Raw genomic sequence first — 142050 nt, forward strand, 5'->3', positions numbered from 1 at the left:
ACATGAACAAGCAAAGACCGACCTCATGGCAGCAGACTGCACTGCCTCTGCACAGTGCCTGCAACTAATGCGGTTAGTTCCCAGAAGGAACATTACACGCATTCAGCCAGGATGCGGCCCAGGCTACCTCTCCCCTACTTCCTCACAACCCAGGTTGGGGCCTAGGCACCCAGTTATCATACATGATTGAAGCGATAGGGTTCCTTAGGTCCACCACTTACCAGGTAAACCCCATCAATGCCCTGGAACTTTCCCAATAACCAGGGCATTCAGCATCTCCCAGATTTGGAGGCTCCTTCTGTCCCTAACAACTGGGATCAGAAGCCCTCAGGGGTTAGGCATGAGAAGGCTTGTATTCTGAGGGGTTGGCACCTAGTGGGCTCCAAGCAGGGATAAGGCCTCCAGTGAGGAGTTTGACATCATTAAATCCTATGAGGTAGGTAAATACTGTTAGCCCCATTTTACAGTTGAGGAAACAGGCACAGAAAGGTCAAATTACTTGCCCAGTGTCAAACTAGTAAGTGATAAAAAAATGGGACTAGAATTGTCCCCAGAGCCCAGGCTCTGCTCCTAGCACCCAACCAAATCCTACCAACTTGTCAAGGCCCAGCTCAAATGTGACCTCCAGGAAGCCTGGAGCTGATCATCCTCTTCTCAAATTCAAAGCACCTATACATGATTCAGCTAACCACGGGAACTCATGAACCCACTAGCATCTCCTTAGTAGGAGGGTAGAGATCATGTCTGATTCAGTTCTGTATTCCTAGCATAGAGTCTGACAAAGAGGGTGTTCAGTATGTATTTGATGAACACATGAAATGAATGAAAACATTAATGAGTGAATGAGGGTGGTTTCATGTAACTGCCTGAATCCTGAGGTCTGGTTATGCCCAGCGCCGGGATGCTGTCATACTAAGCTCTCTTGGAATCAAATTCAGCCTAGGCTCCTTCTAAAATGGGTCTCCAATATCTTTATTATTTTTCAAACACACCCACATGCGCACATGTGGACACATATACACACACGTACATACCCACATACAAGCAAAATGCAGGGGGCCCAAGGAACCCATGATTATGGGTGATGGGGTAAGGTCCAGGGTGGTGGAAGGGGGGATGGACAGATGGCCCTGTTCAGCTCAGTTCAGCTCAGCACCTCCTTCCAGAGGCCAGGATGCTCCCTGAAGCTCAGGAATTTTTGCTCCAGAACTAACATCACCTCTGTTCCTCTTCATGCTTGATAGCAGTGCCTAAATCTCATGATTATACCAAACAGGGGCAGGAGGTAGGGGAAGGTTGGGAGCCAAATATCCAGAGATTGGGAGAGGCGTAACTTAGGGATCTAGACAGGGCAGGAGGGCAGAACTACTGCTACTGCTCATTGGGGTTGGGGTTGGCATCTGGGTACTTGGTGAGGTCGAAGGTCAGGACTTTGCTGATCACACAGTCCCCTTGCTGAAGGAGGAGGGAGAAAAAGAAAAATAAAATTGTAAGGAGAGAATTAAGAGGGGTCAAGTGCCCCAGGACTGTGGGCCCTCAAACCCTCCTCCCTACATACCTGCCCAAAGCCCAGGCAATGGTTCTCTGGGTATGAGAGGATGTGCTCAGTCCCATGTGCCTTCTTTTCCTGCCTATCTCTGCACTCTCCTCCTTTTCTCTGCTGTCTGGCTGCCTCTGCCTCGCCTTTCCACCTGTCCCCAAATGCAATGGCCCTGCCCAGCTGAGCTGGCTAAGCCTCCAGGGCAGGGCTCCAACAAGCCCAGATGGCCATTCAGGACCTGAGTCCCTATGCTCCCCCACCCCCGTGCCCCTCCACTGCAGCCTTCCCTTCCTGCCCTGGGGAGTCAGGCAGGGAGTGGGGCTGGCTCCTGAGCCAGGCCCGCCCTACCTCGGGGTAGACTCCAATGAGGCTCTCAGCCTTGGTGTAGAACTCCTCCTTGAGAGAAATGACGATGGCCTGGAAGTTGCAAGTCGACTGCTCCTTGATGTAATTTGCTACCTGTGGGAGGGGCCGTGGAGCACTTAGCAGGGCTGAAGCCCTAACACTCCCTGTCTTATCCAGTCAGAACCAGAGGCAGATGGGGTGGGGTAGGGGGTGGAGGGTTGGGGGAAGAGAGGCTGAAAGGAGGCCACTGACTAGCACAGTGCGGATGCCCCTGGGCCCAGCCTCCCAGGCACAGAGAACAGGCTGCAGGAATGGCTAGGGCGCACTCAGGAGTTGTTCCCTGAAACCCAGCCCTGACCTGAGGGCCTTCCTCCCGGGCCCCACTTTCCTTGCACCCACCTTGCCAATGTTGGTGTTATCCAGGGCAGCATCGATCTCATCCAGGACGAAGAAGGGGGCTGGCTTGTAGCTGGGAGGGAACCAGTAGGTGAGCTGACACTGATGGGGGCAGGGGCGGGGCATGACAGCCCCAGAGCCCATCATACAGGCCAGCACCCGCTTCCATTTCTTCAGAGATTAAAAAACCCAGGTCTGAATGTTGCCTGAGCCCCTAAAGGCCAATATACCAACTGAGTCCTCCTTTGCATCCAGCCCTGCGCTCCAGGATCCCACAGAACAGAAGACATGGTCCTCTCTGGAGCGTCCAGGTTGGCTGGGGAGATAAAGCTGTCCTAGGCTCTGGCCATACTGACCAAGCTACCTGGAGGTCTACCCCACCCACTCACACCATGTCTCCCTGCCTCTGTACATGCTGTACCCTCTGCCTTGGAATGCCTACTGGTCTCCCTGGTTAACTTCTACTTATCCTTTGCATTTCCTACTCAAGTGTTAGCTGCCCTTGAAAGGCTTTCCTGGCTACCCACACCCTCCCAGATTGGGTTGGTGGCTCTCCTCTGTGCATCCACAGCTCACACGCTCACCCGGTTACAACATTTAGCTCACTGTCTGTTTACACATCTGGCTTCCACTAGACCATGAGCTCCTCGAAGACAGAAACCATGTCTGACTCATCTGTGTCCCTAATCCCCCAACAAGGTCTGGTACAGAGCAGCCCTCAAGAAATGCTCACTGAATGATGCTGTACAATCAAGCACTAAGTTGTGGGGGGGAGTCAGATTCAAGTACTGTTGGCATTCAGGAGGGGGAGGTCAGGGTATGCCACAGTGGTCGAAGCAGGCTTCCTAGAGGAACAGGAGGAAGACAATGAGATGTGAAGGGGTGGAAGGTGATGGCCAAGCTAGATTTGCATGAAAAGGGCTTATGAGCCAGCAACCATGTGAGCAAAAGCCTGGAGGTGGGACTGAATACATGCAGGGGAGGGCATGCTGAGTGGATGAGGCTGGATTGGGAAGACAGGTCCAGGAAACCAAGGCCAGATATGCTGTAGTAGGTAGGGAAACGGATTCAAACCAGAGTCCACCAGATCATCTTCACCTCGGCATAACTCTGCATATCCTTGGACCCCAGAGCCTCCAGTGGCCTCAGTACAGTCTCCACCAACTGCCCTGGGGGGGCACAGCCATACCTGTGGATGGCAAAGAGCAGGGCCAGAGCTGCCACTGTTTTTTCCCCCCCTGACAAGTTGTCCATGGGCCGGAAGCGTTTGCCAGGAGCCACACAGTTGTAGTTGATGCCATCCAAGTAGGGCTCCTCGGGGTTCTCAGGGCCCAGGAATGCCTAGGGGGAAAGGAGATGGGTCAAGGGTCTGGGTCTAGATGGGGATGAGGACAGGAAGCCTAGAGGGAAGGGCAAATGAGGATGGGTAGGGGCTAGTTGGGTAAGGGGCTCCAGCCTACCTGGGCACTGCTGTTACGGGACAGGGCCTTGTAGATCTCATCAATGTTGGTGGCCACTGATTCAAAACAGGCATTGAAGCGGTCAAAGCGCTCCTTCTTGATCTGTTCAAATGCCTGCTTGGCCTTCTTGGCTCGCTTTCGGGCTGCCTCAAACTCTGCCACAAGGGAAAGACAGGTGACCCCTCAGTACCCAGGCTCTGCCAAGGCTGAGGACCATGCCCTGGCAAAAATGACCTACAACTGACAATCCACAGAGCAGGGACATCCCACAGGAAGAGGAATGCCTGCGGAGGGGCCCAGGAAGACAGTTCCACGATCACCTGTATCCAGTGGGCCAGCCACATAGTGCAAAGGAAGAAACATGGGCTTGCAGCCACATAACATGGATTCTTCCCTGGGCTCTACCAGCAACCAGCTGTGTGACCTCAGGCAGGTCACTCATTCTCTCTAAACCTCAGCAGTTTTCTACTCTATAAAACAGGTGTGATAATCCCTACTGTTTAGGGCTCTTGGAAGTTTCAAGTAAGAAAGCACGTAAAAACAGGAGCTGTTGTGATGTATAACAGGCCCTTGCCATACCTCTAGCTTCCTGCCTTCATCTTAGAACCAAGAAGAAGAGGAAACCCTTACCGTCTGAGGTTTCCTGGAACTTGTCTCGGACACTTTCCAGCTTTTCCATGGCCTTCATGTTGGGGGCAGCAATACGCTGGAGCACACTCTGCTGCTCATTCAGCTTCTGCTGCAGTGTGTTCATCTCCTGCTTGATCTCCTCCTCGGCCTGGGCATCCTGCAAATCCCAGGCCCAGCAACATCAAGAAGGGCCAGGCCCCTACAGAGATACCTGATCCGAGCGGGGGCCTGGGGACCTACTCCCACGCAGAAGGCAGGTTCTTTTTCCCTAACCCTGCTCCTCTCATCAGGTCCTGCCAACAGTAACCATTCCCACCGTCCCTAGAAATTACAGGCTGACGTCGCTTTTCTCATCTCTAGCCCTTCCCCCAGGCCCTGTCAACCTCTCCATCTCTCAGGAGGAGCAGCTGGTGGTGCCCCTCTCTGGCTCTCAGCCCAGGCCATGAGCCAGCGCCATCCCAGGGTGACCTAGAGGCTCCCACACAGGCTGGTCTGGACTCCACTTACAGCTCGACAACGAATAAGGCAACTCACGTTTTCTGCTCAGATCACCACACCTGAGCAAATTCCATTTGAACTTGGTTTTAGGTCTTATGGGTATTGTGATGCATGTCTGGGCTTGTGCCTTTCTGCCACTTTTAGTCAATAAATATTTACTGAATGCCTTCCAATGCCAGGCACTGGCCACTCATATCCTGTGAGTCATGGCTCCTGTGTTCATAGAGCTCATGGACTAACAGAGGAATGCATATAAGCAAACAATCAGAACATCGTATGGTGAATACCCAAACAATGATAAACAGATGGTGATGGGTCAGCACACAAGAAGGGCACCTAACTCAGACAATGGGGCTAGGGAAGGCTTCCAGGAATATTTTTAAGCTCAGGCCTGTAGGATGAATGGTGAGGACAGAGAGAAGGAATAGTCTTCTATGCAGACAGGAGTATCACATGCAAAACCAGGGTTTATTCATGGTTCACTCAAGGAAATCAAAGCAATTCAAAAAAGTAATCAACTTTAATGAACTTCAAAAGCCAAACAGGGGAATTCCCTGGCGGTCCAGTGGTTACGACTCAGCGCTTTCACTGCCGGGGCCCATGTTCAATCCTTGATCAGGGAACTAAGACCCCGCAAGCCACACAGCACAGCAGAAAAAAAAAAGGCCAAACAAATAAGCAAAGGGCAATTCAACATGGCAATAGTAGCAACTGTGTGTGTGTGTGTGTGTGTAAGCACACGCGTGCCTGTGCGCTAGGCAAAGAGACAAAGCTGGAGGCACATGAAGAAGCCCAATGATAACGGGCCTTTTAAGAAATCTGGACTTTATCCCAAGGGAGGTGAGGTACCACTGAATGACTTCAAGCACAGGAAGGACATGAATATATATATATTTTAGAAAAGCCTTTCTGAACATCTCTCTCTCTATATATACGTATGGAGTGATTCGTGGATACAGTATAAGTAAAATATGAAAGGTACACAATAGAATGCTATCTTTTATCTAAGAGAGGAAATGTGAATAATTTACGTACAAATATATTTGTATTTTAAAAATACAACAACAACAAAAAGATAATCCAAAAACTAAAATGGTCACACATACAGGAAGGGGGGTGAAGTTGGACAAGAAAGGAAGCTAAACTTCTCTTCACATACCTTGTATTATACTTTTGGTTTTAGAATCAAATGAAGAATTTACATAATTATAAAACAAAATTAAATTGAATCAAAATGTGAAAGCCACTGGGTAAAAAAACTGTTGGGGAACAAGATACTGACAAGATGCCAAAGAATCACCCTAAAGATTCCTTATTACTTACAAAGGTAAAAGTGTATGCTTAGCATTGAGATCTGGCAATTGATACCTTAACTGAGGATCAAACCTAGCATCATGAATAGTGGGACACCCTAACACTATGTGCCTCCTGGTGTGGTGCAATATAAAGTACACAGTGGGGAGTTCCCTGGCGGTCCAGTGATTAGGACTTGGTGCTTTCACTACCATGGCCTGGGTTCAATCTCTGCTCGGGGAACTAAGATTCTGTAAGCCACGCTGCACAGCCGGCGGGGAGGGGGAGTACACAGTGAAATGTTTTTGCCAAAAAATTACTTAACCCAAATCTATCAAGCCTCTAAAATAGTTCAAACTTCCAATTTATAGGAAATACAAGGTTAGGTAGAACAAATTAAACAGAGTAATGAAAGGAAACTAACATATCCATAATGTACCCATAACATATCCTGTTCTTCAAGACAACATGTAGACTGTTCAAAAGACCAGTGTTATGAAAAAAAAAGTGAGGGGACTGCTCCACATTAAAAGAAACTAACTAACTAAATAAAAGAAACTAAAGAGACAGAACAACCAAAAGCAATGCATGAATTTGACTGGATCACAGCTTAAAAAAAACAAACTACTACAAAAGACACTTTGTAACAACTAGGGAAATTTGAATATGGGTGGAATATTAGATATAAAATTATTAATTTTCTTAGGTATAAAATTGAACTGTGGTTATGGAGGAGAATCCCTTGTTCCAGCATGCTGAAGAATTTAGAGCTGAAGTCTACAACTTCCTTCAAAAGGTTCAGCAAAAACAAAAAAAGTGTGCAGTGCAGAGGGAGGGAGAGAGTCAAGAGAGATAAGAGAGAAAGCAAACTGGGAAAATGTTCATTGGTCAATCTAAGGTGAAAGGCATATGGGTGTTCAATTGTACTTTTCTTTCAGTTTTTCTTGTAGGTTTGAAAAGTTTCAAAATTAAACTTGGAAAAAATAAAGGAGAATACTAAAAAGCAAAATCCTTTAAAAATTGAAAACTAAACAAAAGAAATCTGACTATATATTAAGCTGGTTAAACACTCAGAAGATTCTTTCAAATCACTTTAAAACATAGGAACACGACTATCCATGCCCAGTGAGCCATTAGCTTAATGAGCCATTAGCATCAAGGAAATCTTAAATAGCATTCAATAATCGAATTGTTACTAATAATATCTTATTATGATTTTCTATATATATGATAGGCTAAAGTAAATATACTATTGAATACTTGCTAGAAACCAGATTTTTAGCAAGAATAATTGGAAACTCAAACATAAAATCAACGTTAAACTGTGAAAATTACAATTTCAATTGGAAGTATCAATATGAACTCATGATACATTTTTCCCTCAAAATAAAAAATGCATTTTGTAGCCCAGTCTACTGAAAAGTTCTAGAAGCACTGAGCAAGCCAGCAGTCATGAACATTCCAGTGTCCAGATGGTAGTTGCTAAATAATAGCATTCCCTACTAAAAGAAGTCAGAGCTTCTCAGAGAAATGGCTAATTCCAGATCTGGGGTGGGAAACGTAAAGGATGAGCCTGGACATACCAGAAAGCAAGGAAGATATCAAAGACTACAAGAGGGGACTTCCCTGGTGGTCCAGTGGTTAAGAATCCGCCTTCCAATACGGGGGGACGGGTTCAATCCCTGGTCGGGGAACTAAGATCTCACATGCCACGCGGCACAGCCAGGGGAAAAAAAAAAAAAAAGACTACAAGAGTTGTGTCAAAATTATTCAGAAGGGGTTTCCCTGGTGGCGCAGTGGTTGAGAATCTGCCTGCCAATGCAGGGGACACGGGTTCGAGCCCTGGTCTGGGAAGATCCCACATGCCGCGGAGCAGCTGGGCCCGTGAGCCACAGCTACTGAGCCTGCGTGTCTGGAGCCTGTGCTCCTCAACAGGAGAGGCCGCGATAGTGAGAGGCCCGCGCACCGTGATGAAGAGCGGCCCCCGCTTGCCGCAACTAGAGAAAGCCCTAGCACAGAAACGAAGACCCAACATAGCAATCAATCAATCAATCAATCAATAAATCTTTAAAAAAAAAAAAAATTATTCAGAAGCCAACTTGAACGAGTTCCCACTGGCCAAAGATACAACACCTTGATGCAATGAGAAGGATAATAACCACAACAGAGTGCAACACATCAAATGTGTTTAAATCCATAAGTTCATAATAACATGAAAACAACTCAGTGGACAAATCTTGAGAATGCCTAAGAACCAACTCATTATTTTATAAACTGGTAAATAAAGGGCAAGAATCAAGCACATATATCCTGCCTTTCCTATACAAACTACCTCAGGGTAACCAAATAATTGACGAGAGGAAATCTCTTTACAGTATTCCAGCTAATAAAGAAATGATAGAATAAGATGACCATTTTGCAACCCCTGACAAATTATGTAATGGATCTAGGCAATAATCATCATGGCTGCAAGCCACACAAAAAGAGCCAATGACCAGACATTATAAACCTCCTGATGGAAGTAATGACGTCATATGAAGTAGTCTTGACCAAAATAAACCCCAAAACTTGAATCTAATCAAACCTCTAGATCTGAGCTGTCCAATACAGTGGCCACAAGCCACATGTCACTACTGAGCATGAAAAACGCAGCTAGTGTGACTGAGGAACTAAAGTTTTAATTTTATTGAATGCTAGCTAATTTAAATTTAAAAACGGATACTCAATTCAGTTACTACAAAACTTCTAAGTATATTTGGAACAACTTAGGTATGTGGTTCTCCTTTTTCAATTGTAAATTTTAGGATATCTAAATACAGATCAAGTATTTCTGAGTAAAATTTAGCATCCAAATTGAGATGTGCTGGAAGCTTAAAATAGATAATGAATTTTGAAGACTTAGTACAAAGAGATGGTTAAATTTCTCATCAATAATTTTTATACTGTTTACGCATTGAAATGATCATTCTTTTGGATATACTCGGTTAAACAAAATATAGTATTAAAATTAATTTCACCTTTTAAAAGTTACACATGTGGGTGATACTGTATCTCTATTGAACAGCACTGATCTACATGTAACTACCCACTTACAGGAACTATGGGGGACAGCAGAACTTATTTTTTTTGCTTTGTTCTGGGGGAACATTTTAAAAACCACAGGATACAATCAACAAAGTACAGAATGTAGAAAATCCTTCAGGAGAAATGAGCGAATTTCTTCAACAACAATAAATATTGCAGAGAAAAATAAAAACAGAGGGGGAACTTCTGGATTAAATGAGACTTAGGAGACATCATCAACCAATCACTATATCAATCATCTATCCCTCTTTCATCTTACTTGACTCCCAGTTCAAGCAAGCAAACTGTGAGTGTGTGTGTGTGTATAACAATCAGGGAAATGTGAATACTAATCATAATATTATTATTAAGGAATTATATAATAATATATAATTCTAATGTTAAGTAATTGGGTTTTTTGTATGATAATGATTCTAAATATTTTTAAGAATTTTCTCTTATAGAGATACGTTCTGAAATATTTACAAATGAAATGACATGGTGTCCAGAATTTTTAAAATGACCTGGGGGTGGGAAGGGGAGGATGGAGTGTGTGGGGGTGCATATGAAACAAGTTTGGCCATGAGTTGATAACTGCTGAAACTGGTGATGGCCACATGAGACAGCACTGTACTATTTTACTTCTGCATATGAAATTTTCCATAATAAAAATCTAATAAGAACAATAGCAAAAATCAACTTGAAGTGGCTCCCGCTGGTCAAGAATGGGACAATTTGAATATCAAAAAGAAAAATGACTCCAAATAGACTGAAACATACCAAAATACATTTGAACACTTAAGTTTATAATAAATATAAATTAGAAACCTCACTGGTCACCTTTAAAGGTTACAAGGGCAACCAACTCATTCTGAAAGCTGGTAAATAAAGGCAAAGAATTAAGTATTTATTCTACTTTTTCTGTACTAACTGAATTTCAAGGGAACCAAACAGTTGATGTGAGAAAGTTCTTTTTTAGAAATCCAATTAATAAATGTAGGAGGAATGAAAGAATCAGAAAATTACCATTTTGCAGCCCTTAATAGATGTAGGCAATGATCGTTCGTTAATAGCTGCTAAAACCAGCTGTGAAAGGCTGATAGGGAACTTTATAAGATTGATGGGGCTAACAACACCTGAACATGGTGATCATGATTGTTTTTCCTTTTTTAACTTTACATTACGTAAATTTTTAAACATTCACAGAAATGCAGAGAATAATACAATGAACCCCACGTACCCAGCTTCAATAATTATCAACTCATGGCCAATACTCTGCCATCTATACCCAATTTCTTTCTATATTCAACTATTTTAAACCAAATCTCAAATGTTTCATCCATAAATACTTTAGTATGTACCTCTAAAACAGGGTTTCTGAATCTTAGCACTAACGATATTTTGAGCCAAATAATTTGTTGTTGTGGGGGCTGTCCTTTGTGCACTGTAGGATGTTTAGCAGCATCCCTGCTGTCTACCCACTAGATACTGGTAGCAACCTCTGCCCCAGTTGCGACAACTGGGTGTGACAAGAGTATCTCCAGACATTACCAAATGTCCCCTGGGGAGGCAAAATCCACCCCACCCATTGAGAACCACTGTTGTAAAAGGTAAGGACATTTTAAAAATAAAACCACAATACCATTATCACCTAAAAATATTAACAGCAATTCCTGAACATCATAAACTATCTGGTCAGCGTTCAAATCATCCCAATTGTGTTACATAAAAAATTTTTTGCAGGTTTTTTTCAAAGCAGGTTCCAAATAAGGTGCCCACGTTACAATTGGTTGATATGTCTCTTAAATCTCATTTAATCTATAAATTCCCCTGTCTCTCTTTTCTTTGCAATGGATTCAAGGGAAGGCCACACATTGTAACTGGTTGATTTGTCTCATAAGCCTATAAAAGTTCTCCCTTTCTGTTTATTTCTTTCTTCCCATTTATTTATGGAAGAGACCAGGTCTTCTGTCCTTTAGAGTTTCCCACAGTCTGGATCTAGTTAACTGCATCCCTGTGCTTTTATTTAACATGTTCCTCTGGCACCAGTGTTTCATATAATTGGTGGACATAAAAGCTTAATCAGATCCTTGTTTGAGTTTTTGGCAAGAATATTTCATAGGTAGTGTTGAGCATTCATCAATCTTATCATTACAAAGATAGAGAGAACTGACATTCAGTGTCTACTGATGCGATGCAAAAGGAAGTTCATAAGTACACGGTACCACATATGATATATTCTTGCCAAAAATAAAAAATGAATCTGAATCCAATCAAACCACAGATTTAACTACCAGTTTATAGGAAACACAAGGATGGAAGAACATGTTAAAAAACATCATGGGACACAATCAGCCAAATTCAGAGTATAGAAAATTGTACAAGACCAATGACCCAGTTTCCTCCATAAATAGCAAGAAAAAAATAAAAAGGGATAAAAAAATGTTATAGACCATAAGAGACCAATTTAAACACACGGACCTCACTTGAATCCTGATTTAAACACAGAAACAATATTTTTAAAAAAGATATTTATGGGACATTCATGGAAATCTAAACATTTATTGAATATCAGATGACATTACACAGTTAGTGCTAATTTTTTGGTATAATATCGTGATTACATTTTTTAAAAAGGAGTCCTAGAGATATATACTGAGGTAATTATGAATGGAATATCTAGAATTTGATTTAAAATGTGCTCATCAGGAGGGGGAAGGGTATAAAAAACAGGATTGACCATATGTTGCTAATTATTGAAGCTGGATGATGGGTACCTGGGGTTCATCATATCATTCTCTCTACTTCTGTATCTGTTTGAAATTTTCCATAATAAAAAAGTTAAAAAAAAAAAAAAAAATCAAGTCCCCCTGCCTGGCTATAAGGAAAGATTGGAAAGCATCAGAAACTATTTGGAAGGCTCCTACAGTAGTCCATGTGAGTGGTGAAAGCAGCCTGAACTAGAGAGACAGTGGAAACAGAGAAAAGTAGAATTCAGTAGATATTTGGAAGGTAGACTTGACAGGGCTTGGTAATTCATTGAATATGCAAAGTGAGAGAGAGAGTTAAGGACAAGGCTCAGATTTCTGGTTTGAACCTGGGGCTGGCACTGAAGAGAAGAGGCCGATTTGGGGAGGAAGGCTGGGGTTTGAGGTACCTGTGGGCCCTAGCATAGAGATGGCAGCTGAAGCCAGGGGAGTAGAGGAGATACCCAGGATGAGAGAACACCAAATGAGAAGGAAAGGATGCCTGGGACAGAGCCCTGAGGAACCCCCGAGGTCTATCTGTTCACTGTACAGGAGCCTGTTCTCCGTGTATCTGGGCTGAGATGTGTACACAGGTGGAAGGGGAAGACTGGCAACAGGCAGGGATGGGGGCAGCTGGGGGTGGAGGTGGAAGATGTGCCTGTGTTTGTGTTTGCATATGGGGGGAAGCCATGGATCACAACTCCACCCCCCCCCCCGCCTTGCCAGCTCGCCCCTCTTTCCAGACGTGGTCTGTCTCCACAGGGCCCCCAGATGAGCTGACCCTTTCTCTGGACAGCTGGGAGGATGTACCCACTCCCCGAGGCTGAGCCTCACCTTCAGATCCTCACACAGGTCGCCGTAGTCAATCTCGATGAGGGCCTCTCGTGCATAGATATTGGAAGTTCGTTGGGAGCCACTCACTGAATCCTCCCCCTGGGAGCTACCCTGCAATGGCGAGAGGGAGATTCAAATGGAGCCGAATGGCCATAAGAGCACTTGCTCCTCTAGAGGGGGCTGAGGGGCTCCTTTGCAGCCTTCGATGTCTTTGAGAAGCACCTTGCTAGAAAGTACTTGTGGCAAAAGGAAGAGCAGCTCTGACAGCAGGAAGATCTGAGTTCAAAATTGGGCTCTACCGCCGACTAACCGTGTGACCCTGGGCAAGCCATGCTGTTGCTTGAATCCTCATTTAAACACACAAACCCTCATCTGTAACACAGGACGATGCCTGCCTGGCAGGGTTGTGCTTAGGATTAGGAGTAATTATATCACATGCTACCATGATGCCTGGCACACTGCCGGTGTTCAAAATATTTTGCTGAATTAAATGGAAATGCTATTTGGGAAGAAAGGAGGGAGAAAGACGTGTGGGACTGAAATACATGTTCAGGTCAAAGACAAGATATCTGCAAACCTCCTCTCAGTTAACATTCCCACCCCTTTGCTACCAAGCTTCACTTTCAGTGGATAAAATGCCTTGGCTCTTCTATTGGCTGGTGTCCCTCCCTTTCCCATAACTAAGCTTCATCACCTCTGCATTGCTGATGTCCCTTACCCAACTCTCTCCTGGCCAACCTCCCTCACTGCAGCTAAGTTACCATCCCTCAGGTCCCTCAATTCCGTCTTCCTTTGCTCTTGGCTAATGTCCCTCAATTCCCACTCCTACCAATATCCATCACCTGCTGGAACTATCTTAGCTCAAGTCCCTAAGGTTAATGAATGACTTCCTCTTCTCCTGGCTTACCTCCCTCACCACCTACTGACATGCAGCCCTACCCCCAACAACTTCCCTCTCACACCAAGGCTATTACCTTTCACCTCACCTGCCTTCACAGCCTCACCCTGCCTCATCTCCCCTGCATCCCTCCTTTTGTCTCTCACCACCTGCACCCACCATCCTTTTCTCTCTCACCACCTGCACCCACCATCCTTTTCTCTCTCTCTCACCTGCCCTCCCTAGCGACCTTCATCCCCCATTCCTGGTTATGTTATTCACAGCCCACACCCACCACCAGCCTTAATACTCACCTCTTCCTGACTAATATCATCCATGGTGCCCTTAGACAGTGGCAACTTGATGTCCTGCATCTTGCAGGCCTGTAGCAGGTTGTGGCGGTCACTGCGTTTCTGTTCAAGCTTGGTCTCAATGGCTGTCACCTCCTTCTGTAAATGGGTCATTTCCCTAAGAAGATCGAGGGAGATAGGTGAGACCCAAATCCAGCAAGCTGCCCGTACTACGTACTTCCCCCAGGCCCAGGCCTGAACCCACTCACTTGTTGGCGCCCCCCAGTTTCTTACGAATCTCCTCCATCTCATGGTTCTTGTCATTCACCTCTGACTTCTTGGCCAGGTGCTGATTCTTCAGGTCTTGTAGCTGGGCCATGGTCTCATCTATGATCTTCATGTGTCTTTGTTCCTCCTGGTCCCAGCAGGGTGAACAGGACAAGAAGTGAAGGCTTTCCCCAGCTCACCTTGGGATCTTCTCCCATTGTCCCCACCCTTTACACCAGACAGTATGCTGGAATCTGTTTCAATGAGCTCTGCTTTTACAAACCCCCATCACCCCTCTGAGTTCTTTTACCTTTTTCCAAATTATTTTGTTGACCTCCCCCTTACCCCAATATACAAGTTGCCTGCTGTAGAAAAGTTCAAAGTATAGGAAAAGTATGAAGCAGGAGGAAAAAAAGAAATTACTTGTAATCGCACCAGCCAGAGAGAACCAATTAACATTTAGCCTATTTCCCCTCAGCATTACTTATGGACAGGTCTACATAGCTGAGACTAGATTGTAATTAAAAGTCTATATTCTGACTTAATGTTATTTAAGCATCTTTTCCACACCAAGACTACTGTCATGAGCAATAACATCAATGTTTTTGTAACACCCACAAAAACAATACTGTGTACTTTCCATGAGTACATATATATGAATGCAAAAGTATTTAAGTAAATGCCTATAAGGTCTGGAAGAATACACCCTACATGAGATTAGCCCCAGGAAGAGTAAGGGGACTGGGATTGAGAGTGGTCAGTCAAAGGGGACTGTCATCTTACCTATTATGTTCTGATTTTTTTTTAAAGGAGAATGTTTTCATTTTGATCTGAAAGTCACAGAAGGGGACATATCCGCAACTTTCTCTCAAATGGCTCATAAGAAATAATATGCAGGGCTTCCTTGGTGGCGCAGTGGTTAAGAGTCCGCCTGCTAATGCAAGGGACACGGGTTCAAGCCCTGGTCCGGGAAGATCCCACATGCCGTAGAGCAACAAAGCCCGTGCGCCACAGCTACTGAGCCTGCGCTCTAGAGCCCAGGAGCCACAACTACTGAGCCCGTGTGCCACAACTCCTGAAGCCCGCACGCCTAGAGCCTGTGCTCCGCAACAAGAGAAGCCACCTCAATGAGAAGCCCGTGCACCGCAACGAAGAGTAGCCCCCGCTTGCCACAACTAGAGAAAGCCCATGCACAGCAATGAAGACCCAAAGCAGCCAAAATATAAAAAATATAATAATTTAAAAAAACTTAAAAAATAAACAACCTGGGGGACCTCCCTGGTGGCGCAGTGGATAAGACTCCGCGCTCCCAATGCAGGGGGCCTGGGTTCAATCCCTGGTCAGGGAACTAGATCCTACACGCATGCCGCAACTAAGAGTTCGCATGCCAGAACTAAGGAGCCCGCCTGCTGCAACTAAGACCCAGCACAACCAAATAAATAAGTAAATAACAAAACAAAAAACAAAAAACAAAAACATCAACCTATGTGTCAGCATTTTGGATTTCCTCATGTATTACTGAGGAGAAATGTATTCTGAAGACTCTCAATGGATGGTGCCATATGGCCTAAGAATGTTGGTTTTGTGCATCATGGCCAGTATCCTTTTTTTTTTTTTAAAAAATCTTGGGTGATGTGATAGGAAACAAATTACACATAATTGTTTTAATTTGCATTCCTTTGATTTCTACTAAGGCTAAATTATATATACGTGTTTATGGGTTATGTGAATCTCTTCTTGAACTGTTTGTGCCACTTACTCATTTTTTCTCCCTATTTAGGTCTTGGTGTTTTTCTTATTTAGAAGAGGGCTTTATAAATTATGGATATTATCTCTTCCAATTTTTCCTCTTAGCTTTTAGTTTAGTTTTTCATGGTCTCCTTCCTTACCTTCTTGAGCTTTTCTATCTCATTTTCATCTTTTTTCACTGTCTGCTCCCACATGTGTACTTTATCCTGGTCCTCCTTCAGTTGGTTCTTTTCAAAATCCAATTGGATGCCCAAGCGAGTCTTCTGATTCTCGAACTCCAAACTGTGGGGAGAAAGGAGAACTAGGCCTAGGGCACAGGGACTCAGTTACTGCTGAATTTTAGTCACCGCTCAGCTCATCCACATAAAACTGTCCCCTGAAGTTACAGAACTAAGTTCCTTGGCCTAGCTTTGTAGATATGGCACAAGGCAGAGGAGATTGGGCCAAACTCCATGAATCCTCCTTTAAACACTGGAGCCCCCGTTCCGAGTTCCTAGAAGGAGGCACAAAAAGGTCCACCTGAACCCACCAGCTAAGATAATTCCTATTTATTAAGCTTCTATGTAATTTACATACATTACCTCTAATCCTCTAATGAACAGCTCCACAAGAAGGCATTATTATGCTAATTTTACAAATGAGGAAACTTGGGCCAAGAGGTAAAAGACCTTGCCCAAGGTCACAGAGCTGGCAAAGTGAGATTAGATCCCAGGTGTAAACACCAAAACCTGGGTTTCTTCTCCTACGGCATCCTTGCAATATAATGTGGTGGGATAAGGGGACTGGTATCCCAACTCTGTCATTTACTATGAATCTCAGACAACTTAGTCATACTCTCCATGCCTGTTTTCTCACCTGAAAAATGGAAATAATAATAGTACTTACCTCAGAGTTATTGGGAGTTAATATGTATAAAGTCCTTAGAACCATGCCTGGTACACAGTAAGTACTCAACAAATTTTAGTTATCATCACCATCTCCAGGTATACTGGCTGTATTCAGTTCATATTCAGTTCATGGGCTTTGACTCTTTCCAACTACCCCCTAACCCCCGCATACACCTCTGCCCCAACATTCCAGAATCTCTAAAGGGGCAGAGCTTGGGTAGTAAAAAAAAAAAAAAAAAAAAAAAAAAAAAAAAATGGAGAAAATAGATTCCTGCTAGTTCCCTCCTCCCTATCTCTATAGAAACTCAAGAGTATGTAACCAGCATATGCAGATACTAGCAGGACAGGCAGGTCTAACTTCCAACTGTCCCTCCACCCCCCAATATGGTGTGACAGATGCTGCCAGATGTCATGCTAGCAGCTTAAACCTATTAGTCACTATAATCCAAATGGAATGTAATTAACTCTATAATTTTGAGCTATGCAATTTTAAGTTCAATCTCCTAAGCATGACTCACAAAGCCTTCTGTGATCTGGCCCCTGCTGACCTCTCCACACCTCCGCCTTCCTCCTGACCCCATTTTTCTGCTCCAGACATTCAATACTTAGTTTGCAGAACAAGGTATGCTCTCTCACACCTCTGAGCATGCTGTTCTCACTGCTTGGAACTCCCTTCTTCTGTCTACTGCTTGGTTGGCTAAATCCTACTCACTCTACAGGTCTCCAGTTCATCACTCCTTGGTCTGCAAAACCTTTCCTGACGATTGTGAGCAGGTTCTTAGTTTCTACTACACTTTGTTGGGTTCCTCCCTTTTTGGTGTAATCATACCCCATAGTCCATAAAACACTTATGATTGCTGTCTGTACAAGACCTTTCCCTTGTCTCCTTTGGTTCAATCTGATTTCTACTCCTATTATCTTCCCTACAGTGAGCATGTACACCCAAGTGACATACATACATACATACACACACATACATACGTACGTATATAACCTTAAAAATGCATATCCTTGTAAAATGTTGTTTTGTTTTTAAATTTATACAAATGTACAGTGTTATAAATTTATCCTGTTACTGCCTGTAAATCTAGTTCTTGTCTGAACTGCTACACAGTATTCCATAGTCTGTATAGTCATCACATTTAACTTATACTTCTCTGCAGTGATGGCCATCTACATTGCCACCAATGTCCCACTATTACAAATTATGCCAAGATGAACAACTTTGAATGTGTCTCTTTGTCACCCTGTGGCCAAGACTCTCTCTGGGATGTACTCAGGAGTGGCTTTGCTAAGTCATTGGGCTCGTGTAGACTTATTTTCACCAAATACTGCTAGATTGTTTTAATTCGCATTTCCTCTAATTAGGAATGAGATGGAACATCAATTCACAGTTATTAGCCATTCGAGCTTCTCTTTCCATGAAATGCTAACTACATCCTCTCTCCATTATTCTACTGGGTCTCTAGGTTTTTATTTTTCCTTTTGTTGATTTGCAGCTCCTTGAACATTTTCCTCTGTCTTTTCTATCTACCTCAAGTACAGCATCATTCTGAAACTGCTGATCTACTTGTTCGTCTCCCTCATTACTCCATAACTCCCTGAGGACAGGGACAGTCTCTGATTCAATTCTATATCCCTTGAGCCTGACTTGGGGGTAGGAGAGCAATGAACAGTTACTGTATGGGTGATGGGCTAGACGAACTGCTGACTGAAGCCCTGGGTCCAGGGGGTGACCTCCTTCAGAGAGACTGTGTCGTGTTCATCTATCTTACCCTCATCTCCCCACCCTCTCCAATACCTAGCACAGGACAACTTGGCACAAGTAGGTATTCACACAAGGTTTGTTGAACAAATGAATAAACTAAAGTGGGAAAGAAAGGAGAAACTTGCTTTGTTCTTACTATTCTTCCAACCTAGAACTTTGGTCCTCCTCTCCCACATCACCCATCAGGACAATGACAATAATAAAAGCTAATATCTATTGGGAGTTCCCTGGTGGTCTAGTGGTTAGGATTCGGTGCTTTCACTGCCATGGCCCAAGTTTAATCCCTGGTTGGGAAACTGAGATCCTGCAAGCCACATGGCGCGACCAAAAAAAAAAAAACTAATATCTATTGCTCTTAGTAGGTGCAAAGTATCATGCTAAATACTTTATAAGGATTAAGCCCAACCTCTGATCCACCCCAACAATTCTATGAGATAGGTATCACAATTATCCCACTTGATGCATAAGGAAACTGGGGCTTAGAGAGGTCAAGTCACTGCCCAAGATAAATGAACCATGGAGCTGGGATTTTAACCCAGGTAAACCACGTTTAAAGGTGGTACTCTTAATCCCTATACTGTGCCACACGCTTCCCTGATGTCCCTGTTCTTTAAGGCTGACCTACCATAAATGCCCATCGTTGTAAAAGCTGCTCCCTGCCTTATGATGGCATTTGACTTCCCAGATGTCAGGCTAGGGGCTCAAGGGCACCCCAGTCTCCCCTTCTAACCACACTTCCACCTACCGCTTCTTGGCGATTTCATTCTGCCGCTTCACCTTCTCTTCCTCAAATTCCCGGATGTTGCGCACACCAATCTCCCGACAAAACTCTTCAAATACCTCATCCTCTACCTGAGGGGAGAAGCAAGGGAGAGAAAAGGCCCTCTGGGTCAGAGTGCTGCTTCCAGCCTCAGTCCTGCCCTGATGCACATGCTGGCATGGCTCATCCTCTACCAACCTGGTTCATTTTCTCCTTCAAGTCTTTCATTTCCCTCTCTCGACTCTGGATGATCCTCTTGATATCATTGATTCGAGGCCCAAAGTTGGCTAGCTCACTCTCCAGCTTGGACTTTTCCTGAAGGAAACAGGGTTGAGAGGACAAAAGAGACCAGGATCCTTGGAGAAAAAGAGCCACCCTGAGTATACTGGCCCCATGGACAAAAAGGGCTAACTCGCCACATGCTGAGAGAACCTGACTTAGCACTGCTGTCAAGGCTGCATCATCTCTCACTTGGACCATCACATGGCTTCCTCCCTGGCCTCTAGTCAGCCAGCTTCAATCCAAAAGGCTGGGCACACAGTAAACATCATTACTTACAGGTCCACACTCCCTCATCAATAACCCCTGGGGCCAGATATGTTTTGGAATTCAGACTTTTTGATTTTAGAAAAATGATACATATACTACATATTACATAACACCTCCAGGGTGAGCTGGGGAACCACCCATAATCAAACACATTAGTATATCTATAAAAGTACCCCCACCCACAGGGACTGAAATATCTGTAGCTCACTTTGAAAACTTTCAGAAGAAACTCAAATATTTGTTGAATGAATTAGTTATGTTAATAGCACCTAACATTTACTGAACATTCACTGGCTATGAGGAATCAGTCTAAATACTTCACATATATTAACTCATTCAATCTTTGTAAGGACCCTATAATTCTAACTCCCACTTTACAGATTAAGATGAAAAAATTGACACTGAGAGGTTTATTTTGTTTGTTTTTTGTTTTTTTTCCTGTTTTGTTTTGTTTTTTGAGTACCTGCAATACATATGTTTGACAAAGATATTGTTTCTGGAATATATTTTTCAAAAAACTTACAAACCAATACAAAAATGAGCAAAAGATTTGAACAGATACAACACAGAGGTTTAGTAACTTGCCTAATGTCATACAGAGCCAAGATCTGAACCCCTGCTTGTCTGACTTTATGCTATGTCTGGTTCCCCAAAGGAAGTGGGACAAGTTCCCCACCCCCAGAAAAACCTAGGCCAGGAATGTGAGGATGGCCTTTGGCAAACAGGGCTGAAGGCCAGGCCCCACCTGCAGGTTCAGGGCCAGATGCCGTGTCTTGGTCTGTTCTAGGTCACTCTGTGAGTACTTGAGCCGCATCTGCAGTCCGTGGGCCTGAGACTGCACCTGACGTAGTTCTGCCTCTTTCCGCTTTGCCTTCATCTGCTCCTAAAGTGGACAAGAGAGAGGGGCTAGGTGGTAAGAAGGTGGCCAGCTGGCCTGGGCTTCGGACCCCCATTCCTAGGGACAGCCCTGCCTATGGCTTACCTTCAGCTCTTCTGTCAACCGCTCTTTCTTCTCTTTCAACTTGTCTACTGCTTTCTCATCCCAGCGCCGGGCCTTGGCCTTCAGATCACTAGCCCCGCCAGAGATCACCCCTGACTTCTGGAACAGGGTCCCATCCAGTGCCACTGTCTACATACAGCAGGGAGTAGAGAGGAGAGGGGAGAAGCTAAACAGAGGAATCGCCAATACTAAGCTTGTCCAGCTCCAATTTGGGCAAGGGAATCCATACCTTGTGGCGCTGATGGCCTCCAAAGGCAATGCGGCGGGCATCCTCCACATTGTCACAGACAAGGGCATTGCCACAGGCGTACTGCAGGGCTTTTTTGATGTGAGGTGGCTCATAGCGAATAACATCAATCACCAGCTTGGCCCCCTTCAGCTCCCGGAGTTTCTCATCTGTAGGTTTCACCTGTGAGAAGAAGCTCAGTTAAGTGGCAGAACACGGAGGGCTAGGAAGAGCAGCCCTCTCACACTGCCCTGACCCCATCACCACCAGCTTCACCTCCAGGTAATCAAGAGGCAAGAAGGTCTCAGGCTCCCCACGCTGCTCCTTGATATACTGAATACAGTCCCGGCCTGTCTTCTCTGAGTCCACAATAATGGCATCCATGTTCTTACCCAAAACCTTGGTTACTGCAATCTGATACTTCTTTTGTGTGGGCTGGCAGAGGTCAATGAGGCGGCCGTACTAGGAAAAGTCAGAAGAGAAGAGTGAAGCATGAGGCTTTTGGGAGCTGGCCTGGGAACCCCAATTCCCAGCCTGGAAGGGGGTGGGAGCAGGTCAGAATTTCTATGAGGAACACAGCCCCCACACTATGGAAGAAAAACCTACTCTGGCCCCAAAGCAACAACAACTTCAGGCAGTCATGTCTGAATCCAAAAATCATCTTTCTAAACCTCACTTTTACCATTTCACAGACCACTGCCACCCCAGGCATTATGCCAGAGACCCTATATGCATTATATCAAATTCTCACAAACACCCAGCAAAGTAAATCTCTTTGTTCAGTTCACTTCCCCCATGCCCCCCAAATCAACCATGGTTCCCTAAGAACTATCAGATAAAGGGTAAGATCTTTAAGGGCAGTGACTGAGCTTAACTCCTTCTTATCAACTCCCCAGCAGTGTCTATAGGAAAGATCAGGAAATAGTTGTGGAACCCAATTAAGTTGAACCCAGGGATGGAATTACAGCCATAGAGGAGTAATATTCAGGGAATCTGGGGACTCAGGATTTGGTTTAAGAGGCCAAGAGATCTGATAAAGCCTAGTGAATGAGCTGGTTGTTACATGCCAAAGAAGCTCATACTGAAGCCTGCACAGAGCTACTTCCTGGGAGCTAATTCCTGCCCTGTGGCCCCTTCCCTTCCCAAAGCCCTCTCCAGTTTCCCCACCTCCCACAGAGGAGTGGACACAAGCAAGACAAAACTTTCAGAAAGATACAACTGGTGTGATGAAAAGAACACGAGGTTAAGAATCAGAACAAGTTGGGTCTGAACTGCAGTTTTTTTTCTTTTTTTAAATTTTATTTATTTATTTATTTTGGCTGTGTTGGGTTTTCGTTGCTGCACGCGGGCTTTCTCTAGCTGCGGTGAGTGGGGGCTACTCTTCGTTGCGGCGCGTGGGCTTCTCACTGCGGTGGCTTCTTTTGTTGCGGAGCACGGGCTCTAAGCACGCGGGCTTCAGGAGTTGTGGCGCGCGGGCTCTAGAGCGCAGGCTCAGTAGTTGTGGCACACGGGCTTAGTTGCTCTGAGGCATGTGGGATCTTCCCGGACCAGGGATCGAACCTGTGTCCCCTGCACTGGCAGGCGGATTCTTAACCACTGCCCCACCGGGAAGTCCCTGAATTGCAGTTCTTATACTTATAAGCTACGCTGTTTTGAGCAAGTCATTTAACCTCTCTGACCCTCAGTTTCCCTAGCTGTAAAAATGGGATTAGCAATCCTGTCCTCACAGGGCGGCTGTGAAAATTATCTGACAGTGAGTGTGAAAGTAAGTGCTCAGGAAATGAGTTCCCTCTCCACTCTTACCACAGAGCCAGGGTACAGGCGCTTGATGCTTTCCATAATTTCTGCCTTTCGCTGTTGGCGGCTGCTCTCCTGGCGGTCAATGCGTGCATCCCCCAGCTGCTCCATCACCTGGTTCAGCTCCTTATTGATCTCATCAATTCGCCGCTTGGCCATCTCCACCTCCTCTGTCAGCTCCCCCTCTAGCTTCTTCTGCTCCTCGAGGGACTGCCTACAAAGTAAGGAAACACAAGGGTTACCCTGGCTGGCCAGAAAATATTCCTGGCCGAGAGGGACTCTGTGGGTCCTGCCTGGAGAGGGGCAGGACAGGAAGGGTTCACAAGAACAGGCCTGGAAGTAAGAGGGAAGGTTACAAGGCCACATACTTGCTAGTTGTGATGTATTCCTCCAGTTTCTCAATCCGCTTCTGATTCTCTTCAATCTCCCTCAGCTTTTGCTTGATCTTGGCCTGGGAGAAAGACAAATACACTACATCACCATAGGCTGAGTAAGTTAACTCCAAGACCATGGGGCCCTGGCTCACCCTCCCCATGTGCCTGCTCATCCAAGAGCCCAACAGTCACAGACAATGGGTCACTAGTGCAGGAGGCCCATTAAAAAGCAGACACACAGGGACTTCCCTGGTGGTGCAGTGGATAGGAATCCGCCTGCCAATGCAGGGGACATGGGTTCGATCCCTGGTCCGGGAAGATCCCACATGCTGCAGAGCAACTAAGCCCGCGAGCCACAACTACTGAAGCCCGAGCACCCTAGTGCTCGTGCTCCGCAACAAGAGAAGCCATCGCAAGGAGAAGCCGGCACACCGAACAAAGAGTAGCTCCCGCTCGCCACAAAAAGAGAAAGCCCGCGCGCAGCAACGAAGACCCATCGCAGCCAAAAATAAATCAAATTAAATCTTAAAAAAAAAAAGCAGACATACAGATGGTGTTCAATGTGGCTCTGCTAACTGATGGGGTCACCCTGGGCCCTATGAAACCCTCTCATAGGTGTTCTACCCAGCCTGGGCTAACTTCCTCACCAATCAAGAGAGGCTCGAACCAAAACAAAGTAAAGCTTTCTGGGCCCTTCTGCACCTCTGTTTTCTCATCTGTAAAATGCAGGTAACCTCCACTTCATATGATATCCATTAAGTGCTTAACATACTTAGCTGTTAATACTAATGCCTAACGCCGTCTTTTAAATATTTAAAAGTACTTAGCATAATGTCTGGAACATTGTAGGCTCTTGGGGTACTATAATAACTTTCTATCATTCTTATTATTTTATTATTATTGTTATTAGGAAAACAGTAAGTGAAGTATACTTCAAAGTGTGGGCTTTAGGGACTTCCCTGAAGGTCCAGTGGTTAGGACTCTGTGCTTCCACTGCAGGAGGCGCAGGTTCGATCCCTGGTCGGAGAACTAGGATCCCACATGCCGCAAGGTGCGGCCAAAAAAAAAAAAAAAGTGTGGGCTAGACTGCCCAGGTTCACATCCCAGTTCTGCCACTTAATAACCTTAGGCAAATTACTTCACCTCTGTGCTGTACTTTCCTCATTTGGAAAATGAGGAATTAAATGACTGCATACATGTAAAAAACAGTGTCTAGCACACAGTAAGTGCTTGCTAGATGTTAGCTATTGTCATTACTGTTAAGACTATCATTACTTCCTTTTCTCTGGACCATCATTCCTAATCTTGTACGGCATGCCCACCTCTGTCTCTACTTTCTTCCGCTCTTCCAGATCCAGCCGGTCCTGGTCGGCCTTCTGGTCTCGATTGAACTTCTCCAGCTCCTGGGCCAGGGTAGCTGCTCTCTTGCTGGCTTCTTCTTTCAACCGGTGATATTTCTTCACCTGTGTCAGGGACAGGGAAGGAGGACAGGGATGACCAAGTCAGTCCATGTCAGCCCAGCGATCTCTCTACTCCCCACCCCCCCAAGAGCTTACCTGATTCTCCTCCAGGGTCAAATCTCTGCCCTGACTCTGACTCTCCTCTTCCATCCGTTCCTCAAACTCCTGCCGGGCTTTCTCCACTGACAGCATCTCCTTTTCCAGCTCATCCATGTCACCTTTACGCTTCTTGTAATGCTTCTGAGCATTCTGTAGGGACTTCTTGGCTGCTTCCAGCTTCTTGATTTTGTGGGAGGTATTCTCCTTGGCTTTGATGTACTGAGGCCGCTTCTGGTTCAGCTCTGAGTCCTTCTCCCTTTTGCCAGAGGGGAGGGGGGAAACCAGTTAGCACCGTGGGAGAAGGGAGGGTTCCAAGGCTTTTTAATCCAAAGGGGGCCTAAACTCCAAGCCTCAGGAAAGTGCCTAAAAGACAAGGGCCTGATGTCCCACAGATCCTCAAAAAAAGGGGCTATTCCCTAGAAATGATGGCTTCGGCCTGGCATTCCAGCCACTCTATAAGGTAAAGCTACCACCCCTGCCTCAACCCTAGCCAGGCCAGGCCCCTCAGTAACAACTCCCAAGAGTAACCTGTGTTCATGTAATCTGACTTAACCTTTTCAAATTTCTGTCCTTTAAACTTCAAGCTCCAGTTTTCCTCTTCTAGGAAGAAACTACCAGCCACGAGTGGCTTCCCATCACTTCCTCTCACTTGGCAAAGCCACCACCCCTTTCAAGTTCTCCTCTTCTGAGTACCTATCTACCCGGAGTCTGAGTACTTAAATACTCTATTTGTCTAAAATGCAAGTCAACAAATGTGCCTGATTCTAGCCAAAGCAAGTCAAGGGGAAGATAGAGAAACTAGTATAGGCACTGGGCTCTGGGCTCAGAGGAGCCCTAGGAAACAGCACAGCCTCTTGGCTTTCCACAAGTCACATGCCCAGGTCTGCCACTTACTTGATCTCCTTCTCAATCTGCTGCTGCTCCCGCATCATTTTGCCCAGCTCCTTCTTCTTCTCCTTCAGCTCATCCTCTACCTTGTCCATCCGCTTCTTGTCCTTCTCGATCTCCTTGTTCTTAGAGGCCAGTTCTTTGTTGAGCTTCTCGATTTCCACTTCATTATGATAAAGTTTGAAAAGTTGCAACTGTACCTGAGCTCGCACCACCTCATCCTTCAGGCGCTGGTAGCGGTCAGCCTGTGCAAATAGGGGTGTGGAGGCAGGGGTGCATCAGTAAGGCACTGGCTTCAATCTGGCCTCTCAGAGCCCAGAGGCAACCTGGCCACCTACCTCTTCTTTTTCTTGTTTGGCCTCCTTGCGTTCAGCTGCGATGTTTTTTTTGCGATGGTAATTAAACTGCGTGTCCTCTTCAGCTTTCACCATTTCCTTTTTTCGCTTGTCATATTCCTGGGCCAGCTCCCCAGAGCGACTGATCTCTTCAAAAAGAGCTGTCCTCTCTTTGGGGTTCTTCATGGCAATAGATTCCACAGCGCCCTAGTAAAGGTCAAAACACTCTCCCCACTTAGACCCTAGCCAGTCCAGTTCCCGCTACCCACTCCCACTCAATCATTCAGAAAAAGTTCACTGATCCCTTCCCCACACTGGGTGGCACATTTCACCACTGAGCTTTGAGGACACATTCCCTGCCTTTTGAGGTACATGGGGAACAGAAGAGATAGAAGCAGAGACAACACCGTGTGTTACATGCAATGACAGCAGTAGCACAGAAAAAGAACTAAATGAAGCTTGAGGGTAGGAGACTGGTAGGGGTACCTATGTAGGAAGGTTTCCCAAAGGTGACATCTAAGCTGAGTTTGGAAGATGGGCAAGAAACTAATCAAGAAAGTAAGAGAGACAAGGTTATTCCACGTAGAGGAAAATTAATATTGCAAAGGCCTGCAGGCCAAAGAAAGCAGGTGAATTTGGGGAACTGTAAAAGGCTTAATTAGGCTGGAGGGCAGGGCTAGAAGGGAAGAGTAATGGCATATGAGGCTAGTGAGGTGAGCAAGAACCAAAGGGTGGTGTTTCATGAATGATAGGAGCTGGATTTCATGCTAAGGCAACGGTTCTCAAACTTTAGTGTGCATCATAATAACCTGGAGAGCCTGGGAAAACACAAATTGCTGGGCCCCACCCCGTACTCTCTGCCCCTATAGGTCTGGGGTAGGGCCTGAGACTGTGCATTTCTAACATGTCCCCAGTTGATGCCGATCTGGAGACTACAATTTGAGAACTGCCATCAGAGGGCAATGAGAAATCACTGAAATGTTTTAAGGAGAGGAGGGAAAGAAACATATTTGTGCTCCCATAAGATGATCCTGGCCTAGGGGATGAACAGGAAGGGGCCAGACTGGAGCTGGGAAGCCCAGTGAGGAAGCCGTTACATTAGTTCAGGGGAGAGATGATGAAGCCAGAGATGCAGCAGGTCCAGTGGGGATAGGACAAAAAGCAGGTAGCCAAAAAAATTGTTAAAAATGCCCACCTGGAAGACGAGGAAGTTACGAGCTTTGATAAGAATGCCCAACTTCTCTAATTCCTCACTGTACTCATGTAGCTGGACCACTTTGTTGTTGATCTTGTACTCAGAGGAACCCCCTACAAGACAATGCATGAGTCAGCCGAAGGTTAGGCCTCCCTCCTACCCCAACAAACTAGTCTAGCCACCCCCCGATGCTCGTGGACCCAAGGAGAACCTCTGGCCAGCCTCACCCACCAACAATGACACGGGCAAAGGTGCGGTCCTCAGCACCCTCCTCAGAGTAGACCATGCTGACAAAGGCCCGGTTGGCAGCTGGCTTGCCCACAGGAGCTCCATGGATCAGGTCCCTCAGGGTCTTTACCCGCAGGTTGCTGGTTTTCTCACCCAACACAAAGCTGATGGCATCCATGAGATTTGACTTACCTAAGGGAGGACAGGACAAAGTAGAGGAGGGGAGGTCAGGAAGAAGGGGAGAGGAAAAGGAATAAAGGAGACATTGACAAGAACATAAATGTTCCCTAATCACTCAGTGCACAGACTAACAGGAGGACAAAATACTGCTTTGCCCCTGTAAAGGTTGGGCCTGACCAAAGCCCTGGATCAAAGGCTTAGAAAAACAGCTCCTCTGCAGTTACCACTTACAGCAGCCAAAAACTAGAACCCCATCTAAGGAAATGGTATATTCACAGAATAAATCGTTCTACAACATTTTTTTTTTTTTGGCCATGCCGCGCAGCATGTGGGATCTTAGTTCCCCAACCAGGGATCGAACCCAGGCCCCCTGCATTGGAAGTGTGGAGTATTAGCCAGGGAAGTCCCTCTACAACCTTTGATGACATGGGAAAATACCCACAATAGGAGAAACAAGCATGATACAAAACTCAACATAGTTTAATCTCAACCAAGTTTAAAAAAAACACACACACAAAACAAAAAAACACACAGGGGCTGAGGGAAAGGGGAAAATGCAGAGCTGTTATTTGATGAGTACAGTCTCAGTTTTGCAAGATGAAAAAGTTCAGAAGATTGATTGCACAGAAATGTGACTATATTTAACACTACTGAACTGTACACTCAAAAATGGTTAAAATGGTAAATTTTAAGTTATGTGTATTTTAACATAATTTTTTTAAAAAAGGCATATTCCTATAGTGATACAACATGAAGCACACAGCATCACCTATGAAGTATCTTACCAAAAATATTTGACCTGAATCTAAACAAACCTTTAGACCTACCTTCCAGTTTATAGGAAATACAGCAGTTAGAGAAACATGGTAAATGACACCATGAAAAACCTTAAGACAAACACAGAATGTGGGATATTCTACAAGACAACTGGTCTGGTCTTTTCAAAAAGTCAATGTCTTTTGGGGAGAACCATTCCAGGATACAGAGATTACTGAGACATAAGCAAAGGCAGCACACAAACTTTGATTGGATTCTGGTTCCAAAAAAATCCCAAAAAGACATTTTGGGGAGCAATTTGGGAAGCTTGAATATAAACTGGATAACTGATGACATGAGGAAATTAATTCTCTCAGGTGTGATAATGGTATACTGGTAAACAGGAGAATGGTGATCTTAGTAGATGAATGCTGAATCCTTTAGGGGTGAAACGTCATTATGTCTGCAATTTACTTTCAAATGATTAAGTAAAACACAGGTGTAAGTTTGAAAAGTTTCATAATCAAAACTTGGGGGGACTTTCCTGGTGATCCAGTGGTTAAGAATCCGTCTTGCAATGCAGGGGACGCCAGTTCGATCCCTGGTAGGGGAACTAAGATCCCACATGCCGCGGGGCAACTAAGCCCACATGCCACAACTAGAGAGCCCACGCACTGCAACTAATGAGCCCACGTGCCACAACTAGAGAGAAGCCCACACACCGCAACGAAGAGCCTGCACACTGCAACGAAAGATCCTGCATGCCACAACTAAGACCCAATGCAGCCAAAAAATAAATTAAAAAAAAAAAAAAAAAAAACTTGGGCAGAGGGAAAGGCATAAAAATATAAACAGTATAACAGTGGTCATTTCTGGGAAAGAAAATAGGTAACAAGTCAGGGAAGGGAGAGAATCTTCTTTTTTACTGTATATCCTTTGGGATTTTCTGAATTTTATACCATGTGCATGTATTCACTATTCAAATAAATAAATAAGGCTTTTAACATTAAGAGTGATTATCTTTTCAGTAGTGGAGTCACAGTTTTTACTTTCTCTATTTTAGACTCAGAAAAAAATATATTTAAAAAAATTTAGACTGGGGTTGGGGGTAGGGAATAGTTTAATCTCTATAAATTCTATCTCAAGATTCTCCCCAACATGCTATCTGACCTTGAACTGAGGACCTGATTTCTAAAACCCTTCTACCCAGCTATAAAAATGGCAGCCCAGGTCCTTCCACAGAGGCAGTACAAGACAGTGATTAAGAGCTTGGGTTCTAGTCCAACAGACCAGGTTCTAATCTTAGTTTCACCACTTTTAGCAGACCTTCCTTTCCCTCACCTGCAAAATCTGAAAAACCATGACTCATGGGTAAAGCATCTAAAACAACGGTTGGCACATAGTTCTCTGTGGGAGTGGCGGGAGCACAGGTATGACAGGCACAGGTTCTGATCCTGGCTCTGAGAATCAAGTGTGCAAGTGATCACAACTCTTTGTGCCTGGATCTTCTCATCGATAAAACACAGATAATGGTATCTCCCTCCTAGGATCATTGTGAGAATTTAAATGTAAAGTTTCCTAATAAATAAAGTACTTGCCACACAGTGAATGCTCAATAAATGGCAATCCTATCCTAACCAGGTCTGGACTCTTAGCTTAGTCTCCCTTATCACAGCAGGACTAGCACATCATGCAGACCAGGAGTCAGCCTTTTAGGCACCCATTTCCAACTTTTGGGCTTCTCCCATGCTCTCCAAGGATGGCAAGAACATCTCACAACCAAAGGCCTCCCTACTCTCAATCATTCAATATTGTAAACATTTTTATAACATGCACTATGACCTGAACAATGATATAATGTTTCAAGGAATGTCTTCTTTGGGGCACTCCATAGACCAGTGATGAAGATACAAAACAGAATAAACGTCAACATGTAGAAAGTGTCTACTGTGTGGCAGAGAGGAATTCACTGAGGGGAATCAAAGAATGCCTTGTGGAGCTGGGCACTGAAGAATGGGGTCGGATGTAAGCCTGACATCTACTCGAAGAATGAGGAAGAAGGCGGTCTCTTCCCCCTCCCCAACTTTCCTTTGATTATAAAAATGTAGCTCAACTTAATCCTTGGAGCAGAGCTCCCTCGCTTTCCCACTTGTATCCCTCACAAGCATCCTATAAATCTACTTCTTGCCTGTCAAAAAAAAAAAAAAAAAAAAAATGAACGGGGTAAGGGAGGGCCAGTCAGACCAAGGGCCTTTTCGGAATACCTGGGTATACAAATTTACCCATGTTGGGGAGACTGAATGCCAAGAGGTGCATCTCAGATCTTTCCACAGGGGCCACCACACCAAAATCCTAAGAAACTGCAGTGGAACCCCAAGCATTAGCCATCTAGGCCAGTAGTTCTCAAATGAGGTGGGGGAGGGTGGAGTGATTTTGCCCCTCCCCCCTGGGGACATCTGGTAATGTCTGTAGACATTTTTGATTGTCACACCTGGAGGGGGTGGGGGGGTTGCTACTGTCACCTAGTGGGTAAAAGCCAAGGATGCCACTAAACATCCTACAATCCTAAAAGCCAAGGATGCCACTAAACATCCTACATCTTACAATGCCACTAAACATCCTAATGGGTAAAAGCCAAGGATGCCACTAAACATCCTACAAGGACGGACCCCACAGCAAAGCATTATCTCACTGTAAATGTCAATAGTGCTGCTGTTGAGAAACCCTGCTTAATAGAGAGCCATATCTAGGCAAGACTCCAGGGAAGGTCATCAGTTACAGCTACTTCAGCAAGGGCAGTCCCTCAGGCTAGAAAGTGATTCAGCTAGAACACCTCTGAGGTGAAGGAACACAGCAGGATTCCAAACAGATCTCTAATGTCCGTAGATAGGAGGACTCCAGGGTGTATAATTTAGAGATGGGGAATTTAGATATGAAATAGAGGCCTTATCTGACTACCCTTTCTTTCTTCCTTTCCTTCCTTTTTCTTTCTTTTTATTTTTTCTCCCAGTTTTAACAAGATATAACTGACATACAACACTGTATTACTTTCAGGTGTACAACATGATTCTGTATTTGTATATATTGCAAAATGGTTGCCACAATAAGTTTAGTTAACATCCATCACCTCACAGTTAATTTTTTTCTTGTGACTTTTTTAAGATCTACTTTAAAATATACAAAATATACAATACAGTACTGTTAACTAATGACCATTCTTCCTAAAAAGCCATCCAAGTCACTCTATCACATCACTGTATCACATCAATCCTGCACAGCACTTATCACAGCCGAAAAATAACTTATTTCCTCCTTTATTATCGTCTTTCCCCTCTGGAATGTAAGTTCTCCGAAAGCATGGCTTATTCTGTTCTCCGCTGTTTCCACAGCACCTTGACTGAATAACTCCTTATAAAGCAGTAAGCATTCAATAAATTTGACGAGCGAATGAGTTCTGACTTTTGACGGTTTCAGTGGTAGGAAAGGCATGCCTCGAATTCGAGGCATCCCCACCTCTCAGTTGAGGCCAGGGAGTCGAGACCCCAAGCACTCCGGAGACGCGAGCTCGGAGTCCGAAATTCAAAAGTGCCGCCTCCAGAGAAGAGTTTTTAAAAGAAGAAGAAAAAAAAAAAGGAATTGGAGTGTACCAACGCGAGGCGGGAGGGGGCGCTGGGATGAAGCAGAAGTATACCGTTTGGCCCGGAGGCTACGGGAGGGCCACGAGCGGTCCCACATCTGCCTGGGGGTTCAAACAATGCGTGGAGGCCGGATGCAGCTGCTCCGGGGAGGAACTGCGCGGCCAGCTACTGGCAGCCGGCTCCGGACGCGCCACTTTTGGCTGCAGAGGGCAGTGGGCGGGGTAACGTACACTTCGGCCCGTACCACTCGGGCCGGGAAGGGGGTCGCGCAAAGAGCGGGCAACTGACACCTGGGGAAAAGGTTCGCGTCAGAGCACCCGAGCGGGAAAAGCGGGTCCAGGTCGAACCCCTCAGGAGGGCAAGGAACCTGTTAGGGTTCGCGACATTTCAGGCTGCACAGGCTGGGTTGTACTACTGTGCTGCCGGATGGGGGGGTCCAGGCTGGGACGTTAAGCAGGGCCGCAGCCGGGTTTATCTCACCAGAGCCATTGGGTCCAATGATGGCGGTGAACCTCTGAAATGGTCCGATAATCTGCCGACCCTTGTACGACTTAAAGTTCTCGATCTCAATCAGCTTCAGGAAACCCATGACCGTGGCGGCGCCGGCGGCTGTAAGAAAGGCCGCGCCGTACGCCCGCGAACTGTGATAGCCCGCGCGGGAAACACCGCAGTGCAGGCCGGGCGGACGGCAAACCTCGCGAGAATAAGTCCAGGCCTAACGGCATTTTCGGCTTCCGGCGCGGGCGGGGCCTTCGGGCTGACGTGGAGGTTTTCTTGATCCGTTGCCAGGGCGCGAGGTTACGACAGTCATTTGGGCCCCTCCCCTCTTTCTTGTCGCACGGCAACGCAAACCGCCTCTTCACCCAACATAGTCTTGGAGGAGGCAGGCGGGGCCGGGAGGAGTCTGCAGCTGTTGGGATGGGGGAACCTGTCTGAAGGAGCCGATCCTTGCGGAGACAAGCCAGGAGTCACAGCAGGATTATGCCCTCCAGGGCAAGAGGAAGGTGGGAGCTCGGCTGCGGCTTTTGCCTGGCCGACGGGAAGGCTCAAACAAGAACGGGGTCGGGAATTGGAAGGACCCCAGGGAGCGGAGGGCTGTACAAGAAGGAGGGGCCAGCGGGAGGATTCCGTGTTAGAGTTCAGATCTTGCTGAGGGTGGAGTAGGGTTGGAAGTGGAGTGGGGTGGGGTTATAGGTGGGATGGGGTGGGGTTATAGGTGGGATGGGGTGGGGTTATAGGTGGGATGGGGTGGGGTTATAGGTGGGATGGGGTGGGATGGGGTGTGAAGGGGGATGGGGCGTGGATGGAGATGAGGGTACTCTGGAGCGACTGGGATACGGGCTGGGGAAAACTATGGCCAGAGGTACTGTCCCTATCCCCCGCCTCCCTCCTGTTTCTCCAAGCAGAGTTCAGAGACTGCCGCTATAGCTGCTATAGTCTTGGACCTGATCCTAGACCCAACCTGGGAGCTTCAAAATTGGGACTCCTTGCTGAGAAAGGTATTTTGTGTGAACCCCTGGGAGTCAGGGTCCCTAAGCCAGTGCTCTCCACCTCTGTCCTTCTTCCCTTCTCCCCCCTTCATCTCTCTCTCTCCGTGCCTCACCCCCATCCCATTCCCTCCTCTCCATCCCCCTCTGCCGTCCCTTGCTTCCTCCCTTCCTCTTCTTTCTCTGCCCTCCACCCCTATCAACCGCCCTGTTGCCCTCTTTCCTCTTTTCTCCCTCTGCCCCTGACTCTGCCCTTTCTGTCCCCTTCCCCTCTATTTCCCATCTTTCTGTCCCTCTCCTCCATCCCCTCATCCCCCATCACCTTATACCTGCTTTTTACTAAGCCATGGCCTTAGCAGTCCAAGAGGCTGTCTGTGGAATCTTTCCCTTCAGTGTGACCTTATATTGTGGTGACAGATGGAATGAGTAGGCTGGCGTTGGTGCTTAGACTTAGACATGAAAAGGGTCTGGTGGCTGCCACAGCCATTCCTGTAACTACTTTTTAAATGATGTCTGGAGGCTGGGAAGAGTCTTAAAGTCTTAGGACAAGTCCAGGAAAGTGAGAAAGCTTGGTTGATGCAATCTAGTAAATGAAGTTCAGTTGGGAGAAACAGTCATGATCAGGCTGAGGGGATAAAATGACCAAAGGACAGCAATCTCATATAATTGACAGGAACTACTGTTCCATTTAAGATGAAATGGAGCTTGGGGGGGAAAAATCAAATTGGATCCCTACTTCTCACACCATATACAAAATGCAATTCCCAAATAGATTAAAAACTTAAATGAGAAAAGCAAAACTTTAGAAATTTTAGAAGAATATATAGGAGAGTATCTTTATGACCTCAGGGGATTTCTTAAATAATAAAAACTTTTGAGCTTAAAGGAAAAGATTGGTAAATTTGACTACATTCAAATTCCTCCAAATTACAACATAAAGTGAAAAGATGGTAAGTGCACACAGAAAGCTTCTAAAGTATTGATACTGTTCTATTTTCTGGGTTCTGTGGAGGGTTCACAGGTGTTCATTTTGTTGTTATACTTCATAACTTACATGTGTTAACCATATTCTTTTGTGTGTATCAACTGTTACCATAAAATTATTATAAAATAATAATAAAGTGAAAAGACAAGCCACAAATTGGAGATGTTTGCCACAGGTAAACTAAGAAATGATTAGTGTGTAGAATACATAAGGAACTCCTAAAATTAATAGGAAAAGGACAAACTGATTTTTTTTTAATGAGCAAAAGATATGAATGGGCGCTTCACAGAAAAGAAAGAAAAATGGACAAAACACACATGAAAAGATGTTACAACCTCATTAGCAATAAGGAAAATTCCAATTAAAACTGATAATTATAATTTTATACCCACAAGTTGGCAAAAATTAAAAAGTCTGTAATATCCAGTGTTGCTGAGGATGTGGAGTGGCTAGAGTTTTTATACACTATAGTGAAAGTATAAATTAGTACAATCTCCTTGGAAAACAACATTATCTCGGAAAGTTTAAATAGGCTTATGCCCTATGATCCAGCACTTCTGCTCCTAGGTATATGCTAGGGAAACTTTTCCACCTGTATATATAAGTCTCTTTTAATCTACAAGTCCCTCCTCTTTTCCTCTTGCAATTAAAAAATAAATAAACTGGGTTGTTTGACTAGAGTCCTAGTCTCTCTTGAACCCAGTTCAGTCAGGCCCCACCAAAAATGTTCTAATCAAGGTCATCAGCAACCCTCCCCTTCAAATTAGTCAGTTCTCGTCTTCATCTTACTTAACCCATCATCGGTTGCTCACTCTCTCCTCCCAAAAGCACTTTCTTCACTTGGCTTCTCAGGCATTCCCGTTTTTTCTCCCACCTCACTGGCCACCCCTTAGCCTCCAGTGCTGGCTCCTCCTCTCCCTGTCTCCCCTGAGGCATTCTTAACTATCTGCAGTCCCTTAGAGATCTCTCACTGCCTCATAGCTTTAAATTCCTTATATCAGGATGGGCTAAATTATGCTGAGGTTACAAACAACCTCAAAATCTCAGCAGCTATATGTGGAAGCTAATAAATACAACAAACTAGTAAATATGACATAAAAGAAGCAGACTTACAGATATTGAGAACAAACTAGTGGTTACCAGTGAGGGGGCAGGGGCAATATAGGGGTGAGAGAGTGGGAAGTACAAACTACTGGGTGTAAGATAGGCTCAAGGATGTATTGTACAACATGGGGAATATAGCCAATATTTTGTGATAACTGTAAATGGAAAGTAGCCTTTAAAAAACTGTTTAAACGTGTGTGTGTGTGAGTTGTGAAAAAAAAATAATATCTACTTCATAGAAATATTAAGAAGAATACTAGTAGGTCAAAAATAGTCAAATATCAGCATTTTCATATGATGCAACCTAATAAATGAGTTACTAATACAACATGCTTATAATTGCACCTTTACAGTAAATACTCAGTAAATGTTAACTGTGATGACAATAAAAAAAAGAAAAAATAATAAAATAAAATAAAATCATAGGCTATATAAAGCTTAGTAAAAATATGTGCTACATAAGAACAAATTGTTTCTGACAGAGGCCCTGAGAAAGCCTTCTATAAATGAGGAGCAAGAGCTTTTGTTTAAGTGATCTATTTTTGTTTATTTTTAGTTTCAAGCTATGTTACGGGTGGGTGAGGTTGCTGGTTAACTAAATTCCAGTTAGGTAAGGTCTTGCTATACAGAAGCAGAAAAATAAAATTATCAAAAAAAAAACTGTTTAAAAAAAAAAAAAACCTAAGGACAACCAATCCAAACAGCCACCTAGGCTTTCTCAAATAAAGCAAGCGCTTCAGCTATAGCCAATCAAATAATTTCCTTGCTTTCCATCTCTTCTCTTTAAAGATCTTTCCCTGAACTCTTCTTAACCACTTCTGGTTTGACACTGCCCAGTTTGTTTTTTGCTCAAATAAACTCTTAAAAACATGTTTTTTTAAGTCTCAGCAGTTCATAAAAACAAAGATTTCTCACTCCTGCTTCTTGTCCACTGTGGGTTGGCTACATCTCTGCTCTGTCATCACTCCAGGACTGAGGCTGAAGGGGCAGCGCTCACCTGGGACATTGCCGGTCCCACAGCAGAGAGTGAAGAGAGAAAGTGGCTATCTTTTTTTTTTTGGCCACGTGGGGCTTCTGGGATCTTAATTCCCCAACGAGGGAACAAGGGATCTAACCTGTGTCCCCTGCAGTGGAAGCGCAGAGTCCTAACCACTGGACCACCAGGGAATTCCCAACAGCAGATGTTTTTGAACAATAACAAAATGTACCATACTATATGTATGCTATCAGTGGGTATCTAATCAACCTCTCAAACTCAACACTTCGAAACTGATCTCCAGATCCTCATCCCATTCTGTTCTCCCCACACAGACTATTCAGTTGATAGCAACTCCTCTGACTGCCCCAGCCAAAATCCTTGAAGTCATTCTTAACACTGCTCTCTCACAGCACATCCAATCCATCAGGAAGTCCTGTTGGCTCTGCCTTCAAAATATATACAGAATCTGACCACTTCTTGCTACATCCGCTGCTACCAACCTGGTGTGAGTCATCATCATCTCTTGCCTGAACGACTGCAATAGCCTCCTGTCTGGTCTCCCTGCCTCTAGCCTTGCCTCCCCTCCCCTCCAGTCTATTCTTAACACAGCAGCCAGAGCGATCCTTTAAAAATCAAAGACAGGACACATCACTCCCACTGCTCAAAATCCTCCAATGGCTGCCCATTTCTCTCAGAGTAGAAGCCGCAGCCTTTACAATGGTCTATAAAGTCCTACATGCTCTGCACCCCCCCACCCAATCTGTCTAATGTCATTTCCCACTCCTCCTTGCCTCCCTGCTGTCCCCTTGAACGTGTGCCTCTTCTGTCCACCTTAAGGCCTTTGCACTTGTTCCCTCCGCCTGCAGTGCTCTCCTAGTTATCTGCATAGGAGACTCTCTCACCTTCTTCAAGTATTTGCTCAAATATTACCTTCTCAGTTATGCCTCCCCTGACTTCCATATTTAAAATTGCAACACGCCCCCCACTTTCTTGGCACTTCCAATTCCCCTTATCCTGCTCTATATTTTTTCCCGAAGCACTTATCATCTTCTTACAAACTGTTTAATGTACTCTCTATAGTCTGTCTGTCCCCACTAGAAAGTAACTTTCACAAGGACTCAGATTTTTGTCACTTTTGCTCCTTGATGTCTCCCAAATGCTTAAAGGATCATCTGACAGTAGGTACTCCATAAATATTTGTTAAATGATAGAATGAACATGGGTGAAAAAAGCAAGATGCAGAAGAATGCATACTGTGTGATACTCCATAAAATTCTGAGACAAGAAAATGTTTTAAAATATTGTTCAGGGAATTACACACACACAGTATATTAATGCATATTAGTAAGGGAATGGTAACATTTTGGATAGTGGTTATCTCTTAGGGTAAGGATGAGGGAGGAGAGACATAAGACCCTTCAATAGTATTGATCATTCACTATTTCTTAAGTTGGGGAGTTGGTTCATGGGTCTCTTTTATCATGCGTCCTAACTTACATATGGCTTATATATATTCTCCTGTATGCATCAAATATTTTAGTTACAAAATGGTTAAAAGAGAGAGAGAGAGAGAGAGCGAGAGAGAGAGAGACCGGAACTAGCTATACGAGGAGTTGGAAGAATGGTGTTCCAAACGAAGGAACACAGTGTACAAAGGCCCTGAGGTGGGAACAGTTGTAGTGTTGGAGGACTTGATAGGAAGCCAGTGTGCCTGGAGCACCGTAAGCAAGGGATAGGGAGGCATGAGATGAACTGGAGAGGTGTGCAGGAACCAGATCTTGAAAGCCCACAGTAAGGAGTTTGGATCTGATTCTAAGTGCAGTAGGAAGCCAGGGGAGGATTTTAAGCAGGTGCAAGACATGATCAGATTTAAGTTAGCAGAAGTGGTTTGGGCTGTGGCTTTGGCTGGCTCACGTGCCAAAAGTGGGCCTCCCAAAATATGAAGGAACACAGGCAAATTTAAGCCCTCTAGCCTTTCATTTGACTGGAGAATAAGTAATAAAAATAAAGGGGGAATGGTGGTGGCATTTACTGAAACGGGGAAAACTAAATAGAACATAATGCAAAAGGGATGTTGTAAATGAGTTTGAGACTTGGAAAGGTGAGCAGGGGTCAGATCATGAAGACTCATAAATCTGGCAAAGGGGGTTGGACTTGATCTTGTAAACACTGGGGAACCATTTGCTTTAAAGCTGCTTTTAAGGGTTTTAAGCTGAGGCGTGCCATGGTCAGATTTGCTTTCAGAAAAATCACTTTGGTAGCCAAGGCAGAGAAAGAGGTAGAGAGCATAACACTGGAGCAAGGGAGGCCAGTGAGGCTCCTGGGAATATTGTCTGGCACCAGCTTGTGAGGCCTGAATTAGGGTGGTGACAGCAGAGATGGAGAACACAGATATGAAATATGTCAGGAAGTAAAATCAGTAGGAATCAATAACTGGTGAGATACTGTGGGGAGAAAGGAATGGGGGTGGGGGTGTAGTCAAGGAGGATGGTTAGCACTGATTGGCCATTCACCTCACCCTTGCTCCAGATGTATAAGGTAGACCCACCACCAGATCCCAAGGAGGTGGCAGCCATCGAGGCTAGAAGAAATCAAGAAAAGGAGCAACAGAGCCGATTCTTCAATGTGTGGACCAGAGGAATGCGGGTGAGTGGGCAGCGGGGACTTTCTCTGGACCAGGGGCCACCTCACTCTTGCACCTGGAGAGGAACATAGCAGTGCCCATCACAGCCCCTCCCTGATTCAAGCAGACTGTAGAGCTAGAAAGGAAGGAGGAGGGTGAAAAGGCACCCACCCCCACATGTGGGAAGGGCCTGGGAAAGGGGACTGGGGGTGCAGGGGAAGAGACTGGGGGAAGAGGAGCCAGTGACAGCTGACTTCTCCAGTCAGCTCAGGGCCAAGTGGCCTGGTTCTCAAGAGACAGGCAAATGGAGCCGAAATAAGTCTATAAAGAATATTTGGGGGCTTCCCTGGTGGCGCAGTGGTTAAGAATCTGCCTGTCAATGCAGGGGACATGGGTTTGAGCCCTGATCCAGGAAGATCCCACATGCCGCAGAGCAACTAAGCCCGTGCGCCACAACTACTGAGCCTGTGCTCTAGAGCCCGTGCTCCGCAACAAGGTGCAATGAAGAGTAGCCCCCACTCTCCATAACTAGAGAAAGCCCACGCCCAGCAACAAAGACCCAACTCAGCCAAAAATAAATAAATAATAAATAAATAAATAAATAAATTTATTAAAAAAGAAAAAAGAATATTTGGTATTGCACGCATATGCCTAAACTCTTCCTGGAAGGCTACATAAGAAACTGTTAACTGTTCCCTGGTGGTCCAGTGGCTAAGACTCCGTGCTCCCAATGCAGGGGGCCCGGGTTCGATCCCTGGTCAGGGAACTAGATCCCACATGCCACAACTAAAAGATCGCATATACTGCAACGAAGATCCTGCGTGCTGCAACTAAGACCCAGTGCAGCCAAATAAATAATAAAATAAATAAATATATTAAAAAAAAGAAACTGTTAACCAGCCTGAGGGACAGAGATGGGAGGGACACTTACTCTTCACTAAACTGTATTCCCTTTTGCACTATTTTGAAACGTTTTAAATGAATTATAATCAAAATAAAGAGAAAATATTGATAGTTTAAGAAAAAATAGATTGCTGGCTGGGTGGATGAGTGGTGTGACTGAGATCTAGTTGGCAAGCGTTTCCTCAGGGCCTGCTCTGTGCCAAGCACTGGGTTGGGCAGTAGGGATACAAAGCTGACTAAGGCCCAGTCTCTGCCCTTATCAGGCTCACAGTCTGGTGTAGGAGATAATCAATAGAGGCAAACTTCATTATAGTGTGGGCAGTGGGCCCTAGATTCTATGGGAGTAGCACCTGCTGGAGGGGTCAGGAAAGTGAAGTCTGAGCTGGTCTTAAGGGATGAATAGGAGTTTGGGTAAAGAGGGGAGGAAAGAGTGTTCCAAGTGGAGGGAGATGCTGGAGCAAAGGCTATCAGTATGAAACAGCCTAAGATGTGCAGGGAACTGTAAGCAGAGCTCCTGAGGGTGGGAGAGGGGAAGAGGGTGAGATGAGGCTGGAGACAGAGGAAGAGGCTAGACCACTGAGGGACTTACAAACCATGCTGAGATGATAGAACATTATCCAGTAGGTACTGGGGATCCTATAGGAGGATTCTGAAGCAGGTAAATTCTGAGCAGTCTATGTTAGAGCATTCAAGGCCCACTGCTGGGCCCATACCTTGATTTAACTCATTTCTTTGGGATCAGGTGGATGCTGAAGCCCTGAACAGCCAGGTGGAAGAGAAAAAGCTTCGGAAGGCAAAAAAGCAGAGCAAGGTGGCAGCTTATGGTAAAAGCCCAAGGCCAGGGGCCAGCCAAAGGGGAAAAGCAAGGGCCTGAGTGGGATAAGGCAGGGCAGTTCTGCTTCGGAGTGGGGCCTGAGGCCTGGGGTGTGGTAAGACAAACCAGACTGGCCTTTGGGAACAGTGGCTGTGCTGAGTGGGCTCTGTCCCTCCCGTGGGGCCTTCTCCATGCCCCTGCCCACCACCCCCAGGTACCAACCAGGTGCAGTATGATATGGTGGCTCAGATGCTAGAGAAGGAACAGGCAGAACGGACACGTCGGCTGGACAAGAAAATGCAAGAGTTTCGGAAGCAGAAGCAGAAGCAGCAGCTCGAGAAAAGGCGTGAACTTGACCTTTGGGATTCAGACCGACTCTGGGGGGAGTTTCCAGCTCATCTTGGTGACAATGATCCCCACTGGGGCCCAGCCAGCCTGCAGTGCTTCTCTTGGGAAGATTTGGACAGGGCCACATGCCTGAGAATGCAGCAGGAGGAGTTCATGCACAGCCTGCAGAGGCCACTGCAAGAGCAACAGCAACAGCAAGCCAGAGTTGAGGAGAACTGTGCAGGTAAGCAGCGGGGCCCTCCAGGCTGTGACCTGAGGCCTAGTGGGGAGTCATCCTGAGCTGGATACAGCGCCCAGAAGACCAGAACTGTGTGGGGAGGTCCAGTTACCCATAGGGGCTGATGCTGAAAGGTTAGACTGAGCAGGCCCCAACCTCCCTGACTTTCTTCATCAACTAACAGTATAGCCACTGATCCCCAATCAGCCTGGCACTCCATTACCTGGAGGCAGCAGAGTGAAGACAAACCTAATGGCTCTGCTGCTTACTAGCTGGTTTGGGCAAATGAATTTTCCTCTCTGTGCTTCAGTTTCCTTATCTTTAAGATGAGGAAATTAATCCATACCACATAGAGCTCGTATGAGAATGAAATGAGATACTGTAAGTAAAGCACAAGCATCAGTGCTCAATAACCAGTAGCTACTATCAATATTACTATGACATCTGTGGCCATGTCCCCCTCTTCCATTAGAGTAAGCCTTTCATGGGCAAGGGCCATCTCTTATCTACTCACACTGCTCACCTTTAAAACCACCCGTTATAGCACCCTGTTCTGTTATACCGCTTATCATGGAGGTAACTAAGTATCTGAAAGTATTTGTGGAATGTCTGTCTTCTCCCCAAAATGTCAGCTCACTGAAGATGAACCACATATCTCATTTCCACCCCTATATTCCAGTTGCCTAGTACATTGTCTGCCACAGTGTCAGGAGCTCAATAAATCATTGTTGAATGAGCAATTGAAGACCAAAGTAAACAAGAAAGGCACCCTACCCTCCAGGAACCCACAGAACCATGCCTTCCAGAAAATCAGTGTAGAGTAAGAGGAAAAGATACATGCACAAGTCATTTACCAGCACATATCTATACTTTAACACTGCGTTAGGTACTGTGAGAGGTACTGTGATAGAAGTATATATAGGACACGGAGGGAACATCAATATGGGAGTGGTCAGTTCTCACAAGGGAAGGGAGGCAGGGTAGGGGGTTGGCACAGGCCCGCTGTCAGGAGCCAATTTTGGAAAGTTGGGTACAATTTCGGCAAGGCAGAGAGTGGGAATGAGAAAAGGTCATTCTAGGCAGAGCGGGTAGCAAAAGGAAGAGCTAACCTTTGCTGAGCACTTACTGTGTACCAGACACTGTGCCAAGATTTCTACCACGTATTAACTCATTTTATCCTCACAACAACCCTATGAGGCAAGTACTAGTAGTATCCCTATCTTCGGTGGAGGAAACTGAAGAACAGAGATGTTAAATAACTTGCCCAAAATCATACAGCTAGTGGGTGATGGAGGCGGTAAGTGAACTCAGGCAGGCTGGCTCCAGAGCCTGCACTCTTGACCGCTACGCCACACTTGCTGTCAGTCACCATGAGAAACTGGGGACTCAGAGGCCAAGGGAGAAGTTTCAGAGAGGGAGTCATCAATAACGTCAAATGCCCCAGAGAAGTTCAGATAGGAAAAGAATGAGACTTGAAAATGAGATTTGGAAAATGAGATTTGGAAATTAGGAGTATTTGGTGATTTTTGTCAGAACAGTTGCAGTGGAACCAGGGGCCAGCTGCCCAATGGCAGCAGGCAGGTGTACGAGAAGGTAGAGCAAGGCAACAGGGACAGCAGAATGCTGGGAGAGAGTCTGTGTAGTGTCATGGAAGAAGCATGGGCTGATTCCTCAAGAGATCTGGATTCAAATCCCAACTTACTACTTGCTGGCTGTGTAACCTTGGGCATTTTACTTCACCTCTGGACCTCATCTGAAAAATGGGGCTGATCTTTCCTCTCTGGGTTGCTACAAAGAGTGAAATGAAACAAGGCACCCCTATCCTCCCTTCCCCTGCCCTCCAGTCTCTGAAATCTGTGTCCCTGTGCCTCTCCAGAGCCAACCCCTCAGCCTATGCTCTGGACCCCATTCCCCCTGCCTCCCACACAGGCTGTGCTCCCTTAGGTACTCCCCACTGGGTTCTCAACACTTGCCCTTCCACTGGCCCCTTCTGTGAAGGCTGTAAGCATGCTTGTGTCTAACCCTTCTTAAGAAAAAAACAAAAGTCTCCCTCCACTCTGTGATTCCTCTAGATGCTGTGAGCTAGCTGTTTTCCTTTACAGCCATACTTTCTGAAAAATCTGCTTCCACTTGCTCTTTCCTTCCGAACTTTCCAGTCACACCTCAACCCCTGAGATCTCATTTCTCCCCACACAACTTCACTGACACTACTCTTACTAAAATCATCAATGCCCTTTGTGTTATCAGGTACAAGAGGCTCTGTTCAGTCTTTTCTCCTTGACTGGGACTTTCTTGCTACACTTGACTCTGATCACATCTTCCTTCTTGAACCTCTCTCTTCCTTGGCTTCTGTGACAGCACATTCTGCTTGTAGCTCTCCGATCATTCCTCCTCTGTCTGCCCTTTATGGATTCCTCTTCCTTCTACTTCTTCCTTCTTGAGACTCTGTCCCTGGCGCACTCCTTACCCTGCATACTTGCCTCAGGCGCCCTCGGTCCTCACTCTGGTTTCAGCTAAAATGTCGCCACCTCTGTGCTGAGGACTCTCTACCTCCAGAATCAGATATCCAGGTGCCTGTGGACCACCTCCAACTCAGCTTCCTAAACAATTCATCAGTGCTCCCTAACCTGCTCTGAATTCTGTATCCTCTAGTTCCAGTGGTGGCCATACAATGCATGGAGTCATCCCAGCCAGGACCCTGGAAGGCATCCAAGTCTTTCTTCTCCCTTACTCCCTCATCCAATCCATCAAGTACTGCTGATGTAACCTCCATATATTTCCCCTCCATCCTTTCCGTCACTGGCCTCGTTTGAGCCCTCCCAACTGGCCTACTGCCTTAGCCTCCAAGATGGCTTCCCTACCTCAACTGTCTCCCACCAGCCTGACTGTCCTCTATACTGGCCACCAAAAGGAGCTTTCTAAAATGCAAATCTGTGTCACCCCCTTACTTAAAATCCTTCCATGTTCCCCACCACCTTCAGGGTCAAGTTTTTAGTCCTTAGTCTGGCCCCTGTAGAGCTCCCTAGTCACTTGCATTTTATGCTCTAGGAAGAGCGGACTATTTGTAATTTAAGATACAGACCATGCTGTTTCTTGACTTCCTTCATTCATTTGATAAATATTTACTGAGCACCTACTATGTGCCAGGCTCTGATGCAGGTGCTAGGGCATGGTAGTGGATAAAACAGACAAAAATCCCTGCTTTCACAAGGGTTACCTTCTAGTGAGGAGAGAGACAGGCAATAGACAAAAATAATTAAGTAAAATGTAGGGTGTATTGGATGGTGACAAATGCTAGGGAGAAAAATAAATCAGAGAAGGAGGATAAATGTTGGGGCCAGGCAGGTGGCAATTTTAGGTAGGAGAGACAGAAGGCCTCACTGAGGCGGTAACATTTGAGCAAAGACCTGAGGGAGGCCAAAGAGCATGAGACAAGAGCAACGTTTACTGCAAATCCCTGAGGCAGGAACGTCTGGCATGTTCAAGAAACAGCAAGGAGACTGGTGTGGCTGGATTGAAGCCAAGTTTCAATACATTTGCTCATGCTGTGCTTGCAGCCTGGAATGCCCTTTGCCCTTTCTGACTATATGCAACATGTATTTCAAGGATCACCTCCTCCCGGAAGCCTTCCTCTCACCCAAAGCTCTCTTAATGCCCTACACACATCTCTGTCATTGCCCTTACCACATTGTGGTATGATGATCTACATTTGATCCATCTCCTCCATTAGACAAGGAACTCTCTGAGGACAGGATCTAATTCGTTGGTATCCTCAGAACCCAACACATGGCCCTTAGACTGAGGCTCAGAGATGAAATGATTTCCCCAAGGTCACACAGCCCAGAAGCAACAGAGCTGCACTGAGACTCAGGTCCATTGGAGGCATCTTTCAGTGAGGCACCTGAGAAATTCTTGTTGCTGTCACTTTGGTTATCCCTAGCCCCAAAGAGTAGCTCCTTCCACACATTCCTCCAATGAGGACATTACCCCCTTCCCAAACATACATACACATACATCCACAAAGCTCGCTGAACAAATGGCTGAATGAGTGAACCAGGAATGCAGCAAGCCAGTACAGTGCCCTGACCATATTTCTCTGTGTAGATACGCTCAGTGAACAGCTGCGCCTAGCCATGGACTTGCGGGCCACCCAGCTGGCCAAGCTGGAGGAGTGCTGCCGCAAGGCCATAATGTCTGCCAAGGCCAACGCCAACAAGGCCCAGGTACGTATGGCCAGAGCCATCCAGTGCACCCGGCTCTCCCCAGTCCCCTGAACAAAGTCCTGGGGAACCTCAGCCACATCTTTCCCCTCACAACCCTTCTCGAATTAACACCAGCCCTCTCATCTACCTGAGGATTTCCCCGTTCACCCAAGGGCCCTCTTAGGGCAGAAGGTCCCCTTCCCCACCTCCAGACTCAGGATGACCTGAGAACAGAACACTGCCTTCCCTTCCCCAGCCTCTTAGTCTAAGGGCTTCCAGAAGGCAGGGGAGTTCCCTGCCCATTCCACCCCTTCCCCCACCTTAAGTCATTCAAAGGCCATGCAGTATCTGTTCCTTCTCTCCCTGAGATGGAGGAGAGTAGGGCCATGTCTCCCCCTCCCCTGTGACTGAGAGTTCCCTGAGGCTGGGCATCCAAATGCTCACATTCGGGGGCCCCACCAGGTAGCTAAGATGGCTAAGCAGCAGCGCCGTGAGCATCAGCACCAACGGGAGGCCAACTTCTTGAAGATCCAAAACCAGATCACAAGTGACCTACTGACTGAGAACCCCCAGGTCGCCCAAAACCCTATGGCTCCGCACAGGGTCCTGCCCTATTGCTGGAAGGGCATGACTGCAGAGCAGAGAGCTGCCATCAGGAAAGTACAGGAGGTGCAACACCATGAAAAGGAGGCACAGCGCCAGACCGAACAAGCACTGGATACCAAATGGGAAAGCCAGCCTATATGCTTGGCCCAGGCGGCAATGGAGCTAGAAGGGCAGGAGAGGGAGCTGTGTGCTGAATTTTGGTGGAGACTAGGCTCCTTCAACCAGTGGCTGGCTAAGTAGCAAAAAGACCAGTGAGTTCTAGGGGGTGGCAGCAGGGATGAATGCCAAGGGAGGGTGGAGACGGATGGCAAGGGCCAGGGAGAGAGGGAAAGCCCATCACCTGAGGCCTCTGGATTTCTTTCACAGGCAGAATTATCTGAATTCAGTAATCTACACCAATCAACCTACAGCCCAATATCACTTGCAATTCAACACCAGCAGCCGCTGAGCTCAGGATGGTCACCTCTCCTTCCTCCCCCATCAAGCTCACAGAGGCTAAGAGTCAAGAGAGGAAGATGATGCAGACCCCCTCCACCAATCCATTTCCCAGTGGGAGAGCTGAGCCAGCACCCCCACCTTTGACCCTAGGTAATAAAGTTATTCACTAAAATCAAGGCCACGTGTTGTAATAGGACACAAAAGGTGTGAGGTACTGCCTTTCCCGCCCCCCCCCCGGAGTCTGAGCATCCAACCCTGTCAGAGTCTCACCCATTCACCTTTCTTCCCCATGCCAGTTCCCCCAGCACACAGTGCTGCTCACTCCCCTGTGAGAAATAGACTTTATTAGGCACGAAGGGTGACTGGTGGGCAGAGGTTACAAAATGGCTACTGGGCTTCCTCCCAAGCTGGAGTAGAGTACTCCAGGAAGAGGAGGGACAGAGGAGCCTGTGTTTTCTCTGCCTTCCCCCTTCAAGGCTGCATGCGGATGGCCCCATCCAGCCGGATGACCTCTCCATTGAGGAATGGGTTCTCGATGATGGCCTGTACCAGATGAGCATACTCAGCAGAGTCACCCAGTCGGCTGGGGAAGGGCACCTGGCTGGCCAGGAAGTTGCGCACTTTATCTGGGAGGGTGGTCAACAGCGGAGTGCCAAATAGGCCTAGACAAGACAACCAGAGTCAGAGACCCACCCTCGCTTTCATATTTACCTGGTCCCTCCTCACCTTAACCCTACTTGTGGTGCTTCCCTATGCCCAGAGATAGAAGGCTGCTGCTGTTTAGATGGTAAATACCTTCCCCTCTCAATTGCCCACGGATCCCATCCAATCCCAGGTGTGGCAGGGAGGGGATATGTCTACCTGGAGCAATGGTCATCACCCGGATGCCCATGGGAGCCAGATCCCGAGCAATGGGCAGTGTCATGCCCACTATGCCCCCCTTGGAAGCAGAGTATGCAGCTTGTCCAACCTGGAGAAGGAGTGGAGGTCATAGGGGGAAGGGCCCCAACAAGTCACCAAGGCACAAGCCTTGCCCCTACTCACACACCTGGCCCTCAAAGGCAGCTACACTGGCTGTGTTGATGATGACCCCACGTTGGCCTCCCTGGTCTGGTTCATTCTGGCCCATCTCACCAGCCACCAGGCGGATCACATTGAAGGTGCCTATGAGATTCACCTGGAGGACCAGTAGAGACATGGTGTAGGACCTAAAGCAGAAGCAGTCTTTTGTCCCCTAAAAGCTTTGGGGACACCCACAGCCAGATACTTCTTACTACTGCCCCTGGAGAACCTCTAAGGCCTTACATTGAGAACTCGCTGAAAGTCCTCCAAGGTATGGGCCTGGCTCTTCTTTAAGTTGTATGTCTTGCTGGCCACTGCAATGCCTGCACAGTTGACTGCCACATCCACACGGCCAAACTTTTCTTTTGCTAGAGTCAGGGCTGCTTGCACGTCCTTCTCTGAGGTCACCTTCAAAGGGAGAAGTGGAGAAGGTATTCATCTCCCATCACACACATACCACTAAATCTTGAGGAGGGGAGGGCAAGGCAGGTTCACTCTTTGAGTGACAAGAGAATTGTGTAAGCAAGGGAGAGGCCAGGAGAAAGAAAACTCGAGAGTGGGACAAAGGTGAAAATGTTAGGTAATACAGAGCAGTGTTTCAAAACATTTTTGAAATCCATACCCTCTTCTGATAAATTCACATACCCCTGGAGATTCTCAACTGCTGTAGATCAGAGAAGTTTTGAGAATTATTGATATGAAGATAAACTAGCTTTTTTGTACCCCTACCTGCTAAGATAATTTCGTCAAGCTTTACTTTCTGTAGTTTGTTTCATGAAAAGTTTTTTGACTTTGTAAATATAAAATTACAGGGCCCAATATGCATTTTCAAACTATACATACTTCCTTGAGGAGATTCTGATATGGCCAATTCCCAACACCCCCCGCCCCCCCCCCCGGCGTTGTGAAACCCAGCTTTAGAAATTCCTTACCGCAGGCGTTTGAAAACGGCTCAGGCCAAAAGGGAAAAGGAGATGGGTCCACTGCCCACATAGACGGTACCCTTATGAAAAGGGACCCCATGGGAGAGGTGAGGTAATCCCACTTACGTCCGCTGGGGCAAAGGCGCAGTTCTTCCCTAACTTCTTGGCCTGGGCCTCCCCATCCGAGTTGGGCAGGTCCAGAAGTACAGCAGTGGCCCCCTGCCCCAGCAGTCGTTCCGCCGTGGCCAAGCCTAGGCCCGAGGCTCCACCGGTTATTACGGCGACCAGACCCTGTGAAGAGGGGCACGGTCAACAACTATACTGTACAGACTACCCCCACCCTTGCATCTGCCCATTTTCCAGGCTTCTGCGAGGGAGGCTCCCGGTCACCCCTGCGGTTTGACCCAGATGTGCCTCCTCACTTTAACGATGGGACCTCTGGGTGTCTCATCCCCAAGAAGCCCATCCAGACACCCCGCGTGCACGTGCCCCAGAGAGCTGACCTTCACCTCCTGAGGCCAACCGCCGCAACAGCAGGCCTCGATAAGAGTAACCCTTTCTCCCAGCACCGATCTCTCCCCCCTAGTTCTACGGCCGCGCCGTCCCAGCGGGTGCAGAGGGGCAAGAAGCAGGGGCGAAGACCCGGTTACCTTCACGCTCCGACACGCAGCAGCCATCTTGCGCTGGCCTCTCTACAAGCAGGACTGCCGGGCGCTCGCTGGTTGGCCGAGGCAGAGCCGCGGGGCGGGGCCGGCGAGGCTGGCTGTCCGCGGCGAAGGACAAACGGTGAGTGTCGGCGGTTAGCGTCCAAGACCCGAGAGCAGGCCCAGGCAAGGTCCCGGCCGAGAGTTATTTCACCCGGGGGAGAAAACAACGAGTAGCAGCATCGCACCACCACAACCTCCGGCCTTTGGGCAGACGGCCAGCTCCGCTGGGGGGAGGGGGACAGGAGATTGAGAGTGTGTACCTTACTCCTCGGAAAAAGCCTCCCTTCAACATTCCTATGTTTATATCTGAGAGACTCCTATATGCCAGGCTCTGTGCGGGGCACTGGGGATAACCAGAGGAATAATAAAAGGTTCATGCCTTACGAGAGGGAAGTTGGAAAAAGTTCAATTGGAAAAAGAGATAATTACAGTACAGACACAGACGAAGGAAGGGACAAAGAACCAGATTCTAGAACCCAGACATGGATATCCAAAGACGGAGATTCTGAGAGCCATGTACAGAGAAATAGGTCGAGGAAGAGATTGAGAGGAACAGAGATGACCGACAGATTCTCAGAGATATGGATGTGGAGAGCCATTAAGAGAGAAGCTAGGAGACAGACATTCTGAGACAGCTGCTGAGCAGCACAAACCCAAAGAGGCATAAACAGAGAAGCCAAAAGCATCTTTCATCAGGTCAGCCTTTGCTACTGTCTTCTATGTCTAACCTATTTTAAACCCCAAAGCCCAGATCAGATTGGAAACATTTCAGATTGGACCTCAACGAGAGACTGTCGTTTAAGACCCAGAACATCCTAGAACATCTTTTAACCAGTATCCCAATTAGAATCCTGAGCCCACCTAACCTACATAATCTGACTTCTTTCTATGGAAGTATACTTCTCCCCAAACCGAGGTCTTCAGACCATAACCTTAGTCTACATTTTCAGCCTCATTCGGTTGTATGTTTAATCTATCTGAAGTATCTCCCTTTGTGTTTTCCCATCCAGGAAGACTTCCCTCTGGGCCTCCTAAATGTTGACCACCGCCACACTCATGGTCACTACACCATATTCATCAAAGGATTTAATACCAGATTCACAATCTTTCTGACAACATGAAGCCCCCCAGCAGTCTATAGCACTCTTCACTGAGCCCAATATGCTCCAACCACAGTGCCCTCTTTGTGTTCATCTTTGTTTTGTTTTGTTTTTTAATTTTTATTGGAGTATAGTTGATTTACAATGTTGTGTTAGTTTCAGGTGTACAGCAAAGTGAATCAGTTATACATATACATATATCCACTGTTTTTTTAGATTCTTTTCCCATATTGGCCATTACAGAGTATTGAGTAGAGTTCCCTGTGCTATACAGTAGGTTCTTATTAGTTATCTATTTTATATATAGTAGTGTGTATATGTTAATCCCAATCTCCCAATTTATCCCTCCCCCCTGTGTTATCTTTGAATTAGCTATTCCCTCTGTTTGGAGTGCTCTCCCCCTGATCTTTGCATGACTGTATTTGTTGCTGTTGTTGTTGTTGTTGTTTGGTCATTCAGAACTAAGCTTAAATGTCACCTCCCCTCCCGGAACTCTCAAGCTGTAAGCCACCTAGTTACTATCCCATTGGCTTGGAAGATGTCATCAAGAGGACGTGACCTCTGGTTGACCACAGAGCTGGACCCAGGCATTGGGAGACTCCTTACCCCCTCCTCTGTCCTTGGAATATATCCACCGTTCCCACAGGTGGAGCTGTTTTAAGGATGCAGCCTTGAAAGAGTAAGGTGTTGAGACCATCTGGACTGAATACATGACTGAACCCTCTTAACGCCTCTATATAAACTTTTAAGATTCTGGCAGGTGGGTGCGGAGATCTACTCGCTCGGCCACCCAAAACAAACCTTGGAAGTTCCCTTGCTCATTAAATCTGCCACCTACCAATGCGGAGTGGTTTGCCTCTTTCTTCAGTTTCTCCTTGCCCTCCTTGTTCAGGGGCCAGTTTTTGAATCAACACATTGCATGTTTGAATTCTCTGCATAGCACTTACAGTTCCATCATCTTTTTTCCAAACTTGGGGCCAGATGTGCTTTGGAATTCAGAATTTTCTCAATTTTAGGAAGGAAGACATATACCCTATATTACATAACTCTATATACCGCATATACTCTATGTTACATAACTACTTAGAAAAGTCTGGAGCATCACTTATAATTAAACATTAATTTCTAGAGTCAAAAGTATGAAAATCCACACTGAGTGAATCAAGACTACAAATAACCTCATGCTACTTCAGATCAGGTTTTGTCACCTAATGAGTTTGGGCTCCAAAGTATGAAAAAACAACCTATACTTTTCAGAACTTTTGGCATTGTGGAATTGTGCCTCAAGGCTTTTGAGTCTTGTCTAACCTGGCCTTGTTTGTGTGTGTATTTGTGTTGTTCTCCCTGTGCTGGAAGGTAAACCCCATGGCAGCAGGGTCTTGTCCTGCTGGTTTACCTCTTGGCTACCTAATGCCAAGAACACTGCCTAGCGTGTACTAGACACTCAATACGAATGAAGGAATGAATCAATCAATCGATCAGCCAATCTTGGAAGAATTTGCTGGCCCAGCTTCATGATTCTTTCATCTGCTCAGCTCCAGGGACCTTCACCTCCTCTCTACTTTAACCACCTCTGTCTAAACCGCATTATTAACCTTGTCACGCCCTGGAATGACTCCCCCACATCTGCACACCACTGTCTCTCACTCTGACCGTGTTCTCCCAGTCACCTCAGGTCTTCTCCTCTCCACCACTTCTTTTATCTCCTTGAACCCTGTTGATCTGTGGGCCTTTCTATTTTCTCCAGCCCAGCAGCCTCTTCCTACTTTTCTTCTGGACAGTGTAGACTCTCTCTCATTCCTCCTCTCTCTTTACCGTTCTCACCAGTGCCCTCAACCCATTTACCCCTTGGCATTCTACCAATTCACCTCCTTGACTTTTCAGCAAAGGCTCTGAAGCCAGAGGTCTGGGTTTGAATCTCAGCTTCATCATTTACTAGCTGGATGACCTTGGGCATGCTACTTTACTGTTGTGCCTCATTATCCTCTTCCATAAAATGGGTGTAATCAAAGCACCTCCCTTGTAGGGTTGTTAGGAATAAATGAGTTAACAACTACATAAGGAAAAGAAAAAGGTACTTAGAACAGCACCTGGCCTTTAGGAAGAGCTATGTAAATGTTAGCTACTGTTACTCTTCAGAGCAGTGTCTCTTAGCCTTTTTTATGCTAAGAACACTTCTGGCAATCTGGTGAAGTCTAAGGAACCCCTTCCCAGAATAATGCATGCATGAGATAAATAAAGATTACAAAAGAAATACTAGGGGCTTCCCTGGTGGCGCAGTGGTTGAGAATCTGCCTGCCAATGCAGGGGACACGGGTTCGAGCCCTGGTCTGGGAAGATCCCACATGCCGCGGAGCGACTAGGCCCGTGAGCCACAACTACTGAGCCTGCGCGTCTGGAGCCTGTGCTCCACAACAAGAGAGGCCGCGATGGTGAGAGGCCCGCGCACCGCGTTGAAGAGTGGCCCCCACTTGCCGCAACTAGAGAAAGCCCTAGCACAGAAACGAAGACCCAACACAGCCATAAATAAATAAATTAATAAATTAATTAAAAAAAAATACTATTACCAAAATAAGAAAGACATCTGTAATGTAGTTATATAAGTGCTTCTTTATTAATACATTAAATACCAAACTCTTATCAACAGGTCTAGTGACTACCATGATTTCAAATAGTGATGTAATTTTGAGAGATCTGCAACAACCATGATATGCTATGAAAATCTGATTTCTATTGGTGACAAAGCCACAGGTACTGCTAATACTACTGTAGTTTGTTACCCACATCCCCTAGAAGGACATGCTACATATCTGTTGGTGATAGTGAAAATAAAGATGCAATTCCCACCCCCACCTCCAAGTCCATGGGCTCCTTGAATTCTCTCTACAGACTCTGAAAGGGCTGTGGACCCTGGGTTAAGAACTACTGCATTTAAAGCAAACAGAGGCTATTGGGTGAACACTTCCTCTCTTTTCACCTCCAACCTTGTCTCTACCCACACTCTCCTTTCCTTGGGTCTCAGAGAAGAGAGGTCCTGTTTGAGGCTTGCCCTTCCCACTGGCTCTGGATCCCAACCCCTCCCACTTCCTTGGGGATTTGTGCCATTGAGCATCCCCTCTCTTATTGTTCGCGCCTCTGTCTGAAGATAATTAGAAAATAGGGAACAGGACTTCCCTGGTGGTCCAGTGGTTAAGACTCCACGCTTCCACTGCAGGGGCACGGGTTCGATCCCTGGTCGGGGAGCTAAGATCCCACGTGCCGCACCACTTGGCGCGGCCAAAAAAAAAAAAAAAAAAAAAGGAAACAAAGCAAACTCAACTTTTGCACACAGTCATCAGTTAGGGTGCATGAGGGCCAGAGGTGAGCAAAGAGTCATGTCAGGGACACCAGAACCAGCAACATCCAGCATTACCCAGGGGGTATTAGCTCTACCAGGAGGTGAGAGAAGAACAAAGGTGATCTTCACTCCTGGGAGATAAAAAACCACAGGATAACCCATTTAACCCTCGTGGGTGCCTGCAGTTATCCCTGCAAAGGCAGAGCTGCACTAGCTCCGACTCTGAGGTGACATTGGCAAATATAAAGGCCCTCAGCTGATGAGTATGGAGAGCATCTGAAGGTGTGCCTGTAATTTCCGAGTGAGTTGGGGCACAATTCAAATGAATGGTTTAAATTCTGAAGGAGTGTGTGGGATGTGAGAATGATTGTGATGTTTATCTGAGAGCATGCTGAGGACGCATGCTAGCTGAGTGTTTATCATTTGAATAAATGGGACTGATGTCTAAATGAGCCTGTTTGATGCCAGCCTAAGGTCATGATGACTTTACCTTTGCCCAAATCAATGGTCATTGTTCAGCCTTTGTGTAATCAGGACTTTCTGGCTGCATTTGACATGGTTGATCACTTCCCCCTCCTAGAAACCACCCCTTGGCTTCCATGACACCTCACTTTCCTGGTTCCTCCTGCTTCCCTGCTTCTTCTTGGCCTTCTCCCTGAGTTCCTTTTCTGGGGAGCTCATCCATCTCCTGGTTTCAGTATTGCCTCTGCTGAAGACTTCCTAATCTCCAGGCTCACCTTCTCCACCGAATTTCAGAATGAGATAGCCAATTATTTGCTGGCCCCCTACACCAGATGTCCCTTAGGCACCTCCAACACATGTCCTAAACTAAACTCAGTCATTGCCTCCAACATCTGTTCTATCTCAGTTGGTAGCAATACCATCTTTCCAGACTCCCAAGCTGGACGCTGGGAATGATGCCCTCTTCACTCCATCTAATCAATTGCCAAATCCTGTTGATCTAACTCCTACATACGTCTTAAATCTGGCACTTCCTCTCTCCCATCTTCCTACTATCACTATCCAAAATCTCTTGCCTGTACTATTATAACTAGTGAGATCCCACTGTTGTCCCTCTTAAATGGATCCTCCAAGAAGCCAGAAGAAACCTCTTCCTAAAACTAAAATTGTATTATGTTACCCCCTCCTTGCTTTAAACCCTTTGAGTGGTTCTCCCCCACTTTTAGGGCTTTCCATAAGTTGCTGCATTCTGACTGTCTGACTTCAGCCTGTATAACACTGTACTTTCCAGCAACGACGAGTGACTTGATACCCCCCACAGTAGTGCTGCCAGATGAGATACAAGATGCTCAGTAATGAAATTTGAATTTCACATAAACAACAAAAAATTTTTAGCATAAGTATCTCCCATGCAATATTTGGGACATACTTATACTAATATTATTTGTTAATAATTAAAATTATTTGTTATTTATCTGAAATTCATATCTGAGTGGGAATCCTCTATTTTTAGTTGTTAAATATGGCACCCCTACCCCACAGATAACCTCCAGGATGGTGAGATATTCCTCTTCAGGCTCCCACGGCTCTCTATGCCCACCTCTGAACCAATACTTACCCTCCTGAGAGATCAGGGATGTATTCTGATCTCTTTATCCTTCATTTGCCGTACAGGGCCTGGCGCAGAACAGACGGCAGTTTGCTGAGTGAATGAATGCATATGTGTGACATCCCAATAAACCTGCATCATTTGGTGGAATCTATGTGTTGTGATCAGTACACAGTGTCAGTTCCACTTGTAGCTACCTTCCCTTCACAGATTTGGAAGAATTACCTCATGGTTTACATATCCACCCAGCAGGCGAGCTAAAAAGCTGGGAGTCATCTGCAGGCTTAGTGAAGCCATTACATGACCAGTTGGGTTTGTTTTTTGTTTGTTTGTTTGTTTGGAGGGGAGGAGTGGGAGGGAGACAACAGTATTCTGGCAATATGGAGGTCGAGGAAGGCAAAGAGGACGGGAGCAAAGGAGGAAGTGGGGAAGGAAGGGAAAGGGATGTGGACAGCAGGTGGGAAGGCAGGAAAGCGAGCAGGTACGCATGAAGGCGGAGAACCAGGAGCCAGCTGGCGCCGGAGCGAGCAGTGACAGCCGCCGCCCTCAGGGGGCGGGAGCCGGGAGGAGGGAGGCTCCGGCAATGCGGGTGGAAGCATTCTTCTCCCTCCGGGCTCCTCATCACCCCTCCTCCAGGCGGCGCGGAACACCCCCGCCCGGCTCCTGGTCAGAGGCGGACACAGGGGTTGGCCCTCTCGGGGCCTCCCAGCTCTCCAGCCAGGGACTTAGACTAGTTTCTCCAACAACTCTGCCGGCCCCCAAATCCCCTCCGCGCCCGCCCGGGTCGAGTTAGGAAAGACTCGGAACAGAATAAACGGGTGTGAGGGAGATAATCTAGCCCGGGCGGGGCGGCAGTGTCAGTGAAACCCCCGCCAGTGTGACTGGGCGACACCCAGAAGTGGGGGACCCGCGGGGGCAGGGGTGCCCATTCCGGGTGCGAGCCTTTAGAGGCCCTGTCTGTGATAAGTCTTGACCATGCACCCACTGAAGGGGCGGCTGGCGGCTGTGGGACCTGGGTCGAGTCTTCTTCGTCTTCCGGCCTCAGTTTCCTCCGCAATCAAGTGGGAATACGAATACTCGCTTTATCCTAGTGTATCATGTCTGGTATAAAAGGTGGTCAGTCAGTAGTAACTGTCGTGCTTAGTGCTTGTGCCCTCCACCCTAGGCCACCTGCGCCATGTGAGACTGTCCCATTGGCGGGGATATGGGACACAATGGGGGAGACCCTGATCCGTCGGCACAGGGAGCCCAAAGGTGGCTCAGGCCCTCAAAGAGACTGGCGAAGGGGCTCGTTAGGAGGGAACCCAAAGAGTCCAGCGAAGGGGATCGGCAGGGGGCAAGTTCCCCTTTTATTTCTGCCACTCCCAGGTGGGGAAGAAGAGTCGCCTGCTCTGGAACCAAGTATTGGATGGCGATGTACAGGCTGCACCCACTCTAAGCAAGTCAACAGATTCAATATGCTTGTTACTCACTCATTCTTTTTCTTTATTAGAGGGGTTGCTAGCTAAACGGAAGGATTCACACTAAGATTCCAATACGGGGCTGTCCTATAGTCCTGACTTGAGTGTGGGAAGACAGGACCCAGGAAGAGGAAGGAGGGCGGCAGGGGGCTAGGAGATGGACAAGTATAGCTTCGCCACCACCCACTCAGCCCATCTTCCCTTCTGGAGCGGTGCACAGCATCTGCGCATGCGCCACACACCCCCCCGGCCCTCCAGCGGGGTCGAGCTGGCCTCCGTGGAGGTGCTGTCCGCGCATGCGCGGCCCGCTCATGTTGTGCTCCCAGTGGGGTCGGAGAGTCCCTTGAGGAGCTGGAGGTGCGATTGAGGGGAGGATTGCGGCCCAACTCATAGGGGGTGGCTGTTAGGAGATGCGGACAAAGCGGCATGTGACAGCGACAGGTCACAGAGAGAGGAGGAGGAGAAGTGCGGCCGCTCGGGGCGTTTTAGGCAGGCGCAGAGCCCTCAGAGGTAGACAGGCACTAGTGGTTGCTCCTTTCTCCCGGATTGCAATTTGCGGGCCCCTGGAAAGGCAGAAAACCAGAAGACAGAAGTGGGTGGGTGTGTTAGACCCGGAGGAAAGCCCTCTCGATCCCGTCCTCACATCTCCATGCTCTAGAAGGGACTCAATCTTAGGTCCAGTGGACCCCAGATCATCCCCCCGAAGAAAAGCTAAATTTGGACAGTAACCGCGCCGGACCCCACCCCCAGTCTTTCGGTCAGTTCCAGGGGCTCACCCCACCCTCTGGGGGACTCTTGAGTTGAAAACGGGGTCCCTGGGGCAGGGCAGGGTCGAAAGAATTGCTGTGGAGTCGTCTCTGTGGCCTAGGAAAACCGCTGCTTCCTCACTGGCCACTGAGGTCGAGGAAGACCCCAGACACGACCAGCCAGCGTCCAGAGGAGTGACTTCAGACCACTGATCAGGCAGTGAAGACTGAAGGAGATGCGAACTGGCCCAGTGGGAGACTGGGTTAATGACTCTGACCTCTGACCCCCAGACCCCTGTAAGGAAAGGGAAGGAAGCCTTTGGCTGCTCCGGCTGCAGGTGTGAAGTCACCGAGGCTCCAGGGACCTTGAAGCCTGATGCTTCTTATGAATGAGGATCCCTAGGCCCAGTCACACTATTTAACACTTATATATGACGTTATATATGACATTGTCGTGAGGACTAACAAAGTAAATACACTCACTTTGAGTGTATTTACTTTGTTAGTCCTCACGACAACGCTATGTGGTAGGGATTACAATCAACCCCAGTTTACAGATAAAGAAAGTGAGTGCTGAGAAGTTAAGCCACTTTCCAAAGTCACATAACTAGTAAGGAGCAAAGCAGGACTTGAAACTCAAGGCAGTCTCACTCCAGAGTCTGCACTCCTAAGAGCACAAGCTGTAGGCTCTGGGTAAGAGGCCAGATAAGAGAGACCCAGTAAAAGGTCAAGCTTGGAACTCATTTCCTGAGCACCTTCTCTCACACTATTGTGTTTCTCTCACACCATTTCAGTCTTCCCAACAGTCCTGTGAAGAAGGAATTGCTTGGTAACGGAGAAAAAGAGAGGTTCCATATCCTGCCCCAGATTACACAGATAGTAGTTGGACCAAGTTGATGAAGCAACTTTTTTTTAAATGAAACACCTTTTCATTTATTTATTTATTTATTTACATATTTTTGGTTGCGTTGGGTCTTTGTTGCTGTGTGTGGGCTTTCTCTAGTTGCGTCAAGCGGGGGCTACTCTTTGTTGCGGTGCGCGGGCTTCTCATTGCAGTGGGCTTCAGTAGTTGTGGCATGTGGGCTCACTAGTTGTGGCACACAGGCTTAGTTGCTCCGTGGCATGTGGGATCTTCCTGGACCAGGAATCAAATCCGTGTCCCCTGCAATGGCAGGCAGATTCTTTCTTTCTTTAATTAATTTATTTATGGCTGCGTTGGGTCTTCGTTGCTGCGCGTGGGCTTTCTTGTAGTTGCAGCGAGCGGAGGCTACTCTGTTGCAGTGCACGGGCTTCTCGTGGTGGCTTCTCTTGTTGCGGAGCACGGGCTCTAGGCGAGCGGGTTTCAGTAGTTGTGGCTCGCGGGCTCTAGAGCGCAGGCTCAGTAGTTGTGGCTCGCGGGCTTAGTTGCTCCACGGCACTTGGGATCTTCCCGGACCAGGATTCAAACCTCTGTCCCCTGCATTGGCAGGCAGATTCTTAACCACTGCGCCACCAGGGAAGTCCTGATGAAGCAACTTGATTCAGGTAACAAGTTATCCAAGACAAATGATGAGACTAAAATCTAGGTCTCCTGTCTCACAATCTTGGGGTCTGTATGGTCAGACCACTGAAGATGGCTGTTCTCTTGCTCTCCGTACGTCCCCTGCTCGACCAGTGCCTGCTTCACCTATCCCCTACTCACATGACTGACCTTTCTACATACTTGCCCCAGGCCCCAGCTACTGACGAATGTTCTTATCAGTGGGGCAATGAGGGGCATGCTCCTCTGCTAGTTTCCCTGGTAACCGATGAGCCAACCTGACGTCAATTCCCCCTATAACTGGCAATCTCCCCTTCCCCCGGAGCAAAGATTGCAGCTATGTCCTGCCCGCCATCCGCAGCACACGGTGGGATGTCGCTCCAGGACCTTGCTTCAGACATGTAAGATCCCCCCATCCATTAAACCACTGATGTCTCTGTCTCAGACTCTGGGCTCTTTCTTCAGTCTTGAAGCTGGGCAAGCACAGGGCTTATAGGCCTGCGGGGTGCAGCCCAACAGGGTCTTTTTACTATATGCATTTTAACAAACATTTATTTGTTCATTCAGCAAATGTTTGTTGTGCCTGTCATTCTTGGAGACACTTAGAATTCAGCAGTGAACAAAACAGACGTGGTCCCTGTCCCTGAGTCTCTGAGGGAGGGTGACGGTGGAGAGTGTCAAAGATCAACAAAGCTGGACTTTAGTTAAAGCAGTGAAAACAGATTTTGTTCAGTAACTACTGACAGTAGGGGAAAGAGCTGAGCTCCGTTCCAATTTGTGCAGGGTGTTTTAAAGGGAGAATGAGAGAGGAGGGAGGAGGAGCAAGCAGGGGCTCAAGTAGAGTGAGGGAAGTGAAAAATTACAAAAAGCAGGTAAGAGGGTTGGTCAGTGTAAGAGCAATTATGTTGCTCAAAAACTAGTTTCGCCTCTTGGTGGGTGTCAAGCCAAAAGATACAACCAAGTCAAAGAGCAGGAGAAGGAAGGATTTATTACTTGCAGCAAATAAAGAGAACACTGGGGATTTTTCCCAAAGCAGTATCTCCCCGAACAACAAAATTGGGGAAGTTTTAAGCTAAGGGTGCATGCATATTCGTGAAGGGGATTGGGCGGTGTATGCATATACATGGAGGGGCTTGAGCAGAGAATTCAGCATAGAACTGGGGCAAAGGTCGTCAGAGTCCAAGCTGTAGTTGAAGTCATGACGTCAGCAAAGGTCAGCATCATCATCCTTTAGGTTCCAGTTGATCTGGTGGTTGAGCGCTTGAGGGGGGTTTGAATTCTGCAAAACAGCTCAAGAAAGTGCTTCAGGCTAATCTTTACCCTTGAAACAGAACTGGGAGTCTTTACAACTGATTTATTATCTTTGCTATTATTACTTCTCTTGCCTGACAACAGTTTGTTCTTTTGTTCCCTTAAGATCATTATTACTGAGACCTGTTCAAGGGCAAGCATTGTGGCCAGGCTTAGATCACAAAATGGTTTAGGCCTAAAATGGCTTCTCTCTCTCTTTTTTTTATTGAAGTATAGTTGATTTACAATGTTGTGTTAGTTTCCGGTGTACAGCAAAGTGATTCAGTTATACATACATATATATAATTTTCATATTCTTTTCCATTATGGTTTATTACAGAATATTGACTATAGCTCCCTGTGCTATACCGTAGGACCTTGTTGTTTATCCATCCTATATATAATAGTTTGCATCTGCTAATCCCAAACTCCTAGTCCTTCCTTCCCCCACTTCTCCTCCCCCTTGGCAACCACAAGTCTGTTCTCTACGTCTGTGAGTCTGTTTCTGTTTCGAAGATAAGTTCATTTGTGTCATATTTTAGATTCCACATATAAGTGATATCCTATGGTATTTGTCTTTCTCTCTCTCTCTCTCTCTCTCTCTCTTTTCTTTTTTTTTGGCATGCCGCATGGCTCGAGGGATCTTAATTCCCTGACCAGGGATTGAACCTGGGCCCTCAGCAGTGAAAGCGCCGAGTCCTAACCACTGGACTGCCAGGGAATTCCCTGTCTTTCTCTTTCTTGATTTAATTCACTTAGTATGATAATCTCTAGGTCCATCCATGTTGCTGCAAATGGCATTATTTCATTCTTTTTTATGGCTGAGTAATATTCCACTGTATACATATACCACATCTTTTTTGTCCATTCATCTGTTGATGGACATTTACGTTGCTTCCATGTCTTGGCTATTGTAAATAGTGCTGCTATTTCTCTGAATATATGCCCAGGAGTGGGATTACTGGATCATATGGCATCTCTTTTTAGTTTTTTGTTTTTTGAGTGAAAGCAGATTTATTCAGGGAAATACATACTCCATAGACAGAGTAGGCCATCTCAGAAGGCGAGAGCTCTTTTTAGTTTTTTAAGGAACCTCCATATTTTCCATAGTGGCTGCACAAATTTACATTCCCACCAACAGTGTAAGAGGGTTCCCTTTTCTCCACCCTCTTCAACATTTGTTATTTGTAGACCTTTTAACAAGGGCCATTCTGACTGGTGTGATAAAATGGCTTCTTTTTTTTTTAATAGTTTTTTATTTTTATTATTTATTTGTTTATTTATTTATTTTGGCTGTGTTCGGTCTTCGTTGCTGTGCACGGGCTTTCTCTAGTTGAGAAAATGTATTTTATTTTGCTTTATTTATTTTGCTTTAAAAATGTTTATATCTTTCTGTTGTATAGTTATTTTATTATCTTCTTTTCAAGTGTGCAGAAAAGTAGAGAACAGTATAAAACACCCCCAGTTTTTTTTTTAACATCTTTATTGCAGTATAATTGCTTTACAATGGTGTGTTAGTTTCTGCTGTATAACAAAGTGAATCAGCTATACGTATACATATATCCCCATATCCCCTCCCTCTTGCATCTCCCTCCCACCCTCCCTATCCCACCCCTCTAGGTGGTCACAAAGCACTGAGCTGATCTCCCTGTGCTATGTGGCTGCTTCCCACTAGCTATTTTACATTTGGTAGAAAACACCCCCAGTTTTATCAAACCTTCACATTTTGTCATAGTTACTTCAGATTTGGCTTTTAATTTTTTTATTTATTTAATTTTATTATTTTTCCTTTTGGCCATGCCCCTCGGCTTGCGTGATCTCAGTTCCCCGACCAGGGATTGAACGGCAGTGAAAGCACCGAATCCTAACCACTGGACCACCAGGGAACTCCCCAGATTTGGTTTTTTAAAGAGAGCATTAACAGTACAGTTGAATACCCCTTGGCAATTCCCCAGGCGCATCCCCTTCCTCCCCGAGTGACCACTGTCCTGAATTTGGAGTTTTTCATGTCCATGCATGTCTCATTATTTTGCAAACATGATATAGTCTTTTTTTTTTTTTTTTTTGGCTGCACTGCACAGCTTGCAGGATCTTAGTTCCCCGAACAGGGCTCGAACCTGTGCCCCCTGTAGTGGACGCTCAGAGTCCTAACCACTAGATCACCAGGGAATTCCTGATATAGTCTTGTTTCGCATGAGTGGTATTAACACTGCGTGGCCCCTATGCTGGTTGTGCAGCTCTAGATATTCCCTACATCTCCACAGAGCTCTCCAGCACACAAAGAACTTTAGGGTCCAATATTTCCTGTGCTCCTCACACAAGCCTCTTAAGAAGGCAGAACAAGTGTTATGATCCCCCATTCGACTCAAGAGGAAACAAAGATCCAGAGTGAAGGGCCAAGACCACAAAGGGGCAGAGGTCCAGGCTCGCTGCAGGCTTTCCCAGCTCAGTGCGGTTTCCACTACTCAGTTGCCGTGCGGGTCGTATCAACGCAATAAGTATGAACGACTGGAGAACAAGCCAGTGAGAGGGAGAGGAGAGGAGCGTGGAGACAAGAGTAGGAAGGAGGGAAAAATAAAAGGGCAGAGCTGGTGGCGGGAGCTGTATGGCTTTAAATCTACCAGTGGCTCTCAACCTTGACCGCTCTTCGGGATCGCCTGGGGAGCTTCAAGAAACACTGATGCTTGGGACCCTCCCCCAGAGATTCTATTGTAACCGGCCTGCCAGGCGTCCTGAGCAGCAGGGTGTTGAAAAGCTCCCCAGCTGATTTTTTAATGTATAGCCTAGGTGAGGACAATTGACTAAGCAAAGCAATTTGTCAGGCAGTGAATTGGTTGAGGGGGTGGTACTGAAAGGCTGGCTTGTTAACCTTAATAAGATCTTAGACCTCAAAGCCTGGCTTGATAATACAATGTAAATAAGGTATTGAGATCTTAGCCCTAGATTCTATGGACAGAAATGGGCTAAAATGAAATAGGTGATATAAACCGGTTTCCTCAGTGATGTTCATACTAGTCTTAGATTATTTTGTTCAGTTATCAGGGCTTTAACTTGAAGGGAAGACCAGCAATTTTCAGAATGAATACCAGCAAACCCCCACAGAGTAATAGAATTCGTCAAACATTCTCTAAGTACTTCCTTTGTGCAGGGTCTGTGCTATAGGGAAGTAAGAGAGATGGAAAAATCACAATCCTTGCCCTCCAGAAGCTCAGACTAACTGGCAACCCAGACAAATATACGACAATTAACACAATGTGCTGAGTGTTAGAAATAAGTCCAAAGTGCGAGGGAACAGAGGGCAGAGAATACCTAACTCTACCTCAGGGAGACTAGCAGAGGGGCTCAGAGTAGGCTTCACAGGAGTGCTGCATGAGCTGGGTCTTGAAGGATGAGTAGGAGTTGGTTAAGTGTATGGTTGAGGCTGGGGGTTTGGAAGAGCATGTGCAAAGGCTGAGGCATAAGTGCGGCTGCAGAAGGGCAAATAGTTTGGTATGGTACAAGCACAGGGAATAAATATGTGGTGGGGGAGAACTTTATCCTGTAGGCAGCAGGAAATCATCAAATGGAGGAGTGTGCGGAGAAAAACAAGGTCCTTATGGAGGCGAGGACATCTAAATTAGGTCTTGGAATATGAGCAGAAATTCAACAGGCAGGGATGTGGGATGGAGAAGAAGGCTTCCCAAGTCGGGGTGGGAGTGGGACGGGGAATAGTGTGAGCAAAGGTGTGGAGGCAGGAATGAGCCTGACGTGTGTCAGGTGCATTGAGGGAATCCATAATCTAGTAGGCATGATCAAAATCATCTGGGGTGCTGTTTAAAAATGTCAATGCCTGGGCTCCACTAACCCACTTCCCTAGAGATTCTGATTTATATGGTCTGGGGTGGGGGTGGGGTCCAGGCCTTAGTATTTAAAAAAAAATCCCTGTGATCCTAATACGCAGTTGGGCTTGAAAGCCACAGCTGTAGGGAAGTTGTTGAGGACGTGGGTGGGAATGTAGGCTAGAGCCAGATACTTGTGATGATAAATGAACTAACGTTTATTGAATGTTAACTATGCGCCAGACACTCCATTAGTCCATTTTATCCTCATAACCCTATGAGGACCGGTACTATTATCCTGTGTTGCAGGTGAAGAAAGAGTAATTTGACCAAAGTAAGTGGCAGGCAATCTGGCTTCAAAGCATATCCTAGAAGGATTTGTATTCCAGGCCAAAGAGCTTGGGTTTTCTTCTGTAACCATCTTTATTAGTTTAGTGTGTATCTGTCCAGAATACCTTTATGCATGTACATATTCCCCCCTTTCTTACACAAAAGGTAGCATACTAGATACACTGTTTTGCATCTTGCTTTATTAACCATATATCCTGGAAATCTTTACAAATCAATACATAGAGAACTTTCTCATTCTTTTTTTACAGTTCCTGAGCATTTGTTTGTGTGTATGTACCATAATTTATTTATTCTTGAGTTGTCCTCTGTTTCTAACTATCAAAATGCTGTAATGAATAATCACATACGCATTGTTTTGTACATTTCCAGAAATGAAATTGCTGGGTCAAGGGGTATATGTGCATTTGTAATTTCAATGAATACTGCCAAATTTTTCTCCATAGGTCCTGTATTATTTTGCATTCCTACCTGCAGTGTATGACAGTATGTAGGCACATTTTTTTTCATGAAATAAGTTTTACTAATCATTTCAAAGGTCAAAAAAATTGAAAAATTTCTAGCAGGACTGATCAAGAGAAAAAAGTGAGAATTCAAATTACTAACACCAGCTATAAAAATTAGGATATCACTACATATCCTACAGATATATGAAGGATAAGTAAATACAATAAACAACTTGAACAATTTGATATCTTACATAAAATGGGCAAGTCCCCCGAAAATAAAATAACTAAGATTGACATTAGAAGAAATAGAAACTCTTAATTGTTCTATAACTGTTAAAGAAATTGGATTCAACAACATTCCCCCACAAAAAACTCTAGGCCCAGATGGCTTCACCAGTGAATGCTATCTAACATTTAAGGAGGAAATATCAATCCTACATGGTTACTTACAGAAAATGGAGAATAAGGGGATATATCTTACCTCATTTTATTTCAGCTTACTGTGACCAAAACTTGATTGTCTATATCTTCTCATGTTCATTTGGAGAGTTGTGTTTTTCAAGGAATTTACCTATTTTAATCTAAATTGTGAAATTTATTTGCATAAAATTGTTCATAACCATGTTTTAATACTTGTAATGTCTATAAGATCTGTAGTGATGTCCTTTTTTTAAAAAAAAATTTATTTATCTATTATTATTTTTTTGGCCATACTGCACGGCATGCAGGATATTAGCTCTCTGACCAGGGATCGAACCTGTGCCCCCTGCACTGGAAGCATGGAGTTTTAACCACTGGACTGCCAGGGCAGTCCCCTGTAGGGATGTCCTTTTTATTCCCTATATTTGTTATTAATATCTTCTCTCTTTATTCTTGATCAGTTTTTCTAGGTGTTTATCAATTTTTTAGTTTTTTAATTTTTTAATTTTTGGCTGTGTTGGGTCTTTGTTGCTTTGCGTGGGCTTTCTCTAGTTGCGGCGAGCAGGGGCTGCTCTTCGTTGAGGTGTGCGGGCTTCTCATTGCAGTGGCTTCTCTTGTTGCGGAGCACAGGCTCTAGGCACCCAGGCTTCAGTAGTTGTGGCACGCGGGCTCAGTAGTTGTGGCTCGCGGGCTCTAGAGCACAGGCTCAGTAGTTGCGGCGCACGGGCTTAGTTGCTCTGCGGCAATGTGGGATCTTCCCAGACCAGGGCTTGAACCTGTGTCACCTGCACTGGTAGGCGATTCTTAACCACTGCACCACCAGGGAAGCCCTTATCAATTTTTAAAATAAGTTTTCTAACAACCAACTCTTGGTTATTAATATATATTTTTTGTACATTTGTTTTCTATGTGTTTGTTTTCTGTACTTCCTTTTTTTTTTTTTTTGGTACTGCCTTGGAATTTCAGGCTTTTCTTTTCCCAACATATGCACTCAAGATTATAAAAGTTTCTTTAAGGACCACTTTGGCTGTACCCCCTAGTTTTCTAATTTCTAATTTGATCTCTACATTGACCCTTCTGTTATTTAGTGATGTACTACTTAATTTCCCAGCAGTTCTGGATTTTCTAGTTATCATATTGTTATTTATGATATCACATATTTCTACTATGATCAGAGAATGTGCTCTGAATTATTTGAATACTTTGAAATTTATTAAGCTTACTCTATAGCTCTGGATATGGCTAATTTCGGTAAATGTTCTATATGCATTTCAAAAAGTTTATTCTGTTTTCATTGGCTCTGGTGTCCTGTATATGTCAAATTTTTTTTTTAAAGGTGGGTGTTTTTTTTTTTTAATTTTATTTATTTTTTGGCTGTGTTGAGTCTTCATTGCTGCGTGTGGGCTTTCTCTAGTTGAGGCAAGCAGTGGCTTCTCTTGCTGTGGAGCACGGGCCCTAGGCTCATGGGCTTCAGTAGTTGTGGTGCGTGGGCTCAGTAGTTGTGGCACGAGGGCTCTAGGGCACACGAGCTTCAGTAGTTGTGGCACATGGGCTCAGTAGTTGTGGTGCATGGGCTTAGCTGCTCCGCGGCATGTGGGATCTTCCCGGACCAGGGCTTGAACCCATGTCCCCTGCATTGGCAGGCAGATTCTTAACCACTGCGCCATCAGGGAAGTCCCTATGTCAATTATTAATAGTTGTTCAGATATTTTATATCCTTCCAGATTCATGGAGTAGAACTGGAGATGTTTGGGTCTAAGTTCTTATTTTTCATATTGAAGTATAGTTGATATACAATGTAAGTTTCAGGTGTACAACATAGTGATTCAAAAATTTTAAAGGTTATACCCCATTTATAGTTACTATAAAATATTGGCTATATTCCCTGTGCTGTACAATATATCCTTGTAGCTTATTTATTTTATACATAGTAGTTTCTACCTCTTAATCCCCTACCCCTCTCTTGCCGCCCTTTCCCTCTCTCCACTGGTAACCACTAGTTTGTTCTCTGTATCTGTGAGTCTGTTTCTTTTTTGTTATATTCACTAGTTGTTTTATGTTTTAGATTCCACATGTAAGTGATATCATACAGTATTTGTCTTTCTTTGTCTGACATTTCACTTCATAATACCCTCCAAGTCTCTCCATGTTGTCGCAAATGGCAGAATTTCATTCTTTTTTATGGCTGAGTAGTATTCCATTGTATATATGTACCACGTCTTCTTTATCCATTCATCTGTTGATGGACACTTAGATTGCTTCCATATCTTGGCTATTGCAAATAATGCTGCTATGGACATTGGGGTGCATGTATCTTTTCTAATTAGTGTTTTTGCTTTTTTTTCAGTTAAATACCCAGGAGTGGAATGCTGGGTCATGTGATAGTTCTATTTTTGTTTCTTTGAGAAACCTCCGTGCTGTTTTCCATAACGGCTGTACCAATTTATATTCCCAACAACAGTGTACAAGGTTTCCCTTTTCTCTACATCCTAACCAACATTTGTTATTTGTGGTCTGTTTTTGATGATAACCATTCTAACAGGTGTGAGGTGAAATCTCATTGTGGTTTTGATTTGCATGTCTCTAATGATTAACGATGTTGAGCATCTTTTCGTGTTTTTGGACGCACTCCTACTTCCAAAGGTACCTGATACTGTTAATTTTGGAGTCTTTTGGGGATTCCACTTTCAATATTATGCTGATTTTTATCCTCCCAACTGCTAATATATAATTTTGCTTTCCCTGGTCTGCTATATCTATTACCACTCATCCATATGCCTCCCACATACCAAAATACATTCCAGAATTTTCTTCTATAATTCTTTTTGTCCTTATGGGTTGAGGTCTTTTTTTTGTAGGCACAATTTAAAGAATTACTTAAATTTGGAATAGATGATATGCATTTACTTCAAAAATGAAGATTAAAAGGTGTACAGTGGACGGACTTCCCTGGTGGTCCAGTGGTTAAGACTCTGTGCTCCCAATGCAGGGGGCATGGGTTTGATCCCTGGTCAGGGAACTAAGATCCCGTATGCCACACGGTGTGGCAAAAAAAAAAAATGGTGTGCAGTGGAAAACTTCCTGCCATCACTGTCCATCTACCCAATGTCCACCTTCCCCAACATTAACATTATTCTTTTTTTTTTTTGCCACAAGGCTTGTGGGATCTTAATTCCCTGACCAGGGATTGAACCTGGGCCCTTGGCACTGAGAGTGCAGAGTCCTAACCACTGGACCACCAGGGTATTCCCTAACATTATTCTTTATTAATAATATTCTGGTGTTTTCATTCTCTCACCACACCCCCCCGCCCCAACTCTCTCTCTCTCATAGGGATTTAAAAAAATTTATTAATAGAACTTTTCATACATACACAAAGATAAAGAATAATTCTGAAAAGGAGGAACAGTCTGAGTCCTATGAACTGTCAAAACAACCACACTGGAAACACTGGGAATAGAATCCAATGTGAGTAGGAGGAACATAGTGTTAAAGGAAAAAGAAGGTCCAGATAAAAGTGAGGGAGGAGAACAGAAACCCCAATATCTCAGAGAGCAAGTACCCATAGTTTTGAGCTCTTCACAAAAAATCGAAGAGGGAGCTATAGAGCCATGAAGTTAAAAAAGCCATCCTGAACCATGCTTCCTTTCTAAACATTCAAGAAAATTGATTTCATATAAAAGAAAGGAGGTCAAATCCCATATAACGTTATTATAAGAAAAAAGAGGATAAGGAGCAGAATAACATCCCTATGGATAATGAGAGAATGCCAGAAAGACATGCCTACGAAACCAATGAAAATTCCATACTGGTATTTCCAAATGAGCTAAGAGATTAACAAGTGATACAAGATATGAAAAAGCAGCATAAATCAGAATGAGAAAAATCCAGAAATCGGACTTCCCTGGTGGTGCAGTGGTTAAGAATCCGCCTGCCAATGCAGGGGACATGGGCTTGAGTCCTGGTCCGGGAAGATCCCACATGCCGCTGAACAACTAAGCCCGTGCGCCACAACTACTGAGCCTGTGCTCTAGAGCCCGTGAGCCACAACTACTGAGCCTGCGTGCTACAACTACTGAAGCCCGTGCACCTAGAGCCCATGCTCCACAGCAAGAGAAGTCACCGCAATGAAGAGTAGCCCCCGCTTGCCGCAACTAGAGAGAGCCCGCGTGCAGCAATGAAGACCCAACGCAGCCAAAAATAAATAAATAAATAAATTTTAAAAAAAGAGAAAAATTCAGAAATGAAGTAATAGAATTAAAGAATTAGAAACAAAACAAAAACTCGTTTCAGAAACGAAGTCTAAAGTAGAAGGAATGTAAGAACAAATAAACACAACAGATAATGGCTTAAGAGAAATAGATGAAAAAGAGGAAAGCTGTTAAGATAAAAAATAAATGAAAAAGGGACTTCCCTGGTGGCGCAGTTGGTAAGAATCCGCCTGCCAGTGCAGGGGACACGGGTTCAAGCCCTGGTCCGGGAAGATCCCACATGCCACAGAGCAACTAAGCCCGTGTGCCATAACTACTGAAGCCCGTGTGCCTGGAGCCCATGCTCCACCAACAGGAGAGGCCACCGCAATAAGAAGCCCGCCCACTGCAACGAAGAGTAGCCCCCCCTCACCACAACTAGAGAAAGCCTGTGCGTAGCAACGAAGACCTAATGCAGCCAAAAGTAAAATAAATAAATAAATAAATGAAAAGACTTCTGGTTTCAACTTGGACATGTAAGGAACTGAAGAAAAGAAGCTCCCATCCTTACAACAAGAAATAAGTTGGACAGAGAGCAAATTAACAACAGTGTGAACTCATCAGAGAACTGAGATTACAGGACAGATGGTCATCCTGAAATCTGGAGAGAAACTAGTGCCTGCAGGGAGACACAGGACCAGAGCATTTGCTCACCTGGGGCAGAAGCCACTGGAAGCTATATGAGCTGAGAGGAACATTAAACCAGAAATTTTGACAGATTGCCGGAGGCTGAGTGCAGGCTAGGGAGAGAGTGTGAAGCTTCTGGGGGCTGCAGTGCAGGTTTTTACCTCAGGAACCCCACCAAGCTCTCACAGGAAGGATAAGGGAGAATCTGGAGAAAGTTCCCTCCCTGGCCCCATGGCGGGAGGAGGGAGACAGCAGCCACAACACCAGACCACCTACATTGTCCCCTTACCTGCAGGGGGCAGAGTAAGGCTTCTGGACTGGCTAAGGGGCAGTGTCCCAGGTGTGAGATCTCTTAGTTCTTTGGGGATCTGTGTCCTAGGGCACGGGGTCCATGAACTGTTTGGGGCTCTGCTTCCCAGTATGTGAAGACTTTGAGTACTTTGGTCTATGTGTCCAGGGTATGAGCCCTCTGAAGTATTTGGGAGTTGCTGACCCACAGTCTGAGGTTCTGAGATGTTTGGGAGTCATTGTCACAGGATGTGAGGTCACTGAGATATTTGTGTTTCTTTGTCTCAGGCTGTGAATTCCTTGGGATGTCTGGGAGTCTGTGTCTGAGAGTGTGAGGTCTCTAGGCTGTATCTCAGGCTGTGAGGCCTCTGAACCCTTTGGGGTTCTACTTCTCAACGTGTGACATCTCACACTTCCTAGCATGTACAGTCTCTGAGCTGATTTGTTTTTGACCGTGGCATGAGTTCTCTGAAGTCTTTATGGGTCCATTTCCATGGTTGTGAGGTGTTTGATATTTTGAGGGTTGGCGTTCCTGACTATAAACATCTCTGAATTTTTGAGTTTCTCTCCTTGAATTTGAGGCCACGTTGCTGTTCCAAGGTGGTGTTTAGCCATATGTCAGGTTTCTGAGCTGATTTAGCAATTATGTCCAAAATGTGAGGTCAATAAGCTTTTTAGTCTCTTTGCAGGATGTTAAATGTACAAGTAATTTTGGGAGTCTGTCTTCCAAGTTGTGAAATCTCAAATGCTGATGGGGGCATTTTATCATACGGTGATACTAGGTGTTTAGGGGCTCTGTGTCCCAGGGTGTGAGCTGCTTGAGGGCCTTCATCTACATCATGATATCTTTAATCTGTAGTTTTTTATTTTTTTAATATTTATTTATTTATTTGGCTGTGCTGGGTCTTAGTTGTGGCACGCGGGATCTTCGTTGCCGCGTGCGGGATCTTCAGTCGTGGCGTGTGGGATCTTCAGTCTTGGCACGCGGGATCTTTAGTTGCAGCATGAGAACTCTTAGTTGTGGCATGTGGGATCTAGTTCCCTGACCAGGGATCGAACCCGGACTCCCTGCATTGGGAGCGTGAAGTCTTAGCCACTGGACCGCCAGGGAAGTCCCTAATCTATAGTTTGATATGTAGAGTCTCAATACCATGGTGTGTGGTATCTGAGTTACTTGGGTCTTTGTTCCACAGAGTGAAATCTCTGAGCTCTTCTGTGTCCCATGGTGTGAGGTCTCTGGGCTTTTTGGGGATCTGTGTCCTAAGTATGAGGTCTCTAAGTTGTTTGGTGTCCTGTTTTCTATTTTTTTTTCTCTTTTCTTGGCCACACTGAGCAGCACGCGGGATCTTAGTTCCCCGACCAGGGATAGAACCCGTGCCCCCTGCACTGGAAACGCGGAGTCTTAACCACTGGACCGACAGGGAATCCCTGGTGTCCTGTTTTCTAGGTTGTGAATTCTTCAAGCTGATTTGTCCATTTTCTACCTGGGTTTGAGGCCTCTGAGCCCTTTGTGCTTTTGCTATCCAGGGTGTGGGGACTCTAAACTTTTGTGAGACTCTCCCTGATGGTGAGGTTTCAATATTCTGTGGGTCTGTGTCCCTGAGTATGGAGGCTCTGATTTTAAGGTTTTCATTCCTGGTTCCTGTTCAGAGGTATGTTTCAGGCCTCTGAGCTGTGCTGATTTAGTACCTATGTCCAGAATGTGAGGTCACTCAGCTGTCTGGGTTTCTGTTCAAGATGATAGTGCCCAAGCAGTTTGTGGGTCTGTATCCTTGGATGTGTGGCATCTACAGTTGTTTGGGGGATTTTGTCGTAGAATGAGATGTCTCTCCTCTGTTTGGGATCTGTTTCCAGGATGTGCTGTCTCTGAACTCTTTCTAGGGCTGTGTCTCTGGGTGTTAAGTTCTCTATGATGCTTTTGTGGAGATGGGTCACGTAATGAGGATCTTTGAACTGATTTAAGTTTTCTGTCTTAGGATCTGATGTTTGTGTTCTTTCAGGGTTTCTGTGTCCCAAGGCGTAAGGTCTCAAATCTGTTTGGGATTCTGTGTCCATGGTATGAGATGTGTAGGCTTTTGGGGGTCTGTGCCCACCATATGTGGCCTATGAGCTTTTGGTGGATCTGTGTTTCAGGGTGTGTAGTTTCTAAGGTGTTTGGGATAGATCACCAACTGAGAAGATCACTGGTGTGAGATACCTCTGAGCTCTCTGAGGATTTGTGTCTGATGTGTGAGGCGTCAGAGGTGATTGGGGCCTCTGAGGTTTAAACAGGAAGGCTTATGTCAGGGTTGGAGGTCTCAGAACTCTTGGGAACTATGTGTCTAATGTATGAGGTATCTAAGTTGTTTGCTGGTGTGTTTTGGAGGATGAGGTCTGTGCTATTGGTGGTCTGTACCCCAGGTTGTGAAATTCCTGTACTTTTGGGGGGGGTCTTTGTCCCAGGGTGTGAGGCACCTGGGGGATTAGGGGTTTATGAATTTTGGGGGTTCAGTCCATGTGGGAGGTTTCTGAGATTTTCACGGATCTTTGTCAGGATTTTTTAAATTTATTTATTTATTTATTTATTTATTTATTTATTTATTTATTTTTATGGCTGTGTTGGGTCTTCGTTTCTGTGCGAGGGCTTTCTCTAGTTGCGGCGAGCGGGGGCCACTTTTCATCGCGGTGCGCGGGCCTCTCACTATCGCGGCCTCTCTTGTTGCGGAGCACAGGCTCCAGACACACAGGCTCAGTAGTTGTGGCTCACGGGCCTAGTTGCTCCGCGGCATGTGGGATCTTCCCAGACCAGGGCTCGAACCCGTGTCCCCTGCATTGGCAGGCAGATTCTCAACCACTGCGCCACCAGGGAAGCCCCCTTTGTCAGGATTTGAAGTCATAAAGATTTGGGGGGATGTTTTCATGGTGACTTGTCTCTGATGTGCCTAGGTGTCTGTATCCATGGGTGCAAAGTCTTTAAGATGTTTTGGTGTCTGTTTTTTAGCGTGATTGGTTGGGGTACTAGAGGGAATGAGCTGAAGCAATGGGAAGAAGCTGTCTGAGAGTGTGATGCACGAACTTAATATTGTACATTTTCCAGTTTGGGTGATGATGTCAAGGTTATTTCTGTGGGAGTGAGTGACTGAGAACATCACTGGAGGAGAGAAAGTCAAGGAAGGGAGGCCAGGTCTCTGTGTGGAAATGGAAGGGTCATTTAAATGGAAATGAAATCAGTAAGGTTCAAGGGAGGGGTGATATTGGAGAGAGGCATAGCAATCTAGGAGCTAAAATTCCAGAGAAATGAGAGTTGGTAGATGACTTTCACCAAATTGGGACTCTTGTAACATGAGCATTGAAACTGAGGGGCTTTGGGGGGAGGGATAATATAGGGGTAGGGGAAAAAAGGGTTATTATGGGATTATATGAAATTATGTCTGTGAAACTTCTTTTTATATAAAATTATTTATTTATTTTTATTTTTGGCTGCATTGGGTCTTTGTTGCTGCGTGCAGGCTTTCTCTAGTTGCGGCAAGTGGGGGCTACTCTTTGTTGCAGTGCGTGGGCCCTAGGTGCGCGGGCTTCAGTAGTTGTGGCTTGCAGGGTCTAGAGTGCAGGCTCAGTAATTGTGGCGCACGGACTTAGTTGCTCCGCGGCATGTGGGATCTTCCCGGACCAGGGATCGAACCCGTGTCCCCTGCATTGGCAGGTGGATTCTTAACCACTGCGCCACCAGGGAAGTCCCTGTGTGAAACTTTTGAAAATTATAAAGCACTATAGAATTTAAAGAATTTTTCATTCAATAAAAAAATTTTTTTTTGAACTGAGGGGCTTTAAGACAAAGGGAGGCAAAAGTGTTTGAAAGTAATCTCTGTGTAACAAGGATTTAAAAAATAACTCTTATGCTGAAGAAGGAATGATGGACTCTCATCACTTTGCACACCACTAATGAAACAGTGGATCCAGGCAATGGCTATCTAGGGCCACAGAGTCACGAGAGAGAACCGGACGTACATGCCTCCTGATGGAAGACCTCACAGCACCACCTATGAAGGATTCTTGCCCCAAAACTGAATGTGTAGAAGGTCAATTTCTAGATCCAACTACCAGTTTATAGATCTCCAGGCGTCAGAAGAACATGTTAAACTAGACCATAAGAAGCAGTCAGCCTAATAATCCAGGCTTCCTTCAGGTCTCCGCTTGAATGTCACCTCCTCAGTGAGATCTGCCCTGACCATGTCATATAAAATAACAAGCCCTCCCTATCTCAACGACCCGGCACTCCCTCTCCCTTTGCTCTGATTTGCACTCAGTATCATCATCTGAGTTTCTTATTTTTATTGCTCATTTATTATTTGTCTCTGTCTTGTGAGAAAGTGACATTCATGAAGGCAGGGGCTTTGTCTGGTTGCTGTGTTGTGTGTCCCCAGCAGCCAGAACATGGCCGGGTACAGAGTTAAGCAATGCATAAGCATCTGTGGAGTACATGCATGCATGAATGAATGGATCTGGCAGAGCATCAGAGCAGTAGTCCTAGCCCAGCTCAGCGCTCATGATAATTCTCCCACCTGCTTTCTGTCCATCAGAAGGCCCTTCTCCCCACCCCAAGGATGTTAAGGCGGATGTGGGCTCACAGCTCATCTTCAAAAGGCTATTGTACCTTTTGTCATAAAACATACTTCCTCAATCCTAACATAATAAATATAACTTCTGCTTCTCTTTTTCTGGAGTGGGGGTAGGTGTGGAATAAAATTCTATCAACAACTTTAAAAATAGTTAAAGCAGGTGACCCCTGTGATCTTTTAGAATATCGAGACAAATGTAGCCATTCCTGTTGATATTTGGATGATAAATTCTTATGGTAAATGCAACCTGGTTTGAAGGGGTAGTCTGTAGGAAGATGAATTGTCAAAAAGAATACACCACATTGATATGGGTTGTCATTAGGTCCCATAATTGTGACTTGTCAATGAAACATCATCCCCAACTGGACCTACAGAACATTGTGCCGGAGGGTCATGGGCCAAATCACTAAGTTCCTTATTAATTCATTTCAGCGCCATAGTCTGTGCTTTTCATCTGGCTCCTCACTATCTTGGTGTGTGCTCAAAGGTCCGGCCCAAACTCTTGATTATCTGGGCTGCTGGGAAGGGTTGCCTCTTCATCTCACACCAGCTCTGCCAGACATAAGCACAGAGGGGCTGCGGTGTCCCTCAAGCTGAGGCCTCGGCCTCCTCCCCGCCCACCTGACAGCTGCTGCATCCCTGACCCTATGGTGCTCCTGCACACAACACGAGGTGATGGTAGTTTTCAATACTATCAAAAGGTTTGATTTTTTTTTTTTTTTTTTTGGTTGCACCCGGTGGCTTGTGGGATCTTAGTTCCCCAGCCAGGGATTGAACCAAGTCCTAACCACTGGACCGCCAGGGACTTCCCAAGGTTTGATTTTTTTAAAAATATAGAATTAGGCTTTTTATCTTATGTCATGTAACTGTCTATTTCCTTACCACCAATTTATTTTAATTTTGGATTAAATAAATGATTTGGATTAAATAAAAAAAAATTCTATCAACATTCTTTAGGTGAATTCCTAGTACATAGAGTTACTTGAGCCACAACAAGTCCATTGGGGAATTTCCTTTTTCTCTACTCTAGAACAGTTTATATCAAGTTTGAGACAAAGTGATAGAAGCATATTATCTAGAGCTGCACTGTCTAATATGGTAGCCACTAGCTACATGTGTCTATTTGCAAATAAATTAATTAAAATTAAAGTATTTGACACATGCTACAACATGGATGAATCTTGAGGAAATTATGCTAAATGCAATAAGTCAGTCACAAAAGGACAAATACTGTATGATTCCACTTATATGAAGTACCTAGAGTGGTCAAATTCATAGAGACAGAAAGTAGAATGATGGTTGCCAGGGGCTGGGGGAGAGGGTAATGGGGAGTGATTGTTTAATAGGTACAGAGTTTCAGTTTTGCAAGAGGAAAAGAGTTAAGGAGACGGATGGTAGTGATGGTTGCACAACAATGTGAATGTACTTAATACTACTCAACTGTATACTTAAAAATGGTTAAGATGGTAAATTTTATGTTATTTTGTATATTTACCACAATAAAAAAAATTAAAGTAAGAATTCAGTTCCTCAGTCACACTTGCCACATTTAAGTCCTCAATAGCCATATATGGCTTGTGGCTGCCATATTGGACAGTGTAAAAATAGAACACTTCCATCATTCAGAATGTTTTATTGGACAGTGCTGCTCTAGAGTTATGGGAGAAAGCACTGGAAGAACTAAAACCAGAAAGAAGTTGAAGAGGTATAAATGGTTGTCTCTGGGCCTGAAATATGGGGTGAGGAGGGTCACGCAGAAACCTTGTTTTTCACCAAAAGTCCCTCAGGACTGTGGGACTTATTCCCATGCTCATGAATTACTGTGATGAAAATGTCTGAAGGTCGAAGGGTACAAAATTTCACTTATGAGTAAATTCTGGGGATATAATGTACAGCAAAATGACTATAGTTAACAATACTGTACTGTATACTCGAAAGTTGCTATGAGAGTAGTTTTTATGTTCTCACCATAACAACAACAAAATGGTCATCATGTGAGGTAAAGGATGCATTAACTAACCTTATTGTGATAAACATTTCACAATATATAAGTGTATCAAACCATCACATTGTACATCTTAAACTTACACAATATTGTATGTCAGTTACATCTCAATAAAGCTGGAAAAAATGTCTGAAGGAAAACCCACTCCCCCAGGCCCCACCAGAGAGTTAGATTCCCTCCTCCTTCCCCTTCTTTCCTCCTCCTCCTCCTTCCCTCTTTTTTTGCCCTCTTTTTTAAATTGAGGTGAAGTTCACATAACATAAAATTAACTATTATAAAGTGAGCAATTCAGTGACAACTAGTATATTCACAGTATTATGCAACCACCACCTCTATCTAGTTCCAAAACATTTTCATCACCCTCATAAGGAAACTTTGTACCCATTAAGCAGTTGCTCCCCATTCCATCCCTGCTACCCTCCCAGCCCCTGACAACCACCAATCTGTGTTCTATCTCTGTGTATTTACCCATTCTAGAATCATACAATATGTGAGCTTTTATGTCTGGCTTCTTTCACATAGCATAATGTTTTCAAGATTCATCCACGTTGTAACATATATAGTATGTACTTCATAACTTTTTATGACTGAATAATATTCCTTTGTATGTATATACCACATTTTGTTTATCCATTCATCTTTTGGTGAATATATGGGCTGTTTCCATATTTTGGGTACTGTGAATAATTATGCTATTAACATGTATGCATATCTATTTGTTGAGTACGAGTTTTCAGTTCTTTTGTGTGTCTACCTAGAAGTGGAATTGCTGGATCAGGTGGTAATTGTATGTTTAGCTTTTTTGTTTGTTTGTTTAGCTTTTTGAGGAACTGCCAAACTGTTTTCACCGTGGCTGAACCATTTTACATTTCCACTAGCAGTGTACAGGGGTTCCAATTTCTCCACATCCTCACCAACATTTATTTTCTGTTTTGTTTTTTTTTTGTTTTTTTTAAATTATAGCAGTCCTATTGGGAATGGTACCTCATTGTGGGTTTGATTTGCATTTTCCTAATGATGAATGATGTTGAGCATCTTTTTGTGTGCTTTCTAGCCATTTGAATATCTTCTTTGGAGAAATGTCTATTCAAGTCCTTTGCCCCTTTTAAAAATCAGATTTTTTTTTTGTTGTTGTTGAGTTGTAAAACTTTTTAAAAATATATTCTGGATACTAGACCCTTATCAGACATATGATTTGCAAACACTTTCTCCTATTCCGTAGGTTGTCTTTTCGCTTTCTTGATAATGGTCTTTGATCCACAAAAGTTTTTAATGTTTATGAAACCCAATTCATCTATTTTTTCTTTTGTTGTCTGTAATTTTGGTGTTATACCTAAGAATCCATTTTCTTTTTTTAAAAAAATTTTTATTGAAGTATAGTTGATTTACGTGTTAATTCTGCTGTACAGCAAAATGATTCAGATATATATATATATGTATATATACATATACATATATATATATATATATATATATATATACTTTTTGTTTTTTTGGGTTTTTTTGGCCGCACCACGCAGCTTGCAGGATCTTCCCCGACCAGGGATTGAACCCAGGCCATGGCAGTGAAAGCCCAGAATCCTAACCACTAGGCAACCAGGGAACTCCCTGTACATTCTTTTTCATATTCTTCTCCATTATGGTTTATCACAGGTGGCAGGTGCTTCCCACCCAGTGGATCACCTGACTCTTGCAGTGCATGCCTTGGCCTATGGGAGTGGGAGGGGAGAAGATTCTAGATCACAGTCTTCTTGTTATCTCTCTCTTTCAGTCAGAGGTACAGACACAGACACATAGTGACCATTAGTCACTCACAAAGAGACACAAATCCCATAGAAACCCACATGCCATGTGGACACACAACCCGTGAGCACAGGTATGAGCAGAGCCCATGCAGGCTAACACACAGCAATGCCAAACCAGACCTATACAGACACAGTCACACAGGTACATACACAAGCAAAGGTGCTGAGAAACAAAGGGGCATGCAGACTGGGGTCACACACACCCAGAAGCAGCCATAGAAATTTTCCTAAAACACACTGTCAGACACAGGTACACAGAATGGAATATAGTTTTCACATCTGGTGATATCCAGTATGTCTCTTTTTGGGATGTGGCAATCATTAGTGATCACTGCCTGGATCTGTATTTTCATTAGGAGATAGGCTGTAGTGAATCCAATGAAGTAAGAGAGGTACAATCAAACATAATTATGGACCATAGAATTTAAGCTGGGTAAGGAGGAAAGTGAGGACATGAGAGAGGTCTGGAACAGTGAAAAGGTAGTGGCATCAATAAATTCTGGGTCCTAATGGGGTTGAAGGGTGTGATGGTTAATTTTATGTGTCAACTTGACTGGGCCATGGGGTGCTTCCTGTTCCCACTACCGTGTGCTCTGCTGGCCCAGAGGCCTTAGCTCAAAAGGGAGGAATGCTTCCACAAGGAGATGCAACAGTAATTCCATTGAAATGAAAGTTAAGACTGCTGCCCCACCTCTTTGGTCCTTTTGTATCTCTGAATCAACAGTCAAAGAAGGGAATTACTGTGCTGGCTGGCGTGAATCCTCACTACCAAGGGGACGTTGGACCACTACTTCACAATGGAGGTAAGAAAGAGTATGTCTGGAATACAGGTGATCCCTTAGTATTACCATGCCCTGCGATTGAGGACAATGGAAAACTACAACAACCCAATTCAGGCAGGGCTACTAATGGCCCAGATCCTTCAAGAATGAAGGTAAAGAACCACAACAAGCTGAGGTTCTTGCTAAAAGCAAAAGGAATATGGGATGGGTTGTGGAAGAAGGTGGTTATGAATACCAGCTACAAGCACATGACCAGTTACAGAAATGATGACTGTAATTGTGAGTACTTCCTCCTTATTTTGTGCTATACTGAATTTTTGTGCCCCTCAAAATTCATATGTTGCAACCCTAATCCCCAATGTGTTGGACTTTTTTTTTTGAAATTTTATTTTATTTATTTTTAAAATAATTTTTAAATTTTATATTGGAATATAGCTGATTAACAATGTTGTGTTAGTTTCAGGTGTACAGCAAAGTGATTCACTTATACATATACATGTATCTATTCTTTTTCAAATTCTTCTCCCATTTAAGTTATTACAGAGTACTGAGTAGAGTTTCCTGTGCTATACAGTAGGTCCTTGTTGGTTATCTGTTTTAAATACAGCAGTGTGTACATGTCAGTCCCAAACCCCCAATCTATCCCTCCCCCCACCCTTCCCCACTGGTAACCATAAGTTCGTTCTCCCCAGTGTGTTGGACTTTGGATGTGGGACCTTTGGGAGGTAATTAGGTCATGAGGGTGGAGCCCTTATAAAAGGGATGGGATCAGTGGCCTTATAAAAGAAACTCCAGAGAGCTCCCTTGCTCCTTCCACCATGTGAGGGCACAGTGAGAAGATGAACATCTATAAACCAGGAAGCAGGTCCTCACTGGACACTAAATCTACCAGCACCTTCATCTTGGACCTCCCAGCCTCCAGAACTGTAAGAAGTAAATATTGTTTGTAAACCACCCAGGCTATGGTATTTTTGTTATAGCAGCCCAAATGGAATAAGACATTTTGTTATGAACGTGTATGTGTGTGTGTGTGTGTGTGTGTGTGTGTGTGTGTGAAATATCTTTTTCTTCCCACTCTTATTCTCTTATCATGGAACATAAGGTGTATTCACTTTATATCATAGTATTTAAGTATCGTTAACTTTACATCATAGTAGTTAAGTTATGGGATATCAAGGAGAAGATTAAACATCACCCAAGGACTTTACCTCCTCTTTTGGGGAAGGAGTTAGTGCATTTTTGGTGTACGCAGGATACTGAATTATGTTAGGTAGAAGGATAACCTTGTTATTACCTTCATTTGGAGATTATGATTTAAGGAGATGTGTGTCTGTGTCAAGTTGACAAGGGGTGTACTTGTGATGGTTAATTTTATATGTCAATTTGACTGGGCCATGGGGTACCCAGATATTTAGTGACACATTATTCTAGGTGTTTCTGTGAGGGTGTTTTTGGATGAGATTAACATTTAAATCAGTAGACTGAGTAAAGCAGATTGCCCTCTGATGTGAGTGGGCCTCATCTAATCCATTGAAGGCCTGAATAGAACAAAAAGGCTGACCCTCCCAACAGGTAAAAAAGAATTCCTCCTGCCTGACTGCCTTTGAAGTGGGACATCACCTTCCCCTGCCTTTGGCTGTGAACTGAAATATCTACTCTTCCTGGGTCTTGAGCTTGCTGGCCTTTGAACTGGAACTACACCAACAGTTCTCCTGGTTCTCAGGACTTCAGGTTTCTACTGGAACTACACTATTGGCTCCCCTGGCTCTCCAGATTGCTGAGTCACCACCGTGAAGATCTTGGGACTTGTCAGCCTCCATAATTGCATAGGCCATTTCCTTATCATAAATCCCTCTATATAAATCCTATTGGTTCTGTTTCTCTGGAGAACCCTGACTAATACAAAAGGAAAGTGAGTTGGAAGAAGAGGTGGTGGTCAAAGAGTGAGAGCCTTTTTTTAAAAAAAGATTTATTGTTTGTTTGTTTATTTATTTATTTACTTATGGCTGCGTCAGGTCTTAGTTGCGGCATGCAGGATCTTCGTTGAGGCATGTGGGATCTTTCGTTGCGGCGCACTGGCTCTTCATTGTGGTGCACAGGCTTCTCTCTAGTTGTGGCGTGCAGGTTTTCTCTTCTCTAGTTGAGGCGTGCAAGCTCAGTAGTTGTGGTGTGCGGGCTTAATTGCCCCGTGGCATGTGGGATCTTAGTTCCCCGACCAGGGATCGAACCCACGTCCCCTGCACTGTAAGGCGGATTCTTTACCACTGGACCGCCAGGGAAGTCCCAAAGAGTGAGAACCTTGAAATTGATATTGTAGAGAGGCTGCACTTAATGTTATCCATACAGGTTAGGGTATAATGATGGGAGTGGGTGGCTGAAGGAGGGTGGGCACAATATTAATGGAGAAGAGCTCATGGAACAGAGAGGCCAGAGGTTTGGAATGTGTATTTTGAATCCACCATCATGTAGATTTTGAAATCACCAAGGTTCTGAACAAGAGAGGAACTGGAGAGAGTGACAGTGAGCCAGGGAAAAAAACCCTCAAAACCTAAAGAGGAGTGATGAGGGGTGTGGTAGATGACTGTAACAAAGATGCAGAGAAGGCCTTGTAGACTGATGCTTGTGCCTCAAAGGAGCTGGAGGACTTCCTGAGTAGGAAGGGAACATGATCTGGGGACTGTGTGTGAAGTGCAAGGACATTTATGCCTCCCAGATCAGTGGTCTGAGAGCTGTGGGAGCGAATTCACTGCTCAAGAGGGCTGCACTATTGTCCAGGAAGATTCATGTTCCCACTGGAGTGAGAAGGCAAACTCAACCTTCAGAGAAGAGGTTGAGGATGACTAAGTGTGAGTTCCAGAAGGCAACATCTCAGGAGACGGGTCAGAAAAGAGAGTTTGGGGACTTCTGTTTCCAGCCATGATGCAGGAACAGGGACTAGATTTAGTTTCTTGCCTTAAACAACTAAAAAACCAGATAAAATATATGGAATGATGATTTATAGATATTAGACAACAGGGAACATGGGACCATGTTTCCTCAGAGAAGGGAAACATGAATAAACCATACAATTACCTGGAGAGAATTTCCATGTGCAGTGCAAGGATGTGGCAGGGAGGACTCAAAAGGAGCCTGGTGGTCTCCCTGAGTTTAGAAGACACAGTTAAGAGTTTGTGGAGGGGCTTCCCTGGTGGCTCAGTGGTTAAGAATCCGCCTGCCAATGCAGAGGACACGGGTTCGAGCCTTGGTCCGGGAAGATCCCACATGCCGCGGAGCAACTAAGCCCGTGTGCCACAACTACTGAGCCTGCGCTCTAGAGCCTGCGAGCCACAACTACCGAGCCCACATGCCACAACTACTGAAGCCCGCACGCCTAGAACCCGTGCTCCGCAACAAGAGAAGCCTGCGCACAGCAACGAAGAGTAGCCCCCGCTCGCTGCAACTAGAGAAAGCCCGCGCAGCAACGAAGACCCAATGCAGCCAAAAATAAATAAAATAAATTAAAAAAAAAAAGAGTTTGTGGAGGTCACAGCAGCTAGAATTTGCAGGACAGGTCAGAGTGCTATGGAAGAGAGAGCTGCGCACAGAGAGAAAGCTGTGGAGACCTACAGACGGTTCCCTTCAAGTCTTCAACGAAGTACCGATCAGCACACATATGTGATAAAACTGCCTGAGGCCAAGGAAAGGCCACTGAAAAGGATCAGGAGGAACAATCCTCAGAGGCAGGAATAGTTCATTTCCAAATCAGCCTGAATGGAAAAACCTCCTCAGAAACATATTGCCTCAGTACTAAAGTAGCTCTATACTAACAGTCAAATTAGCCCTGGACTAAAGGCTATTCAGGTCCTGCCTAAAAAAACTTAAAAGCAAGCCTCAAAAGGATTAAATTGATTAACTGTGTCCTAGAACAAAGCTCACCCCCGTCCCCCAATTTTTTAAGTACCAAAAATAAAAAACAAAGCACTCAGCAAGGTAAAATTTACAATGTCTGGCATCCAATAAAACAAAGAAGCAGGAAAATACACCCATAATGAGGAGAAAAAGAATTCATAGAAAATGACCCAGATGAGAGAACCAATAGACAAAAGGACATTAAAACAGCTATTACAAGTATAATCCATACATTCAAGAAGGTAGAGGAGAGCATGAGCAGGGCTGAATACAGCACCCAAGGAAGACCTTACTCTGCCCCTGCTCCTCCCAAACTGAGATCCAGTCCTTGTTGGAGAGAATATGGTCGTGGTTCTCTGAATGGTGGAACTTGCTGGAAATCTGCTTTCTGGAACTTGGCAGAAATCCACCCTCTAGGGTGCCAAAGAAGGTTGTTCATGGGGAGGTGTGTCACCAGAGGCACTCTGCTACAAAACTACCTGAGGGAGGGTGCGGGGGTGGGGGTGGGGTGGAGGGAGTGGCCGGCCACTGGGCACTTCTGGCTGTTTTGCGTGCGCGTTGCAAGAACTGGAGAATGAAGATGCTGTGTGAGTGCTTCAGAAGCCGGAGGCAAACTGCTAGTGAGCTGGCTGATGGGGGATTCCAGGGAGGAGCTGCTGGCCACCGGGTGCTGGCGGTCACCACGCACTGCAGGAGCCAGGCACTGGAAAATGTGTGGGTGCTTCAGGCCCCCGGTGCTGGAGAAAGCTGTGTGTGCTGCAGGACCCTGCTGAATGGGCACCCCAGAACCAGTAAGCAAAACCATTTTCCACCTTGAAATGCCTCTCTAGCGCCCTCTACTGGCAAAGCTTCAGTGTGGGCTGGCAAAGGAAAAAATATTTAAATGGACCAGATCCATTTGTGCAGAGCGGGCTTAAAGAGTGGATTTGAAGCCAAGAGGCAAAAATCAGTAAGTGGCACAGTCCACCCCTTTGACTACTCAGCTTCTGTGTGCACCCTTTTTGAATTCTTGCACAACAAAACAATTTTATTTCTTCCTAACAAGATATAACTATTCTTCTCATAAGAGAGGAAGTTATCACTCTCTCCCCCAAATGAGGAGACACCAGACAGTTCCAAAAGTCATTGTATCCATTACTGGCTGTTAATTACTCCTCAAATTTAGTCGCAGTTCCACTGATATCCTATTATCTAAAGACTAAATTGTAAAATTAACTTCCAACAACTATTTGTATATAAAATAAAAATGATATAAAATAAAAATGGGGAGAGAGAAAAAGAAAATGGCTAGCATATAAAAATAAATACATAAATATAACAAGCAAAAAGAAAATTGGCAAAGCTACAATAGTACTCATTTCTGTATTTGATCATGAGGCTGTAATTCCCATCGATGGCTTCCTTCTTCTTTCTTCCACTATCCATTCTGTATTTCCCCCTGCCTTCTTCCAGAAACTCAGATGCTTTTTCACCTGATGGAGTGACTCAAACTTTTATTCCTGAGTCCTCAATCATCCTGCCAGTTTTTAGTTGCTGTAGTTCTCTACTACTTTTTACTATTGGGCATGGAAGTAGTAAGAGGCACCCTAAATAATCCTCTGGGTTGCAGACATAGCCCTCCTTGCCTGTGTTGTGTAGCAGCAAACCAATTTCCCCTTGGTAATGAAGATCAATCATTCCAGCCAGTAAATTAACTCTACCTCCCCCCATTTTTTTGCCTGTAGTTTCATTGGCATAGAGCCTAAAATATCTCACCTTCCCATTCAGTGGACTCATTGATGTGCCTCCTGGTAGAGGCCTCTCCCACTGGCAGAGAAGACTCATCAGAATTTAGGGCACAATGCCCCCAGCTTCATTAGGGTCTTCCCACATGTACGCATTCTATCTTACAGGATCCTATTCCTTCCCCATCAGTGCCCTCAGTTTAATAGTAGACACCCTGCGAGGCTAGGGGTTCAACTTGCATTGTAATTCAGCCAGTCACAGGATGAGATTCTGCATTTGATTTTTCAGCAGAAGACTGATCCCAGCTCAAAGATAGTCAGGCAGTGAGGGAGTGAATTCTCCATCACTCAGCCTTCTTGTTATTCAAGATTTCAGTTGATTGGATGAGGCCAACTCACATTGGGGAGGGCAATCTGCTTTACTCAGTCTACCAAGTCAAATGTTAATCTCATCCAGAAACAGTCTCAAAGGCATACTCAGAATAATACTTAACCAAATATCTGGGCACTCCATGGCCCTATCAAGTTGACACATAAAAATCAGAGGGACTTGAAAGTGAAATTAAGAAAACACTCCCATTTACCATTGCAACAAAAAGAATAAAATACCTAGGAATAAACCTACCTAAGGAGACAAAAGACCTGTATGCAGAAAATTATAAGACACTGATGAAAGAAATTAAAGATGATACAAATAGATGGAGAGATATACCATGTTCTTGGATTGGAAGAATCAACATTGTGAAAATGACTCTACTACCCAAAGCAATCTACAGATTCAATGCAATCCCTATCAAACTATCACTGGCATTTTTCACAGAACTAGAACAAAAAATTTCACAATTTGTATGGAAACACAAAAAACCCCGAATAGCCAAAGCAATCTTGAGAAAGAAAAACAGAGCTGGAGGAATCAGGCTCCCAGACTTCAGACTATACTACAAAGCTACAGTAATCAAGACAGTATGGTACTGGCACAAAAACAGAAATATAGATCAATGGAACAGTAAAGAAAGCCCAGAGATAAACCCACGCACATATGGTCACCTTATCTTTGATAAAGGAGGCAAGAATATACAATGGAGGAAAGACAGCCTCTTCAATAAGTGGTGCTGGGAAAACTGGACAGCTACATGGAAAAGAATGAAATTAGAACACTCCCTAACACCATACACAAAAATAAACTCAAAATGGATTAAAGACCTAAATGTAAGGCCAGATACTATAAAACTCTTAGAGGAAAACATAGGCAGAACACTCTATGACATAAATCACAGCAAGATCCTTTTTGAGACACCTCCTAGAGAAATGGAAATAAAAACACAAATAAACAAATGGGACCTAATGAAACTTAAAAGCTTTTGCACAGCAAAGGAAACCATAAACAAGATGAAAAGACAACCCTCAGAATAGGAGAAAATATTTACAAATGAAGCAACTGACAAAAGATTCATCTCCAAAATTTACAAGCAGCTCATGCAGCTCAATATCAAAAAAACAAACAACCCAATCCAAAAATGGGCAGAAGACCTAAATAGACATTTCTCCAAAGAAGATATACACATTGCCAACAAACACATGAAAGAATGCTCAACATCATTAATCATTAGAGAAATGCAAATCAAAACTACAATGCGATATCATCTCACACCAGTCAGAATGGCCATCATCAAAAAATCTAGAAACAATAAATGCTGGAGAGGGTGTGGAGAAAAGGGAACCCTCTTGCACTGTTGGTGGGAATGTAAATTGATACAGCCACTATGGAGAACAGTATGGAGGTTCCTTAAAAAACTAAAAATAGAACTACCATAGGACCCAGCAATCCCACTACTGGGCATATACCCAGAGAAAACCATAATTCAAAAAGAGTCATGTACTACAATGTTCATTGCAGCTCTATTTACAATAGCCAGGACATGGAAGCAACCTAAGTGTCCATCGACAGATGAATGGATAAAGAAGATATGGCACATATATACAATGGAATATTACTCAGTCATAAAAAGAAACGAAATTGAGTTATTTGTAGTGAGGTGGATGGACCTAGAGACTGTCATACAGAGTGAAGTAAGTCAGAAAGAGAAAAACAAATACCGTATGCTAACACATATATATGGAATCTAAAAAAAAAAAAAATATATATATATATATATATGGTCATGAAGAACCTAGGGGCAAGACGGGAATAAAGACGCAGACCTACTAGAGAATGGACTTGAGGACACGGGGAGGGGGAAGGGTAAGCTGGGACAAAGTGAGAGAGTGGTAGTGTATATATGGACATATATACACTACCAAATGTAAAATAGATAGCTAGTGGGAAGCAGTCGCATAGCACAGGGAGATCAGCTCGGTGCTTTGTGACCAGCTAGAAGGGTGGGATAGGGAGGGTGGGAGGGAGGGAGACACAAGAGGGAAGAGATATGGGGATATATGCATATGTATAACTGATTCACTTTGTTATAAAGCAGAAACTAACACACCATTGTAAAGCAATTATACTCCAATAAAAATGTTTAAAATAAAATCAGAGGGACTTAGATATACAAACTAGCAGAGATCAAAGTTGCCAAGATGGGAAACAAAAATTCTGTGAGTGAGTTATTAGGTGTACTACTTAGAGGGACCACTCCTAATTCTACCCCTTGATTTCAGGACCCATTTATACTGGCTATGGGGGGAGACAACACCATATAATGGTCTCTGATTCAAAGTATATACTGCATCCTATAAAACAGAATCCCATCCTTTTAGGGTGTTGTTTCCCAACTAGCATCATAACTGAGTCTTCAAAGCCATTCTACCTCTCAATTAGGCTAGCTGCTTCTAGATGATGTTGCATGTGGTAAGACCAGTTAATTCCATAGGCATGAACACGTTGCTACACGTCCTTTGCTGTGAAGTGAGTTTCTGGATTAGATGCAATGCTGTGCAGAAGAGTCCACAGGTGGTGGTGCTGGCACAAGCATTATGGGCGGGGAAGGGAAAACCGTATCCAGAAAATGTGTCTATTCCTGTGAAGATGAGTCTCTGTCCCCCTCTTGATGAAAAGGTCCAATATAATTAACCTGCCACCAGGTGGCTGGCTGGTCCCCACACAGAATAGTGCCATACTTGGGACTCAACTTTGTTTTCCATTGATGGCAGATTAGTCACTCTGTAGTAGCATTAACCACACCACCCTCAGTAACATGAAGACCGTGTTGTTGAGCCTGGGCATAGTTTCCATCGCTGCCACTTTGTTCATGGGCTTTTACGGACTGAATTGTGTTCCTCAAAATTCATATGTTGAAACCCTAAACCCCAATGTGATGGTTTTTGGAGATGGGGCCTTTGGAAGGTAATTAGGTCATGAGGGTGGAGCCCTCATGATGAGATTAGTGTCTTTATAAGAAGAGACATGAGAGAGCCCTTTCTGTCCACTATGTGAAGACACAGCAAGGAGATGGTTACCTGTAAGTCAGGAAGAGGGATCTCACCACAAACCAAATCGGCCTGCACCCAGATGGTGGAACTTCCCAGCCTCCAGAACTGTGAGAAATATATTTCTGTTGTTTAAGCCACCCCATCTATGGTACTTCTGTTATGGTTGCCTGAGCAGACTAATATACATGGGCCCATTGTTTCTTTTACCAAACACTGGAGAGGATGGTGAAAAAGGCTGATTGATAGGCAGAGAGCACATCATTTTATCCACCCAATTATTAAGGGTCTCCTCTGCAGTGTGTGCCTTTTGGTGGGCATTCGCATGGGACACAAATATCTCCACTGTCTGTGTCCATTCAGAGGTCCGTTCACCTCTCTCCTCCCTAGACTTCCTTGTCACTAATATTCCAGTCCTGTTCCTTCCAAGTCCCTGACCACACATCAGCACAGATCTATACTTTTGGCCATCTCTCACTCTAGACACAGTGGACAATGAATATACTGCTCTGTGTTCTGCTCACTGGAGAGGATTTTCCTTCACTACGGTCATTCAGGATCACCCCTGAGTAGAGCTGTGATGTGCATCTGTCCATTTTCAGATGGTACCAGCACATCATGCAGATGCGTATGTAAGTCAGGCTTGAGTCTTTTCATCCTCAGTTAACTGGTCATAAGGAACGCCCCATGACACCATAGACATCAACTGAAGGAGAGGAGGCAATACAACAGGAGTTGGTGTCAAAAGAGTCTGAGCCACTTGCTCAGGCAACTTACTTGGACCTTCTGGACCTGTCCAACTTGGTCTCTTCTATACCATTTTCATTTGATATTAGATTGCTGCTACACGTGGCTTATTTATGGCCCTATGGCTGTGTGGGTCACACAAGACACCTACGTGGGGATCTTAGGCTGTATGGTTACCTGCTATCTCATGGTTAGGTGTTCAGTCTCTGCCAAGGTCCAGTACTAAGCCAGCAGCTGTTTCTCAAAAGGAGAATAGTTATCTGCAAAAGAGGGCTCAAATTGCTCTAAAATCCTGGAGGCTAACGCTGTGATTCTTTCATTAGTGCTTACCAGAAATGTCATACGGCATTCTCCTTTGTCATAGACACTTCGAGTATCATTGGATTTGCTGGATCATAAGGTCCAACTTGAAGAGCAGCTTGTCCTGCAGTCTGAACTGCAGAGCTTTAGCTTGTTCTGGTCCCGTTCAAAACTGGAAAGCTTGTGAGCAACTCTGTAGATAGGTTCAAAGTAACACACTCAAATGTTCCTTCCAAAATCCAAAGAAGCCTGCAAAAGTGTCTTAGACCGTTCAGGCTGCTATAACAAAATACCACAGATTGGGTGGCTTATAAAGAACAAACACTTAGGGGCTTCCCTGGTGGCGCAGTGGTTAAGAATCCACCTGCCAATGCAGGGGACACGGGTTCAAGCCCTGGTCCGGGAAGATCCCACATGCCGCGGAGCAACTAAGCCCGTGCGCCACAACTACTGAGCCTGCGCTCTAGAGCCGGCAAGCCACAACTACTGAGCCCACGTGCCACAGCTACTGAAGCCCGCATGCTTAGAGCCCGTGCTTCGCAACAAGAGAAGCCACCGCAATGAGAAGCCCACGCACAGCAACGAAGAGTAGCCCCCGCTCTCCGCAACTAAGAAAGCCCGCGCGCAGCAACGAAGACCCAATGCAGCCAAAAGTAAAATAAATAAAATAAATAAATTTATATTAAAAAAAAAAAGAACAAACACTTATTTCTCACAGTTCTGGAGGCCGTAAGTCCAAGATCACAGCGCTGGCAGATTCAGTGTCTGGTAACAGCCCGCTTCGTCATTGACAGCCATCTTCTCACTGTAATCTCACATGGTAGAAGGAGTGAGGGAGCTCTGTGGGGTCTTTTTCATAAGAGCACTAGTCCCATTCATGAGGGCTCCATCCTCATGACCTAAGTACATTCCAAAGCACCTCCTAATACTGTCACACTGGGAATTAGGATTTCAACATACGAATTTTGGGGGGACACAAACATTCAGACTATAGCACAAGAATTATACCTCTTTGTGGTAGAAGGTGTGAAGTGTGGCAGCTTGTCTTTCCCCTTGGAGGGAATTTTTCAACATGCTCTAGACCATTTATTCCTAGAGACTTCATTGAGGCAGCAGGCCCCTGAATTTTTGCAGGGTTTATATACAACTGTATTCATCAGGCTTCTCCAGGAAAACAGAACAAATAGGATGTGTATATACTAGAGAGAGCTTTATCTTAAGGAATTGACTCATATGATTATGGAGGCTACCAAGTCTAAAATCTGCAGGGTGGGCTGTCAGGCTGGAGACCCAGGGAAAAGCCAATGTTGAAGTTCAAGTATGAAGGCCATCTGCTGGCAGAATTCCTTCTAGCTCGGGAAAGTTAGTTCTTCAGCCGATTGGATGAGGCCCACCCACATTATGGAGGATGATCTCCTTTATTAAAAGTCAACCAATTTTTTTTTTTTTTTGGCCACGCCATGCGGCATGCGGGATCTTAGTTCCCCCACCAGGGATCGAACCCATGCCCCCTGTAGTGGAAGCACAGAGTCCTAACCACTGGACCACAAGGGAACTCCCCACCGATTTAAATGTTAATCTCATCCAAAAAAATCACCTTCACAGAAACATCCAGAATAACGTTGGACCAAGTATCTGGGCACTGGCCTAGCCATATTGACCCTTAAAGTTAACCATCACCCAACACTTTCATTCTTACTAAGGCATCTAAAGTACTTGTTACTTCCTGCTCACCAGATCCAATCAACATGTCATCAATGTAGTAGCCCAGTGTGATGTTTTGTTGAGTGTCAATGTTATGGAGATCTCTGCAGACTGTATCATGGCAGAGATCGAGAGATTTGACATAGCCCTGAGGCAACAACTTGAAGTTATACTGTTGTTCTTATCAGGTAAAAGCAAATGGTTTCTGGAAGTCCTTGAAAATTGGTATGGAGGAAGAGTCATTAACCAGGCCAATACCTGCATACCGAGTTCCAGGGGTTATGTTGAGTTGTTCCAGTAAATATACTATAGCTGGAACAGCAGCTACAATTGGAGTCACCACCTGATTAAATTTATCATAGTCTATGGTCATTATGCAAGATTCATCTGGCTTCTACACAGGCCAAACTGGTGAGTTAAATGGAGATGTGGGAGGTGTCAGCACATCTACTTCTTTAACTTCTTCTACAGGGCCATTAATCTCTGCATTCCCCTAGGGATGCGTTATCACTTCTGGTTTACTAACTTTGAAGGGAGTGGAAATTCACTTCCATTTAGCCCTTCTTACCATAATGGCTCTCATTATTATCAGCAAGCTGATGTGGGGATTATGCCAGTTTCTAAGTATGTTTATTCCAGGGATAAATTCAGGAATTGGAGAAATAACTACAAGGTGGGTTAATGGACCAACTGGGCTCAATGGGAATCAGATCTGAGCTAAGACTCAATCACCTGACCATCGTAAAGCCCCCCACTTTCGCTGTTGGGCCACAGTAGCATTTCAGGTCCCCAGGAATTAGTGTCAAATCAGAGCCACTATCTAGTAATCCTCATAAGGTCTGGGTATTTCCTTTTCCCCAATGCTCACTCACTCTATTAAATGGCCACAGGTCCCTCTGGGGAAGACTTGGAGGAAGATTTACAGTATGTTCTTACAGCAATGGTACAGGCTCCTTCCTCGAGTGGACCTGGCATCTCCTTCAATCAAGGGGCTCTGGGTCAGTGAACTGACTTCTGAAAACAGTGAGAGGCTGACTCTCCACTGTGGTGACTTGAGTCAGATTTTTAGCTACTAGATCTAGAACTTTTCCTATCATATAGATTGAGTGATATTCTAGTAGGCTATTCATCTATTTTATTCCTAGGGACATCATGATCAATTTGCCTGTACATCCATGCTGCCCTTTACAGATGTGCCCACTTTGTCTTTGGCAGTTAAGTGCTGCTACTTGGCCTCTGCTTCTCTGGGTTTCCATCATCACCACTGAAGCCAGGAAGCCTATCTTAGTCTGTTCTGGCTGCTATAACAGAATATCATAGACTGGTGGCTTATTAACAACAGAAATTTACTTCTCACAGTTTTGGAGGCTGGGAAGTCCAAGATCAAAGCACTGGCAGATTCAGTGAGGGCCTGCTTCCTCGTTCATAGATGGCTGTCTTCTTCCTGTGTCCTCACATGGTGGAAAGGGCTAGAGATCTCTCTGGAGCCTCTTTTATAAGGGCACTAATCCCATTCATGAGGGCTCCACTCTCATGACCTAACCACCTTCCAAAGTCCCCCATCTCCAAATACTATCACATTGGGGATTAGGTTTCAGCATATGAACTGGGGGGGGGACATATTCAGTATATAGCATTCTGCCCCTGGCCCCCCAAAATTCACGTCCTTCTCACATGCAAAATACATTCATTCCATCCCAACAGCCTGAAAAGTCATAATTCATTCCAGCATCAACTCTAAAGTCTAAATTCCAAAGTCTCATCTAAATATCATCTAAATCAGATATGGGTGAGACTCAAAGTACAATTCATCCTGAGGAAAATTGCCCTCCAGCTGTGAACCCAACAAGTTATGTGCTTCCAAAATACGGTGTTAGGACAGGCATAGGGTAGACATTCCTATTCCAAAATGGAGAAATAGGAGAGAAGAAAGGAGTGACAAGGGCCTGAGCAAGTCCTCTTTGGCCAGGTGCTCTGCTCTCCAGGCCCACTGGGGTGGAGGCCCACCTTCCAGATACACTGGGGTGAAGCACAATGGTGTGGCTTTGCTGGGCAAGGGCTGGGCCCCCAAGGCTTCAGACAGCCAGCTCCCAGGTTGTTCTCTGCCACGGCCCCATGGCTCTTGCATCTGGAGTCCTGAGCCTGCAGCTCTGCCAGGAGGCCCAGTCCTTTGAAATCAAGGTGGAGGCACCATGTCCCCTCGGTTCTGCTGGATGTAGCCCATACCACCCCAGGCCGCCGGAGCTGCACCTGGGGCAGTTGGGGAGCCCAGTGCCGAGTGCAGTAGCAGAACCCACCACCACGTGAGGTGGTGCCGGGCAATGTGCCAGCGGCTCCTCCTTTGAAATTACTCTGCCCCCAGGGCCCTTGCACTCTGGGCCTGTGATCAGAAGGGCAGCCCTGATGCTCTCTGGATTGTCTTCAGGGTCATTCTTCCCCTATGTCATTCCTGGCCTACAGAGGAGAGCAACCACAGAGCTTTCCAAGGTTGCAGGTGCGCTTCTCACTAATGCTTTCTCAATGTCTCGGTGAAAGTAGTGTCTTCTGAGCCTTGTCATGGAACTTAGTTGGGGGTTGCATTCAAGTCATACATGATAAGTTCTGTCCAACATTCCCATCGCCCGAAGCCTTTGGATTCCCTCCTCCATATCATGCCAGGACACCTCTGGCATCTCAACCTCATTAACTGTAGGCCACAATTGAGTCTCAGTTTCAGTCAGCCAACCAAGTAAACCCTTAGAGCATGTGCTGACACATTAAATCCAGAATCTCTAGTAAGTGTACCTATATCAATGAATTCTGCCTAATCTAGAGTTATATTCTGCCCTCCTTCATCTAACACCCTTAGAGTCCTCTTCTGAATATATTCCCCAGGTTTCTGCCAATATATATTAGCAAAGTCTTGTGATTATTTTGGTGTATAAGCAATTTCCAACTTGGTCATAGTATGCACTTGTTCCCCTGGACCATGCTGAGATTTGACCTCAGTCATGGGTCTATCAGCAGTAGGGGTGGTTGTGGTGGGTCTTGAGGAGAATGAGTATCCCTTTTCAAGGCACCTGGACCAGGTGAGTTTATCACAGCATTTTCAAGGAGAGAAAGGTTAGTTTCTGACACTGAAGGGCAAGCTACTTCCGAAACCGTGAGTTTCATTTGGGACCAAACAGATGTCCCCATTCCAAGTTTCAGGATCCCATTCTTTAACAGTCAATACCATAACTTTCACATGGAAAATAGTCAAGACTGTGAATTCAACTGTCGTTGTAATTCAACAACTTATACAATTAAATGTTGTGTTTGATGTTCAGCAATATTAGCCCTGTCGCTAGGCATCATGAAAGTTCTCTGGTTCTTAGGCTGTGACTTGAGCTGAGAAATTAACAGACCCAAGCTTGTTATTTTTCTCTTTGTAAGCACTCAAGTGCATTCAAAATAATCTATCCCCCATCACGGTCTTCATAGTCATGATCATGGCCATAATAGTCAAGTGCAGCAGCCATTTCGGCTTCCAGGGAATGTGCTTCAGTTGGCACTTCATCACAATCAACCATAGGTTGATTAATTGTGATGCAACGGCATGCCATGGATTACTAGCATTCATCTCTCATTGGCAAGGAGTTCAGCACCGTGCATAAGCCCAGAGGTGTGAACAAACCAATCTCAAAGTCCCATCTCTGCAGATTTCTTTACTGGCACCACTCCTGGTAACAATTCTGTATCAGTCTGAGTCCTATCTGGAGAGAGGAGTAACACAGTAATTTGAACAGGGAAAGTTAATATAAGGAATTACCTATAACAGGGGATTGGAATAATGAGGGATTGGTTAGTGAGATGTGAAGAGAATTCAAAAGAATATAGAAATAGCAGATATAAGAAGTAGTCACAAGGGAATTCCCTGGTGGTCCAGTGGTTAGGACTCGGCACTTTCACTGCCGAGGGCCGGGTTCGATCCCTGGTCGGGAAACTAAGATCCAATAAGCCATGCAGTGCGGCAAAGGAATTAGTCACTATCCCTAGGCTGGCATAGAATGCCCCTGGGGCTGAGGTCCAGATCTTGTTGGAGAGGCATGACTGTAGTTCACTGCAGGGCAGAGAAGTCATTGTGGTGCTGCACTGGTGGAACTTTCCAGAAATCTGCCTGCTGGGAGGCAGGAGAAAGCTGTTCACTGAGTGCTGCTGGCCTCTGTGCACCGCAGGAGCCAGGCCCTGGGGAAGCTGTGGGTGCATCAAGATCCAGAAGCATTCTGCTTGCTACCAAACTGCCTGAGGGTGAGTTCTGGAGGGAGAGGAAAGCTGCTGATCACTGGGTACTACTGACCACCATGCACGGTAGAAATCAGGCACTGGAAGAGTTGTGAGCGCGGCAGGAGTCTGATTCTAGAAAAAGCCATGCAGAAGGAGCCTGTCAAGCGAACACGCAGGAGTCAGGAAGGAAACCTCTTTTCCTCTTGCAATATCTCTCTAGCACCCTCTACTGAGAAAGTTTCAGTGCCAGCTGTCAAAGGAAAAATAGTTAAAATTGCTTCATTATCACAGAATAGGCAGAAAGGGTGAATTTGAAGTTGAGAGGCAATAAATTGATAACCAGCACACCATGGGTCAAACAAGAAATCCTAAGAAAAATTAGAAAGTATTTTGAATGAAATTAAAATGAAAATATAATGTATGAAAATATATGGAATGCGGCAAAAGCAGTGCTTAGAAAGAAAATTATAGCATTAAATGCTTATATTAGAAGAGAAGAATAGTCTCAAACCAATGACCTCAGCTTCTACCTTAAGAAATTATGATAAAAAGAGGAAATCAAACCTAAAGTAAGCAGAAGAAAGAAAATAATCAAGAGCAGAAATCACTGAAGTAGAAAACAAAAAAAAATAGAGAAAAGCAAAGAAACCAATAGCTGGCTCTTTGGGAAGATCAATAAAACTGATAAACCTCTAGCCAGATTGATGAGGGAAAAAGGAGAGAAGACTCAAATGCCTAATATTAGGAATGAGATTTTGGACAACACTACAGATCCTACAGAAATTAAGATAATAATAAAGGGATGTTATTTATTTTTAAAATTTTATTAAAGTATAGTTGATTTACAATGTTGTGTTAATTTGTTGTGTACAGCAAAGTGACTCAGTTATATATATATATGTATGTATGTATTCTTTTCCATTATGGTTTGTCACAGAATATTGAATATAGTTCCCCTGTGCTATACAGAATGACCTTGTTGTTTATCCATCCTATATATAATAGTTTGCCTCTGCTAATCCCAAACTCCCATTCCTTCCCTCCCCTACCGCCACCCCCCCCGCCCTGGCAACCACAAGTATGTTCTCTATATCTGTGAGTCTGTTTCTGTTTTATAGATATGCTGATTTGTATCGTATTTTAAATTCCACATATAAGTGATATCGTATGGTATTTGTCGTTCTCTTTCTGACTCACTTCGCTTAGTATGATAATCTCTAGGTCCATCCATGTTGATGCAAATGGCATTATTTCATTCTTTTTGATGGTTGAGTAATAGTCCATTGTATATATGTACCACATCTTCTTTATCCATTCATCTGTCAGTGGACATTTAAGTTGTTTTCATGTCTTGGCTATTGTAAATAGTGCTGCTGTGAACATAGCGGTGCATGTATCCTTTTGAATTATAGTTTTGTCTGGGTATATGCCCAAGAGTGGGATTGCTGGATCATATGGCAACTCTATTTTTAGTTTTTTGAGGAACCTCCATACAATTTTCCGTAGTGGCTGCACCAATTTACATTCCTACCAACAGTGTAAGAGGGCTCTCATTCCTCCACACCCTCTCCAGCATTTGTCCTTTGTAGACTTTTTAATGATGGCCATTCTGACTGGTGTGAGGTGATACCTCATTGTAGTTTTGATTTACATTTCTCTAATAATTAGCGATGTTGAGCATCTTTTCATGTGCCTATTGGCCATCTGTATGTCTTCTTAGGAGAAATGTCTATTTAGGTCTTCTGCCCATTTTTCGATTGGGTTGTTTGTTTTTTTGTTGTTGAGCTGTATGAACTGTTTGTATATTTTGGAAATTAAGCCCTTGTTGGTCTCATCATTTGCAAATGTTTTCTCCCATTCTGTAGGTTGTCTTTTTGGTTTGTTTATGGTTTCTTTTGCTGGGCAAAATCTTGTAAGTTTGATTAGGTCCCATTTGTTTATTTTTGTTTTTATTTCTATTGCCTTGGGAGACTGACCTAAGAAAACATTGGTACGATTTATGTTAAAGGAATGTCATGAAGAGCTTTATGCTCATAAATTTGACAATTTAGATAAAATAGAGACATTCCTTAAAAGACACAAGCTACTGAGCTCACTCCAGAAAAAGACAATCTGAATAGCCACATGTCTTTTTTTTTTTTAATTTATTTTTGGCTGCATTGGGTCTTCATTGTGGCGCGCGGGCTTTTTCTAGTTGTGGCGAGTGGGGGCTTCTCTTTGTTGCGGTGTGCAGACTTCTCATTGTGGTGCCTTCTCTTGTGGCGGAGCACGGGCTCTGGGCACGTGGGCTTCAGTAGTTGTGGCACGTGGGCTCAGTAGTTGTGGCTCGCGGGTTCTAGAGCGCAGGCTCAGTAGTTGTGGCACATGGGCTTAATTGCTCCGCGGCATGTGGGATCTTCCTGAACCAGGGCTTGAACCCGTGTTCCCTGCATTGGCAGGTGGATTATTTTTTTTTTTTTTAAACTCAAGTGAGCTTTTCTTCTCTTTTTTTTTTTAAATTTTATTTATTTATTTATTTATTTATGGCTGTGTTGGGTCTTCATTTCTGTGCGAGGGCTTTCTCTAGTTGCGGCAAGTGGGGGCCACTCTTCATCGCGGTGCGCGGGCCTCTCACTATCGCGGCCTCTCTTGTTGCTCTCAGGCTCCAGACGCGCAGGCTCAGTAATTGTGGCTCACGGGCCTAGTTGCTCCGTGGCATGTGGGATCTTCCCAGACCAGGGCTCGAACCCGTGTTCCCTGCATTGGCAGGCAGATGCTCAACCACTGCACCACCAGGGAAGCCCGGCAGGTGGATTCTTAACCACTGCGCTACCAGGGAAGTCCCTAGCCATATGTCTTTAAAGAAATTTATTTCATAGTTTAAAACTTTCCTACAAAGAAAACCCCATGCCCTGATGGCTTCACTGGTGAATTTGACCAAACACTTAAAGAAGAAATAATAGCAGTTGTACACAAACTCTTCCAGGGGATAGAAGAGGAATGTATTAATTTTCTTTTTTTTTTTTAATCAGTCATCAATTTTAATTTTCTATTGCTGCATAATAAATAACTACAAACTTAGTGGCTTAAATCAATATCCATTTATAATCTCAGTTTCTGTAGGTCAGAAGTCCAGTATAACACAACACTGTCCAATATAAAATAAAAATTAAAAACAAAAGTCCAGTATAACATGACTCTGCTCAGTATAACAAGGCTGAAATCAAAGTGTTGGCCAAGCCAAGATCTTGTTTGGAGGCTCTGGTGAAAAATATGCTCCCAAGCTCATTCTTGTTGTTGGCAAAATCCAGTTCCTTGCAGTTGTAGGACCGAGGATCTCACTTCCTTGCTGGCCATCAGCTGGGGCTGTTTTTATCTCCTAGAGGCTGCCCACACTCTTTGCCATGTGGCCCCCCTCTGTCTTTGGGCCATCAACAGTGCATCAAATACTTTTTGTCCTTCTGATTTTGGACCTTTATTACATCTGCAAAATCCCTTCACAGCAGTAACTAGATTCATGTTTAATTAAATAACTGGGAGAAAGTATGTGTACACCAGGGGCTGGAAATCTTAGGGGCTGTCTTAGAATTCTGCCTACCACAAGGAAGGCATACTTCCCAACATATTCTATGAGTTCAGTATCACCCTGATCTTATATCAAAACCAGACAAAGAAATCCCAGCAAGTTATTTTATGGATATCAACAAACTGACTCTAAAATGTGTAATGGAGAGGCAAAAGATCTAGAATAGCCAAGTCAATATTGAAGGTGAAGAACAGAGTTGGAGGACTGATGCTACCCGATTTCAAGACTTACTATAAAGCTACAGTAATTAAGACAGTGTGGTATTGGCAAAAGAATAGACAAATAGATCAATAGAACAGAAGAGAGAGACCAGAAATAGACCCACATAAATGTAGTCAACTGATCTTTGACAAAGGAGCAAAGATAATAACAATGGAGCAAAGATAGTCTTTTCAACAGGCTGTTGACACCTGTCAGGATGGCAATTATCAAAAACAACAGCAACAACAACGACAAAGGACAACAAGTGTTGGTGAGAATAGGGAGGAATTAGAACCCTTGCACACTGTTGGTGGAAATGCAAAATGGTGCAACTACTATGGAAAAATGGTATGGCAGGTTCTCAAAAATTAAAAATAGAACTATCATAGGATCCAAGAATCCCACTTCTGGTTATTTATCTGAAAGAATTGAAATCAGTATCTCAAAGAGATATGAGCACTCCTATGTTCATTGCAGCACTATCCATAATAGCCAAGATGTGTGAACAACCTAAATGTCCACTGACAGGTGAATGGATAAAGAAAACATGGTATATACATACAATGGAGGGACTTCCCTGGCGGTCCAGTGGGTAAGACTCCGAGCTCCCAATGCAGGGGGCCTGGGATTGATCCCTGGTCGGGGAACTAGATCCTGCATGCATGCCGCAACTAAGAGTTCACATGCCTCAACCAAGACCCCACATGCCTCAGTGAAGATCCTGGCGTGCCGCAACTAAGACCTGGCGCAGCCTAAATAAATAAATAAATATAAATATTTTACATACAATGGAATACTATTGAGCCTTTAAAAAGAAGAAAACTGCAATATGCAACAACATGGATGAACTCTGAGGACATTATGCTAAGTGAAATAAGCCAGTCACAGTAAGACAAATACTGCATGAATCTACTCATATGAGGTATCTTAAGTAGTCAAATTCATAGAATCAAGGAATGGAATGGTGGTTGTCAAGGGCTGGGGTGAGGGGGCAATGGAGAGTTACTAATCAATGGGCATAAAGTTTCAGTCAAACAAGATGAATAATCTTTAGAGAGCTACTGTGCAACATTGTACCTATATAGTCAGCAATAATAATTTGTACACTTAAAAATTTGTTAATGGGGTAGATCTCATGTTAAAGAGTTCTTATCACAATAAAATAAATTGTGCTGAAACAACTGGACATTCACATGCCAAAGGAGTAATCTAGACACAGAACTTACACCGTTCACAAAAATTAACTCAGACCCAAATGTAAAATGCAAAACTATAGAACTCCTAGAAGATACCATAGGAGAAAAATCTAGACGACTTTGGGTTTGGCAATGACTTTTTAGATACAACACCAAATGCATGATCCATGTAAGAAAGAATTGACAAGCTGGACTTCATTAAAATTAAAAACTTCTGCTCTGTGAAAGACACTGTCAGGAGAATGAAAAAACCAGTCACAAACTGGGAGAAAATATTTGAAAAAGAGATATCTGGTAAAGGACTATTATCCTAAATACACAAAGAATTCTTAAAACTCAACAGTAAGAAAATGAACAACCCAATTAAAAAATGAGCTAAAAACCTTAACAGACACCTCACCAAAGAAGACATACAAATGGCAAATAAGCATATGAAAAGATGATCCACATCCTATGTCATTAGGGAAATGCAAATGAAAACAGTAATGAGATGCCACTACCACCTATCAGAATGGCCCAAATCCAGAATGCTGACAACACCAAATGCTGGCTAAGATGCGGAGCAACAGGAACTCTCATTCATTGCTGGTGGGAATGGAAAATGGTACAACAACTTTGGAAGACAGTTTGGTAGTTTCTTACAAAGCTAAAGATACTCTTACCACATCATCGGGCAATCACACTCCTTGGTATTTACCCAAAGGGATTGAAAACTTATGTCCATACAAAAAACTGCAAGTGGAAATTACCAAAACTTGGAAGCAACCAAGATGTCCTTCAGTGGGTGAATGGATTTATAAACTGTGGTACATCCAGACAATGAAATACTATTCAGTGCTAAATAAAAGTGAGCTATCAAGCCATGAAAAGATATGGAGGAACTTTAAATGCGTATTACTAAGTTAAAGAAGCTGATCTGAAAAGGTATGATTCCAACTATATGACATTCTGGAAAAGGCAAAACTATGGAGACAGTAAAAAGATCAGTGGTTGCCAGGGGCTAGGGGGAAGGAGTGAGGGATAAAGAGGCAGAGCACAGAGGATTTTTAGAGAAGTGAAAATACTTTGTATGATACTGTAATGGATACATGTCATTACATATTTGTCCAAACCCACAGAGTGTACAGCACGAAGAGTGAACTCTAATGTAAGCTATGGACTTTGAGTGATTATGATGTGCTAATGTAGGTTCATCAGTGGTAACAAACGTACCCCTCTGGTGCAGGATGTTGTTAATGGGGGAGGCTATGCATGTGTGGGGGCAGGGGGTATATGGGAAATCTCTGTACCTTCCTCTCAATTTTGCTATGAATCTAAAACTGCTCTAAAAATAAAGTCTATTAAAAAAATCAAAGAAAACTACAGATCAATATCCCTCATAAACATAGATACACAAATGAATGGATAAAAAAAGATGTGGTATATATATATTTACAATGGAATACTACTCAGCCTTAAAAAAGAATGAAATCTTGCCATTTGTGACAACATGGATGAGAGTATTATGCTAAGTGAAATAAGTCAGACAGAGAAAGACATATACTGTATGATTTCACTCATATGTGGAATATTTAAAAAAAACAAAATAAATGAACAAACAAAACAAGAACAAACTCATAGATACAGAGAACAGATTGGTGGTTACCAGAGGGGAACAGGTGTGGGGAGAGGGAGAAGTGGGTAATGGGGGTCAATTGTATGGTGATGGATAGAACCTAGACTTTTGGTGGTGAGCATGCTCTAGGGTATACAGAAGTCAAATTGTAATGTTGTACACATGAAAATTATATAATGTTATAAACCAGTGTTACTTCAAAAAAAAAAAAGAGAGGAGTAGACAGTTGTGGGGATCCTTTCACAATGTATATAGATATAAAATCATCATATTGTACACTTTAAATACATTACAATTTTATTTGTCAATTATACCTCAATAAAGCTGAAAAAAACCCCACAGATACATGAGTTTTTAACAAAATTCGAGCAAATCAAATCCAACACAATATATGAAAAAGATAATACATAATGACCAAGTGGGTTTTAATCCCAGGAATACAAGGTTGGCTTAGCACTTGAAAACCAATCAATGTAATTCACCATATTAATGAACTAATAAAGAAAAACCATATGATCATCTTGATTGATGCCAGTAAAGCATTTGACAAAATCCAACATCCATTTCTGATAAAATAAAATAAAAAAGAAGCAATAAACAATCTCTTAGAAATTTAGGAATTTGGGGGCTTCTTTAATCTGATAAAGGGCACCTACATAAAAACTACAGCTAATTTCATTCATTTTTTTTTTTTTTTGGCCACACCGCGTGGCTTGCAGAATCTTAGTTCCCTGACCAGGGATTAAACTTGGGGCCATGGCAGTGAAAGTGCCGAGTCCTAACCACTGGACCACCAGGGAACTCCCTCATTCTTTTTTTTTAATTGAAATATAGTTCATTTACAATGTTGTGTTAATTTCTGCTGTACAGCAAAGTGATTCAGTTATATATATATACATTCTTTTTTAAATATTCTTTTCCATCATGGTTTATCACAGAATATTGAATATAGTTCTCTAGGCTATACAGTAGGACCTTGTTTATCCATTCTATATATAATAGTTTGCATCTGCTAATCCCAAACTCCCAATCCATCCCCCCACCTTGGCAACCACAAGTCTGTTCTCTATGTCTGTAAGCTTGTTTCTGTTTCATAGATAAGTTTATTTGTGTCATATTTTAGATTCCACATATAAGTAATATCATATGGATGGGATGCCTTAATCCTTCCTTCCTTCCTCTCTTCCTCCCTCCCTCCCTTCTTTCCTTCCTTCCCTTCTTCCCTCCTTCCCTTCCTGATGCCCGCTTACCTGGGGCTGCGGCTCTGGCCAAGTCCACGGGGCCAGGCCCTCAGGCTGCTCTCCCACTAGATGGTAGGCTGTTTAATTTTAATTTTAATTTTATACTGTATTGGAGTATAGCTGATTAATAGTGTTGTGTTAGTTTCAGGTGCACAGCAAAGTGATTCAGTTATACATATACATGCATCTATTTTTTTTCAAATTCTTTTCCCATTTAGGTTATTACAGAATATTGAGCAGAGTTCCTTGTGTTATACAGTAGGTCCTTGTAGGTTAGGCTGCGGGATCTTAGTTCCCTGACCAGGGATGAAACCTGGGCCCCTGCAGTGAGAGCACCAAGTCCTAACCACTGGACTGCCAGGGAATTCCCTAGGCTGTTTATTTTTTTTTTAAGATTTATTTATTATTTATTTTAATTTATTTATTTTTGGCTGCATCAGGTCTTAGTTGCGGCATGTGGGATTTTCTTTGAGGCATGCGGGATCTTTCATTGGGGCACAAGGGCTCTTCACTGTGGAGCGCAGGCTTCTCTCTAGTTGTGGCATGCAGGTTTTCTCTCTCTAGTTGTGGCGTGCAGGCTCCAGGGTGCGTGGGCTCTGTAGTTTGCGGCACGCAGCCTCTAGTTGAGGCGCGTGAGCTCAGTAGTTGTGGCCTGCGGGCTTAGTTGCCCCGTGGCATGTGGGATCTTAGTTCCCCGACCAGGGATTGAACCCGCATCCCTTGCATTGCAAGGCGGATTCTTTACCACTGGACCACCAGGGAAGTCCCGAGGCTGTTTATTTATTTATTTTTATTTATTTATATTTTTTTAACATCTTTATTGGAGTATAATTGCTTTACAATGGTGTGTTAGTTTCTGCTTTATAACAAAGTGAGTCAGTTACACATATACATATGTCCCCATATCTCTTCCCTCTTGCATCTCCCTCCCTCCCACCCTCCCTATCCCACCCCTCTAGGTGGTCACAAAGCACAGAGCTGATCTCCCTGTGCTATGCGGCTGGTTCCCACTAGCTATCTATTTTACATTTGGTAGTGTATATAAATCCATGCCACTCTCTCACTTCGTCCCACCTTACCCTTCCCCCTCCCCGTATCCTCAAGTCCATTCTCTACATCTGCGTCTTTATTCCTGTCCTGCCCCTAGGTTAATCAGAACCATTTTTTTTTTAAGATTCCATATATATGTGTGAGCGTACGGCATTTGTTTTTCTCTTTCTGACTTACTTCACTCTGTATGACAGTCTGTAGGTCCATCCACCTCACTACAAATAACTCAATTTCGTTCCTTTTTATGGCTGAGTAATATTCCATTGTATATATGTACCACATCTTCTTTATCCATTCATCTGTTGATGGGCATTTAGGTTGCTTCCATGACCCAGCTATTGGAAATAGTGCTGCAATGAACATTGGTGTGCATGTGTCTTTTTGAATTATGGTTTTCTCAGGGTATATGCCCAGTGGTGGGATTGCTGGGTCATATGGTAGTTCTATTTTTAGTTTTTTAAGGAACCTCCATGCTGTTCTCCATAGTGGCTGTATCAGTTTACATTCCCACCAACAGTGCAAGAGGGTTCCCTTTTCTCCACACCCTCTCCAGCATTTATTTATTTATTTAAATAAATTTATTTATTTTATTTATTTTTGGCTGCATTGGGTCTTCATTGCTGCGCGCGGGCTTTCTCTAGTTGTGGTGAGTGGGGGCTACTCTTCGTTGTGGTGTGTAGACTTCTCATTGCGGTGGCTTCTCTTGTTGCGGAGCACAGGCTCTAGGCGCGCAGGCTTCAGCAGTTGTGGCACACGGGCTTCAGTAGTTGTGGCACACGGGCTCAGTAGTTGTGGCTCGTGGGCTCTAGAGCACAGGCTCAGTAATTGTGGTGCACGGGCTTAGTTGCTCTGTGGCATGTGGGATCTTCCCGGACCAGGGCTCGAACCTGTGTTCCCTGCATCGGCAGGTAGATTCTTGACCACTGCGCCACCAGGGAAGCCCTCTAGCATTTATTGTTTGTAGATTTTTTGATGATGGCCATTCTAACCAGTGTGAGGTGATACCTCATTGTAGTTTTGATTTGCATTTCTCTAATGATTAATGATGTTGAGCATTCTTTCATGTGTTTGTTGGCAATGTGTATATCTTCTTTGGAGAAATGTCTATTTAGGTCTTCTTCCCATTTTTGGATTGGGTTGTTTGTTTTTTTTTGATATTGAGCTGCATGAGCTGCTTGTTAATTTTGGAGATTAATCCTTTGTCAGTTGCTTCGTTTGCAAATATTTTCTCCCATTCTGAGGGTTGTCTTTTCGTCTTGCTTATGTTTTCCTTTGCTGTGCAAAAGCTTTTAAGTTTCATTAGGTCCCATTTGTTTATTTTTGTTTTTATTTCCATTTCTCTAGGAGGTGTCTCAAAAAGGATCTTGCTGTGATTTATGACATAGAGTGTTCTGCCTATGTTTTCCTCTAAGAGTTTTATAGTGTCTGGCCTTACATTTAGGCCTTTAATCCATTTGGAGTTTATTTTTGTGTATGGTGTTAGGGAGTGTTCTAATTTCATTCTTTTCCATGTAGCTGTCCAGTTTTCCCAGCACCACTTATTGAAGAGGCTGTCTTTTCTCCATTGTATATTCTTGATGAGACTGTTTATTTTTAATTGTGGAAATACATGCTCACCATGAAAAACAGACAGCAAAAATGCTGCTACTGCCGCTGCCAGCGCCGCCACCATCACTACAATGATAATAATACAGATAGGGAATTCCCTGATGGTCCAGTGGTTAGGACCCTGAGCTCTCACTGCTGAGGGCCCAGGTTCAATCCCTGGTCAGGAACTAAGATACATTACAAAATGACCACCATGTTAAGTCTAGTTACCATCTGTCACTATACAAAGTTATTACAGTATTACTGACTATATTCCCTATGCTGTATGTTACTTTCCTGTGACTTACTTATTTTTCTAAGTTGAAGTTTGTATCTCTTAATCCCCTTCACCTATTTCGCCCAACCCCCCCCACCCCCCTTCCCTCTGGCAACCACCAGTTTGCTCTCTGTAAGTCTGTTTCTGTTTTTTTTTTTTTTTTCCTATTTTTTGACCACGCTGTGAGGCATGCAGGATCTTAGTTCCCCGACCAGGGACCGAACCTGTGCCCCCTGCAGTGGAAGCATGGTGTCTTAACCACTGGACCACCAGAGAAGTCCCTGTGTCTGTTTTGTTTTGCTTGTCTGTTTTGTTTTTGAGATTCTACATATAAGTGAAATCACACAATATTTGCCTTTCTCTCTGATTTATTTCACTTAGCATAATACCCTCTAGGTCCATCCATGTTGCTGCAAATGGCGTTATTTCGTTCTTTTTTATGGCTGAGTAATATTCCATTGTATATATGTACCACATCTTCTTTATCCATTCATCTGTTGATGGACATTTAGGTTTCTTCCTTGTCCTGGCTATTGTAAATAGTGCTGCAGTGAACACTGGGGTGCATGTATCCTTTTGAATTATGGTTTTCTCTGGGTACATGCCCAGTAGTGGGATTGCTGGGTTATATGGTAGTTCTATTTTTAGTTTTTTAAGGAACCTCCATACTGTTCTCTATAGTGGCTGTATCAATTTACATTCCCACCAACGGTGCAAGAAGGTTCCCTTTTCTCCACACCCTCTCCAGCATTTATTGTTTGTAGATTTAAACAAAATTTTTTTGTTTATTTATTTTTGGCTGCATCAGGTCTTAGTTGCGGCACGCAGGATCTTCGTTGAGGCATGCAGGATCTTTCGTTGCGGCGCGTGGGTTTCTCTCTAGTTGCGGCGTACAGGTTTTCTCTTCTCTAGTTGTGGCTTGCAGGCTCCAGAGCACGTGGGCTCTGTAGTTTGTGGCACGCAGGCTCTCTAGGTGAGGCTCACGAGCTCAGTAGTTGTGGTGGGTGGGCTTAGTAGCCGCGAGGCATGTGGGATCTTAGTTCCCTGACCAGGGATTGAACCCGCATCCCCTGCATTGCAAGGTAGATTCTTTACCACTGGTCCACCAGGGAAGTCCCTGTTTGTAGGTTTTTTATTATTTATTTATTAATTTTAATAAATTTATTTATTTATTTTTGGCTGTGTTGGGTCTTCGTTGCTGCGTGCAGGCTTTCTCTAGTTGTGGTGAGCGGGGGCTACTCTTTGTTGTGGTGCGCAGGCTTCGCATTGTGGTGGCTTCTCTTGTTGCGGAGCATGGGCTCTAGGCACGCGGGCTTCAGTAGTTGCGGCACATGGGCTCAGTAGTTGTGGCTCGCAGGCTCTAGAGCGCAGGCTCAGTAGTTGTGGCGCACAGGCTTCATTGCTCCACGGCATGTGGGATCTTCCCATAGCAGGGATCGAACCCGTGTCCCCTGCATTGGCCAGCAGATTCTTAACCAGTGAGCCACCAAGGGAAGTTCCTGTAGATTTTTTAATGATGGCCATTCTGACCGGTGTTAGGTGATACCTCACTGTAGTTTTGATTTGCATTTCTGTAATAGTGATGTTGAGCATCTTTTCATGTGTTTGTTGACCATCTGTCATTTGTGTTTCTTCTTTTCTGAATTGCCTTTTCATGTCCTTGGATGTTTTTCTGTTGCGGAGTTTGTCTCTTAGTGATTTGTAAATAAAAAAATATATATACAGCAAGGATTAACCCATTGCCTGTTAGAGATGTATTGTTTTCTAGATTGCTGTTGCTTTTTTTTTTTTTTTTAAATTTCCACCACCACCTCCCCTTCCTAGCTCTTTTTTTTTTTTTTAATTTTTATTTACTTATTTATTTATTTGTGCTGTGTTGGGTCTTCGTTTCTGTGCGAGGGCTTTCTCCAGTTGCGGCGAGCGGGGGCCACTCTTCATTGCGGTGCGCGGGCCTCTTACCGTTGCAGCCTCTCCTGTTCCGGAGCACAGGCTCCAGACGCGCAGGCTCAGTAGTTGTGGCTCACGGGCTTAGTTGCTCCGCGGCACGTGGGATCTTCCCAGACCAGGGCTCGAACCCGTGTTCCCTGCATTGGCAGGCGGACTCTTAACCACTGCGCCACCAGGGAAGCCCCCTCTTTTTTTTTTTTTTTTTTTTTTTTTTAAAATTTATTTATTTATTTATTTTTGGCTGTGTTGGGTCTTCGTTCCTGTGGGAGGGCTTTCTCTAGTTGTGGCAAGTGGGGGGCCACTCTTCATCGCGGTGCGCGGGCCCCTCACTGTCGCGGCCTCTTGTTGCGGAGCACAGGCTCCAGACGCGCAGGCTCAGTAATTGTGGCTCACGGGCCCAGTTGCTCCGCGGCATGTGGGATCTTCCCAGACCAGGGCTCGAACCCGCATCCCCTGCATTGGCAGGCAGATTCTCAACCACTGCGCCACCAGGGAAGCCCTGCCGTTGCTTTTTAATTCTTCTCGTGGTGTTGCCAATGTTTTAGTAGTCAAATATATCAGTCTTTTCCATTATAATGTCTTTTGTAGTTTTTAGTGTTAGATTTTCCATATCCCAGATCACTTATTTGCCCCCAAAAATAACTTCACGTTTTTCACACTTGACTCTTCCATTTGGAATTTATTTAGTGTGAATTGCAGAGCAAACTTTCTATTTCTCCCCCTTCCAATACTTAGGCAAGTTTCCCAAACTTAACATTGACAAAGCTATTCCTTCCCCAACTGGCTCTTGGTGCTTCATTTTCTCTTTACAGTAGACCATAGTACACTGAATAGTCACGGCTTGAAGCCATTCTCTGTCAGGTCTGCTCATTTCAGCTTCCACCTTGCTTAGCATGTCTGTTTCCCAAAGTCTCAAGGCCAGCTATACTTGCAAATGAAGACAGTAAGCCTGTTCATTTGCCACTTTTTATGCTTCTCACAAGAGTTTTGCAGCATCCTTCTTCACATGGATCCCAAACACTGCTTCTTAAGATTATTCCTAGGTATTTTATGTTACTGTTGTGAAGGGAATCTATTTCCTGTTGTTTTCTAACTGGTCATTGCTTGTATTTGAGAAAATGTTTAATCCTGCTACCCCTGCCTATCGAGTCTTTGTGTATCCATTGCTCCCTGAACTTTCCTAACACCTAACCCCTTCCCTTCAGTGAGTTTTTGGAAAGCAGTGACTTCTCAGTGTTGTCAGTACATGGTAAGCGCTCAGTAAAAATGTTTATGTTGGGTAATAATTGTTTCTCCAGCCAAGACATATTATGCTTCATAAGTATAGAGCCATACATCCCAGTTTATCTGGGTTTGTTTGCACTTGTGGCCCAGCATAATTTTTTTTTTTTTGGTGGCTGTGCCATGTGGCATGTAGGAATCTTAGTTCCCTGACCAGGGATTGAAGCCGTGCCCCCTGCAATGGAAGCATGGAGTACTAACCACTGGACCACCAGGTAAGTCCCGCAGCATAATTAATAACACCCTTTTTATTTTAAAATTTGCCCAACTTTGGATGATAAGTTATATGGTCACCCTAATTATAAGAAAAGGGGACTATTTTAATAAGGAGATAACCAGTAGTAATTGTAACACACACATCAGTGGAGGGAATTATTAGGGGGCAAAAAGAGACATGTTTAATCATATCATGAAAGCAGCTATTAATTAGCCTTCACGTAGAATTAGGCCTGTTATTGACTTCCCTGATACCTGCCTCAAATGCATTTGGAACTATTAAATTGTCCATCTCAAAAAACTTATTTTGAAATATCTCAGGTGTAGAAAAGTTATAAAGTATTATAGTATTATAAGAAATACTTATGTACCCTGCACCACCCAGCTTAAGACATAAAACATTTAATTTAAGCCCTCTGGGTAATGTACCTCTTCCCAACTGCATCCCCTTTTGTCCCCCATAGCTTATCCTGAACATCGTACAGTACTGTCATACTTATGCATGGGCTTCCATACTCTTCATACATGTGGATGTGGATTTTCATGTTCTTGGTACACACGTATGTAGTAGTATTGTTTTGCAATTTTTAAACAGGCAGGTCTCATACATTTTTGCTTCTTTGAGATTGTGTATGTTGATATATGCAATGGATATTTTTACTATTGTATAGGATTTCTTTATATTATCAGATTATTTATACTTGTTGGACAATGAACGTTTACACGAATGTTTTGTTCATTATAACCAGGCCTCTTGCTGGACTCACTTAAGCTCTAATAACTTTTGATTCTCTTGGTTTAGCAAAATAGTTTCTCTTCAACAGCTATACCTTGTTTCCTGCTTTATGGAAATGGCTAGAACTTGCAGAACAGTGTTAATGGTGATAATTGACCACTTTATGCTTGCAGTGTGATGTTGACTGTTGGTCTGATGCTACCTTATCAAGGTAGTATCTTTACAAGTTACCAGGAATAGTTACTGTTGGCAAATGCCTTGCATCTACTGTCAAAAGGTTTTTCTCTTTTGACATTGAGGTGATGAATATCCCAAAGGCAAATCATACTCAGTCACATTAGGTTTTTGTGGTATGCCATTGAGTTAGATTCATTTATTTCCTTCAGGATTATTCCATCTGTACTCTGAACTCCCACACCCGACTCCCAACCCTTGCACCCCTTTCAAATTTAAATGGTCAGAGCTTTATTCTACTTTGATCTTTCAAAGAACCAGTTCTTAAGTGTATTGATCAATTCTACTATATTTCTGCTTATTTGTTCCTTTTATTTTAAAGCCCTGGTGGACTCCCAGCCTCATCTCAGGCCACTATCTTTTGCTCAAGCCTTGCCCTATCAACTGGACCCTTGCTACCTTGAGCTAGATTACCCTGTTCTTCTTAATCTTCACTCTCACACAGCCTTATGATTCAACCCAAATGCCACTGACGATAGAAAGCCTTTCCTGATCTCCCAGGCTAGACCAGGTACTTCTGCTGGGCACCCAGACCCCCTTCCTACACCTGGTCACAGAACTGATCTGTCTTCACCCCTTGACTAGAAGCTCAATAGGAGGGACAGGGTTGATTCATCTGTCTTCTCAGTGGTCAGGGGGGCAGGAACAGACAAGTGTGAACATTGGAAGAAAAAAAAAAAAGATAAGCAGCCATTTGCATCAGGACCAAGGGATCAGGTTAAGGACAGACACACCACTTTCCTAGATCCACACTTTGGGACATGGTTAAGGGGAAAATCTCTAAGAAGTAGAGCCTCGGAGAATGAGAAAACCCACACAAAGCAAGTACCACTTGAGGTTATTTTTCTAACTGAACTTTTATTACTTTTTTCTTTGAAGGCTGGAACCACCATCAAAGTCCTTAGATCAACTTTAAGTGCTGGATGGAGTAAAAAAAACCACAAAAGACTGTTGGGCGATCTGTGAACAGACTGGCAAACAAGCAGATGACAAAACAAAACCAAAAAGGATGGAAAGACTGTTCTGGGGAGCTAGTTAAATTATTTGCTTATTAAAATTTGTTAGAAATAAACTAAAACATTAATAAATGAAATCAAAATTTTAAACTGAGCTCCAGGCTTGAAACTGTTATAAAGGCTCAGGAAATAGAACCTTCGGTTGGGTTGAGTGAATTCTCTTACAACCTGCTGGTTTGTTCCCCTAGAGCAAGGCGATGCTTTGTCCTTGGCTGCAATCTCTAACACCATCACCACCCCCAAGTGCAGATCCCATTCTGAAAAAGATCTCCCCAGTTCCTGATGACTCTGAAGGAGGAGGATGCACCCGTGTGGTGACAGAGATGGCTTTCTGGAGAGTCCATTTGGATTTCTTCTCCAGCCATCTAACATGTGCTCAAGAGGTGTTTCTTTTTAAACTTGAAAAAAACTCCATTGTGAAAAGTGAGTTATGAAGAGTGCTCTTTATTTGAAACCTCCACAACACAGACGCCAATCTTGTCTCGCATTGAATCATTAGCTGTGCACATCAACACATTCCAAGCACAAATTAAGAAATGCAAACAGAACAAAAAAATATATATATATATAATTTTTTCCCCTATCCAAAGGTTTCAAGTCTCAATGCAGCAAATCCTTCTGAACACAGAATCTGAGGAGCACACTGTTCAAACAGTTGGGACAAACGGGTCCCTGTAAAGGCTATTGCCTTTTTAATACACGGGGTGAGGGATCATGGACGGCATGGAATGGGGAGAGGAGGTGAGGAAAAGGGAGCGGGGAGAGAGAATGAGCAGGAAAGGGGGAACGGGTATGCGCTGGGGAAGATGGGGCAGCTGGGACACACACATGGTGAGTTGGTGGATTTTCATTTATTGGTTTTTGACATTTTCTTTCTGGTTCTTTTTTGTTTTCATTTCCCCCCTTCCCAGGTCCAACAATGGTAGAAAAACCCCACAGTGGTGGGCGGGGCCTTATTAGGCCAGCCCAAAGCCTTCAGAGCACTCCTGGATGGCCAATAGTAGCATGTGGCGGAGCTTCTCAAAGCTCTCATAGGCAGGCAGGTCCAGCTGATTAAAACTAGCGAAAGAAGAAAGATCAATTCGTGACAAAAGATGATAACCAAATCCGTGTTCCCATGGTGCCCACTTGACTTCTGCTCGTAGACTCCCAATCCTGTCCTAGCCTTGTCTGCCATCCTCTAATCTGGCCCCAATACTGGCCACCAGGCACCTAAAACATAATCTGACCCTGTCACTCCTCCTTAAACACCACGACCCTACATGAAAGCTCCAAGGAGGCATTCAGGGTCACTGGTCACCCCTGCCGAGCTCTTTAGCATTCTGCTCCCTGCAACTCCTTGCTCTGGCCACGTTGAGCCCTGGAATACACCTTGTTCTCACATGGCAGTGCTCACCTGCAATGTCACCCCAGCCCCACTTTGAGTCTGGGCCAGCTTCTCATCTCAAATATCATCTTCTCCACAAAAACCACCAAATTGTGAGTTACCCCAGGTCCAGGGTACCTGGGGCCAGATTTGCGCTCCTGACCACGGGTAGGGGCCTAGAAGTAGCAAATACGCAAATTCAATCTAAATGCTGAAAAGGAGAACAAACCTTTCCTCTTACCATGTGTGAGCTGAAGGCAGGCGGTCTGTGGACCTGTCATCTCGATGGATCTGAAACTTCTGAATGCCATTCATGCCTTCAAGGGCAGCAAAACCTTGCAGGGGCACCTTGGAAGTACCCGTGACAAACTGGAGGAACTTGGCACGGTCAGCTTGATCGAAAGAACGCAGTGCTCTCCAGAACCACTGGATCTACAGGAATGAACACAAGAAGCCAGTGTTAGGTAGAGAGCTCTTGGAAGAAAGGGGGATGGGATTTGGAATGTTAGGCAAGTCCCTTCTGTGAGACAGGTTTCAGTTCCTCCATTCACAAGATGAGCAAGGAGATCACCTGAAAACTGAAACTCCAGAAGAGTGAAGAGTTAGGTACAGGTAAGCTGTCACTCAAAACTCCCTTCCCCTAAGAGTACTGGTTTATTTGGTGTCATACAAACTAACACTGCTTAAGGATACACGGAGGGATGCCAGCAGCAGCTCACCTGAATAGAGTTGGACTGGTACTTGTGGTATTCAGTGTTGGATTTCAAATCGTCAATGTCGATTGTGGGCAGTCCTGATATGAGCAGCTCTAACTCCTGCTCAGTGAAGATGGAAATGAGGCGCTTTGGAATGATCTCATAGAAACCTTCTAAGAAAGCTGCCAGCTGTTTGCGGATGGCTCCTGGGGAGAGAAGCAACAAGCCACGTGGCATCTGAACTCATACAACTGTTAGAGGTCAGAGATCCCCAATCTGGCAGGATGCTGACTGATCTGCCTACCTCACCTACCACTCTGTTTCTAGGCCCCCATATGAGGGTGGATGAAGGGAAATATTTTTTGGTCAGGTTTTTGGACTCCTTTTATGCAAGGCATTTGTGGCTGGCATAGGGGAAGAGAAGAAACAATGTCTGTGAAATGAGTGAGGCCTGACCTTGCCCCATACTGAGCAACTAGGGGGTCTAACGGACATTTCCCCTACCTGTCATTCTCATCTGGCACACCAGGTGTACATACTCCTTCTTATTCTCCTCTGTTACCAAGATGTTGGCCCCATTGGGTTTGAGGTCACGAACTTCACACACTCCAAACTCTTGGACCTAGAATACCCAAAACCAATAATATGAATCAGGCTTGGTCTAGGATGGAACTTACACAGATACCTGGAAACACACCCTAAACTCTTTGCTGTATCCTGGGCAAGGAGATGAAGCAAGGTCATAAAAAACAGTGACTTTTCTCATGAGCTCATAAATCCCTAATAGGGAAAGGCCAAGTGTTTGGTCCTAAAACGTACGGAAACTATCAATAGTAAAAGGGAAAAGGGCATGGATAACATAATGTAACACAACAGAATCTTTATGGAAAGCAATTTGGGGGAAGAGTAACCTTGAAATTTTTTTGTTTTTCATTTATGTCTATTTGCACAATTTTTCTAGAGTGAACTGCCTTTGGGAATGAAGAATAATGTACTAGAGCATTTTTTCAAAATATAGAGGAAACTAGGAAACAGCCTGGATTGTTTTACAAATTCTGGTTTTTCTGTTTGTGCCATCTCATGCAAATACCCACTGCTCTCTGCCAGATGGGGAACGGGGAATGGGACTTAAGACATCAAGATGCTTCCTTAGAAGCATTAGAGATTATCCAATGCCAGTTCAAGGACAACCCCATAATGGGTTTCCTAGACTAGCTGGGATGTGCCATGGTCAGGATCTCCTGACCTACCTCAGTGCTGAAGGTGAGGTCGTAGCCTAGTGTGGAGACATCATTTTCCAGCAGATAAACCAGGCCCTGGTAGAAGTGGTAATCTTCGCTCTCCATATCTGTATATCTAGATAAACAAAATTAGGGCCATGGGTTGGGGTGGAGGAGAGGCAGCCTAGTGATGGGACACAAGAAAAGGGACCAGATTTCCAGGACTGAAGACAGTCCCAGGTTTGTGCCACATCCTCACCTGACAGACTTGCCCAAGATGTGTTTGTAGAAGGACCGAGTAAAGTAGCACTCCAGGAGGCGGTTGTCATATACAGCTTTGGCCACGATGCGTCCGACAAACTTGAAGTAGCTAAGGTGGTTGGGGTTGCAGTGGGAAGATGGATTGATGGTGTATGTGACCCGATCACCAGGTGAGGTACGGAACAAGGCATACATAGGATTAAACATCTCCCGAGAGATGATCATATACCACTCCCGCAGGAGCCCTCCAGCATCCTGCCCTTCTTCTCCTTCAAACACTATATACCTGTATAAGAGAGCAGAAACAGGGATGTGCACAAAGCCCAGGACAAATCCATTCTTTTGCACAGCATGACCTGAGTGAGCGATTGTGAAGGAGTAGCTGGGGAGTGCAGGGTCAGAGGACAGTGGTAAATGCAGAGTGCCAGGAGAGCCCAGAGGAGCGGTGGGGATCTGGGACAAAAAAGGGCATCATTGATGGAAGAGATGTCCCGAAGTATCAGTAAAGCCTCACCCATATTCCAGAAAACAATAATAGGAAAGGTATAAAGGCCTAATAAGAAAGCAGGAGCCTTTCATCAAGGAAGGAATCATCAAGTGGCATCAAAGAGAGCTGAGCTCAGAGTCCGACGTCTATAAGGATTTGGTGGTGGAGGAGTAGGGTTCAGTCTGTCTTGGAAGCCTCTCTGACTTTCCTGTGTGACTACATGGATAGTGAGCCCATGCCATAAGGGAAGGGAGGAATCAAGTTCCTGAGTTCAGGAGGATCAAACTACATCAATAGGTCTATCATTTCAATGGCTCCCATGACACATGGTACTTCAAACTGCCAATCTCCTCTAGGTGGCGCCAGAATCACCAGTGAGGGATTACCAATTTGGTGGGGAGCCACTCTTGCAAGTATGGTCTCCCTCAACCCAGGGTACCATTTGCTTAGCAGGGTTCCCGTTCCTAGTGTAACAATGGAGGAAGCTCTCTTTGCGAAGCCATCAGGTGTACCTTTGTAAATGCGAAAGACTCTCCGGTCTGTACAGGAATTGTTGGATAGCTCAGCCCAAGGGCCAGATGGCCAGCAAAAGACCAGTCTCATGAGACTGGGTGGAGAAGACGGGTGACAGTTCAGTGAGATTATCTAAGCTGGATTCCTCTTAGGAATTCCTACTGGGGAGGGCAGCACCTCCCTAAGTTCCCCTGCACATTTGGGCCCCAAGTAAGCCTTTACTACCATGTAGGGAGGGTCCCAACCCTCCCATCCTGTTTATTCTCTGCTCTGGGCTCTTACAATCGATTCTTCATTTCTTCAGGGGATTTCCGGTGCAGCTCACGATAGGAGTCTTCAAACACATGGTCACGGCGGACGTGCACAGCCATGTCTTCTTTCCGGAGCCCCTCGTCCAAACGCTCCAGCTCTTGGCGGAAATATCTTGGGAGGTAGGAAAGGAAGGAAAATAAGATTAGGAGTGGCAGAGTAAACTTTTGTTTGCCTGATTAGGATGAAGATCCGCAGTGATGTTCCCCCCATCCTCCAGACACTTTGATCCCTCCAGTGTTTGGGAGAGGCAGGTCATTCACTACCAACTCTAAATTTTTCCCATGTCCATCGAATAGGGGCCCACAGACATTATGGCATGGAATTTCTGCAATAAGCAGGTAAGCATGTGTAGGTGCACAGGAAGGAAGAGAAGAGTAAAAAATGACAGGAGTGTTGTGGAGGTTCGCCCCCCCACGAGCCCTGCTGTGGCTACCTGCACCTCCTGTATTACCCCAAAGGAAGGACTGGGACTTTAGAAATCATGTGACTAAACAAAGGCTTGCATTTCTCTGATGAAGAATGGAGACTGGGTTGGAGAAGGCCAAGGAGTATTTAAGTACAATGATTGTCCGTGGCACAGACAGATGAGTCTCTCCCCGCCCCCCCACCCCCCAGCACCATTCTAAGGGCTGCCACCAAGGGAAACTTCTTTCCCTGAAAACATCATCCCAGGAGAAATTTTGGCTCCTTTCTGGGAGAGGAGATACCATTTAGAGAGTTCCCATCCCCCCAACACCAAGGCACATACTTGCGCTTGACATCAAAGTCGAGGACACGAATGTAGTCTACCAGGACAGCAAAAGGCCCGTCAGCGAGGTGGGTGGTGGACTGCCGTAGGATCTGGTTTAACACAGTGCGATGAGTCTCTGGGGGGAGAAAGGACAGCAGGAATCAGCACATCATGGGTCTCAGAAGAATGAATGAAAGCCAACCAGCCAGCAACTCTCTCTTCCTTGTTTCAGGGGAAAAAAACGTAGTGTGGCACACAAGGACTTCCAGACCCAGTCCCTACCTCACTAGCCTCACTTTCCAACACACACACACACACACACACACACACACACACACTCTCTCTCTCTCTCACCCTGCAAATCAGCTAAGAACAAAATGTATGAATTGACCCTGTAAAAAAATGAAGCCTTCTACATTTGGGTACCTAAGAGTTCCCTGTACCTGCAAAGCGAAGAAACTTCTGTGTGTCAGGGGGCAGGCTTGATGAGATGTGCATAGACGAGGGCTCCCGGGAGAAGAATGGGTCAAGGGAGGAAGGAGTGGCTGGGGTTAAGGGGGCAGGGGAGAGTGGAGGAGGCTCGTCCTTGATGTGTGCCAGCTGGCTCTCACGGGTGTCTCGGACAGGAGGCTTGCTCTCCCGCTCTGTGGCATGGACCAGAAAGAAGGCCTCGACGGCAGGCTGTAGTACTGGGGGTAGGAACGATAGGACAGTGACAATTTACTTTATAAACTTCAACATATAAACCTCTTCCCCCCTCATAATCAAATTTCAAAAGTACTACATGAAAAAGTAATGAAAACTTGCAGGAGAAATATAATGGTGCCGCAGAGGAAGTCAGAGTTTCCAGAGAAAAATGGGATAGGCAACCAGTTATAAAGATTCCCCCGGTCTAAAAAGTAAAAGATACCAGCTACCAAAAGAGAACGTTAATCTTTTTTCTGACAATGAAGTCAGAAAAAAAAAATCGTCTCCTTTGAACTCCTATTATGGAGATCTGACGGAGAGGAGTAATCTGGAAGGAAGAAAATTAAGCTGGCAGAAAGGGCCCCAGAGCAGATCAGCGGACCTGGGCCCTCCCTCAGGCCGCAACTCACCTAGCACCGCATGCTGGTCATGGGATTCCTCCAGTTCCTTTAGGCACTCTCCCAGCATGTCCCACAGCTCATCCAAGCTCAGTTGCTCGCTGAGCAGGGGTAACTCGGGTGGCCTCTCCTCCTTCTCCTTCTCCCCCTGTGGAGTTCCATCTGAGCATAGAGGGCACAGAGAGGAGAGATTGGGAAGCCCCTGAGGCTTTTCCTTCATTCAGACCAAATGCACAGGCCATTAGGCAGATCAAGTAGATTGGTCCACTGGCCAATGAGTAATTGAGTGACATCTGAAAGCAAGTTCTAGTCCTATACTGGATGGCATTTAAACTTAAACTGAATAAAATTAATACAAGAAAAAGTTTGTCTAGTTGCACTAGACGCTTTTCAAGTGCTCAGTAAGCTACATGTAGCTAATGGCTACTGCAAGAAAATTCTACCAGACAGCATTGGTCTTCTCATTGCCTTACTAGCTCCCAGAAAACCTATGGATTATTAAATGATTTAATATATTTTAAAAACTGGATGTCCTATGACAACACTATCCCACAGGAATGTGTTAAAAGGGTGCCAAAAAGCATTCTATATGAAATTAACCTTGAAAAATGCTGCTAATAATAGCATCCACTGTGTGCCAGGTCCTGCTCTAAGTCCTATATGTACACGTGTTAACTCAATCCTAACTATGAACATCCCTATTTTAAATGAGGAAACTGAAACAAAGAGAGGTTTGCCTCAGGTCCCAGAGATAGTAAATGGGGAGACAAGACTCAAATGTATGCTGTCTCCACACAATATCATCATAGTTTCTTCACTACAGAAATTGCAATGTGTGCTATGATTCTCCAATGAGGACCAGGTGGTGATGGTTAGTGATCTTAGTTGATTGGTACGGGCCTATCAACATACAGAAACCAGGGTTCACTTGAACAAACTGGAAAACACTGAGCTTATGTATGTTGGAAGCAGGGGAGCCAGCAGCCATTCCATGAAGACTGGTTCTCCCTTTTGTTGGGCTGGAAATGGGAAGCAGTACTAACCAATGGACTGAGTATCTTGAGCACTGGGAGATGGCTGGTCCACATCCATGGGTGATTCCTCCCTTCGGACAGATGCCTCTGACTGGCTTGACTCCGACTGGATAAAAGGGAGACAAAGTCACATAAAGGGTGCAACTCTGCTTTCCTCAGGGACAGGCTAGAGGCTGTCCTACAATCTCTCACATATCATAAGCTTGGAAAGAAGCCTCCCATGTCTTCCCATATGGAAAGAAGTTTCCTTAGGTAGCTCTCCAGGACAAAAGAATGGCCTTCCCACCTCCTTTGCTGTCCTCCACCCTGAGCTAGCAAGCTTTTGCAAAGAGCTCCCTGGATGCCCGCATTTGCCTCCACTCTATTCCAGGCCTGTGTCCAGTCAGGCACCATCCTCCTGGACTTCAAGACTTCTAGAGACAGTTTACACACATATATATAGCTATATATAAAACTCAGATGAGCAGAAGGTAGGTTTACTCTTTGTTCCTTTTTGCTCACAAAAGGGGAAATAACGGGAATGAATTAGTGCAATCTTTGATGGATGGGATTGGCTTTTTAAAAAAGCCAACATCTGTCGTATCAGGTGTGGGAAAGAGACTGGGCAGAAAAAATACTCCAGAATAATAGTTCTCTATTCTCCCTTTCTACCCTGCTGGAGCTACAGCTCTTAAATTCTAGGCTGTTCCCAGCATGCTCAATGAAATCACACTGTATAATAGTAATTACAGATAAAGAAAAAATAGGCCTCGAGATATCCTTATTTCCCGGATCTTGGGAAGGCGACTTGCATGTTGTTACAAGGACAGGAAAACAATGAGTGCCACAGCGTATATACATGATTCCAGGCTTTTCCTACAGCCACTCTGTGCTGAGATCCCAACAATGAACTGGCTACCTAGGAACCTGAAAAGGCTTCCTCCTAAAAGTGCCCAACTGCCTGGGTGCCAAAGGAGTATGAAGAATAGAGGCAGAGACCAGGGTGGAGGGATCAGCCATAGCCAGAAGAGGCTGTGTGGGATGTGTACCAAGCTTGGGGGACTTTCAAGGGCAGGATTCCTGACGTGTCTCTGAGGTACTTGCATTGTTCCATGAGACTGAAAAATCTTTTATCACGAATCCCCTCAGAACCCAGACACTTAGCATTATGCAGTTTGCAAAAGCGCCACTGTTGATTGGATAGCTGGGAGTGGGGTATGATGGCCAAGCTTTAAATCAAACCAAACCAAACCAATAAACAAACAGTAAAGAAAGCACCAAGAGAAAGTAACCCTGTTATCCAGAAGCATTCATATAGCAAACTTAATGCAAAAGCATACAAGGTAAGGGCAATGAAACCCCACTGATGATGTGGTGGGGGAGGGAGGAGAGACAAATGAATGAGGGGCCACAGGCATCATGCTAACCGTTGCTGCTTGTTGCTGTCTCCGCGCCCTTTGACCCTCACGTACCATTTGTATAATGGCATCAGCCTCAGCCTCCAGCTGCCGAACAGCTGCCTGGATGCTGCTAGCTGAGCCTAAACCGGAAGAACCTGGGAGAAAGAAAAAAGAAGGTAAGATGTAAACTGTAGAAAGAGAGAATGCTCAATATTCTCTCTCCCATCTCCTGGGCCACCACGGGACACCTTGCTGAAGTCTTTGAGCTTTAAGCTCAGGCAGCCTCAGAATGCTCATCGTCAGGCACTAAGAGCTACCATTACAGATAAGGGCAGGCGACATGGGGCTGGGCAGACGGATGGTGGCAGGTGAGAGAGTTCTGCGGGACAGGGGGAAAGACGTTGGATTTGGCATGCCATAGCTGAGGCAACATGGCTACAATATTTTAGCCAAGAGTGTTCAAGGAAGCAGAGAGGAGACAAACTCAGTGAGTTAAATCTTGTTCACCAAAAGATCTGTCCCCAATTTCCTTGCCAGATTTCCACTCCCCTTTAATTCCCACTTGCCCTAGTGAAATTTCCTATGTAGACGGCTTGAGTGAGATACAGAATGCAGCCACCAACATTTTAAGATAGGATCATCATTTTCCTTAGAAAAAATCAAACAGGAAGGAGACATGACATTAAGTCCTGCCCTCCAGGGTCTCTTGTTTTTCCACCGCCAACCCTGCCCCTCAACTGGACACCCCAGTTCCATACCTAGCCTGCCTGTCTGCTTGGCTTTCTTGTTAGCTCGGCGTGTGTCGTCCCGGAGCTGGATGATGACCTGCAGGACCCTCAAGAAGAACTTCTGGGTAGATGTCTTGGATGTCAACATGGACATAGAAGGCAACTGGAGCTCCCGGCCACCCAGAGGTCGCTTCTGAGATGCCACGATTACCACATTCTCAGCCATGTCAAACCTGGAGAGTGTAGAGGTGGCTTGCGTATACCGAGAGCATCAAAGCATCAACACCCAGAGCAGGCAGGGCTTTCTTGTGTCAAGCAGGGGGTAAGGAATCTCAGAAGAAAATCACACAAGTAGGAAAAATAGGGCCGACTGTGTACAGGACAGAAACAAAATCTGTCCAGGGAAGAGGGAAAAAATAACCAGGAAGCCAGGAAGAGCCACTTTTCAGAATGTCCCTGATCCCAACCCCACAGCCAAATGGGCAGCTGCCACCTACCTGCTCTGCATTTTGCCTTTCAGCTTGGTGGTCTGTGGCTGCTCCTCAGGCAGGCCATCAGGGGAGAGGGTCTCACACTGGGCTCGCCGCTGCTGTTCCAGATTGTATTCCCGTAGTTCAGCCAGAAGGGTTCCTGGGCAGGCAGAGAAGCCAGCAAGTGTTCAGAGACTTCCCTAATGAAGCAGTGAAAAGCCAAACCTTTCCAAGAAAACTTCCTAGGTGCTTTGTTCAGCTGCACTGAACCTGGAATGAGCAGAAATTTTGCTCTGTTCATTTTACTATGTGTGCTCACAGATCAACTAACTGCTCAGGGGCCACTGGTTTATCTGGCTTTGAGAATTTGCTGAATCTACAAGAAATACAGCTCAGTGCAGAGGGGAAAAAGTATCTCTTTTGAAGCCCGTATACCTCTCAAACTTCTTAGGTTTTTGTGGTAATCTCAGGCAAATTGCTTAACCTCTTTCCCAATTTGCTTACCCATCTTAATAATGGGGCTCATACTGCCTAACCTCACAAGGCTGCTTTGAGAATTAGGAGATAACTGTCTAGCAGAGTGCCTAGGACACTGCCTAACCTATGGATGTTGAATAAATGGTGGCAGTCAAGAAAGATCAGAGGCCTCTTTTGGAAAAACTCTGTAATTCTCATGCAACAAAGAACATCCTAGGTCACATAGTTTAATTGACTCTCCTGTCACCTCAGCTCCAGGGATGCTTGTGAGAAGGAGATAACTACACAGATGGTTGAGATCTAGGGAGACCCATGATTGGGATGGGGGGTGGGAGAGAGCAAAGAGAGTCTCTATGCTGAAAGCAAATCTGGCCCCACTCCTTGATTCAGTCACCCCATCACCTGGGTTTTAGTTTTCTTCTTGGTAAAACAGGAAGACTGAAACTAGATAATTTGCAAGTATTCTTAGAATTTTTGTACCCTCAAAACTGCACAAAGGCAGAGGGTATTATTCTTTCAATTCCTGAGCCTGAATGTAGTATAGGTGCATCTCTGAGGTGGCGAACTGCCTCAGCAGGCTCATCATAGGGCTCTTATGAGTGCCCAGAATGGAAAAGCAATGTCGGTCCTATGGGTTCTCATTTTCCTTCACTAAGCACCAATTACCAGCTGTGTGCCAGGGATTGGGAATGTAGAGGGAAGACCAGCCCTGTTCTCAGAGAACTGGGCAGAGGAAAACAGATGACAACCTAGTATTATCAGTGCTGTGACAGAAGAGCTCATGGGGCTGTGCTACAGATGCATAGAGAAGTTTGATTCAGCCTGGGGGTTCAGGGAAGGCTTCCATAAAGAGGTGACACCTAAGTGGAAGGTTTCAGAAAAACAGGGTGCTTTACTCCTATTATTACCTATCTGTTTACAAAGGGTATAACCCAGATGGCGGGCTCCATTCAGTAGCAGCTTCAAAACAGTGTCCCGGGTCCCAGGGTCCCCCCGAGAGAGCTGCAGTAACACATTGGCTGCATCCTCTAGGCCTTCTTCAGAACAAGAATGGGATGTCAACACCTGGGAAAAAGAAAGGAGATGGGGTGAGCCCCAACTTGAGAACTAAAACATTATCTACCCCAGTCAACTCTTTCTCCCCCAACCTTGGGAGGTCAGAAGAGCTTGGACTCACCTCCACAGAGAGCTGGAGCTGATTTTCAGTGAGGCCAGAGGATACCATCTTAAAGTCCGTGCTGCTGCCGATATCACCCACCTTCGCTGGAGATTTGCTGGCCTTAGTAGTAGTAGAAGCTTTGAGGAAACAGACAGAACACTGTAAGCCTTTGAAACTCACATGCCAGAGACCTAAGTGGCAGAGCCAATCGCTGCACTGCCCAGGGCTTCAAAATGGAAAAGTAGTGAAAATGAAGATCCACCCCACATAGCCAAATCCAAATGACTTGGGATACCAAGGACTCTTATGACTGTACCTTCTAAAGTGACAAAGAATCCCAGATATTTCTCGCAACTGTTGCCCTACCGTCAGAGGGCTCTCTGAAAGCCCCCATTCCTTCAAAATCCGTTTCTTCAAATGATTCTTATTAGTGTGCCGCAGGGCACATTCCCTTCACTTCCTGGGATGGCCTGGCTACTTGATTCTACCCTGATTCCCACTGTTATCCTGCCTGCTCTTGAACTGCTTCCTCTGAGAACTGGCTCCCTCAACCAGGCTAGAAAGACTGGGGATTCTTTAAAGACAGGGACTTTCTCCCCCTTTTTTTAAAAAAAATTATTTATTTATTTATGGCTGTGTTGGGTCTTCGTTTCTGTGCGAGGGCTTTCTCTAGTTGTGGCAAGTGGGGGCCACTCTTCATCGCGGCGCGCAGGCCTCTCACTATCGTGGCCTCTCTTGTTGCGGAGCACAGGCTCCAGACGTGCAGGCTCAGTAATTGTGGCTCATGGGCCCAGTTGTTCCACGGCATGTGGGATCTTCCCAGACCAGAGCTCGAACCCGTGTCCCCTGCATTGGCAGGCAGATTCTCAACCACTGCGCCACCAGGGAAGCCCCCCTCCTCCTTTTTGACCTTAGCCTAGGGGAAGCCACATTCAGTGGTCTCCACAGGAGTGGTGGAGGAGGGAGGGAGGGAGGGGAAGACGGAGAGAACTTGGACCAATGAGGGTGAGAATTAACACATTTGGCTCTCACAAACACAAACCAAGCTGATTGCTGTCATTTAGGGAGGAATACCCGGGTGGGGGAGAGTTGGGGGTGAGGTAGGTGTACACACCCCTCAGCTCCCAGCCTACATCCACACTTACTTGAAATAGTAGTGGTAGAAGTCGTGGGGGTAGTCACTGTGGTTGAAGCGGCTACAGCAATGGTGGATATAGTCGTGGCAGCAACCAGGGCCGGAACAGAAGTGACAGGGGTGGTTGCAGCAGGGGGAGTGGGTGCGCTGGAGGCAGCAGTGGTAGTGGTGGTAGATGTGGTTGAGGTGGCAACACTGGTGGAGGAAGCACTGCTGCCAGAATTAGCCTGTGCTTCCGACACTTTGTTTTCTGGGAGAGCAATTGAGATGAGAGAAAGGAGTCTGAGGAGTTTCTCAGTTAAGAGAGAGCTCCGGCGGATGACTGGGTGTGACAACATGTTCATGAGCTGCCCCAGTGGAGAGGCCTCGAGGCTGTATGGGGAAGTTTCCCCCTCACCACCAGCGCTCACTGGCACTGACTTCACAGAGTTCTTGCCTTTCCGGCTGACATTCATGTTGTCCAGTTTTACCAATAAGTCCCAGAAGTCTGTGCAAATGCCACTGCTCGTGGACTGTGAAGAGCATGGGCTGCAGGCCTGCTTACTGCCCCTCTCCCGATCACTCTCACAGTTTGTTTCTTTGGTCCGCTGCTGTGTGAAGTGGCTGGGAAACACCTGCCAGGAAAAGAAGGACAGGCTTGGCGTACGAGGTCTACACAGAAAATGTCTTGTGACAAGGAAAGACAACTGGCTCCTAGACTCTCCACTCCTTTGGACAGCTTTAGTAACACTGGAGAGATGTAACATAGGAGTTTTATCCAACTGATGTTGTGAAGCAGCCTAGAGAAACTAACAAAAGCTCTGTAGGGAGACAGACGATTAGCAAACTTTTCTGAGCATCTATCTCTATGCTTACAAAATGGGGAGGATACCTACAAGGCTGTGCAAAATTGTTGAGATTAGAGGTAATGCATTTCGCATAGTGCCTGGTATAAGGCAGGCCCTCAACAAATGGCAGCAAAGCTTATGAAAAAGAGGACTGAAAAAAAAAAAAAAAAAAGAGGACTGAATTAAGTTCTAGGTCCAGCCAGCTCCATCACTTACTAGCCACATGACAAAGCCACTAAAGATTTCTGTATCCCAGCTTCTTCATCTGTAAAATGGGAACCATGCAAACCACTGAGGGTTGTTTGATGGCTGAATGAGACAATGCATAAAAATTGTGAAGAGTGAACACAAAAAACCCACAAAATTATTTACTGGACAATCTCCCAGAAACAATACAGGCCTCAGCACCAACGATGAGGACCTGGTAGCTCCCTCCGAGTTCAGATTTCACCTACGCTATGGCTGACAACCGTCTTCCATCCCCAGGAGTTGGGTTCCTCCAAGCTCCTCACCTTGGCTAATTGAATGAGTGTATCCAGAACGTGCCTGCAGACAACAGGAGCAGCCTGGGGGTGGATGTGGACAGTGGAGCCACTACTTGCATGCTTCTCAGTATGTTTGCGCCCCCCTGAACGCTGGATCTGGAATATATTAGTCCTGCAGCCTAGGGCTGCATCCATGGATACTGAGAGCCAGGAAAGCTGGTTGGAGCTCTTAGACTCCATCTTGTGTAGCAGGTCCAGGGGCCGGTTCTCATGGCTGCTTGACCCACAGCTCTTGCTTGACTTTTTGCCCTTTTCCTCACTTGAGGAGAGCCTGGGTGTTTCAATGCAAAGCTCACTCTCACTGCTGCGCTGCAAGATGGAGAGCAGGCTTCGGATGACCCAGTGGCGGGTCTGGGCGTGGTAGCAGAGATTTCTCAGTACTCGATGTAGACGGCTAGTATTGAGCTTCGGCTCATCCACAAAAAGTAGGACCAGGAGACAAGACAGGGCTTCGTGATCCAGGAGGAGCCGTCCTCGGAGGCGTAGGAGAGTGTCCACATTACTGCCAGAAGGCCTGGAACAGAGCATGGTTTCTGGGTAATACTTTGGCTAGAGCTCTGGGATCAGGCATAGGCCTAGGAGAGGGGGATGAGCTGGATACATCCCAGGAGGCTCGAGCAGGGAGGGTGTCCAGTCCAAGGACTCTTAAGTATTCTTAATAGTAACAACAGCTGTCCCCTTGAGTGCCTACTATGTTCCAGATACCCTACAATATCTGTAACAGCTTCCTCATGGGGCTCCTGTAAAGACTAGAGAACCACCCAATTTTGAGATGATGAGCAAGAGGCTCAAATAGGTTAAGTGACTTGCCCTACATCACACAACGACTGAGAAGAGAGCAGAGATTGCAGCCCAGGTCTGTATCAACTGGTAAAATTGGACTGCCCATAAAGTCCTAGGACACAATGCTTATTTTGGCCTTCTATAGACTACCAGGAGGTTGCCTGCTGAATAGGGACTGATCACTCCCTTTACGCTCTGGCCTCGTTAATAATGAACTCTTCTGCAGCCTAGGTGCTGTAATCTCAAGGCAAGCGGTTGTCACTGTTTTCCTATTTGTGTGGGAGGCAGGTGGCTTTCCTTGTTGTAACCACAGCTAGAGCCTGCTGCCTGCCTACCTTACTTTGTGATTATGGTCTACAGTAGCTACACTAACCAGAAGTGTGGCTTTCTGAAGGGGGAGTCCAAAGATCTGGCTTCCCCATTCATTCAAGTAAACATCCTAGAGAGGTCATTCAGCCTCTCCACCTATAAATAAAGGGAGTTGGACTAGTAGTAGACATGAAAGGTGGTATGGCAAACAAAAAAAGACAGGCAAAGGGTACCTATTATGGCTGCTGCTACCCCCCATCTGGAAGGTGCCGCCTCTCTGCACGGCAAGCCGAGTGTATTGGACCCCACGGTTGCCACTCAGGCGACTGGTGAAGGCTGGAAGGAAAGAAAAAGGAAACTGAAATTGGGGAGGGGGTGTGTGCTGAGCTGGGCCCAAGTAATACAAAGGGGAACAAAGAGTCTCATGTGGCCAAAGCCAGACATTCCAGAGCCCTCCCACTTGCCTCCCTCTGTACCCGGGCTTCGAAGAATGGCAGAGAGTGCAGAGGTGCTGCTGTGCCCAAAAAGCCGCTCATGCATGAGCTGCCTCTGCCGGGCTTCCTGCTCTCGCCTCAAGGCTTGAGCCTCAGCTGCAATGTCAGGTGGCATCACGGCCAATACGCTGTCCTCCATGTCCTCTAGGACACTACGGCGCAGGTCTGAGGGCAGAGTCTGGATGAAGGTCACAGGGTCCATGGGGGTGTCTGAGCTGGCATTCTGTGCCAGTTCCCGTCGCTGTTGCTCAGCTCTCTGCTGTGCCAGTACCTACAGAGCAGGAGGAGTCAATGGGGGCATACCCACAGCCAGGTAGCCTGGCACCACCAGCCCCCCCGCTCACATACTTCCTCCTGGATGGCTGGAGGCAGGGCGGCCAGGAACTCAGGGCTCACTTCGGTCACACCAGGATTCCCCACCACTGCAGGAGCTGAGCTATTTGTCGAGGGGGCAGTCCGCGTTGGTGGACGAATGCCCAGCTGGTTCTGTAGAACTTCTCGGCGAATGTCATCAGGGAGCGCGGCCAGAAAAGAGGGGTCCACGCCTTCGGGGAGACTAATACCTGAGGGGAGATGCAAGATGTGAAGGGACTCTCACTTCTACTGAAGCCTGAAGATGTACTTGGATCAAAGAAACCCATGGCCTTGGATGAGGGAGACCAGCTTTCTCTGTCCTCATTTCATGCCAAGGACACAGGGGACACAGAGAAGGCCCACCCACCCTTCCCTAGGCTCAGAACAGCTATGCCAAGTTCTGTGTGTGCACTGTCACTTAACCTTCAAGACCCCACCATGTAGCTATCATCACCCTCTCAGTATCAATGAGGATCAGAGAAGTTAAGTAATGGCTCCAGTTCCTAAAAGTAGGAGGTGGCAGAGAGGGGATTTGAGCTAAGATCAGTTTGACTCCAAAGGCCTGGGCTCATTCCATTGTGTAGCATCAGCATCCCCTTACTGCAGGCCCTCCCCCCATATATATGCCACCCACCATCTGCATGGAACGGTTCGACTGGTGGGCATTTCCATGCCAAGGGTTACTAGAAGCCTAAACAGCCCCAGGATGGCCTGAGCACACATGGAGCTCACCTGCTAGAGGATCTTCTTCTTCACTGCTTGTTGAAGGCAGTGGTTCTTCTAGGATTCCCCGGGAATCTGCTCCAGAAATGGCCACGGCAGAATCTCTGGTGGAAGAACTCTCAGAGGATGCAGGGGTAGAGCTAAAGGAAATCATTTTCAAGTTCTCTGTATTATATTTTCCACTTATAAAATATTCCTATAGTACCCCTTTTCTCACAGAAGCCAAGTTGATTTCCCCAGTATACAAAGCATGTGCACTGGTTACTAAGTATGAATGTGGCTTGAAATACCCACCAACACACCCTGCCCTCCTCTCACTCACACAGTGCTTACCTGTCCTCAGGGGGCTGGGTAGGTTCCCCTGACCCATCACTCCTGCCTTGCACTTCTGTCACAACTGGCGGGGCATCCCCAGGAGTGGAGCTGCCTGCTGTGGGCTGCTCAGAACTGCCAGGTGCTGAGGTGTCACCCACAGCTTCCTCCAGGGTGCAGGAAGCCAGGCTGCTGGTGTCCATGGGAGAGCCTTCCAGTTGACTGCTGACAGCTGTCAGAGCATCAGAATCTTCAGCTCTCTCTGGGGAAAGAGAGGCTAGGAGGAAGTCACATGGAGAGGTTAGATCTCTGCTTCGAAGAGGGGGAGGCTGAATTAAGAAGCAGCCAGATCAGACTTCTCACTTCTTCACCTTCACTTCACGCTGGCCTGATGCTCCCCCCTCAATCTCATTTGCTTTAAAAAACTCAACTCAAGCCCTTTCTATTATCTGTTAAACATTTATGGTGTTCCAAGCATGCCTGTGAAACATCTTCTCTACGCACCCCAGGTAAGGGATCCTGTCACTTTCAGATTTCCTGCAGGTATCATTTACACAAGCTCTTTGGTTCTGCTTGTCTAAACAAACAAGGTTCCTTTAAGGCAAAACCCCCTACACCCTAAGGTTTTTCCAGAGCACGTCACAGGCAGTATGGTAAAGAGCAGGAACGGCAAACAGTCTTGTTTACCCTGTTGGAACACTGCTGAGAAGAATTTTGAGGCCCCATTTCAAACCAGTGGGAAATAGTGCCATGAGATAAATGGTGTTGGCCGGGATGGGAGAGCTGCTAAGTGTGCGGTCACGTGCTTGCCAATTCCTGGAAATGTTGAAGAAAAGCAAGCTCCAGAGTTACACAGATCTGGATTTTAATCACAGCTCAACCACTTACTGAGTGACCTTGGGCTAATTATTTCACTTCTGAGTTCCAGTTTATTCATGGAGATAACACCCTCTACTTTGGATGATTGTTTTTTAAAGAAGTTAAATAATAAAATAATAAGCATGGCATGATAGCCAGGAACAGAGTGATCACCTCAAACTGTTGGCACCATCACTAGTATCATTAAGACACTCAGATGTATATATAATCACTTGAGGACACAGAGAAGAAACCTCAACTTTAGCTAAAAAGGTAATGTGCAATATGAGACCCTACTGTGAGGGCTTGAGCTTCTACTTTAGAAATTCTCTAAAGTAAGAGAGTAAAGAGGAACTACAAAGATGTCCATTCTTCCCCCCTGTTCTACCCCTACCCCCAAACCTTGAAATTCTACTCACTTATAGTGGGAGCTGGGGATAGCTCCATCTGAGTTGTTTCTGCTTCTCCACTTGGCCTTGTGGGACCCAATTCCTCTGGCTCTACAGGCATCAATAGCTGGGTAGAGCTTCCCGCTTCTCCAGTCGGGGACTGCAGCTCTTGAGAAATCTCTCCCAAGGCTGGTGGGGGTGGGAGTGTTGGTTGCTGTTGTGAGGGCTGCAGAGTGACAAGGGTCTCCTTGGGCTCAGATGTAGCTGCATCAGTTGAAGATGGGGTTGTTGGGTAGCTGTCAGGCATGGGAGTCCCATCTTTCTCGGAAAGAACGACAATGGGGTTGTTAAAGGGCAATCAGCCAAGGACCAGGGGAGCCACTCAATCAGCACATGTGGCACAACAAGTATCCCACTCAGTCAGTGATGCAGGATTCCCCTCAGTCACCAACTGCTCCTAGGAACAGCTCGTGGCTGGTCTGGTATACTCAGGATGAGGGCTAAGGCACAGTGCTATCTTAGTCCCAAGGACCAAAAGATCTGACTCTTTGTAGACCCTAAGAATTAAATCCATTCTGTGCCCTGGGTGGAAGGGGGAGAGTTCAAGTCACTTTATAATACTTGCCTCACCCTAAATACCACCTGTCCCCTTCCACCTCCCTTTTCTTGCAGTCCTGATTATCCAAGAAACATCTACAACTCTGTCTGATGGAGGCAACGGTGTTAAGACTAAATGTGAATATGCAACACACCAGGGAAAGTAGTAAGTTGTATAGTTATCTTCTAATTGGGGCTTAAAATCCCTACCCCACAACAATACAACTTACTACCTCACCCCGGCATGAGCAGGATCCTCTAGCAAGGGCAGCAGGCAAAAGGCCATTTTACCTGATGACAGACCCTTTCAAAGACCTTCTACCAGATTCAGGGCACCAGGACACCTACCCTCTTTCACTGCTTTAAAAAATACTGTGTAGGCTTTGGTACAATCATTTCCCAACTCAAGTGCCAAAGGAGACAGAAGGTATAGGGAAGCAGAAGAAAGTTCTGAGGAAATAGGGGTGGGGGAGACATATAATACCATATGGACCAGTTATTAGAATCACAAAATGGCTACTGACGTTAGGAAAATTAGGAGGAATAGAAAGCATATAGTAGTAATACCATTTAGCCCACCGAGCTACCTTCCCCAAAAGCAGATTGCTCAAGGCAACATTCTTAGACTTTTAGATTCCACAGACCCACGAAGTTTATAGAAAAAGGAAAAAATAAAAAGAGACAAGAGACTAACACAGGGTCACCAACTTTTAATTTAGCCAAGTAAGAAAAAAAATCCCATTAATATCATTTAATAAAAATATTTTGATACCAAAGAAGTAAGAAATACATAATCTCTGTAATTTATAATAGTCCTTTAAATTGAACAAACTCAGCTTTTTGAGAAACTCATTAAACCTCCCTTATTCTGTTCATTTCCACTGAGGACTAGCATTTAGGAACCACTGTCATCAGGTGTTCTCATTAAGCACCACACCATGGGGGTCAGTAAAGGGGACAGGACACATGGCCTCACTACACATGCCAGAACGCAGTACAGCATAATCAGAATGAGAACCTAAAAACACAGCACGTCGGAGGGGAAGCGCACCACCGTGGGAAAGACAGTAGACTGTATAGTTATCTCCAAGATGGGGTATGACCCTAAAACTATACAATCTACTACCTCATCCCACAGAGCACCAGCGTTCATCTTCAGCCCACTTGGGCCAGCTATTTGGGTCAGGATAAAAAACCAACCAATTATCAAGAAGGGGAAAAGGGAGGGAGAGTTACCTGAGAGGTTCTGTTCAGTGGAGTCATTTGTCTTAGATGTAGTACACTGCAAAGAAAAGGGACAGACCAATGTGGGACTTTGCAAGCACATGAGATAGAGGTCAACTTTAATAGTTGCCATCTCCTACATATGACACGTATGACCTGGATGGAAGATGAGCACTTTAGCATGCAAACATACCTCCAATTTCTCTAATACATACTCATGCTCAAGGATTGCTTGGGGACAAGGGGGAAACTGTCAGGGGGCTGACTAAACAATGAGAGGAAAGGATAATAAAAACCACGTTGGAGATGGGCTTGGACATAGGACATGACCTGAACACAATTGTTGAGACAAGCAAGAATTTCTTAAAAGTTTCACCTATATATATTTCCCTTCCTTGGGCTCATTTTGTACACTCCGGCTTTTTCAATCATATGCCAGGCTTATTTCCTATCCCTTTACATGTGCTTGAAACAATGTTACTATTTATTAGGCAAAAGTTCTATACAAAGATATTTGTTAGATCAAGCTTGTTATCATAATTGAACATTTCAATATCCTTTTAAATCTGATGCCCTGTTGAGTGAGGTATAATAAAGTCTTTCACTCAAGTCTTTTAGTTTCCTTGTATTTTTATCAGCATTTACTTCATTTATTTCAAAGCTATACTATTCAAGGTTCCAGAAGTTTCAGAAAAACCAAAATCATGTTAGAGATTTCACAAATTGAGCCCTAGAAAATGACATGTGGTCATGGGGTTCAGGGTAGGAACATTTTCTCTGATCTGAAGCCTAAGCCCAACTTATTCAAATGTTGGAATGGAATCATATTGGTAAGGTTTCCCTGACACTTAAGAAGGCAATCCACCAAAACGGAATTGAACCATTAAGAGCATGGGCTTAGTCAAGGTCATTGTTCTTGTCTAGCTGTATTCACTGAAAGTAGAGACTGTTCAGTGAGTCAGGAGCTGCTCTGGTTCTGACTCCAGTTTTCCCCAGCAAAACACCGGAGAAACAATTTTCCCTCTGGGTTTGAATTCTTTTCCCCTAAAAACCATTCAAGTGTACAGTGAATTTGAAGTGGATCATTTCTCAGTTTCAATGTGAACGTCCTAGAATCTTCAATGACTCTTGGGGCCAGCCACATGTATGCTAAAACCGTGGGAAAGTTAAGGCAGACATAGCCAAAGATGAATCCTCCCAGCTCTTGGGAATCACCTGTGCACTCTGATCCCTGTTCTCCTTATCTTCTTTGCCTTTGTCGGTTATCTTTGTTTCTTCCTCAGCTAGTTGTTTCCTGCGTTTCTCCCGCCTTTCTTCCAGCTCCTCATCCCTCAGGAATTCCAGGTGATTGACAATGGGCACTTTAACAACTGGACCAAAGAAGCAAAGATCGGAGGCTGCTCAGGGGAGGTGGGGGAGAAAGCCAAGAGGCAGAGCTTGGGGCCACAGAGAACCAGGGAAACAACTTTCCATGCACTGTCCCAGCCCTGGAAGACTCACTACTGCCCTGATAACCAAACTGCCACACACCTGAAACACAGTCATGCATGCTCTCAGCATCAAGAACTTTGCATTCCTCTGTCCAACGGGTCAGGGCTGTGGGGATGCTGGACAGGGTCCCTGTAGGGAAACAAAGGAGAGTGAGACTCTTGGCATTGTCATGCATCAATTGATCCAAAAATTGCAGTATTTCCCTAACAGGACCCAATGTCTATCACAAGGTTTGGAACATCATAGGTATCCAGATGTAATACGGTTTTTATTGCCCTTGGCTAAATCAGTGAGTGGTTCTGGCTCCTATAAAATGGGATTTCTCCAGGCAGGGCAGATACTGTTCTGCTTTCCCTCAGCAGGGAAAAAGAACCAGACAAACGTTACCCTTTCACCACATAAACTTGCCTGCTTGGCTGGTAGCTGTACTCTGATCATGGAAAAAGTCATCTAGTAGTTCATCATCAGACCGGGCGATGATGTGGACGTCATCGTTGCCCACTAGGAGGCGGGCCCGGCCTCGGCTTTGTAGGGGAAGGCTGCTGCTCAGCTGAAGGATGTCAGCAGCAGCAGAGGGACCAAGCAACCTGTAGGGTGATGGTGGGGTACCATGGTCACTGTACATCCACAGGGGCACTGCAAACTGTTATTGTGAGATCCTTTCTGTATCCTCTACGAAATGCATGACATTATTATGGACCTGATCATAGTGCACATAAGTCTTAGTTACTTTTCTAACTACTCCATCAGTTTGCAAACTTGTTTTGGGCTAAGGTTGCGTATTACTCCATAGTTCCTAGAACAGAGTGAGCATCACTGATAACATCAGGCACTGTGTTAGGGTATAATCTCTCTCTTGTACACCCACTACCGTCTGTACATTGACCATTATGATACCTATATTCCTTCCTTTCACTTCTAAAATTGTTTCTCCCTAGTGGGAGAAACTCTAAGCCAAAGGGCAGGGATCCTGTCCTGACCATATCTTAAGTGCTAAGTGTTTGGCATATGAGATGCTTAGTGACTGCTGAATGTATGTACAGGACACTTAAGCAGAAGAATATGTTATACAATTTGGTATTCTCCCAAAGGCTGCACATATAATCCACAAAGAAACAGGACAAATACATTATCTGTGTGTGTGACAAGAGCATTATCCCCCCAGGTCAAGACAATGCTGAAGCTCATTGAGCCCAACAATCTTCCTTGTAACTCACCTCTGGAGTATAAGAGGAGGATTGGGCTGACGATTCCCAGGGTAGTGAACGTGAATGGTGTGGCCTGTGTTGGCCGTCAGCTGCCTCAGGGTCCTCTGACTGCGCCCAATGCCCTGGGTGAGACGTGTTGTAGAAGAGCCACTGCCCAGCGTCAGGGAACTGTGGTCTGCATGGCGCACCATCAGTGGGTGGGTGGTAGGGATATTTCCTGGGGATGGGGGGATGTCTGCTGCAAGGACAATATGCAAAGGGGTCAGTGCCAAAAAGAAATTTCTTCTATGGTTGTTCAAGCAGAACCATGTCTCCTGGGCCTTACTTCCTCACACGGAAACCTGAGCTTTGTCCTTTCTCCCTCATTCCCATGCCTCATCTACGATCACTGACACTACCATGGCTTATGCCACCATCTCTCACCTAGATACTGCAACAGCCTCCTAAATAGTACCTTCTCCCAATCCATTCTCTATACTAAGCCACAGTGATGCTTGTAGGCCCCTCAGAAACATGCTGTTCTCTCCACCTTGACGACTCCTCTCCCCCTTCTTCACCTGTACTTTTTGTTCTTGGCCTAGATATCACTTTTTCTGATTCTACAAATGGGCCTAAAAACCCTTTACTCTGTGCTTTCTTACCATACTACAATGTAATGCCTGCTTACTCATAATTCCTAATAGACCATAAGCTCCTATGAGGGAAAAGGACTGTTTTCTTTTTTATTGCTGTATCCCTAGCACCTAGGACACAGTAGGCACTCCTCAAATATTTGTTCAATTTGCTGAATGGACAGAGGCTCAACTTAATAAGGAAGATTGATGGAAATCACAAAAATGCAAAGAAAATCGCAGAATAGAAAGTATCTTGAAAATTATGTAATCCACCCCATTTTTTTTTCTTTTCACATTTTTCATTTACAGGTGACAAACTGAGGCTCAAAGGTGACAAACTGAGGCTCAAAGAGGTAAGAGACTACTTGGCCAAGACAACAGACCAGAACAGTTCAGTGTTTTCTGCTATATCATGCTTGTGATTTGGGAGTAAAGACCTGCCTTCTCAAGACAGCTTGATTTTAAGAACTGGATGCTAAAAGGGAACTTTGACGTTGATGGGGGAGGAGAGAAGAGATTCACTCTCTCCTCCGAAAAGATGCATTCTTGATGAACAGAGTGAATGTGTTCAAATCTACTCCCCAATGCCAAGCTCAAAGGTGTCTATCCAAACTCTCAAGATCCAGTGTTACAGACATAAGGATTAGTGATTGCCCTATCACTATAGCGTACACATGGGTGCCTGATGCAGTCAGCCTTGGTCTCACTTTTTTTTTAATTCAAGCAAATCATCAAGTTGTCCAGGCTCTAAAATGGCTGGCTGCCTGTTTACTGAGGTGGAGAGAACAAAAGGAGCCTCTCACAATCCCTCCTTCTAGGTATACACTTACTGAGAGAGATGGATTCAGATATCCCTTGCCCCAGGAAGTTGGCATAAGAAAAGAGGTGCTTTCTGTATCAGATTGATAGCTGCTCTAGTTCAGGGTATAAGAATCAAGAGATAAAACCCAGCTGAGCCCCTGTGTCTTACTAGCACTGGAGAACATGTTGTCAAACTCAATGATGAGATCATCCTCCCGGTCAAAGCGCTCAAATCGGACCAAGGGAGAAGCGTTCATATCAGGGTAATCCTCATCCAATTCCATTTCAGAGCCATCGTCGTCATCGTCTTCATCTCCCTCTTCACCTTCATCATCCTCCTTAAGGGGAAAATAGGAGATGGAGAATTGCTGGAGGTAAGGATTTTCTGAAGTCTGGTGTCATGGCCACATTTGCACATGAGGGAGGGAGGCGCTGAGGCTAGCAACCCAGACTGTTGGTTTTCTCCAGTTGTGTGTTCCCATGGAAGAGGATGTCTGAACCAACCCAAACACAGTCCCCCCTCACCTGATCATCTTCCTCATCTTCCTCCTCCTCCTCCTCTTCATCCTGACTATCATCCTCATCCTCGTTACTGCCACTGCTGTCCTCTTCCTGAGTGTGCTCCTCCTCATCCTCAGGGTCCAGGATATTCATGGAATCTAAAACAAAGGGAGCACATTGGAGGACTATACTGAGTAGCTAGAAAACAGGCTACTGTGCAGGCCAGCAGATTGAGTGGGAAGGCGATGGGGTATTTGACTCTAGGAGAGGAAGAACCAGATCTGGGGTGATGTACAGACTTAGTGAGCCAGCCCCGATTTCCTGAGAGTGCCAACCAATGCATCAATATGCTGAGCCATGCGGCTGAATGTGGAGGCTGGCTATAGGGTGGTGCTTGAGGAGCCATGGTCTAGGACTTGGCCAAGTCTGTTGGTGCCCCCTTGCCTTTCCAGCCCTACTTTGCTACTGACTGCATCCTGTTGGTAAGAAGGAATCTGGAGCGATGATAGCAGGTGGGTGAGAAGAAAGCGAACCAAGTAAGAAGTGACAAACTTTTGGGCAAGCAGTAGTTAACATGTTATTTGAAAAACTGGCTGAGGATAAAGTGGATGGTGTATGTCAGCGCATGCAGACAGATGCTTCCTTATTCTGCACATGTGGGCAGCTGCCTCCAGGAAAACCCTAGTATAGTGTCTGTCAGACGTGCAGGGCAAGAAGGGAGGCCTTTCTGGCCTCGGCACTCTCACCTTCTCGGTTGGCCTGCAAGGTGGAAGCTTGGCTGAGGTTGGAAGGAGCTTCATCCATCAGCACGTCCTCTTGTGATTCATCCTCTCCACTTCTGCTCACTGAAGGTTACAGAGCAGAGCCTTCACTGAACAACAGAGGACTTCCCTTTCCAGATTGGGTGGGCCTAAAGTAGCTATGTACACCCAGCAGATATCCACTTTTTTTTTGGATGAGGAAGACCTGGGTTCTCTGCTGTTGACTAGCTAGGTGAGCTTGGCCAGTCACTTTACCTGTCTGAGTCTCAGTTTCCTCAACTGTAAAATGGGATGATCACATCTGCCCTGCCAATCCCACTAACTGTGAAACCGCAGAGGATAATGGGTGTGAAAAAGCCTTGTCAAGTTTAAGAATACATGTCTACTTCTGTTTATCCTTTGATTTTCTTCATCAATAAAATAAAAACAAGTAACATATACCCTTGGAGCCAGGTGACAGTAGAGTACCTTTGCTGTTTTTCCTGAGTTGTAAAAAGCAACTTTTTTACAACTCAGCTGTAAAAGTTGTAAAAGATCCTTAGGGAATGATCACTCTTTTTACACTACTGAGACTTGGAGGCAGAAAGCTCCTGGATTCACTGAAGAACTGAAAGGAAAGCACTTTCTCACCCTACAGCCTCTATAGGCCTCTAGGCCTCCATGAATAAACACTCTTGATGTGCCTGATGTATTATCTATACTGATGGCCACCCCCTCCACCTCCCCCACAGAGGCAACACTTCAGACCAGCCACAGGTCTGTAGATGGCTTGTGAATTTCTCATCTGTAAGACTGTCAACATCAAGACAAGCAGCAATCTAGGCTGGCTATGAGCCCTTAGGCAGAGCTGAGCAAGCAGATGATGAGAAAAAGGGTCCTCCCGAGAGAGACTGAGGCAAAGGAAGAGGCTATACTCAGTTCTGGGGCTCTCACCTATAATTGTACTGTTCCCAGATCCGCCATCCCTCTCAAGCAACTCATCTATCAGGTCCTCCAGCTCATTCTCAACCTGGAGAGAAATAGAACATATATATGGATGCACACAAGTCTATCATTGTGCTGGTGCTCAACCCTAAAAAAAGCCAGCAAGGGAGCATATATTTCTAGGATAATATGTGACAGAGGATGTTACATAAACACCACACACTTGGTGCTAAGAGCACAGCAACTACCACGTGCTGCCAATCCACACTCAGACTGTCCTTCAAATGGGTCCATCTCAGTTATCTGAGACCAGATTAAGTCTTTATACTCTTCAGGAATTCAGGAATACATGCAGATCTCCTTAGAGCTAGCAGCTCAGGACTGTAGGCCCCATTTCTTACCATTGCTACCAGCTCCAGAAATTACAGTGCTTTCTTTAGGGTCTGTAGAAGACTGCCATTTGAATGCCCCAGTGAGAGCTGGTGCTATAGGCACAACAGTGATGTTAAGGAGCGTCCATTAATGGCCAGAACCAAGTAAATCAAAGACCCTGGGCCCAGAGGGCTCAGGCCAGCTTTCTATATCAACATTTCACCCATGCCTATGTTTTCTTGTTGGGATCTACTCCATTTTATATCGATAGTATATGGCATCCTGGCTCTGCACCCACCCCTCATTTAATACAATTCAAACACATTTACTGAGCATCTACTAAGCATTATCATCTGTGCTCCTCTGCAAAATAGACAAATGCATTTAGGCAAGGATCTAAAGCACTCACCCACCCACACCACTTGGGGGTTTGGTTCAGCACCACAACAGGGGTATGCTGGGTGATCTGCCTCCCTACCTGCATCTCTTGTGAACTGAGCACCTCAGGCTGCCCAGCAATCACCACTGAGTCGGTTTCAGCCTCCCCATCCATGATATCCCCATCTGCCACCTCTGTCTGAGTGACATCATGATCCTCCTCCTGCACTTCTGCTTCCCCAGGCTCGCCTGAAACAATCAACCAACCAGCAAAATAATCAAAGGGTGCCTATGTGCAGGGCACCATGAGACAAGCGTAAGACAGTAAGGTCCCTTCCCTGGGCAAATTTACAAGTTCTCAGAGAATAAATGAATGGGTGACAAAGGAAAAGACAAGGCTACGTGTGAGGATAGCCAAATAAGGCTGCAATTTTAAGGAATTCTTTGTGGGGCAGATTCCCACGCCACTATGACAGATCTGTGGAAGGCCAGCAAGTTCCCAGGGAAACAATACCAAGCTAGAACAGTTGTGATGCCATGCCCATAAAATAACTACACCCACCCGGCCAGCTCTCCAGTCCATTGGCTGATTCCCTACCTGGGTCCTGTTGGTTGCTATTAGAGTCCTGAGCAGCTCCTTGGGCATCCTGCTCAGACTTGCTCTTGCTAGAAGCACTCTTGCTGCCAAAAAGGCTACTGGGCTGGTTCACAATCCGGGAAAGTGTTTCCAAAGGCTTCAGAGCAGCATTGACTGTGTTGGCCATGTTGGGACTGAGATAAAGGAAGATACAGAGATGAACTGAGCACAGAAATCCACACTAAAAGGAACCAAGGCTCATCAGAGTAACAACTGATCCCAGGAATGGGACATGGAAGGTACAAGGTGAGCCTGAGACATCTTGTTGTGCCAGAAGGCCTTCAAAAGCAAGAAGGCTTTAAAAAATTAATGGGGTCATTACCACAGGCCAAATCTTAGCGTCAAAAAGAATAATGGGGCTTCCCTGGTGGCGCAGTGGTTAGAAATCCGCCTGCCAATGCAGGGGACACGGGTTCGTGCCCCGGTCCGGGAGGATCCCACATGCCGCGGAGCGGCTAGGCCCGTGAGCCACAACTACTGAGCCTGCGCGTCTGGAGCCTGTGCTCCGCAACGGGAGAGGCCGCGACAGTGAGAGGCCCGCGCACCGCGATGAAGAATGGCCCCCGCTCGCCGCAACTGGAGAAAGCCCTTGCACAGAAACTAAGACCCAACACATCCAAAAATAAATAAATAAATAAATTTAAAAAAAAAAAAAAAAAAAAAAAAAAAAAAGAATAATGATGGTAATGGATTATAACACATTAAATATAATCTGCAGCCACAGGGATACAAATGCAGGCAGAAAGAGGTCTTCATTATATAAGAACGCCAGCTAATAAACAGGAATGAGAGAATCAGAAAACTATCACTGCAACCAGCAATGTTAAGTGATCTAGGTGAAGACCACTAGTGAATGCTAAAACTACTGAGTTAAAAATCTTCAGGGCATAGGATATTCACGTGATCTTCACGTGAACTCAAAGCATCACCTCACGGATAATTTGTTAATACAAAGTGGAACTCTAACCATTAATTATGTGATCAAACTTAGCATCACCCAATAATGGGACAAATTGGTATTATGCGTCTCCTGATGTGATGCACTTAGAAAGGCAAACATCACCTATGTAGTATTCTTGCCAAAAAAGTTTACCCTGAACCTAACCATAAGGAAGCAATTAGACAAATCCAGACTATGGGATGTTCTGTAAGACATTCGACCTTCTGGACTCTTCAAAACAGTCAAATGTCAAAAAAATAAGAGACACGTCGCAATCAAATGCAATGAATGATGCTCTCTGGATCCTGGATCAACACACTCTCCCCCAGGATGTAAAGACATTCTTGGAATAATTGGAGATAGATAAATGTGAAGTATATAGTGAGTATTATTATATTAATGGTAAGCTTCTTAGAGGTGATGATGGTATTTTAGCTATGTAATGGAATGTTTGTTCTTAGGAGACACATGCTGAAGTATTCAGAGGTTAAGCATCACGTTTATAACAAATTTCAAATGATTTACCTCACGAAAAGAGGAGGGGGGGAATTAAAGCAAACAGGACAGAATGCTAACCACTGGCTAATCTAGGTGAGACATACAGTGCTCATTATACTGTGAGCTCAAAATTTTTAAACATTTAAAAAAAACTGATGAGGTTGTTATCAAAAGAATAAAGAAGTCAGTTTGAAGAGGTCCCACAAGTCCAAAGGTGTAATGAAAAAGAACGTGAAGGATGAGCATGAAAAGAAGGATAACTGTAGTGATCCAAGTAATTCAATCAGATTTTAAAAATCAAGGAAAATTCATGAGTCCATAATA

At 45.0% G+C, this 142050-nt stretch overlaps 4 protein-coding genes across 9 annotated transcripts in view; 1 reads left to right on the forward strand and 3 right to left on the reverse strand.

Moving 5' to 3' along the window:
* Positions 1 to 948: 948 nt before the first annotated feature.
* SMC1A (structural maintenance of chromosomes 1A) lies at positions 949 to 32808 on the reverse strand. Its single transcript, XM_061179431.1, has 25 exons — positions 32610 to 32808; positions 27559 to 27747; positions 27328 to 27440; positions 26136 to 26339; positions 25804 to 26042; positions 24907 to 25165; positions 24673 to 24813; positions 23345 to 23427; positions 22983 to 23190; positions 21456 to 21641; positions 21183 to 21362; positions 20936 to 21082; positions 20699 to 20836; positions 19603 to 19719; positions 19390 to 19496; positions 16130 to 16271; positions 14243 to 14388; positions 13998 to 14151; positions 12807 to 12917; positions 4372 to 4528; positions 3742 to 3896; positions 3471 to 3622; positions 2285 to 2354; positions 1889 to 1999; positions 949 to 1455 (listed from the first exon to the last, which is right to left on the reverse strand). Exons 1-25 carry the CDS (start codon positions 32716 to 32718, stop codon positions 1372 to 1374), a joined length of 3702 nt encoding a protein of 1233 aa, XP_061035414.1. The 5' UTR covers positions 32719 to 32808; the 3' UTR covers positions 949 to 1371.
* Positions 32809 to 32986: 178 nt separating this feature from the next.
* On the forward strand, positions 32987 to 46853 carry RIBC1 (RIB43A domain with coiled-coils 1). Its single transcript, XM_061179432.1, has 8 exons — positions 32987 to 33133; positions 33536 to 33628; positions 39214 to 39330; positions 40953 to 41034; positions 41239 to 41595; positions 45694 to 45812; positions 46254 to 46648; positions 46764 to 46853. The coding sequence occupies exons 3-7, from the start codon at positions 39214 to 39216 to the stop codon at positions 46635 to 46637; spliced, it is 1059 nt and encodes a 352-aa protein (XP_061035415.1). The 5' UTR covers positions 32987 to 33133; positions 33536 to 33628; the 3' UTR covers positions 46638 to 46648; positions 46764 to 46853.
* A 309-nt stretch (positions 46854 to 47162) lies between these two features.
* HSD17B10 (hydroxysteroid 17-beta dehydrogenase 10) lies at positions 47163 to 49577 on the reverse strand. The gene is made up of 6 exons (XM_061178512.1): positions 49471 to 49577; positions 48947 to 49111; positions 48141 to 48305; positions 47884 to 48012; positions 47697 to 47805; positions 47163 to 47497 (listed from the first exon to the last, which is right to left on the reverse strand). The coding sequence occupies exons 1-6, from the start codon at positions 49495 to 49497 to the stop codon at positions 47307 to 47309; spliced, it is 786 nt and encodes a 261-aa protein (XP_061034495.1). The 5' UTR covers positions 49498 to 49577; the 3' UTR covers positions 47163 to 47306.
* A 63390-nt stretch (positions 49578 to 112967) lies between these two features.
* The window catches only part of HUWE1 (HECT, UBA and WWE domain containing E3 ubiquitin protein ligase 1), a 140432-nt gene continuing 111349 nt past the window's right edge, over positions 112968 to 142050 (reverse strand). For 4 of the 6 annotated variants that reach the window (XM_061179100.1, XM_061179097.1, XM_061179099.1 and 1 more), the window contains 35 exons: positions 140250 to 140422; positions 139752 to 139900; positions 138911 to 138986; positions 137963 to 138061; positions 137241 to 137374; positions 136885 to 137053; positions 135310 to 135538; positions 134501 to 134679; positions 134132 to 134221; positions 133817 to 133971; positions 132614 to 132659; positions 130811 to 131098; positions 129555 to 129810; positions 129231 to 129361; positions 128493 to 128707; positions 128127 to 128415; positions 127884 to 127986; positions 126526 to 127072; positions 125197 to 125800; positions 124070 to 124188; positions 123801 to 123957; positions 122443 to 122575; positions 121976 to 122178; positions 121245 to 121372; positions 119848 to 119944; positions 118817 to 118966; positions 118163 to 118408; positions 117738 to 117855; positions 116960 to 117100; positions 115676 to 115963; positions 115447 to 115552; positions 114701 to 114818; positions 114221 to 114402; positions 113743 to 113933; positions 112968 to 113194 (listed from right to left, as the gene is read on the reverse strand). In XM_061179100.1, the coding sequence (XP_061035083.1) occupies positions 113092 to 113194; positions 113743 to 113933; positions 114221 to 114402; positions 114701 to 114818; positions 115447 to 115552; positions 115676 to 115963; positions 116960 to 117100; positions 117738 to 117855; positions 118163 to 118408; positions 118817 to 118966; positions 119848 to 119944; positions 121245 to 121372; positions 121976 to 122178; positions 122443 to 122575; positions 123801 to 123957; positions 124070 to 124188; positions 125197 to 125800; positions 126526 to 127072; positions 127884 to 127986; positions 128127 to 128415; positions 128493 to 128707; positions 129231 to 129361; positions 129555 to 129810; positions 130811 to 131098; positions 132614 to 132659; positions 133817 to 133971; positions 134132 to 134221; positions 134501 to 134679; positions 135310 to 135538; positions 136885 to 137053; positions 137241 to 137374; positions 137963 to 138061; positions 138911 to 138986; positions 139752 to 139900; positions 140250 to 140422 (6412 nt within the window). In that variant the 3' untranslated portion in view covers positions 112968 to 113091. The remainder of the gene's footprint in view (positions 113195 to 113742; positions 113934 to 114220; positions 114403 to 114700; positions 114819 to 115446; positions 115553 to 115675; positions 115964 to 116959; positions 117101 to 117737; positions 117856 to 118162; positions 118409 to 118816; positions 118967 to 119847; positions 119945 to 121244; positions 121373 to 121975; positions 122179 to 122442; positions 122576 to 123800; positions 123958 to 124069; positions 124189 to 125196; positions 125801 to 126525; positions 127073 to 127883; positions 127987 to 128126; positions 128416 to 128492; positions 128708 to 129230; positions 129362 to 129554; positions 129811 to 130810; positions 131099 to 132613; positions 132660 to 133816; positions 133972 to 134131; positions 134222 to 134500; positions 134680 to 135309; positions 135539 to 136884; positions 137054 to 137240; positions 137375 to 137962; positions 138062 to 138910; positions 138987 to 139751; positions 139901 to 140249; positions 140423 to 142050) is intronic. The other 2 variants (XM_061179101.1, XM_061179102.1) reach the window with 2 other exon arrangements.

Source organism: Eubalaena glacialis, chromosome X (genome assembly GCF_028564815.1).
Source record: "Eubalaena glacialis isolate mEubGla1 chromosome X, mEubGla1.1.hap2.+ XY, whole genome shotgun sequence".
Classification (NCBI taxonomy): domain Eukaryota; kingdom Metazoa; phylum Chordata; class Mammalia; order Artiodactyla; family Balaenidae; genus Eubalaena; species Eubalaena glacialis.

Excerpts from the sequence above, each read along its gene's own strand:
- RIBC1 (XM_061179432.1), top strand. The coding sequence starts at position 39,214 with ATGTATAAGGTAGACCCACCACCAGATCCCAAGGAGGTGGCAGCCATC. Across the intron at positions 41,035-41,238 it reads GAGCAAGGTGGCAGCTTATG|GTACCAACCAGGTGCAGTAT; the intron begins GTAAAAGCCCAA and ends CACCACCCCCAG. Across the intron at positions 45,813-46,253 it reads CCAACGCCAACAAGGCCCAG|GTAGCTAAGATGGCTAAGCA; the intron begins GTACGTATGGCC and ends GGGCCCCACCAG.
- HSD17B10 (XM_061178512.1), bottom strand. The coding sequence starts at position 49,497 with ATGGCTGCTGCGTGTCGGAGCGTGAAG. Across the intron at positions 47,806-47,883 it reads TAGCTGCCTTTGAGGGCCAG|GTTGGACAAGCTGCATACTC; the intron begins GTGTGTGAGTAG and ends CTCCTTCTCCAG. Across the intron at positions 47,498-47,696 it reads GGTGATGACCATTGCTCCAG|GCCTATTTGGCACTCCGCTG; the intron begins GTAGACATATCC and ends TGTCTTGTCTAG.
- SMC1A (XM_061179431.1), bottom strand. The coding sequence starts at position 32,718 with ATGGGTTTCCTGAAGCTGATTGAGATCGAGAACTTTAAGTCGTACAAG. Across the intron at positions 23,191-23,344 it reads GAATACATCACAACTAGCAA|GCAGTCCCTCGAGGAGCAGA; the intron begins GTATGTGGCCTT and ends CTTACTTTGTAG. Across the intron at positions 4,529-12,806 it reads ACCTGTGTGAGGATCTGAAG|GATGCCCAGGCCGAGGAGGA; the intron begins GTGAGGCTCAGC and ends TGGGATTTGCAG.